The 144,179-nt window shown below is 37.3% G+C and overlaps 1 protein-coding gene and 1 pseudogene across 2 annotated transcripts; one reads left to right on the plus strand and one right to left on the minus strand.

The window, feature by feature from the left end:
* Positions 1 to 42,008: 42,008 nt before the first annotated feature.
* Positions 42,009 to 97,744, minus strand: TMCO1 (transmembrane and coiled-coil domains 1). Of its 2 annotated transcripts, none has more exons than XM_001370561.5 (7): positions 97,504 to 97,744; positions 94,020 to 94,097; positions 86,302 to 86,361; positions 76,733 to 76,779; positions 75,890 to 75,957; positions 52,100 to 52,244; positions 42,009 to 44,405 (listed from the first exon to the last, which is right to left on the minus strand). In XM_001370561.5, the coding sequence occupies exons 1-7, from the start codon at positions 97,571 to 97,573 to the stop codon at positions 44,307 to 44,309; spliced, it is 567 nt and encodes a 188-aa protein (XP_001370598.2). In that variant the 5' UTR covers positions 97,574 to 97,744; the 3' UTR covers positions 42,009 to 44,306. The 2 variants fall into 2 exon arrangements, with proteins under 2 accessions (XP_001370598.2, XP_056671452.1); XM_056815474.1 differs by lacking the exon at positions 97,504 to 97,744 and adding an exon at positions 97,335 to 97,447.
* Positions 97,745 to 100,569: 2,825 nt separating this feature from the next.
* LOC130457729 (U6 spliceosomal RNA) lies at positions 100,570 to 100,669 on the plus strand (annotated as a pseudogene).
* Positions 100,670 to 144,179: the final 43,510 nt, after the last annotated feature.

The raw sequence follows: 144,179 nt of genomic DNA on the forward strand, positions 1-144,179 counted from the left end.
ATGATATGCTTTGCAAAGGGGAGTTTGACCAGTCATCATCCTACAGCATTAAGGAGACCAAGGACTCCTAACCACACTGAAGAGTGTTCAGCCTAGGAGATCCTCCTTTGCAGATTAGGTGTAAAAGTTATCACCCTTCCTCATGCTCCCACTATCCAGATTTCCTTTTTTGACTGAAGATACATCAAGAGGAAAGGGTATTTAGCCCTGGATTGTGAGTCGCGACTCCAGGGTTTGAATCCTGGATCTGCCACTTACTAGCTGTGAGGTTTGGGGCAAGTTATTTTACTTACCTCTTTGCCACTCGGTTTCCTCTGAGTCAGATAACTTGGAATGTCCTGCCTTGCTCTAAATCTTGTGGTTCTAAAATCTTTATATAGTGGAGTTGTCATTAATGATAGCAGGCAGGAAAGGGCATAATGGCTTCAATAGTGAGAACACTTGCTGGGTCAGAGTGTCTGACCTGCTGCCTCTCTCTCTCTCTAAACTGGACCTTGGCAGTCATCAATATCTCCAACCTGGAGTAGCCATGTATAGATTTTTTTTTAAACCCTTACCTTCTGTCTTGGAATCAGTACCATGTATTGGTTCCAAGGCAGAAGAGCAATAAGGACTAGGCAATGGGAATTAAGTGACTTGCCCAGGGTCACACAGCTGGGAAGTGTCTGAGGCCAGATTTGAACCCAGAACATCCTGTCTCTGGACCTGACTCTTAATCCACTGATCCACCCAGCTGCCCTCTAGCCATGTATAGATTGCAAAGCCATAATAAAAGTCAGTCAACAATTATTAAATGTCTACTTCAGTGAGAGGCACTGTAGCAGATAAATCAGAGGAGATTTAGCAGGACTCCCAAGAATGCACTACTCAAGTCCTTGGGAAGTATAACATTGAAAATGACATAGCCATCCAGATCCATAAATGAATCCCACCCAGCACTGAATTATGGGAAGGGTCTTCAGCAATTGGGTGATCCTGAGCCTGAAAACTTTATCCACATCTACCAGGTCAAGTTGCCATTCTTCTGTTCACAATGATCCATCAAAAAAATAAAAACTGAAGCCTAAATTCCAAATACTAGAAACAAAACCTTCAGAGCAGCCATGGAAAAACCCTAATCTTTAAGCCATCATTGAATTGTTATTGTCAAGGACAGCTTACATACTAGTCGTTGTGGCTATAAAACAATTGGCAAAACAGCTTATCTTTGTATTAATTTTCTATTCCACGGTCTAGCCTTCCCCCTCTTTCCCTATCTCCATCTAGTTCTTTTAGTGTGTGTCTGTGTGTGACACAGAGAGAGAGAGAGAGAGAGAGAGAGAGAGAGAGAGAGAGAGAGAGAGAGAGAGAGAGAGAGAGAGAGAGAGAGAGAGAGTTGGTTAAAAAGAAAGCACGATAGATGGTTACCACTAGGTGGCAAACAAAGATAACCAGCTGGTTATGTAGGGAAAAAGGAAGAATTTAGAGCAATGAAGATTTTACCCTCAAATTGAACCTTAGAGCAGGAACACAGAAACGTGTAGTAAAAAAAGGAAAGAGATGGAAAGATGACAGAGAGAGAGAGAGAGAGAGAGAGAGAGAGAGAGAGAGACAGAGAGACAGAGAGAAAGAGAGAGAATGAGAATGAGAGAGAGAGAGAGAGAGAGAGAGAGAGAGAGAGAGAGAGAATGAGAGAGAGAGAGAGAGAGAGAGAGAGAGAGAGAGAGAGAGAGAGAGAGAGAGAGATTGACAGAGAGAGAGGGGAGAGAGAGAGAGAGAAACTAACTGTGTTAGGGCAGCTAAGTGGCACAGAAGATAGAATGCCAGGTCTGGAGTCAGGAAGGCTCATCTACCTGAGTTCAAGTCTGACCTCAGCCATTCACTAGCTGCCTAACTCTAGGCAAGACACTTAACTGTCTCAGTTTTCTCACCTGCAAAATGATCTGAAGGAGGAAATGGCAAACCACTTTAGTATCTCTATCCAGAAAACACCAAATGGGGTCACAAAGAGTTGGACACAACTGATACAACTGAACAACAACTAAACCGTGTTCTGAAAGTAGAGGGGATTGAGTTTAGTTTAGTACCCAGAGGATGGGTTCTAATGGGGCAATGGCTCCTACTTTCAAATCATTCTCTATCATGACTTCTAGACTCTGACAAATTAACAACATACTTAGTAGTCACACATGTAGGAGCTCTTTAAAATTTACCTCCCCATAACTATCATCAATTGATTCTAGTTTGACCTTGTGGAGCTGCACACAATGTTTACTGCTTTTGTCTACATCATGAATCTTCAAATATCTGACAAAGCCATGTCCCCTCAAGTTTTCCCTTATCCAGGTCAAAAATAATTAGTTTCTTCAACCAATCCTCACATTACAGAAATTCAAAACTTCAATCTATGGTCTTAATCTCATAATCTGTTTCTTCAGGGAATTTGTCCCATTAATACTTCTTTCTCTATTTTTCTATCTTTTTTCTCATTTAAGTGACTTCTTGCCCATTCTTAATAAATATATCCAAGTTTTGCAAATCTTTTCTTAAAAAAACAAAAAAACTTTCATTTGATTTTGTCATTCTCTCAAACTATGGTTTTATAACTTTTTTATCCTTTACTAATAAAACCCCTGAAAGAAAATTTTTCTGTACTTGCTAAGTCTATTTCCCCATCATTCATTTTTTTCTCATCCCTATCCCCTTGCCATGTTTCTTTTTTTTAAACCCTTACCTTCCATCTTAGAATCAATACTGTGTATTGGTTCTAAGGCAGAAGAGTGAAAAGGGCTAGGCAACGGGTGTTAAGTGACTTGTACTTGGTCACAGAGCTGGGAAGTGTCTGAGGCCAGATTTGAACCTAGGACATCCCAACTCTAGATCTGGCTCTCAATCCACTGAGTCACCTAACTGCCCCCCTGCCATGTTTCTTTTGACCTTACCTCACACCCAAAAAGCTTCTCTGAAAAGAAATCAACAATATCTCTCTGAGGATGACGAACCTATCTTTATATTTCAAAACTTGGTGCAGAAACTCAAATCTATAAATATATGTAGATATCTTTTGGTTTTTAATATATACATATATATATTTACCATAATTTCTAAGATTTATTTCATTTTTGTTTTTCTAAAATATAACTTTTTCTTTTGAATTCCTAAAAGGTGTTATTGAATATTATACTTGAAATGCTAGCTATAACAATAAGAGAAGAAGGAATTGAAGGAATTAAAATAGGCAATGAAGAAATAAGACTATCACTCTTTGCAGATGATATGATGGCATCCTTAGAGACTCAACCAAAAAACTAATTGAAGCAATTAACACATTTAACAAAATTACATGACAAAATATATCCACGTAAGTAATCTGCATTTCTTTATACTGCCATTAAAGTCCAAGAGCAAAAGATAGAAAGATAAATTCCATTTAAAATAACTGTAGGCAATATAAAATATCTGGGATTCTATCTACCAAGACAAACCCAGGAACTATATGAATATAACTATAAAACTAAACAAGTGGGAAAACATTGATTGCTTGTGGATAGGCCAAACCAATATAATAAAAGTGAGAAATTGACCTAAATTAACTTATTTATTCAGTGCCATACCAACCAAACTATCCAAAAATTATTTCATAGCACTAGAGAAGATAATAATAAAATTCTTCTGGAAGAGCAAAAGGCCAAAGAATATCAAAGGAATTAATGAAAAAAAAATGAAGGAAGATAGCTTAGCTGTACCAGGTCTCAAACTGTACTATAAGTGGCAACCATCAGAATAATCTGGTACTGGCTCAAAAATGGAGTAGCACATCAATGGAATAGACAAGGGCAATCAATACACAGTAGTAAATGACCATCATAACTTAGTGTTTGACAAACCCAAAGATCCAAACTTTTGGAAGAACAACTCACTACTCAACAAAAACTGCTGAGAAAACTAGAGAACAATATGGCAAAAACTAAGCAGCTAACAACATCTCATGCCATATGGCAAAATAAAGTTAAAATGTATATATGATTTAGAAATAAAGGGGATATCATAAATCAATTAAAGGAGCACAGTTCTGTGTCAGACCTATGGATAAAGGAAGAATGTATGATCAAACAAGAGATGGAGAACATTATAAGATGTAAAATAGATAGCTTTGATTACATTTGACTTTGGCTACATTAAATTAAAACTAAAAAATGGGAGAAAGTTTATAGCAAGTTATCTCTGAAAACACAAACATATAGAGAACTGAGTCAAATTTATAAGACTACAAAGCATTCCTCAATTGATAAATGATCAAAGGATATGAACAGGCAGTTGTCAGATGAAGAAATGAAAAATTTTATTCATACCAAAAAATGCTCCAAGTCACTATTAATTAGAAAAATGCAAATGGAAATAATTCTGAGGCACCACCTCACACCTATTAGACTGGGTAATAATAACAAAAAAATTATAAATTATAAATATCGGAGGGATGTGGGGAAACACTAGTACACTGTTAGTGGAGCTGTGAACTGATAACCATTCTGGAGAACAATTTGGAACTATGCCCAATGGGCCATCAAAGTGTATATATAGTCTGCATCAAAGAGATCAAAGATAAGAGAAAAGGCTACTTGAACAAAAATATTTATAGCAGGTCTTTTTGTGGTGGCAAAGAACAGGAAACTAAAGGGATGTACATCAGTTAAAGAAAGGATGTACAAGTTGCAGTATATGAGTGTAATGAAATACTATTGTGCCATAAGAAATGTCCAACAAGACAATCACCAAAAAACTTAGAAGGACTTATGCAAAGTGATGCAAAGCACAATGAGTAGAACCAGGAGAACATTGTATATAGTAATGGCAATAATTATGATGATCAACTGTGAATGACAACTATTATCAGTAATGCAAAGATCTAAACAACTCCAAAGGATTCATAACAAAAAAAGCAACCCACCACCACAGAAGGAACAAGTATAGTCTAAATGCAGATTGAAGCATACCATTTTCCATTTCATTTCCTTCATGAGGTTTTTTTCTTGTATAAACAATATGTGCTTTCTTTCATGTGATGAACATGGAAATACATATTACATGATAGCTCATGTATATCATATCATATTGCCTGCCTTCTTGAGAAAAGGGTGGGGAGAAGGGGAGGGAGAGAACATGGATCACAAAATATCAGAACACTAGTATTAAAAAATATAACTACATGTCATCTGGAAAAAATATGATTTAAAAAATGAATCCCTAGTGTGCAATAGGCAGCAGTGATTGGGACAGAGGGACATGAAACTCTCAGGAGTCCAGTTTCATGTCAGAGACTTTGTGATCTTTGGAAATGCTTTCTAGGTTTCTTCTCACAATATAATTTGGGTTTGCATGTCTCAAAAATCAGTAGTAGTCATTCATTTTGAAAACTCTTAGAAGATCCTTTAATATGAAGAAAATAGACCTCTCTGATGTTTTTAGCAAATCCTTTCTTCTATCAATCAATGAATGATCCTTGGTTAAGTACTTACTAAGCTCTGGGGATACAAAAAACTGGAAAGCAGTTCCTGCTCTCAAAGAACTTACATTCCAATGATAAAAACATCATGTAAACGACTAGGCACATATAAGAGACATACAGAGTAAATGGAAAGATAACTATTGAGGGGAAAGAAAGTACTGCTGTCAACCGCCAGTCCTGTTCTCTTCTTCCCTTGAATCACCTGCTGGCATCTGTAGCTCCAAATCATTATTTGCAGGGAGAAAAAAAAAAAGCACATTTATTTTATTTTTACATTTATTTATTTAATTATTAATTTAGAATATTTTCCCATGGTTACATGATTCATGTTCTTTCCCTCCTCTGTTCCCACCCCCTCCCGTAGTCAACAAGCAATTCCACTGGGTTTTACATGTGTCATTGATCAAGACCTATTTCCATATTATTAATATTTGCACTAGGTGAATGTTTAGAGTCTACATCCCAATCATATCCCTATTGAACCATGTGGTCAATCATATGTTTTCTTCTGCATTTCTGGTTCCACAGTTTTTTCTCTGGATGTGGATAGCGTTCTTTCTATAAGTCCCTCAGAATTGTCCTAGGTCATTGCATTGCTGCTAGTAGAAAAGTCCATTACATTCAATTGTGCCACAGAGTATACATCTCTGTGTACAATGTTCTCCTGGTTCTGCTCCTTTTGCTCTGTATGGGTTCTTGGAGAGACCTCCAAGTTTACATGAAATTCCTCCAGTTCATTATTCCTTTCAGCACAATAGTATTCCATCACCATCAGAAACCACCATTTGCTCAGCCATTCCCCAATCAATGAACACCCCCTCATTTTCCATTTTTTTTTTGCCACCACAAAGAGCATAGCTATAAATATTTTTAAAGTACATTTAGTATTTCTTTTAAGACATGCTTCTGATGGCAGTTCCTGGGTTCAAATGTGGCCTCAGATCCCTACCAGATGTGTGACCCTGGGCAAGTCACATAAGCTCTATTGCCAAGCTCTTACTGCTCTTTTGTCTAGAAACAGAAACATAGTGTTGATTGTAAGACAGAAGGTAAGAGTTTGTTTTTTTAAAGACATGCTTCTGCTTCCTCTTCAAAATAATCATTTCTTTCTTCAGGAAGAATCTCAGATTTGTCTCAGTCTCAAATATTGAGTGGTCTTTCTTGTCTTTTCCTTTTGCATGACAAAGTTCATGATTTCCCAGTGCCTCTTCAAATTCCTTTTTATCTTTGTATTCACACTGAAAATATCTTTTTCTATTTTTAAAAAGAATGTCATCCTCCCCATAATCTAGAGTGAAAAGACAATCTTTGAGTTCTTTTATATTCTTTTTAGTTGACTTTTCTATTTTAGATGTAACAGGATGCTGTGGACAATGTCCATTAGTGGTCCAAAGCTTCCAGTATTGCCCCTAATCTAGCTCTGGGAGAGTTGCTTTGTGATGAACCAGATTCCGGCTATGACTAACAAAACAGCCCTGCCTATCCCTAAGGGAGAACAGAAGCCTGCACCTGGGGCAGGCATACCAGTCAAGAAGAGACAGGATGGGCCCCTGGGAGGCTAGACAGGACATCTGTGGCTGCCACGCTACCAGCAACTATGCCAGAGACTGAGAAGAGTATTCTGGAAAATCATGGAAAGAAAGCACATTGGTGAGATCAGCTGGACTAGAGGACAAGGACTGTGTGATTGTGATAGAGCCATTCACCAGAGGCATGGAACAGGAAGTGGCTGGATTGCTGCAATTATCCAAACTGCTAAAAAACAAAACTATGTACTTGTTCCGTTCCTTAAGAAATTTTTTTCTTTCTATTTTCCTTTTCATTTCTCCTCCACTCTACCATGGCTCCTACCCCAGATGAGAAACTTGCCTCATATTTCAGTGAAAAGACTGAAGCCATTCACTGAAAGTATCTTCTTTTGCCCTCCCTCTCACTTCACATCAACCATATGATTTCTACTGCTCTGCCTTCACTCCTTCCTTCTCTTTGACAAGGCAAACCCAACCAGCTACAATAAGGAGCTAGAGGAGAGAAACTGTATTTCCTTTTGCTTGTGCAACCTGAGGCTCTGGGGTGGAGGTTACACTTGTATTTGTATCCCCCATTGCTCAGCAGGGTCTAGCATAAAGTATGTATTAATTGTTTCCTTCTTTCCTTCCATTGACCTCCTCACTGTTCCTCCAACAAGACTCCATCTCTTGACTCTGTTTTCATTGACTGCCTTAGAATGTTCTCCTTCCCCATTTTAACATTCCCAGGCTTCCTCCAAGTGTCATGAGATTTTTCTGATCTCCCTTCATATTAGAGATTTCTCTCTGGTGGTAGTTCCCAATTTATCCTGCATAAGTGTTTGTACATGGTTGCTGGAATGATGCTTCTCTCATTAGAGTTCCTTCTGGAGAGAAACTGTCTTTTGCCTTTCTTTTCATCCCCAGAGCTTAACATATTTCCTGGCACATAGAGGGATATAATAAATGCTTATCAACGGATTGTCTGACTTTTGTTTTAAAGATAAATGTAGCTATCTGTTATATATACAGAGTTTTATGTTTCATTATTAAAATGCAGCAGAGGAAAAGTTTGGGGCGAAGATGGAGAGAGACAGGCAAACAGACACAGAAAGAGCCTGAGACAGACAGAAGAAAAAAACAAACAAACAGAGAAATAGAGACAGGGTCAGAAAGAAAGTGGAGAAGAGAGCACTGGAGAAGGAAGAGGTCGTGGAAGTGGGGAGAGGGAAAGGAAGAAGGAGGAGAGGGAGAGGGATATATACTCTCTATATGTATAGCTGTGAATACACACACACACACATATATCACAGCTATGATACATATTCACAAATGCATTTTTCTCAGATGGGAGTTCAGGCTGAACAAAGAGAATAACTGATGTGTTTTTCAGAACCCATCAGAGCAGGAAGAAAAAACATTTAAACTGTGACCTTCCTAGATAATGAGTTAACATTAGTTGTGATTGGGGAAGACTATGATGAACTGGGACTACTGTAAAATGTCGCATGCTGGCCCTTCTTCTCTTCCCGCAGCTAATTTGAAAGAAAAACCATTCCTTTCCGTGACAGAGCTGAGGAAGTGACAAGAGAATAGGTCACCCCCAAGGGGAGGAACAAGAAAAAGTAATGCCACCCATGAGATTGGGGGTGTAGCGGAAGGGAATAATTTGCCCATATTACTGACATGGGAATACAACACCCCAACATAACTGCTAGATGAGCATAGTTAGCAGCTGCTTGACCATCGCAAAAATCAGAAGACTATACAAAAAGGCTACATATCTTTTTCAAGTCTAACATTCCATGGTTCTATAATTCTAATGAGAAGAACTAGGGCAGTGCTATCTATCCAAGTGGAAAGAGGACAAGTCTGGTCATTGGGAGAGCTGAGCTCATTTCTTAACTACCCAGAAATTGCTCTGGACTTAGAATCAAAAAAAAAGATCAGGGTTCAAATACTACCTCAGATACTTAATGACCATGGAACAATGGCCATATCACTTAAGTTCTTTGAGCATCAGTTTCCTAATCTCTAAAACAGGAATGGAAGCACTCCTACCACCCAGTTCAAGGAGCTATTGCAGGGATCAAATGAGGATATTGGAGAAGTCACTTACCTCCACTTTCTTATCCTCCTATTTCACATAATTGTGGTGAGAAAAGTCCGTTTTCAAATATAAAGCATGATCCAAGTGTGAATTTATGTAATTACACATGAAAATCATTTAAGCAGTCCTGATATTTCAGGAAGGGGGGGAGGCAGAAAAGGAAAAGCTGGTTTTAGGTGGAGACACTGTTCTGTTCATAATTAACAAGGGAGGAGACTTCTCTGTAACATTTACTTAAGGAAGAAGAATTTAAATTTTCACCACCATTAACAGGAAAAGAATATCTCAGAAGGAGCAGCTAGGTGGTGCAGTGGATAGGGTGCTGGGCCTTGAGTCAGAAAAACATCTTTCTAGATTCAAATCTGCCCTAGAAACTTACTAGCTGTGTGACCCTGGGAAAGTCACTTCACTTCACTTTTCTCATCTGTCAAATGAGCTGGAGAAGGAAAAGGTAAACCACTCTAGTATCTCTGTCAAGAAAACCCCAAATGGGGTCAGGAAGTGTCAGTCATAATTGAACTTTAAAAAATGCACCTTAGTGATTGTTGCCTCTTAGGAGAAAAATGAGTCTCTCCTTGGTGTGTTTGTGTGGAGAAAGCATGACCCTTACTGGGAATATTGTAGATTAAATTCATATTTTGGATAGAGGTTAAACTAGATGACATCACTGGTCTCTGCTAACTCTGCAAGTTTGATTCTGAGAGTCCCCTTGACTAACAAATGAGACTCCCCAAACTCAGACAGAAGTGATTTATCCAAGGAGACAAAATTTAAGGGCAGAAAGTGGAAAGGGGGCGGCATATCCTGATTCCAGGTCAAGTACATTCGACAGGTCTCCAGAATCCCAGTTCAGTGGACTTTTGATTAGTTTGGATAACAAATCATCACTCCATTGTTGTGATAGCTTTGAGAATCAGCTAGGGAGGTAGATTTCACTTTTCAAGAACTCAGAGAAATTTAGTTATATCTCAGTTCTGGGGATTAGTGCTGCAATCTATCAGGAGGTCTTTAAATTGCTTTGAGGATTGACATAATAGGACTTTGTATTATTCTGCAGTCCTTTGGGTGCCTTTCCAACTTTATTGTGCTTCAATAAATCCTTCCAATATCTGCTGAAATAGTCAGAGGGCAAGTTTTATTATCTCTGTTTTATTGGAGAAGATGATAAGATTTGTCATTAAATGATGTGCCTTAAATTACTCACCAAGGCTTCATTGGAACCAGCACAACAAAGAAGCCCAGTTTCTTTACTCCCAAGCCCAGGGTTTATCAGCTATATCTTGCTGATAAGGTGCTTAAGGGTAATGCTCTCAGACATGGAGAGCTTCACCAAATAATCTTCTAATTCCAATAGCAATCATGGTCAATTCAGCACATGCCTGCCTGCTTGCCTCTGTGTGTGTGTGTATGTGTGTTTATATGTGGGTGTGTGCTACAGGGCTGGACCCAGAGATTATAGAATAGTTATATATAGAATATATATACATATATTCTATATATATACATATATATAAAATATAGAATCACACAACTGCCTGAGGTCAGATTTGAACCCAAGCCCTCTTGATTCAGTTCTGGTACTCTATCCACTATGCTACCTAGCTACCCAGTGCCATTTTGATCCTAATTTAGCTCTTCCTTCTTTCTGAAAAAAAAAAATCAAAGCTTAACTCATCACAATACTCAAATATTCCTCTGTAAGTGAAATCATGTCTCACACAAGTATGTATAATTACTTTTCAAATATATATATACACTATTGTGATAAATAAAACGCATTTTAAAACATTACTATAGTCCTGTCTTTTATCATAATGTATTTTCTTGCTAAAGTTATTTTCCATTATCTGAGAAGATGTCCAACATAAAGTCCAAGTGGAAGAAGAAATTTTTAATAGGTCTTGGAATTCTTCGGGTTCTCCCAATCTGTGGATGACATTGTGTTGATTGTATCAAGTCCCAGCACAAAGCAGAGTCTTCTAAATGAGAACCATAATCATTAAAAAAAGTTTAGCCTTTGGGGATGTAGACTGTAAACAATCACTCAAGTACAAATATTAATAATATAGAAATAGGTCTTGATCAATGACACATGTAAAACCCAGTGGAACTGCTCTTTGGCTACAGGAGAGGGATGGGAGGAGGGGAGGGAAAGAATATGAATCATGTAACCATGGGAAAATATTCTAAATCAATTAATAAAATAAAATAAATAATTTATTATTTATTATATATATAACATAATTTATAATTTATTTTTTAAAAAAATCTTAGCCTCATATAGTAAAAATCAAATTGGTAAAGAATAACTATTGAGGGCAGCTATGTAGCACAGTGGATAGAATTCCAGGCCTGGAATCTGAAGGACCTGGGTTCAAATATGGCCTCAGATACTTCTTAGCTATGTGATCCTCCAATTGCCTAGTCCTTGCCACTTTTCTGCCTTAGAATTAATATTAAGATGGAAAGCAAGGGTTTAAAAAAAAAAAGAATGACCATTACCCAGAATATGATATATAGTTGAATGGACAACCAATAGAGCTCCATCCATCAGTACACATGCCTATGGAAAATCTTCAAAAGAGACAATGAAATGGACCCAGAATTGAACAGGAGAAAAATAGAGGGCTAGACTCCCTTTGGGAAATTGCGGGTTCTTTTAATGATCACAAACTCTATTTATTTCAACTTGAAACAAATGCTTAACAAAAAACATTTTCCAGTAAAGTTATGTGACTTCAGGACATGGACCACCACAAATTCCAAAAAGCTCAAGTGGAGGATCATAGAAAGGGCAATAGTATCCACACAATGTCAAGAGAACTCAAGGAAGGCACTCAATATGTTGGGTGGTCTAACTTGACAAGAGTCAGATAAGATGGACAGGCATGAGAGCTGGTTGCAATCTGTATTACAGGAGGGAGTAGCTATATAGATAATGATCATATATATATATATATTTGGGTATTGATGTATCAGAGCATTATCTAAATTTACAAGAACTAATACAATGACTATTTTGTGTAAGATCAAAATATTTTGGTGTTCTAAAGATGTTACCTTGCTCAAAAAGGGTGGGAATCACTTGTATAAAGGAAATAAAACTATTCTGAGAAGCAGCGATGATGCAACTCTTAGGAGATGAATAGAATGATGAATTTTCAGGTCAGGATGATTGAGAGGACATCAACACATATGTTGAAATCCCCAGAAATAAAGACAAGATTTGGAGTGGAAGGGAAAACTGTTAACCTGGTACTAAACTTGTTGAAAAGGAAAATGACGAGAGCTAGCAGATAAAAGTTAAATTTTTTTAAAGATTAAAAGATACAAAAGGCAATATAAGTGAATGATAAAAGTTTAAAATAAAAATATTAATAGATAAAAGAAGGCAATATAGATGAATGAAGTAAACATCATCAGAAAAGAATTTAATGAATGATGGAGGCAGAGAAATGGGAATCAGGAAGCATTGATGAAAAACAAGGGGTATAGTTATTTCTGTGGGTTCAATATGTCAGTAGACATGAATGAAATGCAACCAGAATTGAAGAAGGTATTCATTAAGGGTTGCATTGTCTTCAGAGATCAACTATGTTTGGGTTTCTGTAAGCATTATAAGATAGAAGGCTATAACAAATGAAAAGGCATAAAATAAAGGAAAATTTAATTATAGAACTGGAATTTAAGGACACATTGGAAGGTAAGGGAAGGGCTAAATTCAGGGCTATGCTGGTAAATGTTTATAAAAACTGAACTCATGGCACTGTTTTAATTTGAGTCTGAATAATTAACATCTTCCCTATACATTTCTTAAATCTCAGCAATCAACAAAATAATAATTCAATCCCAGGTTTGTAGCATTTATCAATTTTTATAAAATCTTACACTAAAAATTCAATAATTAGCTCCAAGCCCATTTAAGTTGACTCTGACATTGCATGGGAAATGAAGAGGGGTAGTGCTGCAGGGGACCAGCCCTCACAGGGTTCAGGAGTCCTTGGTAGGCTGACAGCATCACCAATATGAGAGAAGAAGAGAGACAATTAAAGTTTCACCTGGAGCCAGGCAACTGTTCTGCTCAGGTTCAGGCTCAGGCTGACTTTATTTTATACACTCAAGAAGTACACATCTACTTGGCACACAGTTTCATTTTCATCATACATGTTTCCTTACAGGTAATGGAATGTCATTAATACAAAATCGTTTGAATGACATTCTATAATTATCCTATATTTTTTGTTTCCATAGATTCTAACAACAAATGCAAAGCTTTGCAGAAGATATATGTGTTCTCGTCACGGGTAGTACAGCTAGAGGTCACTTCCTCATTAACCCATGCAGTTAAGCTAAGAATAATTATTTGTTACACTAACCAATTACATAATCAATCAGACTTCAAAGGATACAATCAACACAACATTGTTGCCTAGTCTACAGGGTTAAAGGGTACAATCAACACAACCCAGTTTAAATATTATTCCAATATCAAACTTTCATTCTCTAATGTTTTACTAAGGTATCCAAGACATATTGCCTAGCCTACAGTTAACAAAACAATCCAGTGGGGTGGAATGTGCCAGCCTTTCCATGAAAGGCAATTAATATACAGTTCAGTTTTGTTGGGGATTTATGCCTAAAGGGGGTCCCAACTATGACCCCTTATCTAAATGGGTACATAGGAATCCTTAGGTCTGATTTTGGAAGTAGAATCTCTTGGAAATAGTCTAGGGGGAATTTCTATATCATTGCATATAAGGGTGGAATTTTCCTAGAGCCAAGTGAGAATAGTAATCATAACAATTCCAATAATAGGGGGGTGTTAGAAAGAGAAGAGTCACACGGGGGGGTCTAAATGGGTATTTCCATCCTTCCTGGGGGTCATTGTGCAGTCCCTGGGTTCTACCTGTGACCATGTCAGACAGTGTGGATTTGATGGCTCTCAGCAGGGTAGATCTGAAGTAGATGGGAATATAAGAAAACAGAGTGGCAGAAGAGATGATTTTTCCCTTAGCCACCAATTCTGTATCCTTGGAAATTGGGGAGAAGGCAGTTTGCTAGCAATAGGACCATTAATTTTTATCACCCTTTCTGAGTGATAAACAACTATACCTCAGCTATAATGGAAGTTCTTGTCACGGATTGGGTTCAAGAAGCTAAAATTCTGGTGTCTGGACAATCACAAAAATCCATTTATTCACAACATAAAATGACATTAAGATATGGAGATTAGAATAAATTCTGCATATACTATATATTCAGTAATGTTGACTGATTGAGTACAAGCCATAAAGAGGGCATCAAAGTCAGGTGGCTAGGTAGCCCAGAGCCCTGGATCTGTCTGGAGTCAAGAAGACTTGAGTTCAAATGTGACCTTGGACACTTACTAGCTGTATGATCCTGGGAAAGTAACTAAACTGCTATTTGCCTCAGTTTCCTCAACTGCAGAATGGGGATAATATTTACATGATGATATATGTATAATCCAGATCAAATTGCTTACCATCTCTGGGGGGTGGGGGGGGGAAGCAATTTGGAACTTAAAATTTCAGAAAATATATGTGGAAAATTGTTATTATAGGTAATTAGGAAAATGAAATAGCCTTGAATTTAAAAATGGGGATGATAATAATAGCATCTACCTTACAGGCTTATTGCCAGGATTGAAGGTGAAAATATTTGTAAAGGGCTTAGCACAGTACCCAGCATGTAGGAGGCACTCTATACATGTTTATTCCCTTCCTTTCCCTGATGGCAGATTGGCTGTTTACACAACTCAATTTATCACATACCTATTCTCTAACCTGGCCAAGATGTCCTGAACATTAAAAATGCCTCCACATTGAAGAGGTATCTACACATATTTATGTTCTCCTTCCAAGGGTCATGCCTCAGGAGCCTTCCTCTTGATACTTTACCCACAGTTGCTTTCCCTGTGTTGTTGGACCTTGGGCTTCAGGGAGAAGATGGCACCTGAGATGAGCTTTGATGAAAAGGAGGGAGGTCAGCAACTGGAGATGGGTGGAGGAGAGCAGAGGTCACAGGTCATAAAATTTCAAGTTGAAAAGAACCTTAGAGAGCATCCAGTTCGACCCTTTCATTTTATAGATGAGCAAAGATCAGCTAAAGGTCATATGATGACTCTCCAAAGATCATAGAAGGAAGGTCTGAACCCATTCATTCTGACTCCAAAGCTGGTGTTCTTCACTTCCCAATATGTCCTTAAACTATTTCCACACAGGAGTCAATAAAGTTTTTTATGATCCTATGAACAAGTATTGTTCAGCTTGGGGAGTGAAGGTGTATTGTGGCTTGAACACTGGAATTAGGGCTGGGAATCAGGAAGACTCATCTTCCTGAGTTCTAATCTAGTCTCAGATACTTCCTAGCTATGTAACCCTGGGCAAGTCACAGAACCCTGTTTGCCTCAGTTTCCTCATTTGTGAAATGAGTTGGAGAAGGAAATGTCAAATTTTTCTAGTATCTTAATTGTGTGGCTCCAGACAAGTCACTGAACCTTGTTTGCCTCTGTGTCCTCATCTGTAAAATGAGCTGGAGAAGGAAATGGCAAACCACTCCAGTATCTCTGTCAAGAAATCCGTCAAAAAGAATCAGACAAAATCAAAACAACTGAAGAAGAATACAAAACAAGATTCTAAACCATATTAATCATAATAGAGTCTTTTGGTTTCATGTACAATCCTCTTTTTCTTTTCTGCTATGTGTATACAAATGTCCATTCTACTTGGTGTTTAAATTTAGAACAATAAAATCAATTTGGAAAAATGGAATAGTGAAACAAAACCCTACAGACCACTGAATGAAATGTGATGTTTACTCTCAGTGCATCCTAAGTGAGGAGTGATCTACCCTCTGATGTTCTCTCTCCTTCACAGCTTCAGTTCACACCAGAACTATTCAAACTTATACAATGAAATGGTAGGAAAGAGGACACCTTTCCTTCTGCCTCAGCTAAATGACAGCCAATGAATAAATACTCCTGGATGAGTCTAAGAGTGGATCTAAGCCTGAGACAGGATCCCTAATTGCCTCTTTTATGTTTATTTTTCCTGGTCAAATATGATTGAACAACAATCCTAGAACGAACATTTCTAGCCATTAGAGCTATTTTTGTGAGCTCAAGAATTTGGGCAGTCCTGAATTTCTTGGTTAGAGCTCACTGCTAGAACTCACAGGCAGAGTTTCTGCATGAGAGAGGAAACCACCAAGAGGATGAGGAGCTCAATCCCTACCTGGGCTTTTTGGAAGAAGTGAATCTTGAAGAAGTTGTTTGGAAAGTGAAAGGTGAAATTTAAATGCTTCCAAATACTTCATGTTTTGATTCCAGGCCTTAACATCTCAAGATCCGATAACAGTAGTTGTCTTTTGGTCAATGCTCCTTTGTACTTATTAAGTATTTCTTCCACATAGAGGAAATAAGTAGCTGTCTCATTCCTGATTCACTTAATACACCACTGAGACCCTTTATGCTCCCCCTTTGGAGAGATCCCAGACATGAGCCAAACCTGAGCAATAAGTAGTTTTCTCCAGAGCACTAGGTGGGATAGAGGGAGAGAATAGAGAGAAAAAGAATGTGAGAAAAGGAGCACAACTCACATTAGCAGCAAGGTGTACAAATAGAGAGATGGCAGATAGCATGTACCAGGCAAACCAGCCTAACTGAAGCACCAAGGTACCTGGAGATAAGAGGAAGCCTAGATAAGTCAAAACTACCATCATCTTGACTCACAACCCTCCTTAGACCCCAATGGGGGCAATCTAGGACTCCAAATCCCCAATCTTAAGAATAATGATGCTTCTAGCTCAGTATTCTCAGCCATTATCCTGGAAACCAAACCATGGAGATGCAGTTTGGCGATTGCTCCTGCAGGTGCTACGCCACAGTTACTGAAGACCTGGGAGAGGTGAGAGTGGGAGGCTGTCACTGTGACAGAGGTTGACACTAAAGAAAAAGTTCCAGGCCGAAGAGTGTGTGAAACTGATCACATCTACAGGGGAGGGGCCCAGCAGTTTGGAATCTGGAGGAGAAGACTTGGGCTGGTAGAGGAGTTGGTGGCTCTCAGTCTTGAGAAGCTGAAGACAGAAGGTGGGAAAAAAAACTTTCTCCTGAGGGTTACCCACTTTTTCCTGCTGGTGACTGGAAATCTTTCCCCACAACATTTCGCAATTGAAGGGACTTTCTGAAGAGAAACCTGAGCAGACTTTACCTCAGCTCCTTTTGCCCAGGGGTGAGTCAACCTGACTTTCTCTCAGGGGGCTCTGAGTTCTCCCAAACTCAAAGAGGGAGGAAAAGGGGTTAGATAGAGACAGGGACCCCTTTCCCCACATTCCTTTCCCATTCTTCCATGCCCATTATTCCTTTTGTATTACCTGATTGAGTTGACATTAGTAGTGGTAGTCTCTCGGTTACCGAGAATGACAATTGTCTTTGTGCAGTTTCATCTATGGTGTACTCTCATGTGGCTTTGGAGTCCAAAGGCTGAGGCGCAGAGTTTGTAGCACATGGGGCATGGGATGCCAGTTGTTACGGGAGGTGCGGCTGTGGCCTGGTGTCAGCATTCACGCGTAGTGGCAAGACGTCGACGTTGTTCATCTTCAAAGGTGGTGGCGGCATGGTTAATGTGGGTTCACCAGCTGCTTCTGTCAGAGGCAGCGAGTTCTAGTTGCTTTGGTGTAATGCCAGCCCACTTCAAGTTTGACTTTAGCTGATCCTTGAATCTTTTCTTTGGTCGACCTTGTTTCCTGAGTCCAGCTGACAATTCACCATAGAATAGCTGTCTTGGTATTCACTGTGGGTCCATGCGGATGACGTGTCCAGACCATCGTAGTTGGGTTTTGAGAACCATGACTTCGATGCTGGTGGAGTTGGCTCTGTTGAGGACTTCCTGTTTGGTGATTCGGTCCTGCCATCGGATCCTCATGATTGACCGGAGGGAGTGTTGGTGGAATTGCTCCAGCTGTTTCAGGTGCTTCCAGTACAGTGTCCATGTCTCGCAACCATACAGGAGCGAGCTGAGGACCACTGCGTTGTATACTTTGAGCTTCGTCGCAGTGCTTACATCGCTATGTTGGAGGACTTTGGAGTGCAGCTGCCCAAGTGCCTGGCTGGCCTTTTGGATCCTGGCATTGATCTCGTGGTCTAGGGACCCATCGTTGGCGATGGTGCTGCCCAGGTACTTGAAAGTGTTGACGTTGGAAAGCTGTGTGCTGTTGATTGTAATGCACGGCTGGTTAGTTGGCCTCCCTGGTGCAGGTTGGAAGAGCACCTATGTTTTGCTTAGGCTGATAGTCAGGCCAAACAGTTTTGTTGCAGTGGAGAACCTGTCCACAATGGTTTGGAGATGATTTTCTTGGTGGGCCATGAGAGCACAGTCATCTGCAAAGAGAGCTTCCAGGATGAGTCTCTCTGTTGTCTTTGTTTTTGCAGTCGGCGGCAAAGGTCCAATAGTGAGCCATCCAGTCGGTATTTGATGTAGATGCCCAGGTCTAGATCCATCACAGCATGTCGTAATATTTGGGTGAAGTATAGGTTGAATAGTACCGGAGCAAGGACACAGCCTTGTTTTGTATTACCTAATTGAGTTGACATTAAAAGATATCTATTCCCAAGCTGAGTGAGTAAAAAGATCAAGGGGAGACCCTTTGGTCTCAAGTAGTGGAGGGGGGACAAGAGGGACAAGAAGGAATTGGGGAGAGCAGCTTTAGCTAAGGAGGGAAGGCAGAAGGGGAAAAAATCTTCAAACCCCCTCTCCTTTCTCTGAGTCAACCTTAAACATCAGCTGTCTCCCCTGTACCCTGCTTTGATAAGGGGAGGTCTCCACTTTTCCCCCCTCTCTATACTGAAAGACTGAACCCCCTTGGTATATAATTTAACCCCCTCTTATAATACACCACCAAAGTCTTTACCACTGTCATCAAATGTTTCAGCACTAGTACTGATAAATGTTTTTTTTTTTAATAAAAATGACAGTAAAGAAAAGACATTAGCATCTGCTTTGCTACTATACTCTAAGGACAATGGGATTTTCCCATCTGACTTGCATATAAGTGGTCTCTCCCACTAGAATGTGAGCTTTGTGAGAGCAGAGGGTGGTGAGAGAGATGATGGAGCAAATATGCAGAGATATATGGGGTCAATATAGGAAATTTCTTTTGCTTGTTTATAGTTATTTGTTACAATAATTCTATTGTTTATTTTAGTGACTAAAAGTTGGAAAGAGAGAAAGTGAATGTTCATTAATTGAAAAGGATATTAACTTTAAAAAGAAATTCAGCAACAAAGCCTACCTTGCTGGAAAATACCCTGATTATGAGTAACAAAAGAAGAAGTGTTTGCTATTGTTATGGCAAATTCCAGCATGAAGCATAAATAAAGAACACCATAGCCACTGTGGAATTAAAATTGTAGGCAACTGCAAGTACAATAGAGAGAAGATTTGGAAATCTGAGATCAAGGATCCCTTAATGGAGAACATAAATACAATACTATAAGACCTAAAGGAAGGTTGTTAGCATATTAAAGGATATATGGGAGAACCTAGGTAAGAGTCACACAAAATGAAAAGTTGTAAATTTTCTATAATTCACACTATTGGAGGAGAACCCACATTAATGAGATCATGGATCCATCAAGCTATTTGAGAATGGACGGGGTAAAGAGGACATGGGGAGCTGTAAGCTACCTGGAAGCAAGGAATCACTACATTAATGAGTAAAGGATCCCTTGAAGCATCAAAATATTAAGAAACATAGTTTCTTTGTTTTTATTGTCTTCTTCCCTTCTTCCTCCTTCCCTTCCTTTTCTATCTTTCTTTTTTCCTTTCTTTCTCTCCCTGCCCTTCCCTTCTCTTTTCCCTTCCTCTTTCTTTCTTCCTTCCATCCTTCCATCCTTCCATCTTTCTTTCTTTCTTTCTTTCTTTCTTTCTTTCTTTCTTTCTTTCTTTCTTTCTTTCTTTCTTTCTTTCTTTCTTTCTTTCTTTCTTTCTTTCTTTCTTTCTTTCTTTCTTTCTTTCTTTCTTTCTTTCTTTCTTTCTTTCTTTCTTTCTTTCTTTCTTTCTTTCTTCTCCTGATCTTTTCCATTCATTTGGAGCCACCTAGGAAACCAGAACCAGAATGCTATTAAAACAGTGTTATTTTTTTTTTAAATAAACCTTACTTTCTCTTAGCTTAGGTGTTAGAATCAATATTGTGTATTGGTTCCAAGGCAGAAGAGTGGTAAGGGCTAGGCAATGGAGGTTAAGTGACTTGCCCAAGGTCATACAGCTAGGAAGTGTTTGAGGCCAGATTTGAACCTAGGACCTCTTATCTCTTGTCCTGGCTCTCAATCTGCTGGGCCACCCATTCAGCACTAATTTATCCTTTTCAGTCAGGTCCAGCCTGATCACTACTTCACCTTTTTTTAAAATTTATTTTATCTTTTAAAACAAGTTTTTGATGATATTTTCTGTTTCATATATCATCATAGTATCCCATGAATTCCCCCACCCCACCCCCAGCCTCCCAAAAGCCATCAGGAATTGGTTGTTAAATTTTCAAATTCCGTTAGCAGGCATTTATAGAGAAGAGCTAACTGCTTTTCTTCCTATCATTCCACCATCTTGGCTCTGCTTCCTCCACCATTTTGTCTTAAATGTCATTTCTGTTTCCCCAAATAACATAATTACTTAACTATTATAATAGTTATTATATTTATATATATAATAATATATATAATATAATAGTCTATAGACCAGAAATATAGTTGATTTCACTATCATTGGTGAAGAATATATATTTCATAGAAATCCTGAAAAATATATCAAATTTCTAGTTGTTGTCATCCTTTCAACTTCATCTAGAAATGTTTTGGGAATGATCTGGCTTAGTTAGGTCTCACACAAAACGTTCTCTGGTTTGATTTCTTCTCCTTTGTTTTCCACTAAGTGAAGAAATACTGATTATAATCATCTAACCTCTTCAGATGAATTTGAATACTAAGCCAATGTTGCCTTTGGCTATTCTGTCCCTCTCCTTTGCAGGGGATCCCCAAATTTAAGAATTAGGTTGGGTGGTTGAACAAAAAGAAGTTGCTAATGATTCAATGTCAATGTGACAGAAGGTTGCCAATGGAATATTCTAGGGGTCTATTCTTGACCCTGTATTGTTTAATAATTTTGTCAATGACCTGAATAAAGGATTAGTGATATTTTCATTATGTTTTCAAGTGATGCAAAGCTAAGATAGCTAACACACTGGATGATAGAATAAGGATCAAAATACATCTCAGGGAGATAAAAAATTAGGCTGAATCTAATGAGATGAAATTCAATATCTTACACTTGGGTAAAGAAAAATCAACTTCATAAACAGAGCCAGGAAAACAGTAATGATGAAAATGGAAAGAACATCAGCAACAAAGCAATTGAAATTGAACATTGCAAGTTTGCAAAGAATAAGTATTGACCCAAAGAAGGGATAAAAAACACTTCCTCTCATTTGTAGCAGCAATAGAGTAGTGAAGAACCATCAGTACATAATGTTAGATTTTTTTTCCAATGTAGTATTTATTAGTAATAGAAAATTTTTCTTTTAGCTTAAAAAAATTCTTTGTAATAGGGGAAGATTTTTTGGGAGGGTTAGAGATACCAGGGGAAATTTAAGCAATGCGAAAACAAAAGATAATAAAATCTATTTTTTAAAAACTAGCTTCACAAAAAACACAAATAAGAGATGATAGAGATTTGGTTTAAAAGTTGTTGTTCTGGGGAGGGAGTGGGTAGGAAATAGGGTTGTTTTTTTTTTTTTGCTTGAAATATTCCTTTAAGTCAGCACACTGATGTGGCAGGCAAAGGGAAAAAAAAAGTTAATGTGATCTTGAACATCATTTGGAGATACAGGTTTTAAGAATAAGGCAGCCATTATGTCTCTGTATCCTACCTTCATTCATTTCAGTTGTGTTTGACTCTTTATGACCCCATTAGAGGCTTTCTTGGCAAAAATGATGGAGTGATTTACTATTTACTCCTCCAGTTCATTTTACAGATGAGGAAACAGAGGCAAATAGGGTTAAGTAATTGTCCAGGGTCACACAGCTAGTAAGTGACTGAGGCCAGATTTGCCTCTGGGTCTGGTGTTTTATCCACTGTGCCACCTACCTGCCCATCAGATCTTCATCAGACCTCAACTGGACCACTGTGGTTTTTTTAAAATTCATTTATTTAATTAATTAATTTTGAATATTTTTCCATGATTCCATGATTCATGTTCTTTCCCTCCCCTCCTCACTCCCCCTCCCATAGCCAATGAGCAATTCCATTGGGTTTTACATGTGTCATTGATCAGGAACTATTTCCATATTATTGATATTTGCAATCATATCCCCATCAACCCATGTGATCAAGTAGTTGTTTTCCCTCTTTGTTTCTACTCCCACAGTTCTTTCTCTGGATGTGGAGCATTCTTTTTAATAAGTCCATCAGAATTGTCCTGGGTCATTGCATTGCTTCTAGTAGAGAAGTCCATTACATTTGATTATGCAACAGTGTGTAAACTCTGTGTAAACTGGACCATTGTGATAAATACTGAGTGGGATAGTATCTAGAGAAAGGCAACCAAGATGGAGAAAAGCTTTGAGTCTATGCTAAAAAAGAATCAGTTTTAAGAACTAGTGATGTTCAGTCTCTAGAAAACTCAGGGTGGGGGGAGATGATAGGTATTTTCAAGAAGGTGAAAGATTGTCACGTGTGGGAGGAATGACAGGCGGGTACGGCTCCAGAGGACAAAAGGTGGGAGTTGCAAAGAGTCAAATTTAAGTTTTCATGTCAGCAAAAACTTTTCAACAATTAGATCAGCCTTCTTTGTGTGGTGGTAAAGACCCAGAAACTGAGGAGATGCCCATCATCAATTCCAGAAAGGCTGAACAAGGTGTGGTATGTGATTGTGATGGTCTACTGTAATGGAGGGGGAAAAGTAGATGAATATGGTTTCCTCTGTTACACTACTATTGTACTATAAGAAATGTCAAAGGGGATGGTCTCCAAAAGACTGGGGAAGGTACGTGAGCTGAGGCAAAGTGGAGTGAAGAGGACTGGGAGAACATTGCACACAGTCACAGCAATATTGTAATGACAATTAATGAAGAAAGACTTAGTAACTAATCATGACAATGATCCATCACAACTCCAGAAGACTTATGATGAAAAATGTTATTTACCTCCAGAGAGAAAGAACGAGTGGATTCTGATGAAGCATTTTTTACTTTGTTTTTCTTGCTATTTTTTTGGCAACATGACTAATGTGGAAATGATTATATATATAATTGGTGTTATATTGCTTACTTTCTCAATGGTTTTCAAAGGGGGTAGAAAGGAGAGAATTTGGAACTGAAAATAAGATCTTTTTTAAAATGAGAGAAAAAAAAAACCTTAGAATTGTCTGAGGTCTCAAGTCACTCCCAAAGGTGATTTCTTATGCCTCAGTGTCTAAACTGACTCTGCAAAGCCCAGATGGAGATATCTGGAGGCTTTGCTTTCAAAACTCACAAGGCAAAGATCTCCAATTCCTTCACCTAGAATAGAAAACAACCAAAGTCCTCTTTCTGAGGATTATGGGAGAAATGATTTATTATGTCATTTGGGAAAAATTATTATGCTGTTTAAATCCAACCATACATGATTAGAGGTTGCTTGCACCCAGAATATCTCTTCAACCCAGTAACTCTCAAAGAATGCTAGAAATGGCTACAAAGTATTTTGGTTACCCCAAGTCCTGGATCCACCCCAAACATTCTTGATTTGAGTCCCCACGCCCAGGTCTTGTTGTGATTACATCCAAACTTGGGTTTTGTGTTCCCTAGAGTTTTGCCTTCACCAGTGGGTTTTTTAATGTTTACAGTTACTTATATTTGTCTAAATGTATCTTGCTTTCAAGTAGCCCTCTTGGCAGTTTTGTTTAAATGGTGTAATGTGATTTGTGTGCAAGTAAGTACCTTTGTTTAAATCCCATATAACATAAACCTTCCAGAACCTCAATGAGATAGAGCCCTAACTCCTTTCTGGCTCATTCTCCTCTACCAAATGACTAATAAATTTCTCTCTCTCTCTTTTTTTAAACCCTTACCTTCCATTTTAGAGTCAATACCAGATATCAGTTCCAAGGCAGAAGAGCTGTAAGGCTAGGCAATGAGGGGTAAGTGATTTGCCAAAGGTCAAAACTAGGCAGTGTCTGAATTCAAATTTGAACCCAAGACCTCCCATCTCTAGGACTGCCTCTCTATCCACTGAGTCATTAGTTGCCCCTAATAAACTGCTTCCTAAAACGATTTCAGATTTCGAGGTTTGTTCTCATGAACACCAGGCATTGCTTTCTCCTGAAATCCCCCAAGCTTGCTAGCATCTCCATTTCTATAGGAGGCACCACCAGTTTCCCAGGCTGGCCACCTCAGAGTAATCCTTGATTCTTGACTCTCCCTCCATTCTCCAAAATCCAGTGAGTAGCCACATCAGACTTGGGGACGATCCTTGGATATAATCCTGGGGTGACATTATTTATCTACTTCATAGACTATTATGAGGAAAGTTCTTTCTAAACCTTAATGTTATAGAAACAGTGAATAATTATTATCGCCTTTCAGAATGTTAATTATCCCTGAGGCAAATCCTGTTTTTCATGCCTGGGATACAACTTTAATTGCTATTTCAAGCTTCTTTATCCCATCACAATTCAGGGGATGTATATTTTAATTTAGGTGGTACCAGAAGCTATTTTTACTCTCTAATGATTAACTGAGGGAATGACGTCAGTCCTGCTCTTCCAAGCATCACTAGAAATCTTCCTGGATATTAATAGTTCCTATCAAAAACTTCTGATGGGAAAATGTTTCTGTTGCTATTTCCCTTTATGTAAAGCAATCCCTGGTTACTCTATGAAAACTCCAGCTGTAACTATGGAATTAAGCTCCTACTCCTTTAAGTCGATATGACACATAATTTTTTCCACCAAATTTCCCTGATGACTTAGTATCCTCTTCCTGTGGCACTCATTGTGTCCTTGGCTGGCATTTCCCCAACTTCTGGAGATTTATATAACACCAGGCATGTCTAGGATGTCTTGGCAAAATGTCCTTTGAGACATGTGCTAGAGTGGAAAAAACATCGGATTCAGAGTTATACAGTCAACTCTATGACCTTGGCAAGTGTTAACTTTCCTGGGCCTCGGTTCCCTCATCCACATGAATGAATGAAAAAGTATTTGTAGCTCTTGCTCTGGGGCTTACTTTCCAAGTTTCACTCCAATTATCAAGTAGAGTCCTCACAGCTGAGCTGCTTCTTCTCTCCTCAGGGTCAGGGTTCTAGGGTTGACCCAGAGGGATGGAGATGGTTTTCTAGTAGCACAGTCCTTGAACTCCCACTGGTGTGCTTTCTTCCTTGATGAAACATTGACATCAATTAGTCAATCAGATTTAATTAGCTTTGAGGAAGTATTTACTAAGATGATATAGTAAGAAAAATTAGTATAAAAGATCCCCTAAAAGTCTGTGACACATTCCTACAAATATATACAAAGCCCAGAGAAATTTCAGCATGTTCATGTTATAAAGGAGTAACTTAGATTCTGGTCATTGGAAATCCTTTTCTCTCTTTTGACAACTGATAAAGTCTTCCTGAGCCATCTACAAGCATCTTTGTAGTCTTGAAGCCACCTTGTCCTTGACTCCCAATATTGACACCAACACCAGCTTTTTCTGTCCCAAGACGCTGCTATGATACAAGTGAGGCCAAATACTCCACGTTTCTAAAATTGACAGGGTCATTCTCTAGTCAAGGGAAGGAAAAAGAGACAGAGACTTTCTTTCCTCCATTTTGCTACCTCCAAGCAATCCAGTCAGGAGCTTGACTAGACTGCTCTCTTTTCTAACTTGACAGACATTCAAATGCTAGATTATGAGACAGCTGTTTTATAGATGACCCAAGGGTATGAGCAAGTTCCTTCAGTTGATGCCAACACAATTCCTGTTTGCCTCACTGAAATCATTTTGATTGGATGACTTATTCAATAAAGATGCCAGAGTCCTTGTTCTCATCTAGTTCATGGCTACTCAAGAACTCTGGTGCCCTTACATATTTCCCAAGTGTTTATCATGTTCTAAACCTATGCTGTTATGATTAAAATTCTTTGGAGACTGTATATTAATTCATAATTGTTTATTAGTAAAGGGTTAGAGAAAGAGAAAATGATCACCTGGCTATTCCTTTTTAAAAAAAAACAAACATTATTTTATTTGGTCATTTCCAAACATTATTCATTGGAAACAAAGACCATTTTCTTTTCCTCCCCTCCCTCCCATCACCTCTCCCATAGCTGACACATGATTCCACTGGCTATTCCTAATTACTAACCATTCTTCATATGCTAGTCTACAAGTGGTTCATCCATAAGCTGCATGTCAAGCCAGTGCATGCCAAGAGTTAAACACCCCAGAGAAGGGAGAGAGAGCAACTGGTGTCCAGCAAGAAAGCTCACTTCCTGTGTCCCCTCCCTTATAAAGCCAGTTTTCACCACTCCTGGATTCTCTGCTTGGAGAGGCTTAACCTCAGTCTAGGTTCAAGTCCTGACTTTTTGACATACCACCCATAGCACAAGGACATTAGCCATCCTCTCCCAAATGGAAGCTCAACAGGAAGTCAAAGGGTGAGGTTAATACCGACCAAAAATGGTTTTCAAAGGGAATAAGGAGGTATAATTTATATTAAATTCAAACAATGCTAAATATTAGGGATATAAACACAAAAAGGGAGACAGCTTGAATTTATGCCTTCAAGATGTTTACACTCCAAAAGGCAAAGACAATATATATTCAGCAGATGTAGAAAGAAAGAAGAATCCAGAGGAACTACTTTTATCCCAGAGTACAGTACAGGGACAGAAAGGAATCACTATTTGAGTTCAGGTGCCTTAATGTCCAAAAATCTGAAGGTTATCATTTCATTTTTGCTCCTTCCATCATGCGTCCCATCTGTAAGAGAGCTGAGTTCATCTTTAACTAATGACTACCTCTTCCTTGCTCCTGCCCCACATTTCTCCAGTTTCTCATGGTGCTTCCCTTAAAGCTACTCATCTTTGTTTCATCCTTCTCAGAAGTTCATTCAAAACAATTTGAAGGACTAATAATTTTCTCTGGTCCTCATGATCTCTCATGTCTCCAAAATCAGAAAAATTCAAAAGAGGTAAAGCACTAAGGAGAAACTTTTCAGCTGTTTCCATGGCTTATGACACCAAGAACCTATAGGAGATATAAGCCCAATGAAACTAAGAAAAGAGATTACTATGATATATACTATTATTATTATTATTATTATTATTATTAAAGAAACCAAGAACAAATAATTTTCCCTAGACTCACTCCTTCCCCAATCACCCATACTGCTCTGGCAACAGAGATACACAAGCTGACTCACAGGCTTACAAAAGAATCCAATTCTACCCTTCTCCAGAGCCACAGAAAGGCAAAAGGCAGAATCACTCATTGTGCTTCAGAAAAGTGGAAATCAGAACTCCAGGAGGTAACTATCCCCCAGCAGAGTGGAAGGGTATTGACCTATGGGAGATATTTCATGGCAAATGGGAAGAGGACAAAAGTTAATAAAGAAATGCACAATTAGGGACATGAGGAAATCCCTACTATAAGGCAATATCCTTTCTATCACCTTCAGGAAATGATATTTCAAGGAATTAAGGCACAACATAAAAAAAGAGGTCAAAGGGCAAAATCTATAAGACAATCACATAGAAACTGTTTAGAAGACATCTAAAACAGATACCTTAAAAAAGTTCTAATTCTCATTGTACACAGAAACTAATACACTGTGGTATAATCGAACGTAATGGACTTCTCCATTAGTGGTGGTGTAATGTCCCTGAACAATCTGCAGGGATCCAGCAGAAAAAACACCATTCATAAGCAGAGGATAAACTGTGGGAGTAGAAACACCGAGGAAAAGCAACTGCCTGAATACAGCGGTTGAGGAGACATGACAGAGGAGAGACTCTAAAGGAAACCCTAATGCAAATACTAACAACATAGCAATGGGTTCGAATCAAGAACACATGTAATACCCAGTGGAATCACATGTCGGCTACGGAGGGTCGGGGGAGAAAAAGAAAATGATATTTGTCTTTAATGAATAACACTTGGAAATGATCAAATAAAATATTATAAAATTTTTTTAAAAAGTTCTAATTCCATGAAGAATACAGAGATTAAAGAAGGGCTAAATAAGAATAAAGGACATGAACCAAAGAATAAAAGTCTAGAAATGGAAGATAAATATTGAAGAGAATAAAGGAAAATCTTTTTTAAAGTCCAGAAAATGAAAATTTTAAAACTAATAAAACAAATTTCATGGAAAGGAGAGATAGAGGTGGTTTACTTGACTAATTGAGAAGTAAAAAAAGTTGGAGGTGAAATTAAATAACTAGATAAAAGAAAGAACAAAAAATGAACAAACTTCCAAACTAGAAAAATAGGTAATAAATTGGGAGGGGAGAGGTTTAAGGGTAATTAGAAGAAAACCAGTGAAGAGGATTGCCTTAAAGTATTTGCAGTCTAATAAGCAAACCTTCAAAAACCAATAGGTTCTCTATCATAATAACATCCAAAAGACAATAATAGATTTCATTCCAAATAACTACAAAATTCATAAAGTATCTGGAAAATCAAGGTATTAAATACAAAATACAAGATTCCATTACAAAGGGATTTATAGAGAAATATAGAATATCTTAGATATCTGGTAGAATACTCAGTACTCAAGGCTAGGCTGGGCCAATACAATAAAAATTATACTACCAAAGTTAATGTATAATCTTTACTGCTATTCCTATCAGATTATCAAAGGTGTGTTCTATAGAACTTGATAAAATAATAACAAAATTCACTTTTGGGGAGATGGGGTGAAGGACCACAGAGCTTCAAGCCAAGGGGCAAGAAGAGGAGGAGGAGAGAGAGAAAGAAAGAAAGAGAGACAGAGAGAGAGAGAAAGAGAGACAGAGAGACAGAGAGAGAGAGACTGTATCATAAAGTTAATACAGGTGTTTTTTTGGAATATAAATTTTTCAGAATTTTTCATGTAAGATCAAATTTCCATAATTTGAACTCTGTAAAGAGTACAAGTCTTGGGAAAGGGAAGGAGAGTGGAATTAAAGGAAGCCAAATAAATGTATAACTCTAAGTTTAAAACAAAAAACTCATTGAAACTCATTGAAAACTCAAAGAAATTTTAATAGTTTTTTTATTTTATTTAAATTTTATTTTTTTTAATAGCCCTTACCTTCTGTCTTGGAGTCAATACTGTATATTGACTCCAAGGTAGAAGAGTGGTAAGGGCTAGGCAATGGGGGTTAAGTGACTTGCCCAGGGTCACACAGCTGAGACGTGTCTGAGGCCATATTTGAACCCAGGACCTCCCAACTCTAGGACTGGCTCTCAATCCACTGAGCCACCCAGCTGCCCCCAATAGGTTTTTTAAAATAAATTCTAAAGAAGAAATTCTTAAATTGTTTTGTATGATGGGAAAACAATCAAAGAGGTCAATATATTTAATCCAAATATATACTCTTGACATTCCTAATTACAGTTCAGCTAGAGGGGAGAGAAGAGAAAGGAAATGGGGAAGGAAAGAAAGGGGAGGAAAGGAAGAAGAAAACATTCCTCCAAATCTGTTTTTATTATTTGTGAAGGCTCTTGAATGTGTCAGAACCTGATTACATTAAGCTTTCCTGCTGGCTCTACCCTACAAATCCCCCACTAATGATCTCTTGAATTGATTTTTGAGAAATGAATCTGTATTCCAACCACATAAGTCAGCATGAACCCAAAAGGACCTAAAAGTCAGCTCTCTTTCAAGCTAAAAGAATAAATCACATCAATGGGAATTTAAAAATAGACAATATGATCCAATTTGCCTGTAAAAATGACCCAAAACAGACATAAGCATGGTTTGAAGCATTAAAGTCAGGAAACCTGGGTTAAAATCCTAGCTCTAGCATTAGCTAGATGTATAACCTTAGGAAAACTGTGGACATTGGGATTAGTTTTGGGACAGACATTAGAAACCATCTAACTCAGCCCTCATGTTGGGGAAATACTCCTACTATTCAAATGCCATAATGTCTCCTGAGTCCCAACTGGTATGCTTTCTACTTACACAAAATCAGTCACTGTAAAACCATTAATAATCAAACATAAAGCATTTGCTAAGAGCAAATGCAATAATATTCATAATAATTGCTCTATAGGAGGTAAAGCAGGAATAATCAAATACCATAGCTATTCAAGAGGAGATAAAAGCCAAAATAAAATATCAGCATCTTCCCATGAACACATCAGGTCCTACATTCTTCTAACTTTGCTGTCTTTTGATTTTGGTCTAATATTTTTTGCTTTGCACTGAAATTTTGAGTTTGTGAATCTTGAAATTTCTCAGACTTGTGAATGTTAAAAATTTCCCCATTGGGGAATTCTCAATTGGAACAATTTCCTACTGGGAACATTCCACATTTGAATGTGAGAACTCTACTTGGATCAGAAATGGGAGGACCTCTACTCCACCCATACTTGGGACTGCTTTGGGGGAGAGAACTCCTTGCTAAACAGTGAAAGTACTTGGACCCATGCTTATGATGAGGCAGGGAGTTCTTTGAGCCATGCCTGTTTTTAGAATTGATACAATAGGATGCTAGGTACCTATAAAGGTCGGGCAACTTGTAAACTTGCCAGGAGCAAAGAGGTGAAAACTTATTCAGAGGTTTTCTCTTGAGGGGATTAATTGACTCAGCTGTGTTTTCTCTGGTTCAGACTTAGTGAGGGGATTAGTCGACCCAGCAGTGTTTTTTCTGATTCAAACTTACTAAAGCGATTAAGTCGACCCAGCAGTGTTTTTAGAATGGGTTGTCCTTTGGAAAACGTCTACAGTGATTGGTAGATGTAAGGACTTAGGGGAGGTAACATAGGAGAAAAACCCCTATATAAGAAAAAGCAGAATCTCTTGAGAGGAGAATCCTTTTGGAGAAAGCTCTTATGAGGATCACTTGGGAAGAATTTCTTGAGAGAGGCTCTGGAGAAGGGAAGCTCTTGGAGGACAATCTCTAAGGAGGTCTTGCTGGAGCTCCTCTGAGGGGACTCTGTCCCTCTGGAGGCTCTGGAGAGAGGCCCTTTGAAACAGTCTCTGGCTGGATCTCTCTTTGAGGAGGACTCTGGCTGGAACTCTCTCTGGTGAAGTCAGCTGAGATGGAGCTGGCCTGGTGTCACTAGAATCATTGCTTAGACAGACCTTGTGGTGACTGACTGATCTCTCTCTCTTAAGACTCAGGTCTAGGCCATGTTGGCTTAAGGCCCTTCATACTTATTTCCTTTTTCTCTCTTTCTCTCTTTTCTTTAATTCCACATTTGTATTAATTAAAATCTCTATAAAACCCAGTTGACTTGGGTATTTGAATAATTGGGAATATTTCCCTGGCGACCACCTTATATTTGATTTAAAAACCAAGACACTGTAGTGAAACATATTTTCTGCGGTCAAATCTACTCACCCACTCTTATATCTAGCATAATTTATATCTTCCACTATTTTACTCACTACAGTTTATGACCCCAACTCTTTTAACTGCCACAGTTGATGGCCTTCCAACTATTTTAAATCTTACAAGTTCTATTTCTTTCATTTCACATCTTATTCTGAGAATGCTAATCAAATCATGTTATACATCCTCTCGGGGAAAAAAATGCAGCCATTGATTGTCCCATGTTCCCTTCCCCATCTTTTTTGACTTCTCATATTATAATTCTCTTTCCTGCCTAGTTACTTTTCTCATTAAAAAAACTTGATTCATAGGAGTATTTTCTTACAACAGTGACCAATATGAAAAAAATATTTTATATGATAATACATGTATAACACAAATCAAATTGCTTACCATCTCCAAGAAGGGGAGGAAGACAATTTGGTTCTCATAATTTCAGAAAACATATGTTGAAAATTATTATTATGTGTAATTGGGAAAATAAAATCTCTTAAATAAATAGAGATGCTGGTTCTATAACCACATAGCTGCTGCACCCCACCCCAACAGCAAAAAAAGAACAAAACTCCTTGAGCGCTAGGACTGTATATCCCTTTTGTACTTGCATCTGCCTAAAATGGGGCTTGATACCTAGTAAGTGCTTAATAATTGCTTTTCATTCTCTTAATTCATCTTTTCTTTTTTCAAGGTATCCAATGCTTTGCTGAAGTTTCTTAGCTTTTTTTAAAGACATATATTCTCCTTCTGAGTTCTTCACTAAGAGCTCTGACTTTTCTTTTTATCTTTTTCTCTAATTATTTTTATTAGACCTTCCAACCACTCACAGGATTCTTGTGGTCATTTCATTCTCTTTCTGAGGCTCTGATTTTAGATATTATAAGATTATACAATTCTCTTAGGACGTGCTCTTAGGATTTTCCTATTCCACGATTTCTGAATTAAATTGAGAAGTTTTTTGGTTTTGTTTTCTCATTTCCTCAGTCCTTCTGTTTTCCCCCTATGGAACTTGTCTTTCTTTCTTCTGTAGTGAGAACATCTGTGACTAAAAAAAGAAAAGACTGGAAAGTCCCTGCCACATAAGCCAATTTTCCCCTAAAAGGGCACTGAAACCATATTAGTGACTTAGCTGGTCCAGAAGACTACAACTTGAACCATTGACTTACCTTTCTGGTTGCCTAAGGCATAAAAGTCCAGTACAAGAGTAATTGCTGCTATTTAGATTTGACAGAATTCCCACTACAAGAGAGTCAATGACCCTTTAGATCTGGCATAACATCATGGCAAATGTGTGTGCCCACCTGAACCAAACTTGTACCTTTGCCAAAGATTCTTTGCACACTATTGTTAAGTTAATGTCTTTTGTTCATTGTTATATGGTTTACTACTATCCAATTTCATTGCACTCCCTTGCCTGAACCACTAGAACAGTCTAAATGAAGCCTGACCCAGTAGTAGTACCCCTCTTTCGGATGCTATTAGTGCTTTGTTCTGAGGCAAGGGCAGGGGAGAGAGGGTGGTATTTGTTTCATATGTAATTTTTCCCTCAGTTATATGGCGACAAAGCTCTCCCTTGCCCTATTCTACCATGAAATGTACAATGAAGTGCTTGTTTAAACTTCCTCCCAGTGTTTCCATTGCTTATATTTTCATAACTAGTTCCTTGTTGTTGCTCGAGAACTTAATCTAGAATAGCAGTTCCCTCCATGGTTTTCGCTTCTTTTTAAAGGATGCATTTTCTATGGGGCAGTGGTTGGGGATCAGAGGTAGGGGAAGGAATTGCACTTGAAGTGATGAGAAACAAAGGAAATGAAAAAGGCCCTGAACCTATGGCAGCTTCAGATGAGAGGGTTGATAGCTGAAAAGAAGTTGAATTTTTTATGTACTTATTATGCGATAGGCACTGCATTATATATACCCTGGGGATAAAAGGTAAAAACACCAGTCCTGTGTTCAAAGGGCTGACATAATGGGAAAATAACATGGAAATAGCTGTGTATATACATGAAATATATAAACAAATGGAAACTAATCACAGAGGAAAAGCTTTAGAAGCAGTTGCTGGAGCCCAAGAGCCTCATGGGGTCAAGAAAGGACTTCTACAGAAAGGGTGTTTTGAGATAAGTTTTGAAGGAAACCTGGGAAACTAAGAGGCAGAAGAAAAGATGAAGAATATTTCAGGCCCATGCCTAGAATAGCTGGTGTCAAAGACACATATTTAGAAATAGTGTCTCCATTTTGTTTATAAAATAGTATAAGAAACCATAGAAAATTAGAAGAGAAGTAAATTGTTTAGCTTTCATAGCAGGATAGGAGATGAATTCTTAGCTGAATAAGAGATAGAAGCAATTATAAAAGACACAAAAAATCATTTCTAACTAAAAAATATTTCCACAAACAAAAACAATGTATCAGTGATAAAAAGGGATATAGCTGACTGAAAACAAATATCTCAGATAAAGGCTTGGTATTCAAGATATTATACAAGTAATTGGAAATGTGAAAAACCAAAAACCATTCTACACTAAACAAGTGGTCATGGTCAAAGGATATGAACAAAGAATTCTCAAAAGAATTGAAAACTATCAACAATGACATTTTAAAAATAAACAATTCACAAATATTAAGAGAACACAAGTTTATGATTTCAACTGCAAGATAGGTGCATTGTTGGAGAAACTATGAATTAGTATAACTATTCCAGAAAGTAATTTGGAATTGGGCAAATAAAGTGGCTAAAATGTCCACATCCATTGGTCTAGAGAAGTTACTGTTAGGCAGATACACCAATCAATCAATCAATCAGTCAATGATGGCTAAGGGAGTCATAGACAAAAAAAGGGATCCCATTTTCCTTCAGAAAATCCCTTCAATTGGGAAGTGTTGGGGGGAAAGATTTCCAGTCACCGGGAGGAAAAGTGGGTAATGCTCAGAAGAAAGTTTTTTCCCACCTTCTCTCTTTGGCTTCTCAAGACCGAGAGACCACCAACTCCTCTACCAGCTGGAGTCTTCTTCCCCTTCAGATTCCAAACCCTTCGGCCCCTCTCCCCTGTCAAGGTGATCAATTTTACATACTCTTCAGCCTGTCACTTTGTCTTTAGTGCCAACCTCTGTCACAGGGGGAAAGGGATGGATATAGAGGAAAACGTAAATGACATAAAATCAGTGAAAATCTGTTTTAAAATATATATACTTATGTAAGGAAAAAAGAAATCCAGGAGTAGACAAAGAAAAATAGGACAAAGATAGAATATGTTCAACGTAATATTTACTTTTTTAAATCTATAATAATGCTTAAAAGTATCATAAATCTTTTCCTGGTCTTTGCATAAAGAAATAGTTATGTTTGCTGATATTTAAGTTCCTGATAATATATTAAATAATAAAAAATGAATCAACAAGCCAGTCAATGAGTAACAATTAAGTATTTATTATTTCTTACTGAGCCAAGCACTGGGATAAGCATTAGGAATTCAAAGAAAATCAAAGATATTCCCTGCTTTCAAGGAGTTCATGGTCTAAGTGGGGAGGCAACATGCAAATAAATGGGAGATAATCAAAAGAAAGAAGACACTGGCACTGAGAGAATCATGAAAGGCTTATTACATAAGGTGGAATTTTAGCAGACCTGAAGGAAGTTAAGGAAGTCTTGGGGAAGATGAAGAATGAGAGTTCCATAAGTGGGGTACAACAAGGGAAAATGTCCAGTTAGGAGATGAAGTGTCTTGTTCAAGGAACGTCAAGGAGGCTAATGTCACTGAATTGAAAAGTATGTGGGTATGAAGTTGGCACAAGAAATACTGGAAATGTGGGAGGAACTCTAGAACTACCTCCTCTCAGGATAAGCTCATCACTTCTAAACTCATCTCCATGCTACTAACTCATGCCTTGACTGACACCAACCACCTCCCTTACCCTCCTCTCTCCTCTAATTGGAGAGCTAGACTAGGGTATATACACTTCTCCCAATGCCTTCCTTTAGAGGGAAGAAATTGGGCTCTTAGCATCTGCTGCTGTACCCAGTTTCAACTCAACAGAACAAGATGCCTCCTCCCTTTTTCCTGCCTTCTTTTGTGTTTCTCCCCATTTAGGTTGTAAGTTCCTTGATGTCAGTAGCTCTTTTAATTAATTTTAACCCTGGCATTTAGCCCAGTGCCTGGCAAACAGTAGGCACTTAATAAGTATTTTTTGGATTGGATTAGAGGACAAGTTATAAAGGATTTTGAAAGTCAAAAAGCATTTAATATTTGATTTTTATTTTTAAAGTTTTCTTTATTTCTTATTCAGTCATCAATGATCATAAATAGCTCAAAACACAAAGGAAAATAGGGAAAATGACTAAAGAAGAAACTGAAGTTATCTAACATACATACAATGTTTAATATATGTATCCCACTAGTAACTAATTGCTCCTGTCTTCCCTTTGTGTGCCTTTTTACATTATAGCAAACCATATGTAACATAATATAATACATGTGGTTTGTTATAAATATGTAATAAATTATTTTAAATATGCTTATCTAAGAGAAACAGATTTTCACATTGGACATGTCCAAATATCTTTTTTTCCCCACTCCTTCCCCCTTCTCCCAACTCCTCCCCAGGCCCCAAAAAGGCAGGTAATATAATATAGATTATACATATATTATCATATAATGCCTATTTCCATGTTTGTCATGTGAGACATATTAGAGAAAAAGTCACAGAGGAAATGAAGTAAAGAATGGTTTCTTTTTTTTTTTAACCCTTACCTGTCTTGGAATCAATACTGTGTATTGGTTCCAAGGCAGCAGAGTGGTAAGAGCTAGGCAACAGGGGTTAAGTGACTGCCCAGAGTCATAAAACTGGGAAGTGTCTGAGGTCAGATTTGAACCCAGAACTTCCCATCTTGGGCCTGGCTCTCAATACGCTGAGCTACCCCGCTGCCCCCAAGAATGATATTTCAATCTGAATTCAGAGTCTGTTCCTTTTGTGGCAGAGGATATCTTTTTTCATCATGAGTTCCCTAGAGTTGTCCTGGATGCTTACATTATTTTAAGTCATCCACAGCTGTTTATCATACATTTTTGTTATTACTGTTTACAACATTCTCCTGAGTCTGTTCACTTCACTTTGCATCAGTTCATACAAGACTTTCCAGGTTTTGTTGTGATCGTATTTGATTTTATAATAGTGTGATCTTATGTTCTCTATATCTTGTGGTCAGTTATATAAAATAAAGATGTGATTTTCTACAGAAAACCGTCGGTGAAATAAAACCTGTATTTTCTTATTTTTATCAACTCTACCCTTAAAGTGCACACAAACCATTTTATTAAAGATTTCATAGATCAATATATAGGTATAGTGGGCAATTACAGGTATCTTATAAGTTGTTTGGGGGGGGGAGGATGGGGCAGGAAAGAAATAAAATTGAGAGCATTATAGACATAGGTGAAGGGAACTTACCCTTTTTTCTTTTCACTGTTTTGTGATGTGATGTTGATTGTAACTTTCTCTGGCATAATGCTTTGCAAATGAGCTTATGAATTAAACTAGTATGTCTGCTGCCAGTGCCACAGAAGAGGAAGGGAACACAGGATTTAGGATTTATTGTATTTTTGTTTCATGAATATCCATGTCCAAAAAAATAAAATAAGCCCCCTTCACACACACATACACACCCCAACAAAAACACTTGTTTGACAAAAACAGCGATTTGTCAGGTGATATCTTTCTGCAATTAGTCAGGCTGTTGCTAAGACAGTCTATAATTACCCAGTAGGAGACTCCTTGGTCGCTCTGGTTGATCTGATTAGGTTTAATTCTCATCTTTGATTCAGATGAATGAATCGTTGTTCATTCATTTCAGGTGTGGCTAATTCTTTGTGACCCAATTTGGGGTTTTCTTGAAAGGCAAAGATACTGGAACCCTCTGCCATTTCCTTCTCTAGCTCATTTTACAGATGAGAACTCTAAAGAAAACAGGATTAAGTGACTTGCCCAGGGTCACAGTGTCTGTCTGAGGGTGAATTTAAATTCAGGGTCTTCCCAAGCCCAGTGTTCTATCCACTGTCACTATCTAGTTGCCTCCAATGAATGAAAGAACAAAAATATTTACTTGTTCAGTTGGTCTTACTTTTTGTGACCCCATCTGGAATTTTCTTGACAAACATACTGGAGTGCTTTGCTATTTCTTTCTATAGCTTGAACAGGGTTAAGGGACTTGCCCAGGGTCATACTAGTGACACAGCTAGTGTCTGAGAACAGATTTTAACTCAAGATGAGTCTTCCTGACTCCAGGCATCCACTTTGCCACCAGCTACTCTGCTTACTTTAAACTCAGAAATTGGGGCCAGGAGAGTTAGTTCATTGGTCCTTCATGGAAAGTCGGTTGTCAAATTCAACCAGAGAACTCTTGGGGGGGTTTGCCTAGTGACCGATTTCAGAAACTGCTCTTCCCCATCCATCATTCCCTTCATGAGTTGCCAAGTGCCAAGTTTTAAAGTTAAGGCAAAGTGAGAGAAAAGATCCCAAGTATGACCAATTTATTAGTTAAGCTAATATTATTGATCAATTGAGTCAACAGCCTCTCTCAATGTCCAAAGCATACTACAGGTTTACTATGTTCTGGGAATATAAATAGAAAAGAGCTCACATTATAATAGGGAAGACAAGGTTTCAATTGCAAATCAGAAGAAAAAGCACAACAGAAAAGTAGATTGTGCATTCGTCATTCACACGGATCAAAACCAGTTTCTGATGTTGACCCCCTGGATAGGATCAAGGATTTTTGTGATGAGAACTTTCTTTCCCGGACTCTACTAGCTGTGCTAAGAAGGTGGGGCTTAGTATTTCTGACCTATGACATTCTTCTCTGTGACAGACAGTTCTAGAGGCTGGACTGGGGGTAGGTCCACCTCTGTGGTTCTTGGGTTTGCTTGCTTATCAGTGAGTCGGGTTGGCAGTGAAGTGCCGGTGTAGTAGGAATAGCAGTCCTTTCTCCACAAGGGTGACACCCTCAATGCCACTTTTGTGGAGACTGATGGCTGTGGAGGTTAGCCTGGAAGCAGGGCTAGTAGTCTAGTGGTACCATTTCCTGGACTCGAGCTTAGGATCCTGGCTTGTTCTCACCGAGGTCTGAGAGGAGATGATAGTGAAGGCATCAGTGGGTAGACACTAGGTCCTTTCTCACCCTCAGGATGCCAGGTCACGCCTCAATCTATATTTATATGCATTTTACATATGTGACTGGATATAGATATAGCCTTTTGTCCCTTATCATTTTTTGCACATCTCCTATTGAGCTCAATTCTGTGATCAGACAGTGGATCAGTAACAGCTGTTATTTACAGTTTGCAAAATGCTTTTACATACCTCATTTGAGCCTAAAAACATCTCTAGAGGTTTTTTTCCCTTTGATTAGACCTATGATTTCACTGAAGAGAATACCCAGTGGTGAAATCTGCCCACAGGCTTTGCAGAGAATTGTCAGGAGCACTGAGAGCTGAGGTGTGCCTATGGCCACAGGGCTATGGTGGCAGCAGTGAGATCCGAACCCAGGTTCTAAACCAATCATAAAACAGGCCTTTCAGGATTCTGAGATGTAGATCATCTGGACCATGCGACAAATGAACTTATCTCATGATATCTCAAGTCAATGTGACTCAAGAATATCTAAAGCCTACTAGGTGCCAGATACCATGCTAGGTATCAGAGATTCAAAGACAAATCCTTGCCTTCACCTTGCTTGATTTTGAATTTCAGTTGTCAACTATTTCTTCCCTTTCCCAGGCCAATTATTCTCTCAGAAAACAGAAGCAAAATAAGTACAGAGTTATTCTGCCTTCAACAAACCCTCAGAGAGCATAGTGTTAAAGGCTCTTGGCACATTGGCTACCTATTTTTGAATGTGGGCCAGCATGCATCTAACCTTTCTAAAATATAACAGTAGATAGAATTTATAGAGCACTTTAAGGCTTACAAAGTGCTTTACAATTATCTTGCTTGATCATCATAACCATCCTGGGATGTAGGTGCTATTATCATTCCCATTTTGCAAATAAGAAAACAGATAGGTTAAGTGACTTGCCAGGCAGCTATTAAATGGCTGAGGCTGGATTTGAACCTAGGTCTTCCAACTCAAAGTCCAACATACTCTATGCACTATGGTGGCACCTAACTGCACAGTCCTCTACAGTACCAGATATAGTTTGACAGATCATTCAAAGGGTAGTTGAACACCAGAAAGTGAAGCAACGAACATCAAAAACCATCAAGAACTTATCACACCAGACTAGTCTCATTTCCTGTTGACAGCATCATTAAAGTAGGTGAGATTGCTGGGGATACAGTTTACCTAGATTTGAGCAAAGCTTTGGGTAAAGTGTTCCATACAGTTCTTACATGTATTCCTGTATGGAGATGGTTAAGGGGTTGTGGACCAGCTAAAGTAGATGGCTTCAGAACTGTTGGAATGGCCCAACTCAGAAGAGCTGTTAAAGTTCCATTTTTGAAATAGCAAATCTTGAGCACAGTACCCCGAGTGTCTTTATGTGGCTCTTTTTTGACTTTGTTTAACATTACTAATAGTTCGGATAAAGACATAGATGTCATGCTCATCAAATTTGTAGATGGCACAAAGTTGTGGACAATCTTCACTAGACAATAGTTAGGATTCAAAGATTTTGACAGGTTGAGAACTGAGCTAAATCTAGGTGAAATTCAAGAGATAAATGTAGTCTTACATTTGAGTTTAAAAAGTTTCATAAATACAAGATGGGTCAAACATCACAGCTTTTCAAAAAGATGTGGGGATTTTAGTGGACTGCAAGATCAATCAGACCACCACAAAAAGCTCATGTGATCTTGTGCTGTGAGCATAGCTTCAAAATAGGAAGTGATAGTCCCACAACACTGTCTTCCTTTGGAATATTGTGGCTAGTTCTGGCCACTATTAAGGGTGTTAATAAGCTGGAGTGTCCAGAGGAGCACTCTAGATGGGGAAAGATTTCAAGTTCATATCACATGAAGACTGGGCAAAGGAACAGGGCATGCTTAGCATGAAGGAGACACCTGGTACCTAATTAATGGGTTGTTATATGAGAAAAAATTTCATTTGCTGTGTTTGGCCCTCAGGGTAGAACCAAAAGTCCTCTGATGTCAGAGAAAACATCCAAATAAATAGGGCTATTCCAAAGTAGAATGGGTTGCCTTTAGAGGGGACCAGTTGTCCTTTTTTGGAGATCTCCAAGCAGAAGACCACCTGTCAGAAACACTACAGCACAGATTCCTCTCACTTGTGAATTGGACAAGATGGCGCCTGGGGTCCCTACCAAGTGTTCCAACTCTATAATGAGGATAGGATATAAGAATACCTACCTCATTCTGGACAGTGCAGATCTATCAATGAGGACTAAAATGTTAACTTTCCTCTCTATCTCAACACACTTCTGGATCAATTGAGTTCCTGCCACGTGAACCTAAGCTTGCTAGTCATTTTCCATGAACTGCTTCTTAGATATGACTACTTCAACCTGAATTTCATGTAATTCATTTTTAAGTCCAAGTGCTATACATTGATGCCAATTAAAAATCATTTGTTAGCTTCAGCTTACCTTTCCATTCCTTTCCAGTCTACTGATATCTTTTTGGAAGCCAATTGCATTAACTTACTGTGAAAGGGAATTTTTTTTTTTTACAGTAACTTAATCAATCAAGTACTTGGAGTGCTACAGAATTTTAACTTAATCAATCAGGAATTTGAGGATCCTTTTGATAAAAGTTCTAAGCCTCATGTGCACTCAGTCTTTTGTGCTCAGTCTGGTGCCCCTCAGCTTTATTAGGCATTCAATTCAAGCTTGGATTCAGGGTTGGTGGCTCCAGGAGTTCTGTTTCGGTGACTCCTTTGAGTTGGAGACCCTGGCTGGAGATAATGGCTCTTTGGCTCTTCTCCTGTCTTCAGTGGGACACTCTTTGGTGAAGCACTTGGAAGTGGACTTAGTTAACTTAGCTAGGCAATATTTTCTACCTCCTTCCTCCATGTCCCCCTTTACCATCTCTACCTTACTGTAATAAAACTAACAACCTTGTGACTCAAGTTAATTTTTATAAATGGTGACCACAACAACTTTTTAAAAATTCTTGTATTTGTCAAACCCAGTTTAATTATTACAATTTATTATATAAATGTAAACAATTAGCTGTGTGACTCTGGGAAAGTTACTTAATCCCAACTGCCTAGCCCTTACTACTCTTTTGCTGTGGAACTGAAACTTAGAAAGTAAAGTGTAAGCTATTATGAGATGTTATTTTGGTACCAAAATCTTAAACAAATAAAAGATCAGAAATATAAGACAGCAAGAGTGTTTTTATGTTTGGTTTCTTTAAAACATAGATAAGGTGTCTACTAAAGGACAAGAAAACGGACACATAAAACAAGACAAATAAAAATACAAATACTGAATTTAGAGAATAAAAATGTACTGTGACAATTGAGTTTTCTTAAAAGACTAAATACAGCTTTATCTTTACTAAGAATGAAAGAACTCTTCCTTACTTGTATATACTATTAACAAAATTGGAAAGTAGCAAAAAAAGGCAAATTCAATTATAACTATGCTATTTAATAACAAAGATTACAGGGCTTCTCAGTACATGCAATTTGACAAATAGATCACTTAAAATGCTAATCACAAACAGGTTTTTTTTTTAATCCCATACCTTCTTAGAATTTATACTATATATTGGTTCCAAGGCAGAAGAGCGACAAGGGCTAGGCAATGGGGTTTAAGTGACCTGCCCAGGATCACACAGCTAAGAAGTATCTGAGGCCATATTTGGACCCAGGACCTCCCATCTCCTGATCTGGCTTTCTATCCACTGAGGTACCTTGACATTCCTATCACAAATAATTTTGCATGATATATAACCAGCTAAACAGTACCAGAAGGGTCTATATGTGGCATCAATGTAGGAACCACCTAATAGTTCATGAGAAGATGTCTATGGCAATAGAGAAACAAGCCTGGCATTTCTCAGCTCTTCCTTCAGAAAAGTGACCATTACACAGGGTCACACACTTAGAACCCAGATAATCTGTTCATGTTCCTACTGCTATGTCTTCTAATACTGATGGAGTTACCAGTTCAAATTCTTAAACTTAACTCTTCTAATCTGCCCTATTTTTGCTACTTTAACATGAGACAGCATTCTACTTTTCCACAAAACATTCTGGCTGGCTTTGTCTCCTTGCAAGGTGTATAAGTCCTAGAATAATTGCAATCAGAAACTGACACTTCATTCTTTATTTTCAGTAAGTTGCATTTTGTGACATTGATAAAGATATTTTTTTCCTGAGATTTAAAATGTCCTAATCTCTAACCTTATATATCCTAATCTCTAGTACTTTAAAACCAGACATAACTTCCTTAAGAATTACAATACAAATACAATTGGCAGGAAATTCCATTGGCATGTGGTTCTATGTATGTAGAGTAAATGCAAGGCTGAAGTGGTGGACAGTAAATACATACATTAATCATTGTAATGATTGATCCAAACAGTACCACCATTTACACATCAAGAGAGTTATACTGCAAGTCAAGCAACCTGCCCCTAAGAGCGAACAATGACTCTAGCTTCAGGAACAAAAAGGGGACTTCCAAAGGGGAACTTTCCTAAGGAAAAATACCAGAGCAAAGTAGAAACTCTGATATACAATTGCAAGAATCAAAAGAAAAAAGAGGGGATTGTGTCTGAGTTAGTGACCCCTTCCCCCCCTTAAATGAGAAGTTACATATAGTTCTCCCAAATGGGGAAGTCCAAGATCTTCTTCATGAAAATCCAGCAATTTGTAATTAGGCTTGAAGGAAAATACTAAGCCTTCTGAGATACAAACTATCTGACCTCCTGCTCATACTCATGAACTTCCATGCTGTGCTTGCTGTTTCCTATTCACATGGAGGGGGTGGGCAATGAAGGCTGGACAAAACCAGTCAATTTGTTTTATTCCTTTCACACCAAGATTCCTACCACAAGGAGTATAAGCTTTCATTATTAAAAATAACATACATTCATAAACATGCCAAAACGAGGTGTATTTATTATTATAAGACTATCTTATGCATGAAGTGGCACAAAGTAGGTCTCCTTCAGGTCAGTAATCCCCTAACATTTTAGCTGTGGAAAAAAAAAAATTTTTTCATAAACCAAATTCTCTCTTTGAGGGTGCTTAGCTCTAAGTTTAATTCACCCCCACCCCCCACCATGACTTCATTACTAGCCCTTTTCCATGGCAGATAACACCTATCAGAACTATGAGCTGAGTCACACCAAAAATATTCTTAGAATATGACAAGCATAACAGGGAAAAGTCCTTGTTTCTCAACCACACAAATACCACTTAAACTTATCTAACCAACACATATTATTTAAATTTTTTCAACTCTGACAGACAAATACAATCATTAATCTTGTCTGTTGAATGTTGTCCTCATTCCAATCATGTTCAGAGGCCTGAGACAAGCTCAGAAAGCTGGGAAATGGCCCTTGCTGCTAACAGTGTCTGCTGCTCAAAATGAAATAGGAGCAGTTTGGTTTGAGTGTCTGAGTAAGGAGGAAAGGAATGAAAAGGCCTTTGGGTTTGGTCTCAGGAGAATTTTCCAGCTGGATTTGGGGGACCCAGAAATCCCCCAGCTTGTTTGGTGGCAGCCCGAGAAGGAGCAAGTCCAAGCATCTTCTGAATGTTCTATGGAGATAAACAAAAAAAATAAAAAATTCGGGTTGAGAATGATACTTATAGAAGAAAAAGCATTTATATTATAAATTTGATTTCAATATTTAATCAAAAAGATTCCCTGTAATGAATAAAAAAATGTATCCAAATCTAAGCAAAAGTATTCTTAGCATCCCCACTCTGAAGTTTCTGCAATGGGTCTAAAGGACACCTTCCCCCACCAAATACGGGAAGAATGATTTCAAATACACACCCACTGAAGCTTCCAAAGATCATGTTTATATTTTGAAACAGTGGCATTAGAGCTAATCCCCCTCATTTTATAGAGGGGGAAATAGACACCCAGAAGGCTGACTAAAGTCACACAGGTGCCAACTGACAGAGCTGGAATTAGAACAAGGGCTTCTAGGTACTAATTGACACCCCACCCTGTACAAATCTGCTTTATCTGGTCTTAGTCCACACTTTTGCTGAACACAGACAAATGTTTGAACATGAAATATTTTTAAGATGTCTATTTAAGTACTATGTAAAGTAATTTGTCTCTTTCATAAATACATGTATTACTTTTTATCAATAATACTTTTAGTGCTTTTAATTTGGCTGTTCTTAACTTATGGAGTATTACATTATGGATTCCTTTCATGTATGGGCTGGTCACTGAGCTGCTGGGCAACTCAATATTGTGATTGTTAAGCTCTTAAGAAGAAATTTTTAAGGAAGGCACTAGAACAAAAGGAATAACCACTGCAGGAAACCAAGCTACCTGCCTCTATAAAGTTGGACAATAATCTAAGCCACAAAAAGTTCAGGATGTATGCCTTTTCCTAATTTTTCTTAGTCAACTGTTAACTATCCTTAGTGTCTACTTTAGATCTCACATAGTACAAGACAACTACAGGGTATAAGAAAATTCAATTATGGTTCCTTTGTTCTCAAAGAGATTATAGTTTAGTTAAGAAATATTCACTTAATAAATAAAGCCAATAATAAGAAGACTTTAAAAAATCAGTCTTTAAAATATATACTTGTTCATTCTTACCAAATAAAGTAATATTTAAGTTTATACTTATAATACATAAGGTACTCTACAATCATAGGACACAATGAGATACAGCCTATCATTTTATGGTAAGCTAGTACTGAACCAAAACAATTTCTCTCTAAACACAGCTCTATTACCTCTAAACTATAGTGTCAATGGATTTAAGGAAGATACAGAAGGAAAGGGAAAATATTTTCATGACTCAGAACTACAATGGTAGGTGGGTGACTGACACATTAAAACTTAAGTCAATGGTAGATGCCATAGAGACCAGAGTACTATCTTTTCTTGCTGTCAGACTTCCCCAACAATTGCAATGCCCTGGCAAATGTATTTCAAGCTGCAATAAACTTACATATTGCCATCTTATCCTTTAGAACAAAGCTGTCTTGAATTTCTTGTGAGATAGCCTGATAAAAATTCAGACCTCTGTTGATCCCATGGTGTCTATGTCTTTGCTGAAAGTAAACCCCTTCAAACTTAACCAGTCATTAGTGAATTGTTTTTCTCATGCATGGACCCAGAGGACATTATGCCCTATTTCTTGTTAGGGGAAATATCTCTTATTAAAAACCATCTTAGAAGGGACACAGTATAACTAGCAGCAACCCCTGAATGTGCTTCCCCAAATTCAATTCAACAGAGCCAGTACACTGAAGCTATAACTAGGGAAGGAAAGAGATTAGAATCTGCACAGATGGAAAATATTAGTGGTTTGCCCTTTTTATCTTTTAAACATTTTAACCATTTCCTAATCTTCTCATTCTTATCTGGTTTCTGTATCAAGTCCTCAAAATGTTGAGGTAAATTTTTATGTTTTCTGAGTTGGTAAGATATAGATCAATTCAAAAAGACAAATGGAAAGGGAAAAAAAAGTATTACCGATATCAAACAAAAAAATAAGCTTTCTTTTTCCCACATAAAGGAGATAGAAAACTCAAACCAATTAATTAAAAGGCATAAAAATGATACGGAAAAGGTGTTAGGGCTCTAAAATGAAGGAAGGTGAAGTTCAGATATAGTATACGTTATTTTGAATTTCAGAAGTCTATTTCTGCATTTTTAAAGAGGTCATCTGTAATACAATAGCAAATGAAGCTTTTCTGACCAGGAAAAAACAAAAGGAAAAAATTTCCCGATAATCATCCCTTCCACTAAGCAGGAAATCCAGAAGCACTCCACTACAGGATTTACGTTCCTTCCTCTCTTGTGAAGGGTGAGAACAAGCTACCAAGAAAAGGAAGTTATTAGTTGCAAACTGGATATTTTGGGAAGACATTATAACCCAGGTCATGGACAATAAATACATTTCATTCTTTTATTCTTTAGTCATTTAGATAATGTTCATCTTTTACAACTTTTAGTTCTAGTTGTTAATGCAAACCTCTCTGACAATGTGGTCTTCTCTAGCATCTAGCAGTCAACTTTTGCTTCCAATTAATGATGCTCCCTCAGTGGTTTAATGTAACTATCTTATAGCTTTTATTTTCCATCTGACACTCATTTCTCACCTTCAATTTTCCATGTGTTATATTATTAACTGTATCTTCCACAAACTATCTGTGGAATCAAATAACCAGGAATCTCAACCTGATTGGACCTTCCTAACATGTTAAAGAAATAATTAAACTACATTATTATCAGCTCTTATTATCAAGTATTGGCTAGGAGACAAAATTTTCAGTCAATTCATGATGATTTCAATATACTTCATGATATCCATTTGAATACTTTGTGGTTCTCTAGAAAGGAGCAAAGAGGAAAATGTTGAGTATGAAGATCAGTACACTTGATTGGTACTTCCTTTATCACCCAGGGCAGGTTCAATGTAACTTCATCTCCAGTAACTTCGCTGCTAAATAAAAAAGGCCTTTAACTAAGATATAGCCAGGATCATTCAAAGAAAGTACTAACATATATGTCTTCTTTGATATTATGTAATTTAATACTTGAGGTCATCTTCAAAACTATAGTAGCCAACATGTAGAATAAAATCTAGGAAACAAGAACTCAAAACTTCAACTTGAGTTGGACGGAATACTAGCATCCAGAAGAAGTACAAACTCATTATCATTCTGATTTCAAGACTATCAGACTCTGTCTCCTGAATATATACTATAATAATTAAAATTGGTTGCCAAATGTAATAGTTAAAAAAAAAAGAATTGTGGTTGCCATATGTAAAATAACTTAAGTCAAAATGTTGTTAGTAGCTCTTAATAATTTAATTTAAAAACCTCTTATGAACATAGTCTATTAAAAATCAGCCTAATTTCAAAGAATGTAAATTTGCTTATTCCTAGGAAATAGCTCTTGAAAGATATTTCACCAATATAATAAAAATTATGCTATCTAAATTAGTGAACAGATTTTATGCTATAATCACCAAATAAAGGAAGGGGGGTATTTTATAGACCCAAACTCTCTCACAAATTAAATTCATTTGAAGGAATAAACAGTCTAGAATTTCAAGGGAAATAATGAAAAATGTAGGAACACTTCTAGACTTCAAATTAAACTGTAAGTGGTAATACCTAATATTTCTATAATGCAATCAGGGTAACATGTTATCTCATTTGATCAACAAAATTATTTGGAATTAGTTTTAAAAACAGGAAAAATAGAACAGGAAACTGTATGGAAGGATGATGAGAAATAATGAGAATCAATACTGTAGTATTTGATTAAGCCATAACTTACTTAATAGAATTCCTAAGATAAGGAAGGATGGGAACACTGGAAAGAAATCTGAAAGAAGACCACAATCTTACACTATTTACCACCCTATGATAAAAATGGTTACATGATCTGAATATTAAAGATCTTACCATAAAAAACCTGCTTATATCAGGTATTTTCCATTATCAAGGTAAGAAGTCAATTCTCAAATAATAGCAAAGATGTTATCAAAAAAGATAAACTAGAATTTTAATTACATGAAACCTAAAAGCTTTTACAAACTAAATCAACACAATTAAGATAAGGAAAGTAGTCAATTAGGAAAGAAAAAAAAAACTTTGAATCAAATGTCTCTGATAAAGGGGTAATACTCAAAGGGTTAACTAAAGATTTTCTAGAATTACCATCAATATTCACATGTATGTAATCATACATATATGAATATGCATATGAAAATAATTCCCAATGGACTTATATTTTAGCTCAGATGAATTGCTTTCTTCCCCTTATTTAGTCATTGTTATTAGGGACATTGTTATAAGGGACAACTCAAGGAGAAAAAGCGACATACTGAGAAATGAAATATGTATTTAAAAGAAGCATCAATATAATTGTTTTTAAAACAGTTTGGATTTAGGTATTTATCATCTCACTGACAAAGATTCCTTCTAATAATATAGATAGCAACTTATAGATGCTTAATGCATCTTATTATGACAGATGTCTAAGTCTATCTATAAATCTTTTTTCATGGATCCAACCAACTTGTTGGGGAAATTTTTCTGGATCTGAAATGAGTATTGTTCATGGCATTAATAAAGAAGCATGTTCATGGCATTAATAAAGAAGTGAAAGGGTGGTGGTGATAGGCTTTAGCATAGCATAAAGAGGCATACATCTCAGAAACAGTTAATGTAGTGATTTGTGTTGTTCATTGGATTTTACAAGTTTGTTACAATAATTTTCATTAATTGATATCACAAATCTCATTTAAACTAAAGTAAAATCACATTGTAAAAAAAGAAGAAAGCATCTTAATTCAAAAGTCTTGAAGAGATTCTTTTTATTCTGGAGTTTTTATAACTACCCTGAGACTGACTTAACACCTCTGGTGGAAATTGGCTCAGCTGTCACATCCGTTGAGAGGTCTCTTAAAATTCACAAAAGGAAAACAGTTGTTATCTGAAGGTCAAGGCAAACTAATCACTAAACTTGAAGGAAATAAACAAAAGCCAAGGAAAAAATAAACTTAGAAAAAGTAATTAGGTTTATTTTTATATTACACTTTACCTTCTCTCAAAATATTAGAATAACCTTCCTGTTCTCTACTCAGCCAAAACAAGAGTAGTCAATAGCACACTCTATTCTTATTAATGTCTTCACCACCAAGAAAGGGTGGGAAAGAACGGAAGAAGAAAAGAAGGAAGAAAAGGGAAGAGGGAGGAATGAAGGGTGGAGAGGAGGGAGGGAAAGAGGAAGAAGAAAGTGAAATTCTAGGCTAAAATTGATATTTTCTTCAGGGAGTAGTCACTTAGGAAACTCTGTATGGAATTCTCTCTACCTTAAAAATAAATGGGAATTAGTGGCTTTTGGAGAAAAAAAATGTTTCTTTAGTGTGCTATCTTAGTTTGAGTTTGTTTTCTGGGCTAAAGCTTCACCTTATTTCCCCTATAAATCAATATTCTAATGAAAAAAATTTTCAATGTCTTAAGGCCCCAAATTCACCATTAAAAAAAAGTAATTGGTGGGATAATTCTGTGATTTCAGACAGGATTTTTTCATAAATCTATCAAAGCACTGGTACCACCAGAATGATATCTCTGAACTTAAAAAAACAAAAAAATCTACTAAATACTAATGAATACTGTCCACTTGTCTCTCTTAAAAGCTACTATAGTCATGAAGATACCAGTTGAGTTTATATTACAATTTTATCAAAATAGCAAGCAAATAGCATTTATTAAGTAACTACGATGCCTCTCACTTTCATCCTAACCCTAGAGAGTGGTTCAGTGAGGCCTCTGATTTCAGAACCTCAAGACCTACAAAACAGTTTATCAATATCCACCAAGGAAGGAACAGAGAACCCCAAATCAACATCTTAGTCCTTAAGACTAAAGTACTTTATAAACTTTAAAAAGCTACAGAAATATGAACTAATGTTTTATCTACTTTCCTTCTTTGTACAGACCATACAACATCAAGATTAAGCACATGATCTTACTACATTTCATTATAGTTTGCTAAAAAGTATTAGGTTACTGTTTCAGTATTTGCTTTAAGATCTGTACCTAGAATCTTCCCAGATCTAGAGCTGGAAGGGAATCCCAAAAGAATATAATTTAATAAAAACGAATAATAACAGCATTATATATAGCACGTTTAAGTTTATAAAGAGCTTTTCATGTCAACTCTTGATTTTTACAACCCTGGGAAGGGAGTGCTATTATCCCCATTTTCTAAATGAAGAAATAGTCACAGAGGTTAAATAACTTGCTTAGGATCATAGTCAAAGACTGCATTTGGTCTTCTTAGCTCCAAATCCAGTGCTCTATCCATTGAACTACCTGAAACTGAGACCCAGGGAAGCTAGTCATACATTAATATCAGGGAATAATTTGAATCCAGATCCTCTTAACTCCAGGATCAGTGCTCTTTCCATGGTGCCTCTTAGTAGTACTAAATATTTTTGGTGCCCTCCTCTAGATGTTCTTGCTCTTCTTAAATTGTAATGCCCAAAAAGGGAGAAGGACTGGGATGGGATTTCATTGGTATAAGGAACTGTCAGGTATCAACTCAGGTTGGCAACTTATAGTCCTAAAGACACGGCTTAAGAGCTTTAAGACTGTGACTTGCCAGGTACCTTATAGGGTTGTAAAGGATTAGCTTTGCAAAAAGCATGAAGCAAAGAAATCCCACAGGGCAATGGCAGGGTCAACATTCCAGAGCTCTCAGGAGGTGAGGAACTGAACACAGGCAGTTTCTGGACTCTGGAGGAGTGAGAGGCTGCTTTTTCTCTAGCTGTCAGGATAATCCAGAGGGTAGCTGTCTGGTATTTCTGGGGTAGACCCAGAAAACCATTGGTTCCCTCTTACTTTGGCTGTCCTGATATTCTGCCTGTATCTACTGCTACTGGGATTGCTGTTTGGATCAAAGAAAGGATTCCTGTATTGTGAGATTTCTTTGGGCCCTTCGTACTTGCCTCTACCAATCCTTCCTTAACTTTAGTTAATTAGTTTAAAATAATTATAAAAAGTTAAGGGTTTTAATATCTGGTGTGGGTTAGAAGTAAGTTATTCCCTTCCTTTCTCCCTTTAGTTAAATAAATCTTTTATTTATATATATACATATTTTTTTTTAACTCTCCTTTTAACCCACCCTATAACAATAGCCAGCAAGTTTCAAAAGCAAGACACAAAAGTTCTCTGTGGCTTCATAGGTGAACTCTACCTACCTATTCTGCCAAGATGCCTCTATAGACTGTATTACTAGGTCAGAATACAAATCTAGAAATGTTGGACCACCACAGAATACAAAGGGACTGTATTGGCTTTTTTGGCTGCCAGTTCACACTACTAATCCATGCTGAGTTTTCTTCACAAAATTCCTAGCTTTTTTATAGGTTGTAGTATCTAACTAAGGTTGCCTCATCCTATAACTGTATATGATATGATATTAGTGAACTGATGCTGGCTCCTAGTGTATGCTACTTTTTTCTTTTCTGAGGGTTCACAAATTATTTAAACAGCATTCAGGGGACATATCGATGCTTACCTGTGTCCAACATCTGGTCATCAAAACCAATATCATCATTTTACAGATAAGGAAAGTTAGGCCAAGAGAGGACAAATGATTTGCCGAGTGTCACAAGGTATTAAATTCTGAACTAGGATTTGACCTCAGTCCCTCTCTTACTCCAAATCTACCACACCAAGATGCCACCAATAATGTAAGAATAAGGAAGATATTTGTAAAAACTCACCTGTCTAATAGACATGGTACAGAGGATATAGAGGAAGATGAAGGAACAGTCTGTATAATCTTCCCCCAACAGATTTCGATGAGATAGTCCTTGGATGTAGGAAAGAGGAGTGAAGGGAAGCTTTGCCACCACCCTGCCATCAAATCTAGGAAGGAAAAAACAAATTATTGTTATTTTTTGGATAACTGATTAGAATCCTAGTTCAAATGAGCTCTTTGGACAAGAAAAACACTTAGGTTGTTTGATCTAAGAAATACAAAAAAGAGGTAATCAGAGGTAAGGACCTAAATAAAAGATAAAAGGAACAGTTTGGATTATTCCTATCATCCACTTCCTAAACTATGAAATGAAGTAGTTAGTTCATGAAAATCTATTCCATCAGAGATTTAGACACAAAATATATTTTCTAAATCCTACAGATCAATGTTATAAATATATTCAAGAAGAGAGGAATATCAGTCTTAATGACAGGTATTTCTAGTGCTACATGTTTTCAAAGGCAAATAGTATATATAAATGATAGTGGTTATCAGGCAGAGGGAAGAAGAAAAAAATACTAATGGAGAAATTGCTGCTCAGATTAGGAATTTTGCTAATAGAAAACCAAAATAACAGATTTTAATAAAAGCTGCATAAAAATCACACAGAGCACCTCAGAACTAGGAGGAATTTAAGAGATTATCTAATAAACTACTTTGTAATGAAGCATAGAATTAATTGTAATGAAGCATAGAATTAATTGAGCTGAAAATATCCTGTGGAGAAACTGTTTATGAATTTTAAAGCTAGAAAAGGATCATTGAGAAATAAGTCCACAAAAATTTGACATTTGACAAATGAAAAGAGGTTCTGACACTTCATTCATGTCATGGCAAACCAAGTACCATGGTCAGGCCTAGATACCAAGTGGTTTCCTAAACCCCAGTTCAATGTTCTTTCTACTGCACTATAGCATATGAAATTATGAAAATTGATAAAATATTTCTAAGATAATCAAGAAACTCCCAGGCAAGTTATCCCAATGCTTTAAGCTCCATTTTTATTTCCCTGTAAAATACAGAAATAATTCTTTTATTATATTTCTCAGGAAAGAAAAGAGAATAAATATTCAGAAAATATATTTTCCAACTCGGTCTCTCCACTTATTGCTTTGCTAAGTGGGGCAGTAAAGAAGATCGATAAGACCTGGCTGGCTTTGAAAGGCAAGGCTCATCAGCCAAGGCAAATTCTAACCCATCTGAAAGTTAAGTTGGCCCAATCATGTGATTGGGGAAAGAGAGTGCTGAAATTTTCCTCATTTAGGCAAAGATCCACCTCCCTTGTAATGAAGGAAGAGTTGAAGTCTCCAAGTCCACCTCCTCTTTAGCTATTTACTAAATACTAAATGAGTTCCCAAACTACCTGATGTAACTTCCTGATTTTTGATCAAGGAGATCTGTCTCTAAGAACATTCTAGACTTTAGTCTTTGAGAGGACTACTTACTAATCTATTAATTTACTGGTTGATTAATATGCTAGCCTAATTAATAAATTGGCATTTACCTAGTCTCTCAAATATTTACAGCTATTAAGATGGATAGGTCCTTTTAACAACAACAAAAAAAAAAAGTCAAGTAGTCCAATCCCCTTTTTCAATGGATAGGAGTTAAATAGTTGAAGTAACTTGTAAGAGGTCATGGGGTGGTTGGAGCTGGGGCCTCTTACTGAAAATTCATTGTGCCACAACTGCTTCTAAGTCATCAAATGAAGAATGCAATCTTTCCCTAATTAATCTATTTTATAGCAACATGACAGAATATCAGGCACTAAACAAAACCACCAATTTTAGGAATAAGAATCCATGGAAGTGAAGGATGGCAAGGAACATTATTATTATTATTATTATTATTCCCAGTCTGATATAAAACAAAGGGAAATACAGAAATTAATACTTGCATTATACACAAAAAGAGTTCATACCCTCTCAGAACATTTTGGAAAATCTCTCGGAAATATTATATATTAACCATATATATATATAAACCATCAACAGGCACCATCTTCAATGGGGGTAAATTAGAAGCCTTCCCAATGAGATCAGGAGTGAAGCAAGGATGCCCATTATCACTTTTATTATTTAACATTCTACTAGAAACACTAGCAATAGCAATTAGAGAAGAAAAAGGAATTGAAGGGATTAAAGTAGGCAATGAAGAAACTAAACTATCCCTCTTTGCAGATGATATGATAGTTTACTTAAAGAATCCTTAAAAAATCAACTAAAAGGCTAGTGGAAATAATCAACAACTTTAGCAAAGTGGCAGGATACAAAATAAACACACATAAATCATCAGCATTTCTATATATTCCCAACACAATGCAGCAGGAAGAGTTAGAAAGAGAAAACTTCATTTAAAATCACTCTAGACAATATAAAATATTTAGGAATCTATTTACCAAGACATACAAACATATGAACACAACTACAAAACTCTCCACACAATTAAAATTAGATCTAAATACAGAAAAGTAAAGAATTTAAGATCGAGCAAGAGATAGAGAATATTACAAAATGTAAAATGAATAATTTTGATTACATTAAATTAAAAAGTTTTGGTACAAACAAAACCAATGCAACCAAAATTAGGAGAGAAGCAACAAATTGGGAAAAAAATCTTTATAACAAAAATCTCTGACAAAAGTCTAATTACTCAATTTTATAAGGAGCTAAATCAATTGTACAAATCAGGTCATTCCCCAACTTATAAATGGGCAAGGGACATGAATAGGCAGTTTTCACACGAAGAAATCGAAACTATCAATAAGCACATGAAAAATTGTTTTAAATCTCTTATAATTAAGAGAAATGTAAATCAAAACAACTCTGAAGTACCATCTCACACCTAGCAGGTTGACTATCATAACAGCAAAGGAAAGTAATAAATTTTGGAGGGGATGTGGCAAAATTGGGACACTAATGCATTGCTGGTGAAGTTGTGAATTGTTCCAACCATTCTGGAGGGCAATTTGGAACTATGCCCAAAGGACTGTCTGCCCTTTGATCCATCCATACCACTGCTGGGTTTGTACCCCAAAGAGATAATAAAGAAAAAGGCTTGTATAAGAATATTCATAGCTCCGCTCTTTGTGGTGGCAAAAAAATTGGAAAATGAGAGGATACTCTCCAATTGGGGAATGTCTAAACAAATTGTGGTATCTGTTGGTGATGGAATACTATTGTGCTCAAAGGAATAATGAACTGGAGGAATCCCATGTGAACTGGAATGACCTCCAGGAATTGATGCAGAGTGAAAGGAGCATAACACTGTACACAGAGACAGATACACTGTGGCACAATTGAATGTAATGGACTTAAGCAGCAATGCAATGATCCAGGACAATTCTGAGGGACTTATGAAAAAGAATGTTATCCACATTGTAAGATATAAGAGACATTGTACTTTGAGAGAACAGTCTCTGAGAGACTTGCTGAAGAGAGAGTGGAAGAGGGGAAAGAAGAAAAAACTGGGAATTCTAAAGAAGAATCAGAAGCACGAAGATCTAACTGGAAGCTCCCTTCTGGCTTGGGAAAGGCAGAGGAGAGAGGTGGATTCCCTAAGCTGAGAAGAAGCCTATTTCTTTGGAGATCTACTATCCCTTCTGAACCCCTGAATACCTTCAAAAAAGACTCTGTGACAGCAGTCCAAAGTCTGCATTGGGATCCATCCACTTAGATGTCTTTGGTCTCTGTCTGTCTGTCTGTCTGTCTGTCTCTCTTTTCAAGATCTAGCTAGTTGAGAGTAGGGACAAGAAGCAGTTGGCAAAAGGGAGAAGTCAGGGCTGAGAAACCTGTGACCTCCAGACTGGGGGGAGGGGGGGGGGCAGAAGGGGGAGACTCAACTTGCTAGAGGGGACAATCTGTAGGGCTTCCCTGATAATCAACTTTCCTAACTGATATCCTTGCCACCCCTTCCCTACTTGAACCCCAATAAATTACTTGACATTTAAGATTTAGATTTGGGCCAGTCTCTAAACAACATAGTTAAGAGGATTGAAGATTTGGGGAGGGTCACATCACTTCCCAAAAGAGGGTTGACTTCTAGATCCCAGTGATCCCAATAGTGCCTGACCCAAGGAACTGACATCTTTCCTTAGCATTTGAGTAGTCCTGAGTCCGTGAAAGGGACTGACAGTTAATGTCACTGGGGGAAGTGGAAGCATAAGAAATCATCTTGCCTTTCAAGGATAGATTGGACCTCAGGAGCCCTGGGCTCCTCTGAGGGAGGCTCTTGCCATCTCACTGAGGCATTCCCCCTCTATTCTTCTGTCCTCCATCTCCCAGAAAACATCTCTGGGGACAGGATCTCACTTATATCCCCCCAGAAGGAAGGGAGAACAATCTCTTCACTCTCTCTCACCCCTATTCCCTCTTTCTCCCCATCATCACCATCTCTTCTCCAAATCCCTTCATTACAACATCCAAAGAGTCATAGAAGTAGAAACACAAAAGAAAAACATTTGCTTGATCACATGGTTTGATGGGGATATGATTAGAGATGTAGACTCTAAATGATCACTCTATTTCAAATAATATGGAAATAGGTCTTGATCAATGATATATGTAAAACCCAGTAGAACTGCTTGTTGCCTATGGAGGGGTTGGGGGAGAGGTAGGTGGGAGGAGGGGAGGGAAAGAACATGAATCATGTAACCATGGGAAAATATTCTAAATTAATTAATTTTTAGAAAAATAAAATAAAAATAAACAATTGAGACTAATTTAAAAAAAAAGAAATACTACATATTGAGGTACTACATACATGTAGAGGGGGAAAAGGAAAAAGGATAGCAACAAAATCCTTTTTCTGAGAAACAAAAAACAAACACAGAAAATCTGGCTAATCCTTTTTACCATTGCAATTGTTTTTAAACCCTTACTTTCTGTCTTGGAATCAATACTGTGTATTGGTTCCAAGGCAGAAGTTTTACCACTGCAATTTAACCCCCACCCCCCAAACACTTGTACTTATTCTTACAGTTATTATCGTTAACCTAATAACACTATATTTCAATGTAAGGTGGCACACACTGAATTTGAAGTGTTTTTCCCATTACACTTTCTAATTACCATTTCTAATTCCTAAAGATTCTACATATGTTTCCTTCCTTACACAAAGAAAAGCAGTTCAATTATGAGGTATTTTCTAATACATACAGAAAGCAATCTAGTAGATGCTTGAACAAATTCCATTAACTTTTTTTTTATAACAACTTTACTTTAAATAAGTGTTACTTTCTCTAGGAGGGGTTATTTTAATATTATATGTAAGAAATAAATCCAACACTTACAGAGCACCCACTACATAGAGAAGTTTTCTACTGAATGCCTCTTTCCTAATTATGTCTTGCTTCAACAGCAAGATGGATGGAATGGAGACGATAGAGTGAAGGAATATCTTTTCCACTCAATTCAGTCTTCAAGGATATTATTATTAACAACAGCTTCCAAACGTATCCACAAAAATCCAACCTAAGAACAGAAACAGCTGTAGGACATACTTCCCTTCTACACTGTACTACACTCTATGCTCAATATTCTTCACACACAGGGAGGGGAAAATTCAGTGTGCATGACCCATCTTTAATGTTCGCTCTATATATTATAAAATAGAAAAAAAAAATCAGTAGCAGTTGTGATGTTAATAGGATGAGAGTTGTCATTATTATGAGATTACCTGAGATGTATACCATCCTAAATCTCTGACACATAATCATAATAAAACTATTTAAGACATCTTTTAGATCTCTGACTTGAACTGAAATCATAAAAAATAAACTGTTACATCATGCAAGATATGATTTTAACATGATCATATATTTTACAAGATAGAAAACTTTAGAAAGGTGAGAAGCAGGGGTGAGAATGGGGCTGATCCAGCAGCTAATATGGACTTCTATAAATATAGTAAGATTTCCTCATGATCCATTAGACTCAAGAGATTCTTCCTAATTGACTTCAATTAATTACTTTTTATAAATATCAAATAATCTACTTGATATTCTTATTCAATGTAAAAAATTGACTTCTTAACCATTATTATTTTCTACATACTAAATACAACTAAGTGTATGTTTCCCTCCTTTTCATATACATTATAATACAAATTGAAAGAATACCATTTCCATTTGGGAATACTTTTTATAACATTCTATTCAAAGTCAAAGAAAAGTTCCTCAAGTCGTATTGATTTTTATTTAAAAAAAAGGGGGGGGCTCAAGACAATTTATGGTGATGGTGACCCAATAACATTTTTTTAAGGTACAGGAGCTACTAATGCAGATCCAACTAGTTATTCTTTGCAAAAAACTCAAAAAATAGCAAGTTAGTAACTGATAGAGCTAAGCCCTCAGATTTTTTACTTTTTTATTTTCAACTATAAATTCTCTCCCACCTTCTCCACCCATTGAAACGGTAAGAAATATAATGCCCATTACACATATGAAGTCACATAAACATATTTCCACATCAGCTACTTTGTGAGAAAAAAGAAGCAAGAAAAATTTAAAAGGTGAAAAAAATATATGCTTCAATCTTCACTCAAGATTTCATCAGCAGAGCACCTGGGTGGCTCAGTGGATTGAAAACCACGCCTGGAGACAGGATGTCCTGGGTTCAAATTTGCCTGCAGATACTTCCCTAGTCATGTGACTCTGGGCAAGCCACTTAATCCCAATGCTCTTTTGCTCTGGAACTGATACTTGGTATTAATTCTAAAACAGAAGGTAAAGTTTTAAACAAACAAAGTTCCATATACTTTATGGTTTATCTTCTTAACAGGCTACACAAGATCTGTTGTTTTAATACTTTAAACCAACCACTATTTGCTTAATTCCTTTGTTTTCGCTTAAAATCATGTTAGGTGCTCTGGGGCACACAAAAGGCATCCCTATCCACTGACCCCCCCCCCCATACAGATGAACCTCATGTAACCTTAAAAGTGGGAAATACTTATTATGATTGTCTCCTGGATACCAAGGCCTCCAGATCTCTCTTGATGACTACACCTGATTCAGATTGTAGTTCCACTGGCTCACTACATGTAAAGGGGATATTAGGGTGACCTCTAAAGGTCCCAAAGCTTTCCCCTCAGATGGTGTCTGTAGGAACCCTAGCAGTGGGACATTCTTTCCTTTTAATGCCAAGCTCCCCATAAATCTCCTTGGGAGAGATCTTTTATGCAATCTTAGAGCTACAATAACTTCCTCTCAAAATGGCTCTATATCACAGGAACTGCCTCAGGAATCTTTGAATTTGCTCCCTGTACTCCTTTCAAGCAGTCAGGAGATGAAGGAACCCATTTTCACAATCCCAGCTGATATTCCCAAATCTCTCTGGGCAACACTGCCTTCTGATGTTGGTCTATTAAAATCAACTATTCCTGTTTAAATTCGGACAAAATCTGGTCACCTCCTTCTATTCTTCAGAACCCTCTCAAAGGAATCAATTGAGGGAATTACCCCAGTGATAAATTCATTAATGGAATAAGGCATAATCATTTGCTGCAAATCTGCATATAATACACCCATCCTACTGGTAAAAAAAAAAAAGCCAAAATTAGGCCCCATAGATAACCTGCCTATAGATTCATCCAGGACTTAAGAGCCATAAACAATCACATCATTAAAAGACATCCTGTGGTTTCAAATCTAAATTCAATTCTCTCAAATATTCCAAGCACAGCTACATACTTTATTGCACTCAGCATTCTTTTCTATACTGGTTCATGAGAACTCCAGGCATATATTTGCCTTTATCTGGAAAGGTCCCCAGAGAAACTGGGCTCGTTTGCTCCAAAGGTTCATGGACAGCTCTACATTATTTTCACAATTTCTGAGCAAAGACAGAGACACTATTAAATTTGAGCATAGCACTTTGATCCGATATATGGATGATTTGCTCTTGGCCTCACCTGATGCCGAAGTGTGCCAAGAAGATAGCAAACATCTCCTTTTGGAACTGCATAAGAGTCTCAAAGGAAAAAGTTCAATGGTGTTGCCACAAAGTAAAATATTTAGATTTTATTTTACCTGCCGATTCCTGTTCTATTTCTCCTAAGCTCATTAAAGATATTAAAAAATTGAGCACACCCTCCACTAAGAAGCAATTGAGGGCAATTCTTGGAGCAACAAGGTTTCGTAGTGTATAAATGGAGATTATGAGCCTTTGGACTTCACCCCCCAGAAGTCCCTTAGTAGTTCCCAAAATTCCCTTTTCCTGTGTCCCTACATTTTGTGTGATTATATTTAAGTGGCTATAACTCTTCCTTCTGCCTTTTTTTTTTACCTGCAACTGTGAATTCAGGCAGTTCTTTTGCTTCGGTTATTATTAATAAAACTTTTAAAATATAATATTTAGTTACTGAATATTAATTTTAAAACTCACAGTAGGCACTGGATCCCTTGCTATGGGGAAATCACTAAGCTCCTTACAGAACTAACAAAAATTTTCATACCCGAACCGCTACAATCAGAAGCAGAACACCTGACAACTATTTCACAATTAAAATAGGCTATTCTATCTGCCCCTGCTCTAGGCATCCCAAATTACAATAAACCATTTACTTTATATGTACACGAACAGAGAGGGGAAGCTTCAGGTTTTTTTATTTGATCTTTGGGACCTGCTCAGCACCTAGTTGCTTATTATTCAGCCCAGCTGGACCCAGTAGCTACAGGAGCATCACCACAGTCTTGCTAATGACTAAATCTACTGATTTAGTATTGGGATGCCCTTTAACCATAATGTGACCACATGAGGTCGAGGCATTACTACTATGACACAGAACACAGGCATTTTCCGATCAAAGAATTACAAGTTATAAGACAATCTTGTTAAATAATGAAAACTTTACAATAAAATGCTGTGCAGTTCTAAATCCTGCAACCTTGTTTCCTGATTTACCAGTTTCAAGAGAACCTTTCCACAATTGTGGATCTTTTAGTGTCCATGGCTGAAAAAAACGACTAAATGTTTTATTGGACACTCTTTTAAACAATCCAGACTTTGTACTATTTACTGATGCTTTTTATGAAGGAGGGCATATGCTGTATAGGAGCTGCTGTAGTCACAGAATTTGCCTGTGTTCAGCTTCACTGCCCTCAAATATAAGTGCTCAAGGTGCAGAACTCATACTTCTAAAACATGCCTGTATAAATGCCACAGATAAGAAGGCAAAACTTTACACAGATTCTAGGTATGTCTTAGGAATATGTCATGCAATGGGTACGCTTTGGCTTCAAAGGGGATTTTAAATATCAGCTAGAAAATGTATAGCTAATGCAGAAATGATTAAGGAAGTTCTTTCTGTCTTCCAACTCCCTGAAGCCCTAGCTGTATCTCATTGCTCTGCCCATACATATGGCACTGACCCTGTCTCCAGGGAAAACAACCAGGCAGATACCGCTGCAAAATTAGCGGCCTTAGAAGGTTCTGAATTAATTTTACCACTGACAGTTACTGATGAAATTGAATCTATCCTTTCTTATACCGACAAGGAAGTGGAAAAATGGAAGCAGAAATTTAAGGCAAATTTGATAAATGGAGTATGGATATCACCTGATGGCAAACCCCTACTCCCTAGAAATTTTTATCACCAAATTTGCTAATCTATACATAAAAATGGTCATTTTGGAACCCAGGGAATTGTAGATTCTGTTAAAAGAGCATGGATAGCCCCTGGCATAACTACCACAGCCTATAAAGTGTGTACCGCCTGCCCTACCTGCCAAGCATTTAATCAGTATACCTTGTGTGGCAAAGCTTTTGGTGGGCGACCTTTAGCTTACACACCTTTTGAACATCTCCAAATTGATTTTATTACCATGCCAAAAGCTGAACAGTATAAATTTTGTCTGGTCATAGTTGATCAACTGACCAGGTGCCCTGAAACATTTCCTACTGCTTGAGTCACAGAGGTTTTTATTGCCAAAGTACTTTTAAAAGAATTTATTCCTTGCTTTGGCCTGCCAGCATGCACTGGTTCAGATAGAGGCTCTCATTTTACCAATTTGATCCTGTCTCAAATTTATTCATGTTTGGGGATAATGCATAAATTTCATGTACCATACTATCCACAAAGCTCAGGCCAAGTTGAAAGAATGAAGAACTAAAAACTATGATTGGAAAATTGTGCACTTAAGACTCATCTAAAATGGCCTGAAATTCTCCCTCTGGCCCTATTTATCTTAGAACCAGGCTCAGAGGTGATCTACACATCTACCATTTGAGATGCTTTTTGGACATCCTCCAATACAGGCTAAGCCTTTCTCCCCTGCATATTCATTGTTACTAGGGGGAGATATTTCCATTGCCTCATATATCCAATACTTGCAAACTAAATTGTGCTTAACTCCATGAATCTGGAGCCATTGTACAAACAGGTCTAATAGACTTCTCACTCCATGACTTGCACCCAAAGTTTATGTAAAGAACTTCTGGCATTGTGGAGCAACTTAAAACCTGCCTATCGCGGTCCATTCGAAGTCCTGTTAACTGAGAAAAGGACTCTTGGATCCAATGCTCCCATGTCAAGAGAGCACCTTCTACAGATGATGAGTAATTGTTAATACTTTGAGATTTCCTTCCTTTTTTTAAGTACATATATATATACACACACATATATATATATGTGTGTGTGTTCCAGATACTCTGCATTTTTTGCTATTATATTTTATTTGTACCATCCTATATTTGAACCTGAAAGTCCATGAACTAGTTGGACAAAACTTGTAAAGTTTAGATAAGTTGATGTATTGAGAATTTGGTACTTTCTTTGAATGTACATTGCTCATTGCCTATTGTTGTATTCTACATCTCCTTAACTGACAGTGTGTCACTGATTGTAAGATATACATATATATATTTGATTTTAAAAACATTTTTATTATTGTTTTTCCTTGCATGTGCAATATATTAGTTTTCCAAAGCATATGTGTCACCAATATTAAAAGATTTTTTATTTTGCACTAATACATGGCTTAGCATGTCCATTGACCCTAAATGTAAATGCCTTAGACTGTGGAACCCGCCACTGGTTATTTAACTATTATGGGACTTTGCTTCATACATGTGTCTGATTCATGGAAAAGGGAGCAAAAAGGAGCACAGACTTCACCTGCACAGTGCCGAGGAAGCACAGATTTAACCTGAATAGTGCCAAAAGAGCACACAGGTCAAAAAGAAACTAATCCTGATAGGACTGATAATATTCTGCGCCAATATGAAAGGACTTGAACTGTGTGTGAGGTTGTGGCACTTGACATATTTTAAGATGCAGGACTCCTTGTATCATACTCCTTGTAAAATACTTTCTATTAAGTATCTAACATTGGCTGTTCTGGCTCCCCTATCCCTGAGAGAGGACAAAAAAAAAAAATCAGACCAGGGAATGGTATTTCTGTTTCGAAAATCTAGTCCCTTTTCTCTCTTTCATACTGTGACAATTTACTGTAGTTCTAGCTGTGGGTAAGTGTATGATTACTATTACAGGCTTATTGGACATAAATTACTCTGATTTCAGAACCTGTTATAATTTTATTTTTCCTTACTTGGGATTTTTTCATATAAGACTTGGAATTCGATATTTTATATTTCATCCCATAGTTATTTAGATTTTTGTGATATTTTTTGATAGTTTTATTTGGCAATGATTCATATGCTTCATACCTCAGCCATGTATCCCTGTGTGACTGCTATGTTTTTTATATCCTCCTAAGCGGGGAATGTGTTATTTTGTAATGAAAAGTTTAAGTTATTTTAAAGTAATTTTAGTTTAAGAAATTTGCTGCCTCCTGGAATCCACAAAGTGAATTCCTTACAGAAGATACCATGGAGTTGCCTGTGGAGACCACACACTGCTCTGGGAAATCCTGAGCAAAGCAGATGTGCTGAATTTAACTTTGAGGGGTTGAATATGTTTTATATGTATTTTGTATATTGTACCAAAGGGGACTTGCCCCCTAATTGGTTTTGTTCTTTTTCTCTTTTATTTCTTTATTGTCCCCAAGTTATAGTATATTCCACTTTTAAAATGTATGCATCTTTAGTTATGTTTAAAATGATCCGTTGGGGAGACTAGTCTCCCAAAGGATCACGGGGAGAAGAGGTGAAGGAGGTGGATATAGGTTTTTAAAAACTGCATTTCCCAGCATGCCCCAGGGTTCCTTCTCACTTACTTCTTGGCATGGGATTGGTCTATATAAGAACCAATCCTGTGCCAGGGTGGGAGCTTTGAATTTGTACTCAGAGTCAGAGCTGCAGAAAAGAGGGAAAAGGGTGAGCAGGCCTTTTTGTCCAGAGCAAAGGGTATTTTTTTTTTAAACCCTTACCTTCCGTCTTGTAGTCAGTACTGTGTATTGGCTCCAAGGCAGAAGAGTGGTAAGGGCTAGGCAATGTAGCTTAAGTGACTTGCCCAGTGTCACACAGCTGAGAAGTGTCTGAGGCCAGATTTGAACCTAGGACCTCCCATCTCTAGGCCTGGCTCTCAATCCACTGAGCTACCCAGCTGCCCCCTGAAGGGTATTTTTCTCTTGACTTTCTCTACTGTGTATAATGTTCCCCTGGTTCTGCTTGGCTTCAAAGAATTTGTGATCTAGTTAGGGAGGCAAAGCTAACACACAAAGCAAAAGAAAAAAGTAATTCATTATTAAATTATGTGGTACCAACTGCAAATGTTTTTTTTTATTTTACTTAGTCAATTTTGAGCATTGTTCCTTGGTTACAAGATTCGTATTCTATCCCTCCCTTCCCTACCCCCACCTTTCCCTTAGCTCAAGCTCAATTCCACTGGGTATTACATGTGTCCTTGATCAGAACCTATTTCCATGTTGTTGATGTTTGCACTAGGATTTAGAGTCTATATCCCCAATCATATTCCCCCTCAACCCATGTAGTCAAGCAACTGTTTTTCTTCAATGTTTCTACTCCCACAATTTTTCCTCCGAGTGTGGATAGTGTTCTTTCTCATAGATCCCTCCAAATTATTCAGGATCAAAGCATTGCAACTAATGGAGAAGTCCATTACATTCGATTATACCACAGTTTGTCAGTCTCTGTGTACAATGTTTTCCTGGTTCTACTCCTTTCACTCTGCATAAATTCCTGGAGGTCATTCCAGTTGACATGGAATTCCTCCAGTATATTATTCCTTTGGGCACAATAGTATTCCATCACCAACATATACCACAATTTGTTCAGCCATTCCCCAATTGAAGGGCTTCCCCTCATTTTCCAATTTTTGGCCACCACAAAGAACGTAGCTATGAATATTCTTGTACATGTATTTTTCCTTATTATCTCTTTGTGGTACAAACCCAGCAGTGCTATGGCTGGGTCAAAGGGCAGACAGTCTTTTAGTACCCTGTGGGCATCAACTGCAAATGTTTAAACAAATTCCAAAGAGTAGGAGAAAAATGAGGACTAGAGTAAGGGAAGGGAGTAGTATCACATGAACAACAATTTCCCCTATATAAGTCAAAATAAACCTTGAAATTATGCCAAAGGCAAAAAAACAATGCATGACAGTAAGCATTCAAAAGCAATAGGCTATTACCAAAAACAGTGAAGAGATGTATGATGAGAAAAAAGAACTTGGGCCTATCATGTAAAATTTTTTTAAAAGAATCTCGCCCCCCCCCCCCAGTAATATTTGCCATTAAAATAAAGTGTTGATATTCCTTTCCACCTTCCCAAGCTGAAGTACTATTCTACTCTAAGAAAGTAATTAAGTATATTTGCAAAGTTGCTTTGGTTCTAAGAATGGCAGGACAGAGCAGTGCACCACAACAAGGAGGAAGCACCTATAACAAAACTTCCCAGATGCTATAAGCTACACAGGATTACCCAATTAGGAGAAATCAGGAGATGGAAAAATGCAGAACCTTCAGCCAGACCTCAATATACGGTGAATGCTACTTTATTAAAATATAACTGATTTTCTTGTGCACATCCCTTAATGTTAGTAAAGAAATGTTCTGTATGTAGAAAGCTGAGATTAATAGGGGCAAATGACATAAGTAAGATAAACAAATTCATTTAGAATTGCTATGTTTCCATTTTTATTGCTTAAGTAATTGTGAATAGATAAAATATTTTATAGTTAGGTGAAAATAAAGACTGTCAGAGCCAAGAAAGAATAGCTAACTAAGAACAAATGCTCAAAAACTGAGAGTATGTTTAAAATACTCTCATTTGCAAGACAGAGTGGGGTGGGACTGGTCCTTTGAAGAAAAGGAAAACTTCGCAGAAACAAAGTACCACAGCCAATGAAGAGCAATTGTTTTGCATTCTATTTGGGACATATTTTGTTTAAGATGTCTGAATCATCCAGGTCTACATGTATGACTTTACTTGGAGAAAAAGAATAGATATGAACACACAGACAACACAGATAAGAATCAACAGCTAATGAAGTCACCAAGAGAAGGTGTAGAGAGTAAAAAGTGGACTCAGGTGAGAGAGCATTGGAGTATACCAACCATTAAGGCAAGTGATTTAGATAATGAACCAATAATTGAGAGTGAGGAAAATCTCAAGGGAGGTGGAAGGTCTGGTTTCAATTATCATCTTTGCCAGATAACTCTGATTTACTTCTCTAGCCTTAATCTCTCTCCCAACCTTTAATTTCACATCTCCAACTGTCTACTTGACCTCAAACTGGATGTCTTATAGATATCTTAAATGCCAAAATGAAGTCATTATCTATCCCCCAAAACCCTCCCCTCTCTTCCTAACACTTCCCTGTTTCTGTGCTGCAGGATATGACCATCCCCATAGTTTCTCAGGTTTGATTTATCGAAGGAAAAGAAGGTCCATGTGGGCCAGATTGGTTGGGTGGTTACAGTCAAGGTTTATTAGCAAAGGGACCTACATAATATAAGAAATACCTTTCTACCTGTTTTCTTTCTACTATCCCTTCCTATAAAATGTTTATACCTACAATAAACAAATTTTTATGTAACAGGCATGAGCCAGAATTCTTTAGGTACTGTTTAGAGAACCCATCTTTGCCAACTGTCAAAACAACAGCTTGTCCACTCAGGACACAGGTATTGGAAATAACTATACCAATACCAATAGTCTATAAGGATCAGTAATTCTTATTACACTATCTCCCATGTTTAGAAAGTTCTTTCTCTTCAACTCTGACTTCTTTCAAATTTCAGCTAAAGTCCCACCTTCTGTGAGAAGCCTTTCCCAGTCTTCCTCAAATTTAGTGCCTTACCTACACAATTAACTCGGCAAATATCTTTTTGTATCTAGTTGTTAACATGTTGTCTCTCCCATTAAATTGTGAATTCCTAGAGAAAAGGGATTGTTTTTTGCCTTCCTGTGAATGCTCATGCTCAGTGCAAGTGCCTGGCTCGTAGTGGCTGACTAATTTCACTCTTCATCAGTTCATAATGGTCTTTCCAGTTTTTCCCCCTGAAATCATACATACTTCTTATGGCACAATAATGTTCTATTATATTCTTGCAGCATAATTTTGATCGTTCTTCCAAAAGGGCACTCCTTAGTTTTGGCTACCACAAAATGAGCTCCTTTTAGTTCCTGTATATATAGATCTAACACACAATTTGATAACTCTCTGGACAAAGTTCTGAACTGCTTTCTAGAATGGCTAGACCAAACCTAGATTCAATCTAGGGGGAAGGAAAGAAGGGAGGGAGACAATGTGGATCATATAACTTCAGAAAACTTATTTGTTAATTTGTAATAACAATCTAGAATGGCTAAACCAATTCACACATCCACTAGCACAGTAGGTCTGACAGTGTACCTATTTTACCACAACTCCTCCAACATTCATTTTACTTTTTTATCATGCAAGGTAGAACCTCAAAGCTGCTTTAATGTATGTTTATCCAATAATTACTGATTTAGAGCATTTTTTCATGACTCTTGAAGTTTTAGCTTTCTTTGTCCTTTGAAAAATGCCATTTTTATGGGGGGCAGCTGGGTGGCTCAGTGGATTGAGAACCAGGCCCAGAGACTGGAGGTCCTGGGTTCAAATCTGACCTCAGACACTTTCCAGCTGTGTGACCTGTACAAGTCACTTAACCCCCACTGTCTAGGCCTTACCACTCTACTGACTTGAAACCAATACTCAGTACTGCTTCTAAGATGGAAGGTAATGGTTTAAAAAAAAAGAAAGAAAAAGAAAAATGCCATTTTATACCCTCTGACCACAACTAGTGAACAATGGCTCTTAGTTTTATAAATTTTAATTCTTTCTATAAGTTGGAAATGAGACCTGTATCAGAGAAACTTGTTTCTTGCTGTTGTTTATAAATAAGACTTCAACATCTAAATACCTGTATCTGTACCTTTTAATCTACCGTTCCTCCATACCTGGAATGGATTACTTCCTCATCTCTGACTTTTGAGAATCCCTAACCTTCCTTCAAAGCTCAGCTCAAATGTCACCTTTACCTAAGTCCTCCACACAGTTGCTGGTTATCTTTTCCCCAATATTTTGCAAATATCTATCTATACATATTTACAGCTAGGTAGTACAACGGATAAGAGTGCCAGGCCTAGAATCAAGAAGATCTTAGTTTAAATCTGGCCTCAGACAGTTACCAGCTATGTGACCCTGGGCATCCTGTTTGTCTCAACCTTCTCATCTGAAAAATGAGCTGGAGAAGGAAATGACAAATAGTTATCTTTGCCAAGAAAACCCCCCAAAAGGACTTATGAAGTTAGATTATGATTGAACAACACCTTTATATATACATAAATTCCATCATTATACTATAAAAGTTTCCTGAGGGCAAGGACTGTCTCATCTCTCTCTTTGTCCAGCACTTAGAACAGCACCTGGCACATAACAGGTATTGCTTACTGATTGATTACAATATTATAGTAGTTCAGTAAGAAATGATAACTTTAAGAAATTGGAGAAATAAGGGAACATTTCTGAGAACTGATACAATAGGAAATAGGTGGAACCCAAAGAACAACATATATACAATGACTGGCAGTAAAAAATGGAACCCACTAAAAGGAAATCAAACTAAATTAACTGAAAAAGCAATACAGTTCAAAATTACAAACCTACCTCATCTCAGTCAAAGCAGAATCAAGGGCCTCCTCAAGCAAAATGTCGTAAAGCTTTTGGATGTCTGACTAATTGCTTTTCATATTTATAGAGTTTAACCAGGAGATGGATATCTCCAGAAATGACTGACATGAAAAATGAAAAGTATCTATTTTATACACACACACAAATTATCAATTGTATACACACTCAAATTATTATTTTTACACACACAAAAAATCATCAAATTTACACACACACACACACAAGCACAATCAGAGATTTATAGTTAACAGGAGTCTCAGATGCCATCTAAGCCAAATCTCTTTTACCAATGAAGAAATCAAAGCACTGAGAAGTGACATGAAGTGCCTAATGGCAATCAGGGCAGTGGCAGAGGCAGAACGTGAACCCAAGTCTCTAGCTACCAGTTCAGTGCCCTTTACCTGGCATTTCCTCATAGCAGGCCATAGGCTTGGTTACAATTTGATCTAATCTGCAATATGCCTGCCCTGAGTGGGGTCCTGCCAAACAGGTGCTTCATTCCAGGTCATGGCTTGATAGACATCATAAAAATATTGTAACTCTAAGAAGAGGGTAGTTTTTTGTTGTTTCCTTAAAGTGACAAATAGAATAAAGTAACATTGTTTCTGTCTTTCAAAAAACTTAAGTGTGGTATTTGGAGTTAACCTCCTGGCTTCCTTAGTAATTTAATTACCCTGCTAGAGTTTCTACATCTAATGTGTCTTATTAGAATACGAACAATGTAGGCAGAGAATGAGAAAAGATTATCTGGGATCTGGAATCCCTACCTTGTATTTAAAATGGGAGTAAGAGGCTTTTATTTTTTTGGCCTAGGATTTACAAAATGAGTCAAGAGTTCTAACCTGAAACCTCTGATTCCCAAATCAATATCATTTCCATTAAACCAAAGGGTCTGCCCAGATGACAGAGATATTACTTAGTGCCCACAATTCCAAGTTTATATATCTCAGATTAGTTTTCAAGAAATTCCATTATGAGGCCATATCTGAAATATTTTCAGTTTTGGAGGTCAAATTTTAGGAAAAAAGTAATAAGGCAGAATAATCCAGGAGGGTCTCAAGACTATATGATTTAAGGATGCGTCAAAGGAACTGGGGATGTTTAGTCTGCAAAAACATGACACTGGGGAGACATGACAGATATATGTTCAAGTTTTAAAGGGTTAAAATAAGGAAGGGGAAATTAGATTTGTTTTGGTTGGTGCTAACGGCCACAAGCAGAGAAGCAGACTTTGGATAAATGTAGGAAAACTTTCCTAAGAATGAGAGCTATCTCAAATAGGCTACCTCAAGAAACAATGGGTTCCCCTTACTGGAGATCTTTAAGCAAATGTGGATGACCACTTGCCAAGTACATTGTTCAGGCATAGATCAGTATAGAAGTCCTCTTAGGATTTCTTCCTGTGATTTTCTTCTGAAATTCTATCTTTCTTCCAGAACTGTATAATAATTTCCCAGTCTACTGATTCAATATTAATTGTGACTACTCAAGACACCTGCCAGTTCAATAATATTTCCGCTTTCACTATCTCCTTGACATTCTATGTTTATTCTTACTCTTTGTGTAGACTCTTCCTTTCATCTGGAATGTGTTCTAGATAACCAAATTCTACCCATATTTCAGGTCCCACTTCTCCAAGCCTTCCCCTGACTATTCCCCCACTCCATACAAAAAAAAATTCCTCTCATACTCCTCTGAATTCCTGAGAAGTTCCATTCCATTTAAATTTTCATTCAAATCATATAGTTCTACATGAACAGAGTCTATTTTCTAATTGTTCTATGTGTTTTCATTTTCTTTTCCCAAATAATTTGTAAGCTCCATCAGGGCAGAAATCATACCTTATTGAGTTGTCTGGTATTCTCTAAATTATTCTCACTCAGAACAAATTTGGATCAATTTGATTGATAAATGTCAACATGAGTGTCAGACACTCTAGCACCAAAGTATAGATTGAGTGGACCAAAAATACTTCAAAGAGCCTGAAAAGTCACCCTGAACGTGACTATAAAACACTGAAATACAAGTAAAAGAAGAAGCTGTCTAAAGAATCACTTTGATGATTAGAGAAGAAAAATACACTCTAGGATGAAGAGATAATAGAGATCTAAATAGAGATTCTAAATGAAACCTAAGTCACTATAGAACAGAAAGGCGAGGGAAGCTGGGTAGTTCAGTGGATTGAGAACCAGGCCCACGATGGGAGGTCCTGGGTTCAAATCTGGCCTCAGATACGTCCTAGCTGAGTAACCCCAAGTAACTTAACCCCCACTGCCTAGTCCTTACTGCTCTTATCCCCTGGAACCAATACCCAGTATTGATTCCAAGTAGGAAGGTAAGGGTTTAAAAGAAAAAAAAAAGAACAGAAAGGCATTTCCATATAAGATAAACTGATGCAATTAGCGTGATACAAGATAAGTTTATTGGGAGAAAGGTATCAAAGCAAAACCACTCTTGACTAGAATTTTCTGAGATAACTTTGTCTATATAATTATATTTTATGACAAGATTATACAGTTATTTTAAAATTAAGTAATCATGGGACTTATAGAAAATAGATGTTTTTGTCATGGACATGGAAATAGTTTAGAAAGAGAAAACAAAAGGTGCAAACAAGCAGATACTGCTTTAAAATAGTAAAGTCTAAATAAAAGGTTTCCTAAGAGATTGATGACAAAGCTAGCTTAAACCATTTGATAAAGGTCATTTTCCAATCTTCAGATAATTAATACTAATCTCTTCCAGATAAGTAAAATGTTCAACCAAGTGAGGCAATGCACAGTCAAAACCTTCAATGTGAGTAGAAAAAAGTGGCTCTTGTGCTTCAATTTCCAAGAGTGAGGTAACAAATGTATAGATAAAAATTAATTCAAACTGAAATCAGAAACAATATCTCAGAACCTATCAGTTACTATCTAATAATTAAACCTTAGTAATTCATTATATCAGATCATATGTGCTATCAAGGGTTAACAATTAAAAAAAGAGGCAATAGCATCTCACAATAATGTTTTAAGATTTACAATACTATTTTGTAAATATCAATCAATAGTGTCGTAGATTGTCAAATATTTTTATCTTCATTTTATGTAGGAGGCAAATAAGATGGAGGAGTTAAATGATTTCTCCATGGTGACACAACTGATAAAGATTACATGATTGTACTTCCATTTTTCAGTCATATCTGACTCTTTATGACTATTTGAGGTTTTCTTAGTAGAGTTACTAGAGTAGTTTGTCATTTCCTTCTCCAACTCATTTTACAGATGAGAGAATAGAGGCTGGCAGAGTTAAATGATTTGCCTAGGGTCACAGAGGTAGCCAGTGTCTGAGGATAGATTTTAATTTAGTTCTTCCTGATTCCAAGCCTAGTATTCTATCCTCTGTACCATCTACTTGGGAATAAACTCTTATCTCTAGATTCCTGAGCTTCATTTGGAAGGGAATAGAAAATAAAACAGAAAATTTTGTATGAAGTTATGGGAAATTTGTATCCAAAATACTTCACCAGATTTTAGTTTTTCCACTTTAACAGAGACATAACAAACCTAAAGATGAAACTAATAATAATACCTTAGCATTAATATATTATTTTAAAGTTTGCAAAGAGTTTTTTTTTTTAAAACCCTTACCTTCCGTCTTGGAGTCAATACTGTGTATTGGCTCCAAGGCAGAAGAGTGGTAAGGGCTAGGCAATGGGGGTCAAGTGACTTGCCCAGGGTCACACAGCTAGGAAGTGGCTGAAGCCAGATTTGAACCTAGGACCTCCCGTCTCTAGGCCTGGTTCTCAATCCACTGAGCTACCCAGCTGCCCCCTGCAAAGAGTTTTTTTTAACCAAAATATTATCTAATCTTATCCTCATAACAACTTTGGAAGGCCAGTGCTATTATTATCTCTATTTTAAAGATGAGGTAACTAAAATAAACAGTAGTTAAATGACTTGCCCTGGGTCACACAGCTAGTGACTGTCTCAGGCTGGATTTGAATTCAGGTCTTCCTGACAACAGGTCCAGTATTCTGTCATTGAGGCAAGGGAGTGATTGATTGGACATATTAGCAATAAAGATTCATCAGTTTGCAAAGGGATCAAATTCTATAAAAATGATAAAGCCTATGGATATATTGAATACAAACTTTTCAAAACTGCAGAATGCCAAAACTTAAGTAAACCTTAAAATTTGAAAGTATAAATGTAAAATACAAAAAAAGTGTCAGAAATATAATCCAAATTATACACATAATATTATGTTGAAATAATATTAAAAAGCAGTATAATGATTGATGGTAAACTCATAGAACTCGTGCTCAGAAATGGTTCAGTCTGAAAACAAGTTGAAGAATAGTTTTTTAAAATTTAGATAGATATATCACAGAAATAATAGTTAAGTAAACTGATGTTTTAGAGATAAAATCCCAATTTTATGAGGCTATCATTATGGGGAATAACTGTGATCTTTAAGCTGTCCTTTGTACCATTGTCAGATATAGATGACTAAACCAGAGCCATCACAGTCTGAATCTGTATGAAAATTTTTATTTTCAGTCACATAACTACAAAAGAGATGTTATTCTTGTGCCTAGATAGAACCCTGCTGTTACACAGAAACAGAAAGGTGAAGATACTATGTACTATAGAATATCTGACATTATAAAATAAGGGAAAAGCTGACACGAATTCATTTAGACCTTAAATTTATGAGAACACCATTAACCAACTAAAACAGTGTTTTTATTGCTTTTTGCTTCTTTTAACCAAGATGTTATTCAGTTCCCTTATCTCTACCCCAGCAAGACTAAAATCACACCAAACTGAATAAGAAATCCAATGAGTAAATATAGTGAATACTTCCACCCCAGAACTACAGGAAAAATCAGCCAGATATCCATGGATAGGAGGAAAGGGGGCTTGCAGCAAAGCCAGAGGCAGTACCACCTCTCCATGCATTCAGAGATGGGACAAAGAATCTGTAGCTCTTTATCCTAAGTTGCCAGGGTTCTGTGTGCAAGGAGGGGAGAATGTCCTAAAGAAAACTCCAGGGGGGGGAAAAATCCACAGTGGAGACCTTGAAAACACAGAAAGGAAATGCCAAGCTAGTATTCAGAGACCAAGATAAACCAGACCCAAGGGCTCAGAGGTACTTATGATTCATAAAGGCCTTGAAGATCTAGTGCTCTGAACCTCAAAGGTGTACCAAGGGCCTATACTCAGGAGGGGGGACTCAGCATTAGAACCTAGGAGACCAAGTGAGGTCAATCATGCCAATATCACGCTACACACTAGGATACTGGGTTTGGTCCTGACTATGGCACAAAGTCCAATATAGTCTGGAGAAAGGAAAAAACACTACAAGATACAGGCCACTATAAAACAGAATTATGATAGATCCAAAGATACTCCAAGATCTAACTAGAAGAGAATAAGATAATTGTAAACAGAGATTCAAATGGAAAAAATGGATTTTCTATGACTACATGAACACCTAGAAAAAGAAAACAAAAGATTTTTTAAAAATAAAAGCTTAGGAAGGAAAAAAGATCATGGAGAAAAATATCCCAAAAGGCAAACATAGGATTACAATCAAGAATAATTTAGCCTGAAAAGCTGAGTCTAATGCTACAGGGGAAAATAATCAACATTTAAAGGGATAAAGAATTTTAAGTAATTTCTAATGAAAAAAACTGGAGCAAATATAAAAACACAAAAATCTGCATCAATTGGAGGAAGCTATATGAAGATAAAAGTCTAATACTCTAATGGGGGATAACACCAAATGTCCTTTTGGAGAACCTTAATGTCTTTAAAAGATACTTGGGAATTATGAAAAACAGAGGACTTGAGGGGTGGATTGGTTCTGTTTTGAGCATTTTTAGTAGAGAAGGAAAAAGGCTGGGTAAGAGGGAAAAAAGGGTATTAGGCATCAGAATTATGTTCTATCTGAACCAGACAAAGGAAAATTGAGCACATATAACCACAATATGGTGTAGAACTAGGTGAAATTCAGTCAAGAAAGAGGAGGGAAAGATGGTTTAAAGACAAGGATAATACCAGAGAGGGAACAGTTGCCAAAAATACCTCCTGATCCTGAAGGGGAGACAAACAAAAGACAAGAAGAAACTGTGAGATGGCCATAAAATGGATGATTGAACAAAATGTGGCATATGGATATACTGAAATAGGATTGCACTCTATGAAATAATGAAAAGAGATGATTTCCAAGAAAATATAGCTTTTTCCTTTGTTTTTAATTGGGTTACAGGAGTTTAAATAAATGGTAATGCAGAAAGAAAAGAAAGAGGGCTATTGAACCAAACTAAGTACACAAAGAGGAGAAATTCATAAGGAAGCATAGTCAAACTGGATAGTTTTGAAAATAACATGCTTGATTTACTATATACTTAAAAAGGCAAAAAATATGGAAAAGAGATTCAAAGATTCATATACACTCTTCTTTTTGCCTCCTAAGATTTGTAAATAGAAATGGTCATTTTTTAGGTATGCAAGTTCCAAATTTTAAAAAATCTCTTAACCAGTTCTTTTCCTCCATTTATATTCATTCATTCAGCTTTATTATTGTTGAATGTTTTAGAATTAAAATGCAAACATTCTTTAAAAAAAGGAAACAAATACAAATATGTGCAGATAAAAATATTTGGAGAAAGATTACTTACATAGAGTTGAACATTCCCATCAGGGCAGTAAAACAAAAGCCAATTGCAAACATTGATTTCATTCGAACCTGCAATAAAAAAGTTAATTTACTGTACCTTGCTGGCAAAAATCAAGAAAAAGTACAAATCAAATGCAGTGAATCCAAATTTCAAATCAACAAAGTTTCAACTGTCCACTAAATAATGAATCTCTTTTATTGTTTAATAGAACATGAATTTCAAGCAAAAGGAGATGAAGAGAGCTGATAAATGTCTTTTGGTAAGTCAATAAGAGTTTCACAAGAGCTCAAACTTCCACTCTTAAAGTCATATTAAAAACCAGGTTAGACAATCAAGCAATACAATAGAACTATTTAATGGCCATTATGTTTATCCTAGAAATAAAATTTAAATAAGCTTCTTAAATAAAGGATAAATGGGGGATGAAATCATTTAACAAAAAGACAACTACAAAAGGCAGTAAGGAATACAGAAACTATAATGTTCTCCAGTACTCATACTGACAGGACATGATGGCCAGAAGGTATGAAATTAAGTCATAATAGTTGAAAGTGCTTTACTATTTGATTATACAAGCGTATGGGAAAAGAGGCAAGAATGTGCAAGGAAGACAATTGATGAAGTGTGAGATAGACTAAAGAGTATTATTTAACTTAATAAAACTAAGTTTTAACTCTAACAAGAGACCTAAAGCATGGGAAATTAACAAGAATGCCTTTGCAAATTGCAACGGCAATATAATCTCATCATAGATAAAAATTCAAATATAAGATGCTGGATGAAAGGCAAAGAAGAGTAGGGATCACAGTGTGGTGTGCAGTCAATAAGTAATAAAACTCTTACCATTGACAGATCCCTATTGTTATTCTTCAGCTTCTCCTCCTGCCTCTCTGCAAAGAATCAAGGCCAGCATTAATACACACAACATATATTAAATGTTATATATTAGGAATGTATAGTAGTAACCAAAAGAAACAAAAAGGCAAACTTTTTTACAATACAAGTGTTTATGCTGACATTATTAATCCCCGTCTTGATACTCTCCCCTCCTAAGCTTCCATTATACTACTCTCTCTAGGTTCTCTTTCTAAAGACAGCTGACCACTTCTCAGGTTTCTTTGCTTGATTTCACCTAGTTGTCATCCACTTATGGCTCTCTCTCTCTTTTCCCTCTAATATTTCACTAAGTGATCTCATCAGCTCCCATAGATTAAATTATCATCTCTAAGTAGACAACTCTCAGATCTACTTATCCAATCATAACCTCTTTGCTGATCTCCAGTATCCCATCTCCACATACCTACTGAGCATCTTAAACTGGATGACCCATTATCACTTTAAATTTAAAACATTCCAAACTGTTTTTAATATCTCTCCCCACAAACCCTCTCCTCTTCTGAACTCTTTCCTGCTACTGTCAACATCCTACTTGGGTTAGTAAGATAATTGTCATCCTTGACTCCTCATTCTCTCATTCATTATATCCAATATGGTGTCAAGGCCTGTTGATTTTTACATTCAAAACAGCTATTAAACATGATCCCCATCTCTGACAAAGGTCTAATTACTCAAATTTATAAAGAGCTAAATCAATTGTACAAAAAATCAAGCCATTCTCCAATTGATAAATGGGCAAGGGACATGAATAGGCAATTTTCAGTTAAAGAAATCAAAAACATTAATAAGAACATGAAAAAGTGTCCTAAATCTCTGATAATCAGAGAGATGCAAATCAAAACAACTCTGAGATATCACCTCACACCTAGCAGATTGGTAAGTAATGAATGCTGGAGGGGATGTGGCAAAGTTGGGACAGTAATGCATTGCTGGTGGAGTTGTGAATGGATCCAACCATTCTGGAAGGCAATTTGGAACTATGCCCAAAGGGCAATAAAAGACTGTCTGCACTTCGATCCAGCCATAGAACTACTGGGTTTGTACCCCAAAGAGATAATAAGGAAAAAGACATGTACAAAAATATTCATAGCTGTGCTCTTTGTGGTAGCAAAAAATTGGAAAATGAGGGGATGCCCTTCAATTGGGGAATAGCCGAACAAATTGTGGTATATGTTGGTGATGGAATACTATTGTGCTCAAAGGAATAATAAAGTGGAGGAATTCCATGGGAACTGGAACAACCTCCAGGAATTGATGCAGCGTGAGAGGAGCAGAACCAGGAAAACATTGTACACAGAGACTGATACACTGTGGTAAAATCGAATGTAATGGACTTCTCCATTAGTGGCAATGCAGTGATCCTGAACAACTTGGAGGAATCTACAAGAAAAACCACTATCCACATTCAGAAGAAAAAACTGTGGGAGCAGAAATACTGAAGAAAAACAACTGCTTGAATACATGGGTCGAGGGGATATGATTGGAGATATAGACTCTAAATCAGCGGTTCTTAACCTCTCAATTTGTAGCAATGAGAATACATAATGCATATCAGGCATTTACATTCCGAATCATAACTGTAGCAAAATTACAGTTTTGAAGTAGCCACCAAAATAATTTTTTGGTTTGGGGTCACTGCAACATGAGGAACTGTATAGCGGGGTCACGGCATTAGAAAGGTTGAGAACCACTGCTCTAAATGAACATCCTAGTGCAAACACCAACAATATGGAAATAGCTTCTGATCAAGGACACAAGTAATACCCAATGAAATTGTATGTTGACTACGGGAAAGGTGGACAGAGGAGAGGGAGGGAAATAATGTAACTATTGTAACCAAGGAATAATGTTCTAAATTGACTAAATTAATTTTAAAAAATAAAAATAAAAAAAATAAACACTCTCTCCTCTTGTAAAAATGGAGATTTTGAACCCTAGACTTCATTTCCCAGAAGTTCTTGGTATTTTCCAGAATTCTCTATAATCTCTCCTGCGTCTCCACATTGGCAAGTTCACAATTGGTATTTAACTGGCAGTAACGCCTCCTGCGCTCTCTTCCTTTACAATGATGTAGCATGTATAGCGGTAAACTAAGTGCAGGGATTTTAAATGGGCTAATCAGCTATGGGCACATGGTTTTTATTTTGTATCTTCTTTATTCCTTTATTTCTAATAATGCTTAATAAACCTCATAAAATATAATATTTTTATTATTAGTTATAATTTAATTTTTATAGTTTTGGCAACCAAAAGTCAGACGAGAACTTCTCAATTTTTTTTTTAAATAGCCTAATTTTTTTTTAAACCACATTTCTCCTGCCAAGGCTTTTCGCCCAGTGCACCCACCCACCCTCGCAAAGCAGCTCCTGATTCAGCTCATTCCTGCTACCTGCTCCTGCCTCTAGCCATCTCTGAACTTTAGATTACTCCACCCTACTTAGTCTAACAAAATCAGGAATGTCTACACCCATACTTAAGGATTAAGTATTTAGGAGGATGGCCTATGATAGACATGTGCTAGCAAATGACAAATCAGAAACAGCTGATAGACCCCCTGGGCTGTCCTAAGTCAAGCTTAAGCTACCATTGATACAGGTGAGATGCAGGAAAGTGATGTAAAAACTGTTTATATATTTTGCATCATTTCCTCTCTCGGGACTCTTTGATGACGGAGTGGTCTGGTGGCAGCTGCCTGAGCATGTCGGCATCTTGGCATGGCAGCTGCTATTGTCCAATTTTAGCAGTGAGTTTTCCTTGATTCCATACTGGAGGAAGCCTAGTAACCTTATTCGGTGAGGCTCTTATCTGAGCTCTCTAAGAGTTAGGTTGATTTTTCTCTTGTTTACCTTCCAAACACTATCCTTTTAGAGAAAGCCTCTAATCTTCAAGGACCTCATTGCTCGCCTGGCACAGGCTGGGCGAGAGAAATCCTATACCTTTTCCTTCTCTCTTCTCCTTGATTTCTTCCCTATATATTGATTAAACCACCATATATTTCCAAACTGACTTGGGTATTTTATATAGGATATCCCCAGGCAACCAAAAATCAAATTTAGATGAGGTCACAACCCTAAATTATCCTTACACATCCACTCCTGACCTTCTTGACCCAGATTGCTCACCCAGCCCCGGCCCCAGTCCCAACTCCAGCCTTAGGTCCGAGCAACTCTACTCCTGATCTCTAGCCTCTGAGCCAGATTGATCATCCAACCCCAGGCCCAGCCGCAGGACCCAGACTGCTGGTAGCTGCCCCTGTGTCTTCGGAATCACAAACCAACTGGTAAAAACTGGGGTGTTCTTTCCTTAGGCAACAATTAGCCTCCAAGTGGCAGGGGACTGGGGGGGGGGAGGGGGGGGGAAGAGGGAAGAGACTTTTCCAAACAGGAAGTTTATTACAAGCATGGCTTATTCTATGAGAGAGCAGTACATTGCCTATTTAAAAGGATGTTTTTTGAGAGCACTGATCCTTTTAATTATCTTACCTGAGATTCAGGGGAGAAATTCATCTCCCTGCAACTCTGCCATTTGGGCCTGCCCAATTTGAGATTCCTAAAACCCATGTTCTCTGCTATGGGAAATCCCACAGTACTGACAAAAGGAATCTCAACGGATAAAAACAAACAAAAAAAGGAACTTTAAAGAGACTGGAGGTTATATTTTTAAGATTTCAGACTCCAATGTTTTATAGAAATCTTTGTATTTTATTGCATTTTGCTGATTGTTTTGTTTAAGATTTAATTTTGTTGGTTTTAAGTTCATATATTAATGTATTCAATACTATTCTGTTACGCTGAATCATTTTAATGTAATGGGTTTTAACTACTGTTATATTCTGTTGCTTTTTCCCTATAATTATACTGAACAAACATTATTGAATAAGCCCATATATAAAAACAGCCTTTTTTCTATTTTGACTTTGTTAATTGTCACATAGAGGATGGATGGACTTCATCAAAACTGGTTAAAATTGTATAACAACCTTTGGAAAATCTAATGAGCTAAATATCTCAAACTGATTTTAAGAGGTCTTTAGACGTGATTTTTAGATGTTTTTTTCAACAACTAATTATTTTGCCTGCCTCTAACAGGAGGTAAGGTTCATTTTAGTAGCTGAAGTCAAATACAATTATAATCCCCACCTCCCACTCCCACATTTATAAAAATGTGAATGGATGGGACATCACAGTCTCATACCAAAGGAGCTGGGAAGTTAATCCCAGGGCATGGTACCCCTGGATGGCTCCAAAAAAGGGAGCATCTCTCATTTATAACTCTTCAGCTCACTTTACTTCTACCAGAACAATCTAGATTTCTTGGTGATGTTCTAGACCCAAATAAGCTTTACTTTGTTTAAAAATTTATTTGCCAAGGTTGAAAGATTTGCTACATCTGTAAAAATTGTGACAAATATCCATAAATTCATAGGGGTTTTTTTTGTCATACAGCAACTTATATGAAATATGATAGTGGGTTTGTTTGTTATTGTAATTAACTGGGCTATTGTGAATTTTGGGGATATTGATACCTTTTGAATGTGCATTACATGCTGTACTACTGTTCTTTGTAAAAAACTGTTACTTTGTGAAATTCATTTGCTTGTACTCACAGTGGATCATGGCCAGGTATTAAGAGGAAATGGATCTCATTTTTGGTGAGAAACTTTTGTATTTTACATTTTCTTAGCTGACACAGTGTGTCAATAATTAAAAGCTATGTCTTTTTTATTTCTTAAACTCTTTTATTATTATATTTTTCTTGCATGTGCAATATACTATTTCAGTTTTTTATTTTTTCTTTTTATATTTGAAGCACATGTCACCAGTATTAAGATTTTAATTTTTTTTATTTTGCAGTAATGTAAGTTTAAAATACGTTTGCTATAATGTCAATGCATACCCAAAAAGCTTTAGACTATAAAAAATGATGCCATTAATTGTTTAAAAAAAATTATGGGACTTTGCTTAATGATTCTGTCTGATTCCAGGACAAGAGAATACAAAAAGTGCCATCCATTGCATAGTGCCAAAGAAGCACAAAGCTAAACTGCATAGTGCCAATTGAGCACAAGGTCAAAGAGACCAATCAATCCTGATGGGGTAATGAAAATTTTGAGCCATGACAAGAGGACTTGAACATATTTGGGGTTCGAGGTTACGGCTGTTTAACAGGTGTTAAAGGCAGGTCTTTCTTGTTCCACATTCTACCAAGTATCTCAAATTTGGCTCTTACCTGGCTCCTAAAAATCTAGTCCCTATTCTGTCTTTCATAGTGTGGCAAACTTTCTGTAGTGCTGGCTACTGACTGGGTAAATGCTTAATTGCTTATATCATTTTAATTGGACCCTGATTCAAGGACCTGTTATAGATTTATTTTTTCATTACTTAGAATTTTTATACATAAGATTTTGATAGTCTATATTTCATCCAGAAATTATCTTTTTTTATTTGGATTTTTTTAATGTTTTTTATTTCTCTTGCCAATTGATTCATATACCTCATAACTCAGCCATGCATCCCTAAGTGATCCCTGTGTTTTTCAATCACCCTCTTCAGGGGGAAATGTATAATTATTATTATTTTAAATTGCAAAGTCTAAATTCCTTTTGAGAGTAATTTTAGGTTAAGAAACATGATACCTCTCTGAATCCAGAAAGTGAACTGTTTGGAGAAGACACTATGAAGATGCCTCCACAGTCCACACAGCGACACCAGAAGATCCAGAGTGAACCTTGGGATGTGCTGATTTGAACTGTGTGGGGTTGGATGCATTTGTTTTGTATGTATACTCTTATGCCAAAAGGGACTGCCCCCAACTGGCTTTTTGTCAATGTGCCTAGCAATTATTGATTTTGTTCTCTTTTCCTCTTATCCTCAAATTATTGTAATTTCATAGCTGGTATGTTTACAAGACCCATCAGAGAAACTAGTACTCCTTCAAACTCCTCTCCTATCCACTGAAAAAGAAATACAAGGCCCATTATACAAAGGAAATCATGCAAAAGCCATTAATCACTATGTAAAGTGTAGAAAATCAGAAGAAAAAAGAGAGAGAGAGAGAGAAATAAACAAAGAAAGAAAAGGAAAGAAACCTCTCAATTTGCATTCAAAGTCCATCGGGTCTTTATTTTAGGCACTTTTGCAAATTTGTCCCTCACTGACAAAATTCTCTCCAATTCATCTGTTTCTAGACCTGACTTCCTTCTAAAAGAAACTTTCCTCAAGCCCACTAAATTCTCAATGTCTTCTCATGACACAATTCTTCCTTGGTTCTCTTCTTACTTATGGGACTGTTCCTTTTTAGTCTCTTCCAGCACCAACCTCTACTGGAAAGGGAAAGAGGGTAACTCTTGGAGTTGCTCAGTCTTTATCTCTTTTTTTGTGTGAACCCCATCAGATCCCATGTGTTAAGTTGTCAGTATCTCCACCTCCTAGCTTCTTTGGATCACTTCCAAGTCCCAGCTAAAACCCCATCTTCTATAAGAAGTCATTCTCAACCCCTCTTAATTCTGGTGCCTTCCCTCTATTGATTATCCCCAATTATCTGGGAAATACAGTGTTTGTACATGGTGGTTCCAATGTGTTTCCCTGTTAGACAACTGAGAACAGGAATTGTCTTCTGCCATTTTTATATCCCCAATGCTTAGATTTGTAGACTGACTGATTTAAGTATGTTTTCTTAAAAGAGAAAAGCCTATGGCTAATCCAAATTAGTTAGAAATATTGTAGTGGGTATTCCTTCCACTGATTCATCTTCTACCCTTTGGACAGTGATCTTTATGAAGTCTTTCTTCATAATATATCTTCATAACATATCTATCTTTATGAGGATATGAATCATATAACCACAAAATTAAAAAAACATCCCTAGTAGCCAAGTCTTTCAGAACTTAGCAAGGCTGGTCACAGAATGATATATTTGATCTATCACTGAATCTATAATTAAAACCTTTCCCCCAATATATATATATATATATATATTGATATATATATTGATATATTGATATTGATATATATATAGTGTAAAAATTAAATTAGTCTCTAATAATAGAATTATATTTTATGAGGTTTGTTAAAGATTATTAGAAATCAAGGATACAAAATAATAAACCACGTGCCTAGGGCGATTAGCCCATTCACAGCTTACTTACTACATCTTGCAATGGCAGTGGAGGTAGAGCCGTGTGTGAGGCAGAGAGCCAGTTAAATACTCCTTGTGATCTAGCCCAGGTGGAGACTCAGGTGAGATTATAGGGAATTCTGGGAAATAACAAGAATTTCTGGGGATTGAAGTCTAGGGTTCAAATCTCCATTTTACAATAGTATGCAGTTTACCATTAAATTACATGGCTTTACACAAAGGATACAAGAGACAAGACAAAAGAGTAGATTTGAAATCAAATTCTGGCAGAGTAGATTTTGAAATTATAAACAAAGCATGAGCTTTCACTTGGACTAGGAGCTTTAAAGTTATCCCTTATTACATACTACCCTTTAAAATATTGATTAAAGGAGGAAAGAGAAGGATACATTTTGAATCTTATAATTTCATAAAATAAGCTAAAAATTATCACATGTAATTGGGAAAATAAAAATCTAAAAATTAAAATAAAAAAACTGATTAGCTTAAAAAACAACCCTTCCCTTCCATCTCTGAATCAATACTCTATATTAGTTCCAAGAACAGTATGGTCAACTTCCGGTCAAGATGGCGGCTTAGAGAAAGCTAAAGTCCAGATCTCCTGAAACCCTTCCTTACCGATCTCAAACCGAATGCTCCTAGGGCACCGAAATTCAAAACGATCAACAACATAGACCCCGGGAGTCCTCCTCCTGGACCTGGACCTGAATCAAAAGGTACCCCCCCCCCACAAAAGCCAGAACCTGAGACCACTCAGACCTAAGGGGTAGGCAGAAGGATGGTCCTAGGACCCATCCCCCTCAACCCAGAGCGCCGAGTCTGAGGCAGCATAGGCAACCTCAGAGCCCCACGGCCTGCTATTCTGAAGGCCGATTCCTGAAAACAACCTGACCCAGTTGAGGGGGCACCCAGACAGCAGGGAAACAGAGAGAGACAGGGGAGCTCTTAACCCCCTGGGAGGAGCTCTCAGAGCTCTGGGAAGCCGTGGCCCCTCCCCCTCAGAGAGCAGGGTCATCTGGAACAACAGCAAACTTCAGGGCTGGCAAAAGGGCCTCGGGAGTCGGCTATTCTGAAGGCCACATCCTGAAAACAACCTGACCCAGTCGAGGGGGCACCCAGACAGCAGGGAAACAGAGAGAGAGGGGGGAGCTTGTAACCCCCTGGCTGGATCCTTCTATTGGAGTCTCCCGAAAAAAGTCCCTGCCTCAAGGCATACTAAATTCAACCCAGGGAAAGCTAATCTCATTAGGAGCCCTCGGAGCTCCAGGAAGCCTCAGCCCCTCCCCCCGCAGAGTGCTGCAGCTGACCGGCTAAGGCACAGGAACAAGGGCCAAGCTAAGCTCAGAACGTGGAAGTAAGGAGAAGCATCAGGAGGGTGCCGAGGAGAGGAGGGCAGTGACAGGGACACACCAGCAATTCCTGGCTCCCCGGGAAGACAGAATAACAACTGCATAGAACAGACAATCTGCCTAGGGCTAAAACCTCTGAAGGCCAGACAGAGATAAGAAAAGCTAATCCTCCCCACTCAGATAGAGATGGCAAACTGCACAGAAGCACAAAAGCCCCAAAATTCCAAAAGAACAGTATGGTAAGGGGTAAGTAACTTGCCCAGAGCCACACAGGTAGGAAGTATCTGAGGCTAGATTGGAACTTGAGTACTCTCAACTGCCAGCCTGATGATTCATTATGCTACCTAACTACCCCCAATTAACCATTCTTTATAGTTGTTTAAACTGCCCTACATCTTAACCTCTAAAAACATATCCCCAATAGACCCATTGAGAGCCACTTGCCAATTTCAGTTTCATCAAGTCCATCTCCAAGATCTCAACTCAAAGCAGGGAGTGACTTGCACTGTTAGCAATAGTCAAGCAAATCCAGCTTCTCTTACCACTAACCAGCCCCACTCCAAGTATCATATTATAGGCAAATCAAAACTACATCATCAGAAAAAGACTCCCACATTAAATATTAGGGACCTTGTTCTAAATAAGACAATCAAAGCAAATTGCTATGGCTGAATTGGGGATACAGTAGCAAAGAGGACAATACCATTTGTGAGACAAGATGAAATCTCCAAGAAAGTATTCATCTATGGTTTAATCCCATCATCAGCAAAGGATTTCAGAGAGTGGAAATTAGTATTTCAGGATAACCAAATAAGAACTGGCTAATCATCTCAAATATGAATAAAATATACCAGAAGTAATCTTACAAGAATCTCCAACCATATCCAAAAACCAAAACTAGCATCTTTCCTTCTTTAAGATTTTAAACTTCAAAAGTAAGAACAATAAGGGAGCAATTCTATTTATCCATCTTCCCTCCATTTTAATTTCCTAAGAATTTACTGTGCACAGACCATAGTCTAATCTTACCTATTTTCTTCTTTTGCTGACGACCAGCTGATTCTGTTATTGTTTCCTTCTTCTTTTCCACTGTAATCAACAAAGCAACAGAAGTTAAGACACAAAAAACAAAAGCCATTCTATGATACTGAAGTAAACTTTTAATAACCACTATCTAATGACTTCAGTTACATCCAAGGGTTAAGTCAGTTTTCCAACCACTAGACATTTAATAATTTTCTAAGAATGGAAATAAGTCCACAAAAAAAGTGCTAGAAATTTAATAATATCTTCACAGAAGTGATTATAATCATAGCCCAAGTATTGTGATAATTTTCAGATTAACTGTCTACAGTAGTGATTGCAAACCTATGGCACAGGTGCCAGAGATAGCAACCCCTTTCCCCAACCGTTACTATAAACACAGAGGGACTCAGGCAGAGCTGTTCCCCTCCCACTCTCCACTGTGCCTGATGACATTTTTTCACATCCCCCAACCCTCTGCCCAGCAGCCCAATAAGAGCACAAAGGAGATAAGGTAGGCTGCTCACAGGCAGCAGAGCTAGAGGGGAGCAGAGTACTCAGGCCACTCCCCTCCTCCTCTCTATATTCACTAAAGACATTACTCACTTCACTCATCCTTCCTCCCAGCAGCCCAATGGGAGTGCTTTCTCCCTCCTGTGTGAGGTAAGAGGAAGGCAGGGCATCCAGTCTGGGGAAGGGGAGGCATAGCACTTGGTCTGGGGTTGGGGGCAGGGACCAGTACTTGGTCTATAAAAGGTCCACCATCACTGGTGTAGGCTAATAAGAGGAATTGTGGTCTACTGTGGTAATTGGAAAGAGCAATAAATTTAGAGTCAGGCCAAAAATCTAACTAAAATTCTGCCTCCTGTGTCAGATGAACAATACAGGTCTACTTGTAACAGATATGACCACCCCTATTCTCTGAATTGCCTAAAGGATAAGTTAAAAATTCCTTGTTATTTAAGGGCCTCCATAATCAGATTCAAACTGTATTTTTTATAGACTGTATTTTTCCTGTATATTAAGAAAAATTACTGGGTAGTCTTGTGTCTGTGATCTGGGTCAAAGATACCATTCAGCTTGCTGTTTTTTCCATTTTCTTTGGGAATTTTGAGAAATGTCTTAACAGAATTTGGTTAAAAAATGAAGAGAACAAAGGTTCTTTTCCCCATAAGACAGATATCTGTCTACCTATTGGGATGGGGAAGGGTGGATAGGGTGATGAACCATCTCTTAATTAGCTATCACTAATTAAAGATGTCTTAGGATGTTAAAGTGAGAGGCTAAATAATGAGTTCCTAAAAATCTATTTGTTAAGCTGCCTGACCCAGCTTGGGTAGTCCCTAGTCATAAAAGCCATGGAGATCCATATTACTTTATCAGTTATGATGCTGGCCTACCCAATAAACCTGATATAACCAATAAACATATGTCCTTGACCTCAAATTGGTCTCTCTAGATAAATTTAGTCATAACAGAAACTATATATATATATATATATATATATCCTACTCCATTCCATTCACATCATATTCTCTGCCTAACTTGTCTACCAACTACTTTTTCCAACCCTCATACATTTGCACATATAGTCAATTCAATTAAAAATACAAGTCTGATATTACCAATTACCTACTGAACATCTCTATGTATCTACATATATATATAAATATATCTGCCCTGTAGGCACCTTAAACTTAACATGTCTAAAATAGAATTTACTAAACCAGGGAAGTAATGATCATACTTCTCTTTTGATCACACCACCTTAGAATCACTGAAAATTTCTCAAGCCCTAGAAATAGTTCTGAAAACACAGCAATGGGAAAAAAAATGTAGCTTGAGATAGTGCCAAGAACAGAATCCAACATTAACAAAGTTTTAAATCAAGAAAGAAAAGAAAAATAAGCATACAACATGAAAAGAACCTGACCACAAAACTGTGAAGATAGAATTAACTCTCCCATTGTCTATTTTTAGCTAATCAAATCAAGAACTTAAGACTAAAAATAAATGAATACTCCAGGTATTTAAATTTATAGGATTTAATAATAACAAAGTGAGAGTTACTTTAGCTGAGTGAGCAGAGCAAAGAGCCAGAGACCCACAAGCCTGCCTCACTTAAGCCAAAGGAAAAAAAGCCCCACAACATGAGTTTCAGCAAATTTATTAACAAACCCATGCCAGAGCACAATGCAAGACAAGGGAACCCCAGGAAGGGTAAAGAATGTTGGGAAATGAAGTCCCCAGGGTACAAATTTTTAAAACACAAACTTAAAGTACTTGTACTTAATACTCCACTTAACCATTAGGTAAGAGAGCTCACACACCCCAAAGGCCAAAAACACTGCCCCTACTTGGGCAGTCCTAGGAAAATTGAAAAACTGCAATTGGTTTCTGAAGACGGAGAGAAACAGAAAATGACGTGGAAAAAGGAATGTAAAAAGAAACCAACATGGCCTCGGAGACCATTCCCTTCCTGGTGTTTGGAGAGACTGGTTCTGGAGATTCCTCCCTTGGCTTGTGGAGAGACTGGTTCCAGAGATTCTGCATTGGCTTTGGAGAGACTCTTTCATGGGATTCTGAGTTGGCTTGCTGGAGATTACCAGACTTTCACGTGGAGATCGAGACTTGAGGAAGCCCTTGCCAAGGACTGAGCCAGATTTCACAGAGAAGAACTTAAGGCTAGTAGTCTTATTAAGGCTCTATTTCTTTCCTACACTTCCCACTTTCACTTTTTCTACCTCATTGTAAATAAAAACTATTCATAGTCATTTTGACTTAATGGATAATATTTTATAATTGGCAACCATAATATCACTTTTATAGCTCTCATTTTGAGTCAAAACCCAACAATATTCCTTACAAAACATTACAAAGGCAACAGGGAAGATCAAGACACAAACTCAGAAGACAATGAAGTCAAAAAGAGTTTCAAGTAAAAAACCTCAAAGGGGTAGGGGATGGGGTGGAAGGAATGAACTGGACACAAATCCAACAAGAATTCCTGGAAGAACTAAAAAATTATTTTCAAAATCAAATAAGTGCAATAGAAGAAAAACCAGGTAAAGATATGAAAGCAAAGGAAGAAAATAATGAAAACACAATTAACAACTTGGGGGGGGGGGGGAGGCACAAAAAATATTCAAGAAAACAACATATTTAAAAAACAGAACTATCAGGGGCAGCTGGGTAGCTCAGTGGATTGAGAGCCAGGCCTAGAGATGGGAGGTCCTAGGTTCAAATCTGGCCTCAGACACTTCCCAGTTGTGTGATCCTGGGCAAGTCACTTAACCCCCATTGCCTAGCCCTTATCACTCTATTGCCTTGGAACCAATACACAGTATTGATTCCAAGACGGAAGGTAAGGGTTTAAAAACAAACAAACAAACAAACAAAATAAAACAACAGAATTCTCCAAATGGAAAAGAGACCATAACAGATATAAATTATATTTAAGAAAGGCCTATGGAAGGATAGATTAAAAATTAATTGTAAACTAAATAATCAAATCCTAAAGAATGAGCAGAGCAAAGAACAAATCAAAGAAACAATTGATTATTTTATTAAAGAAAATTATGACAATGAGACTTTCCAAAAGGCGTACTTAGGGAAAGATTTAAAGCCTTTAATGCATACGTCAAAAAATGAAAGAAAAGCTCAATGGGCATATACCTAAAAAAACTAGAAAAAGAACAAATTAGGAATACTGATTTAAACACAAAAATGAAATTCTTAAAAAACCAAAGGAGAGATCACTGAACTAACAAATTAACAAAAACCAGGAACTGGTTTTATAAAAACAACAGAGCAACAATAATGATGTCTATTATAACACCACTATTAATTCATAATCATCTACTAAAATACAGAGAATTTTGCCCATTTATTCTCTTAAAACAAGATTAGGAACAATTTTTTTCTTTTAAAGCTAGCTATTCGGGACACTAATTCATTGCTAGTGGAGTTGTGAATTAATCCAACCATTCTGGAGGGCAATTTGGAACTATGCCCAAAGGGTGATAAAAGACTGTCTGTCTGCCCTTTGATCCAGCCATAGCACTGCTGGGTTTGTACCCCAAAGAGATAATAAGGAAAAAGACTTGTACAAGAATATTCATAGCTACACTTTTTGTGGTGGCCAAAAATTGGAAAATGAGGGGATGCCCTTCAATTGGGGAATGGCTGAACAAATTGTGGTGTATGTTGGTGATGGAATACTATTGTGCTCAAAGGAATAATAAAGTGGAGGAATTCCATGGAGACTGGAACAACCTCCAGGAAGTGATGCAGAGCAAAAGGAACAGAACCAGGAAAACATTGTACACAGAGACTGATACACTGTGGTACAATCGAAGGTAATGGACTTCTCCATTAGTGGCAATGCAATGTCCCTGAACAATCTGCAGGGATCTAAAAAACACTATCCACAAGCAGAAGATAAACTGTGGGAGTAAAAACACCGATGAAAAGCAACTGCTTGACTACAGGGGTGGAGGGGATATGACTGAGGAGAGACTCTAAATGAACACTCTAATGCAAATACCAACAACATGGAAATGGGTTTGAATCAAGAACACATGTGATACTGCTGGGTCTGTACCCCAAAGAGATAATGGACACAAAGACTTGTACAAAAATATTCATAGCTGTGCTCTTTGTGGTGGCCCAAAACTGGAAAACGAGGGGATGCCCATCAATTGGGGAATGGCTGAACAAACTGTGGTATATGTTGGTGATGGAATACTATTGTGCTAAAAGGAATAATAAAGTGGAGAAGTTCCATGGAGACTGGAACAACCTCCAGGAAGTGATGCAGAGCGAGAGGAGCAGAACCAGGAGAACATTGTATACAGAGACTAATACACTGTGGTATAATCGAACATAATGGACTTCTCCATTAGTGGCGGTGTAATGTCCCTGAACAACTTGCAGGGATCCAGGAGAAAAAAACACCATTCATAAGCAAAGGATAAACTATGGGAGTGGAAACACCGAGAAAAAGCAACTGCCTGAATACAGAGGTTGAGGGGACATGTCAGAGGATAGACTCTAAATGAACACTCTAATGCAAATACTATCAACAAAGCAATGGGTTCAAATCAAGAAAACATGTAATGCCCAGTGGACTTACGCTTCGGCTATGGGGGGTTGGGGGGGAGGAAAAGAAAATGATCTATGTCTTTAACGAATAATGCTTGGAAATGATCAAATAAAATATATTAAAAAAAAAAAAAGAACACATGTGATACCCAGTGGAATTGCGAGTGGGCTATGGGAGAGGTGGGGGGAAGAAAAGAAAATGATCTTTGTTTCCAATGAATAATGTTTGGAAATGACCAAATAAAAATTTAAAAAATAAAATAAAAAAAAAAACTTAAAAAATAAAAATAAAAATAAATACATAAACAACAACAACAACAAAAATAAAGCTAGCTATTCTCAATAAGTTTAAGTGACCAAGCTTGCATAACCTCAACCCCAATAAACTAGAAGCAGTTCTGAATACCACTGCTCAGATCAGGCAGAAGAGGAGCTAGAGGAATTGTAAAAGCAGAACTAGATCTGGCAAAATATGGTCCTTCTTTCAAAGCAGGGCAGGTGGATTTCCCACTCTCTATAGACTGGGGACTTAACTTTATAATCTCATACACTATTCAATTTTAGTATTCATTATAAAAGAGCTGATTTACAAGTATCTAGAAAGAAAAGTCATAATCGTGATAGCCAATACAAATTTGGTAAGAATAAAGGATACTTTGTTTTATGTGGACATAATGGAATATTACTATGCTATAAGAAGACAAAGATGAATTCAGAGACACAATGGAGACTTAAATAAACTAACACAAAGTGAATTAAGTAGAAACAAGGACAGTAAAACACATAACGATTACAATGGAAATGGAACAAAAGCAAACAAAAAAGAATGCTATCTAATGACAATAACCAGACTTGGCTTCAGAGAAGATAATAATAACTAACATTTATATAACATATATAATGTTTACACTGTAAGGTAGGTGCTATTATTAGCCTCATTTTACAGATAAGGAAACAAAGGTAAAGTGACTCTCCCAATTTCCCACAACTAGTGTCTGAAGCTAAATATGAATCAAGGTTTCCCTGACTCCAGACCCAGAGCTCACTGTGCCACCTTGCTACCCCAGAGGAGCTGATAAAATACCAATTTCCTCCTTTCATTGTAGGGGAGGGCCTATGAGTGTGAATTAATGCATGTATAGCCAGACCAAGATGAAAGCCATTGGTTCATTAGTTTGTTTAACTATTGTTCCTCTTCTGTTTTTAAATTTTATTACAAGGGATGGTTTGCCAGAATGGGTGAGGGAAGGGATACAATTGAAAATGAATGTGATGTAAAAGCAACAGGTGTCCAAAAAAAGGCTAAATTAACCAAAAAAGAATAAGGCAGACTCACCTCATTTTGGGGGAGAGATTTTATAAAGCAGTAGACTAGGAAAATGTCACAAATGTGATCTAATTTGATTTCTGCAAGGCATTTGCCAGACCTTCACAATATCCTCACAGATAAGCTAGAGAAATATGAAATAGATGATAGTGCAATGGACTCTGGACAAGGTAAGTGACATGACCCAAGGAGTGATAACAAGTGGACTGACATCACCCTGGAGGGAAATTTCTAGTAAAATACCACAGGATTATGTTCCTAACCTTGTTCTTCTCAACACTTTAAATAGACAATTAAGCAATTTGTGTCTTGTTTCACAACATGACGAACATGGAAAAATGTATTGTATGGTAATACATGTACAACTTATATAATATTACCTGAATTCTTGGGGAATGGGGAAGGATAGACAACTTGAACTGAAAAATGTCAGAAAACAAATATTTAAAATGTTATTGATGTAATCTAGAAAAAATTTTTAAAAAAATTTTAAGTAGGCATGACTACACAATCATTCAGATGAAAAAGACGTGGGAATATCAAAGTGTTTGATGAATTATAGGATTGAACAATGAAGAAGCACCTCAACCCATTACTAAAGAGGCAATTTTGCAAGAAAAATGATATGAAGGATTTCATAAAAAATATGTCTGGCCAGAAACAGTGAAAGGCTGGTCATACAGTGAGTGAGATACAACTCAGAGAATGGATACATTGGTATCCATGTAATATCAACATCTCAGTATAGGCCTGCTATTCACAATGTATCGAGTTTCTTCTTTGAGAGGCACAAAACTTTCCTCTGAGATTGAGATCATGAGGTGTCCTAATCTATATCCTGGATTCAAGGTGAGAAGCACTAAACTGTAAGTACATTTATGCTAACATGCCAACTTTACCCAGTTTTTAAAATATTTTATTCTAAGATCAAAAATTCACATAGGAGGATAGCTAGGTGGCTCAGTGGATTGAGAACCAGGCCTAGAGACAAGAGGTATTAGGTTCAAATCTAGCCTCAGACACTTACTTAACCTCCATTGCCTAGCCCTTTCTGCTCTTCTGCCTTGGAACTAATACAGTTTTGATTCCAAGACAGAAGATAAGGGTTTAAAAAAAAGTTTCTAAATTTGGAAGCTAGTTTCTAAATGCAAATTAAATTTGTCAAACCTGCAGCAAGAAAATGGTTAATAGAACAATTTTTTTCTTATCATCATTATAGTAGCTACTATAGTATTGTACATTCACTGGACACTTCATACATTTTCATTAAATCAAGTAAGCAACAATTACTCACATTTTTTGCTCTGTTTTTCCACTTCAGCTTTTAATCTCTTATACTTGTCCGTCCTGTAAACCAGTACCCAAGTTATACCTAAAAACATCGAAAATAATACATTAAAAATAATCACCATGGCAGCATAAGTATCCATTTAGTTCCATACTAGTGGGATTAAAACATTGCAATATAAAAAAAAAATCAATTGATTGAGTTGAGAACTTAAAACTTCACAGCATTCATAGCATTCCTACTTCATAAAACCTGTAGTCCTAGCCCTCTCCTATGAAAAAAACGGGAAACCCACTATAGAGTTTCAGATCATGATATGAGACCAAATCATGGATGATAGGTCTAAACAGTCTGGCTAAGGAGAAAATAAGAAAGGGAAATTTTACCTCTTAAGCTTGCAGTCAGATAAGAGTCATCAGGGAATAAGGGGAAAAGTTCCTAAAGACCCTCCTATACCATTCACAAATTCCATTTCCTATCCCATAAAAATAAAAACTAAAAAATTGTTAATAATAGAAAGAGGACTGGAGCTGAATCCAGGTCCTGAGATCTAAGCATAGGCCCATTTACAAGTTGTGAGGCTCTGGGATAACATTTTAACTTTCTCCCCTACCAATTTTATTCTATGAATTTTTATCACCATAAAAAGAGCTGCTATAATTTTGTACATAAAGAACCTTTTCCTTTAATTTCTTTTGAGTATAGGCCTAGCAGCAACATAGCTAAGTCAAAAGCACAGACTAGTATTTTTTTATGTATAGTTCCAAGTAACTTACAGAATGTCTGTACTCATTCACACAGATCCTTCAAAAGTGCATGGTGTCTTGTTTCACCCCACAGCTTTTCCAAAATTTGTCTGTTTCTTTTTTTGGTCACTTTTCCACTCTGATGGGTGTGAAATAGAATTGGAGTTGCTTTCATTCACATCTTTGATTGCTAGTGATTTGAAGCATTTTTCTACGTAGCTATAAAAGGGTTTCTTCCCTTGGGAACTCTTGTGTCCTTAAGCCATTATTCTTATTTGCATCAGTTCCTTATACATCTTGGAAATGAGATCTTTTATCAGAGAAACCTGTTGCAATTATTTTCTTTCAAATTGTTTCCTCTTTAATCTTAAAATTATTGCATATCAGTGCAAAAACTTTTAAATTCTATATAATTGTCTCTGGTTCTCTATTCCTTCTTTGATAATTAACTTTTCTCCTATCTATAGAACTGATTTTTTCGATGTTTCTCCCTTTTGTTTTTCTGAACTTTTATATCTAATTGGAGTTTATCTTTGAATAAGGGGGCAAAGTAATGATGACAATCTAATTTCTCCCATACAAAACTGTCCAATTCTCACAGGAGTTTTAGTCTTTATAGTGCAGTCAGGACTTTATGCTTATGAAATAGTGCAGCAGAGGTGTTTAGCACATGACTCTCAGGTGTGGCTGAAACCAGATTTAAAAAGCCAGTGGGAATTATTTAACAAAATAAAAATACACAGATGATATTAATAAATTATTTTTTAAAGTTAATATTTGTTCCATAGAGACCCGTATGTATGGTTTAGTGGCCCCCATTTCTGAGTTTGACACCACTATACCAGAATATTAGATACATTTGCTTTTGTATATTATATACCTAATCTGTTCCATTGATTGGTCTATTTTTAAACCAGTAACAAATTGTTTTTACTTTTTTTTGTTTTTTACTTTTTTTGTTTTTACTTTTACTACTTCAGAGTATAGTTATTTGGCAAAAAATGGAAACTAAGGTGATGCCCATCAACTGAGGAATGGCAATATAAGTTATGTTATAAGAATGTGATGGAGTGCCTTGTGCTTTAAGAGGAAATAGATGATTTAAAAAAGATATGAAAACGTATGTGAAACGAGGCAGAGTAAAGTAAGCAGAACTAGAACAATTCATATATCAATATTATAACAATGAAAATTATTGAGGATTTTAAGAAACTAATCAAGAATGAAATGGGTAGAATCAGAATAATTTCTATAACACTATAAAAGCAAACTCTGAAAGCTGTAAAAACTATGATCATTACAATGACATTCATGATTCCAAAGGACCAATGATGAAACAAGCTATTCATTACAGAGAAGGTATGGATTTAGGGAGTAGAATGATATATATATATATTTTTATACAGTCACTGAGAGACTAGCTTGACTATGCAAATTTGTTATAAGAATTTTTGAGGGGGACTACAGGGAAGGAAAAGAAATAAATCTTTATCTATATTACTGTTAATTTTAAAGAAATTTTAAGGTAGGTGTGCTATGGATGGGAAAGGTTACATGTACTTTCAAATGAGGTCACTGAATAGCCAGTTTTGCTCAATCTTTCTACTTTGCAGAGACCTCTCAAATTTCTGAAATAAAAAAAAAAATCAACAAAATGTTAAAAAGAAAAAAATTAAGTTAAATCTTTGGATGAATTATGAACACGAGTCACATTTCTCCTTTTATATACCCATTGTACACCCTAGTTACACCTAAACTGGACTACTTGCTTTCATAGAATTTGAAATTGTCTCTTGCCTCACACTCATACCTGGGGATGCATAATTAAGGGACATCCGGGTGAAAATGTCCTGTTGAAAATTAGAAATAAAGACTAGGGCAGGCCAGGTTAAGTTAGAAATCATCTGTGCATTGATATTAATGACTACACAAATGCAGAAACTTCCCCTTAATCTTTCTTCCAGGTTCAGCTATTACCTTCACCACAAAAATCTTTCCTGATCACCACCACCCTCCAGTTTATTTAAATAAACCCTTGCCTTCTGCCTTAGAATAGATTTATACCAAATATCAGTTCCAAGGCAAAATAGTAAGGGCCAGGCAATTAGGGTTAAGTGATTTGTTCAGGGTCTCACAGCTGGAAAGCGTCTTCAGTCAAATTTGAAACCTGTTCCTTTCCTTCTGGTTATCCACTGACTCCAGTTGGAAGAGACCTTTCCCTCTTCAAATTTTCCTAAAGCACCTTTGTCTTTGGCCATCCATCACTTCCTACATGTATTAAACTCATCTGTGTACATGTAGTGACCTGCCAATAACCGACAAATTAGCATTTGTTCCTTGCCTACTATGTAACATATTAAAATATGGCATTAATATAACTCTAAGGTTTGCAAGGAACTTGTACGTTATCTCCCTGGTAAGCAAGCACTACAAGCAGTTTGCTTTTTATATGTAGACATGAGAAATTAAGACTCAGGTTAAGTAACTTGCTCCTGATCAAACACGTATAAAGTGTCGGAGGCAGAAGTCGAGCCCAAGTCTTATGTCCGACCCTCGTTCCCCATTTCATACATACTGTGCAGGTAAACTGTACGAGGGGTGGTTAGTGTTGTGCACATAGTAGACGCTTAATAAACCGTTTGTTAAACTGAACCGAATTGCTCAGGGGCTCTCGGCTCCCCGAGACTGGGACAGGGAACCCTCAAGAGAGCAGAGTGCGGCCCCTGCCGCGGTCCTGGCCTCACCCTCGGCCAGCAGCGCCGTGCACACGGAGATGAAAACGATGAGGAGGGTGTCCGCGAACATGGTGCTCATCCTGGGCCGCGCGACTGCGGCTCTCCAAGCCCCCCCTGAGGGGGCGGGGAAACACCTGCGGCAGCTAAGGAAAGAGAGCAGAAGGAGCGCAATCACCAGCGACCACCCGCGCGAACACGGAGACACTCCGAGAGGCAGGAAAACTCACTTCCGCTTCCGGAGCAAGGAGCCGGAAGCACGCGTAGAGACGGAAGAAAAGGAGGCTGCAGTGGAAAATGAGGAAGGTTGGCGAGAAAAATAGCCAATAAGAGAGTGTCTCGCGTCCACCCGCAAGGCGTTGGAAATATATCGCGAGATCTCAGACGACTTCCGCCTCAGAAAGTTTCGACAGTTTCCGGTGCGAGTGCAAAGCAATAGGCTCTCTTCATTCTCATCTCCGTGATTTGTGACGTGACTCCTCCCCCTCGCTCTGTTTTTTGCCCTGACTTTCGCGCCACGGAATTCACTCTGGCTTCCGGAATTCCCAAACTACCTTCTGAAAGTATCATCTAGGGAGTGCAGAAATCCATCATGTCACTTTACAAATGAGGAAACCGAGGCCCATTCGGGCAAAGTAACTGGGAATTAATGAAAGAGGGGCTAGAACCCAGGACTCCTTGACTTCCCTACCAGTCTCTCCTCCCTCTGATCGTGAAGCGTTTGGACCCTTAGTCAGTCTGGTCTACAGACCCCCTTGTCAGAATGTTTTTAAGTAATGTCGGTGTAGGTATAATTACAAAGAAAACCAATTATGTTGAAATATGTGTATGTATATGGGTTTATATATAAACATATATACATGCTGGTGTTGAACTAAAAAATATGCATTTTTAGTTCAAGAACTGCTAAACTGGCAATGAATAATTGCTGAGGTTTTTCAAAAGCGTGATGTCTTATGTTGCTTTAGCAGTATCATTTATTCCAGATTGGAAGTTATTGTACTTAATACAGGTGTAAAGTTAGGAAAGCATACTATCTATAGTAGGTTATCACTTTTGCTTCCCTCCCACTTGATTTCACCCAAATGATTTTTATTTATATTTTTATACATATAGAGCAGCTAATCTCCACCCCCCATTTCCCTCTTTTTCAAAACTTTATTTTGCTTCTTTTGAATAAGACACGAAGTCCAAGAACTTTATGACCTTGGGTATTTAGGTGGTAAAGTGGATAGAGCACTATGCTGGCAATCAGAAAGTTCAAATCCACTTCAGATACTTCCCAGCTGTGTGACCCTAGTGTGTAGTAGTCTCTTGGTAACGGAGGATGACGATTGTCTTTGTGCGAGTCCCTTAACCCTCAATGTCTAGCCCTTACCACTCTTATGCCTTGGAACCAGTACATAGGGACAAAGGGAGCCACAGAGAGTAGGCAGAACAGAACAACTATAACAACCAAGAGCCATATTTCAGTCATGGGTCCCATGCCACCAAGTGTCAGTGATAGCTACAAGGTTAAATTAGCCTTTGTGTTAAGATCTCTGGTTCACCCTGCATGTTTTTATTTGTATGGGCATTTAATACTGTTACCTTGAAAAAATAAAGAACTATCAAAGTAATTATTAATAGAGGGTCTTTAATCTAAGCAAGGAGATTATAATGGAGAAAACTACACAGCGCCATAGCCCTGGAATTATAATCTGGAGAGCAGCACAGAACTATAGTAATAGGACTTCTCACTGAGGTAAATAAAAAAGGGAGAGGACAAAAACCAGGTTCATAAAAGTTTGGGATGAAGCTAATAATATAAAGCCCTGCCAGCAAACCTGTGGCATGCATGCCAGAAGGGGCACTCAGAACCCTCTCTATGAGACATGCCTACCTTCCCCAAAATTCTGACTAGAAAGCCAGAGGGATACAGGGACTGGTCTGATCCTCTCCCCCTCTCCACACATGGCTTCCATCACCAAACCCCTCTAAAAGGTTTGCCATCACTGGTCTAGAGTTTAAGGTGGCTGGGCCTAGATGCAATAGGCAGAAGCTAATGTGATTAGAAGGGTACTTAGGTTTGGTTGTTTTGACTAAATTCTTGGAAAGAGGCAAAAACAATTCATAGTCATATCAATCATTGTCTTTTTAGTTCTTTGTTTTAACATTCTGGGAGGGTCAGTAATGGGATCTTTTGAAAATTAGGTCATCAATACCAAAACAAATAACATACAAAAGATGATTCCTAGTCCTTAATCTTCAGTTTCTAATAGGATATATTCACCAGGATGACCCACCTTCATCTCAAATATATTATAGCAAGGTTATTTTTTCTTTCCCAAACTACATTTCTCAACTTCTTGCTTGCTAAATTTTTAGCAATGGTGTATCACCATTCTCCCAGGAACAAGCCTTGTCACTTTTCTCCACTTTGATCTCCTTGATCCATTATTATTGAGACCTGTTTCTTTCTTCAGTGTTTCTTCCATTAACAATCTACTGATATTGTTATATAAATACATATTATGGACCACCTGCACAAGAAATTAAGAATATGGCTTACAAACCTGATAGTAATAAGGAATTTCAGTTTTGCATACACTGCAGGAATTCTTTCTCTGGTAAAAGCAGAGTAGCTAATAATTTGTTTGAGTGATACCTCATCTTTCAAAAAGACAGAAAACAATAAGGAAGTAGTGTCTAAATTGGAAATGATGTGAAACTTGGGAGAAGGCCATTCCATCTAAGAATTTGTTTTAGAAAAGAAGATGAAAGGTAGACATGATTTGTGTACCCTAAATTTTAGGGAAAACATTTCAAAGTATTTGTATCTCCCCTGCTTAGTAAAGTGCTTGCACATAGCAGGTATTTAATAAATACTTTTTATTTTTAATTAGTTGAAAGAAAGAATAAGTAGGAACTCCAAAATTCTCTTGACCATCAATTGGATGTTTGAAGTGAGGAAAAATGTGTCTAATCTCAAATATTCCCCTATCTACTATCTCCCCTGCAGGCCAATGACACTAGGATCCAAGTCTTTTGACTTTGAATAAAGTGCTTGGCTGCATATGCTACTTAACTTGTGAGGGCTTGCTTCTGCAACAGGTTTACTAAAATTAGAACCATAAGGAGATTAGCATGGTCCCTATGCAAGGATGACATGAAAATTTGTTAAGCATTCCATATGACAATTTTGTTTTATGGAACCCCCAAATTTGCCTTTGTCACTTGGGAACTTGCTATGTGGTACTCCAAGACTGACCTTTGTCTTAGACTGAACAATAAACCTTAAAGTACCCAGTGACCTTAGCTTAGATAGAATTAATAGATATAATCAAATCTTAAGTACTCTCTGTCTTAGAAGTTTCTCCCAGGCCTTTCCCTGGTGTCCAGCCCCTGGATGGAATGCTCCTGCCCTGGTCTTGATTGTGAGTCAATCAATTGTCATTGTACTTTATTTCCCAGAAGGTATATAGAACCCCAAGTTCTTCAGCTCATTGGGGAAATCCTCTTTTGAGGTGGTTTTTTTTTTTTCCCCAGAGACCTTGTTCCCAGAGTTCCAGAGCTTGGCTCTGTGTAGTATATTGCACATGACTCTGTGTAGGGCCAATGAGAGCAGTGTCTTCCTTGTCCTGATTAAAAACTTGTTCTTTCTAACTATTTTAGTGTTTGTATTTTTCAAGGTTGACAATATAAAAACATTTTTAATAAAGTTTGAATGAATCAGTTTCCTTGAGGTAGTCACTATGATTAAGAAATTAAGCCTGAAGGACAGCCAGCCACCCTACTCTAACTCCCTGCTTGCAAGATCAGTCTCTTCTCCTCTGCCCGAAGGACAGACAGCCACCCCCCTTCAGCTCCCTGCTTGCAGGATCAGTCTCCTCTCCATTGCCTGAAGGCCAGACAGCCATCCCCCCCCCTCCAGCTCACTCCCTGCTTGCAAGGTCAGTCTCCTCTCCTCAGCCTGAAGGCCAGACAGCCACTCCCACTCCAGCTCCTGCCTAGTTCCAGACAAGCCAAAGGCAAGACCAAATAAAAAGCCTATTCCCCCAATGCTGTGGGGCCCAGGGTGGCAGATGTGATCTCCTTCTGGGTCCACATGTAATAAAGATCTTTCTTTCCTCATTCTGAGTGTGGTTTGAGTTTTGTGCACCAGACTGATGATTTTCTATAACAACTGTGCCATGTAATATAGCTCATTATTCTGTCCTCCTTAAGTTCAGAAGGATCTAGTGCCACATCTTCCAACTACCTCTGGCTAGATATCCTATTCCATTTAGTGCTGAAATTTCAGTTCCTTCTGAAGTCCCTTCCATTTGCTCCCTCCAATTACATCCTGATTCCAAACCATAAAATCTTAAGCAGTTGTTGAAACTGCAAAAAACACAGAACTATTAAATAGTCAGAAAAACCACATCTTTAATTAAGGAGAGGGGTTCAGTACTTTCCTCAAAGTCTCCACACAGAGCCCAGAGGCTCTGGCCACTCTAGCTATCAGCCCCTGGAGTGCCAACCATATGAGACTGACAGCTTCCAGGAATAAAAGAATTTGGGGAACATATATACTTTTTAAGGAAACTGAAGACAGGAGAGTATAGTTGATTGGCCTTATAATGGCTACAAAGAAAATGAGAGGTCCTAGACAGGATTATCAAGGAGAGGTTGATGCTTTACAAGGGACACAAAAGAGGGAAAGATCCAGCCAAGGACTAGGCGACCCCAGAAAGGACCTTGACACAAAGGGTACCAGGAGGGCACCTCACACCTGATTAAGACTGCTAACTTTACCTAAAACACTTTAAGGTCTATTGTTAATATGAAACTTGTGAAGTTGGGCTTTCCTTCCTTGAGAAATTCTCATGTGACAAGGTCAACCTTGAGGTCTTTAACTTTCAAGTTCAAAAGTAGTTTGGACGTCCTCAACTTTGGGATCTGGTGTTCAATCTCTCAAGAGAAAATGAAGCAGGATAGGGAATACAACTAGCAGTTTGCCCTCCATTGTATTTGTCTAGTTGCATTTTTTGCTAATAAAATAGCAATTTTTAGTATTTATAATCTAGATTTCCTAGAATCATAGAAACTTTGTAGCTATAACGATGTGAAAGATACAATGATGGATAGTATAATTTCTAAAAAAGACAAGTATTTTTACAACACTTTGCAAGAAATATTCTTTGTCAGATGATGTGTATGAATTTTGGTTCTGATATATATGGTGACAGGGATACAAAAAGTCACCATTTCTATAGGTCTAGGGATAACAAGGCATAGTGACTAGAAAGCCAACCCTAAAAGAGTCAAGTCCTTATACTATTGCCATGAGCAATCCACTGAGATCTCTCAGCATCCCAAGTGACTCCTGAGGACTATATGTTGCAGATGAGTTGCTGATCTGTATTGATCAAGGGAATTGCCACAGCAAGAGTGGTTTACCATACCAAGAAATTCCCAAGTCTGAACCTCCTTTCCCCATGAAAAATTGATCTATAGACAACCTAAGCTTGTTTTTTGAATGACTTAACAGTGGTATATTTCTTCCAAAAATGAGAGGAAGGGATCAGTGATACAAAAGTGAAAATCAACAGATTATAGACTCATAATAGATTTTGGTCTGGAAGAGAACTTAAAGGCCCTGGAATTCACTCCTTCTCACTTTAAAGATGAGGAAATGGAGGCACAGAAAGGTTGTGACTTGCCTGGAATCACATAGTTAAAAAAAAAATGTCTGAGGTGATATTCTATCCCAGATCTTCATGATTCCATACCATTAGCATTCTAATTTACTATATTACAACCTACTTCCTACTAGAGATCCAACATGTAATAATGTCTTCACTTTTCTTTTTATTCCCCAGTAATATTTCAATTTTCCCCAAATACATTTAGAAGCAATTTAAAAAATTTTATCAAATTTTGAGTTCCAAATTTTTCCTTTTCTTTACTGAAATGGCAAGTAATTTCATGTAAGTTATATATGTGTTTATTATCTAATACATATTTCCATATTAGTCTTTTTCTGGAAGAAAATACATCACTAAAAAAGAAAAGAAAATCTCTTAAACAAAATAAAGTGAAAAACGCTGTGCTTCAATCTGTAATGAGACTCCAGTAATTCTTTCTCTGGTACTGGATAGCATTCTTCATCATGAGTCTTTTGGAACTTTCTTGGGTCACTGCATTGCTGATAATAGCAAAGTCATTCATGGTTGATCATCAAACAATATTACCATTACTATGTAGTTTAAATTCAAACTAGTTACTGTGAAGATTAAATTTAACTCTCCCCTGATTGTGAAAATGGTTTTCCTTAAATTTAATTCTTCAAAAGCTATTTTTCTATGAATTTATGATCAATAAAGAATTATTGGAAAAATATTGTTACAAAAATGGACCACTGACATTTTGTAGGGTTAGCAGAGCTATGAAATTCTACAGCCATTCTGGAAAGCAATTTTAACTGTGTCCCCCAATTTACTAAACTGTGTATATCCTTTGACTCAGCAATACCACTATAAGGCCTATAGCCCAAAGACATCAAAGTGGGGGTTGGGGGGGGCAGAGAGAAGAACCATCTGTACAAAAAAAATATTTAGAAATCCCTTTTGTAATATCAAAGAACTGGAAACTAATAAAATGCCCATCCTTTGAAGAATGCCTGAACAAAAGTAAGATATGTGAATGGAATAGAATACTGTTGTGATGAGAAAATATGAAATAGGTGGTTTAAGATAATCCTAGAAATACTTGTATGAACTAATGCAGATTGCAATGAGAAGAAAAGGAGATTTATATAATAATAATAAAGGAATTTTTAAAACAAGGAATTTTTAAGGACTTTAAAAATATGATAAATGCAATGATCAATCATTAATATAGATTCTAGAGAACTAATGATAAAGCATGTTACCTACTCCTGACCCAGAGGTGATATCTCAGAGGACAGAATCAGACAGGCAGACCGGCAGGTAGATAGATAGATAGATAGATAGATAGATAGATAGATAGATAGATAGATAGATCATTTGTAAATAGCTAATGAAGGAATTTATTTTATTCAACTATGCACATTTGTTACAGGATTTTGTGAGACTCAGCCTGTTTGAGAATGTCCCTTCCAAGTGTTGCTGACTACTCTGACTGACTTCAAAATTGGAGAAAAGAGTACTTGGATTTACTGCTCTCATATAAAACTGGTATCATATATTAACATTGGACAATCCTGTCTTCTTCTTGTACTAAAACCTGTGCCATGCTTTTACTGTGGGGAAAAAAATCTCTGTATGTGAATATAGAAAATAATAGCCATGTCAGAGATCTGGTAGATTTAACTTTTAAGTAATCAATCGGATGCACATAGTCATATGTACATCCCATACCAAGTCTTTTGTTGTTGTAAAAGAACATACACCATTTTGGAGCATTTCTTTTGTGCTACTGTAGCAGCCCAGCCCATAGGTATTATAAAGAGACAAGGTTTGTGAATGGGCACATGGCCATTCTGCACATGGCACTCACCTGAGGATAAAAACTCCACCTTCACCTTGTCGTAATTTGCAATTATCCAATGGCAATACACTATGTAACTCATCTATATGTATTGAGGCATCATGTAACTTACCAATATGTATTGAGTTCATTTGCGTATCCCAGAGACAATAAATTGGGAAGCCGTGGCCAGCTCCTCCTCTTCTTCTCTCTCTTTCTTTCTTCTTCTTCTTCTTGGACAAGCTACAGGTTTGCTATCACCACCTTCCTCTCTTCTCTCTATCTTCACCTGAGGCCTGGCCTTCGGCCAGGCGTCTCTCTTTCTTTTCCAATGCTAATACCTAGCATTCTCTAATTCTTTAGTCTCTATTTATTCTCCCAGCTGAGCTATATCATCCTCTGACCAGTGTAGTGTTAAACGGGATCTCTGGGCGGAAAATAGCCTTTCAGTGATGTCCATTGATCGGAGCGTGGCTGCGGCTTCCAAATATTAATAATAATTGATTACTGACTCATTATTCACATCTCAAAAGGTTGGCTCCTTCACGCCCTTCGCGGGATCCAAAACTTCTATCCCTTTTCTATTTTCCTACTATAAAACTTCTCGCTGGCAGGAGGCTTTACACACACACTTTTTACTATTAATAAACAAAAATTATAAAATTAAGATATGGTCTCCATAGAGTTTTAGTTATTATATTAGGCAATTGGCATGCATCAGTTTAATAAATTGATAGCTCAGAAGATCAAACCTTTGTTTCCTCAGTCACTTTCTCTTTTTCTCATTTTATTAAAGGGGTTGTAGAAAAGATAGGAACACTAATGCTTGTTAATAGAACTATTGAGTGGTATTACATTCTGGAAAGTAATTTGAAAATTATTTAAAGAAAATAACTCAAATGTCCTTAACTTTTGATCCTGAGATTTTTTTTAACCCTTACCTTTCATCTTAGAATCCATACTATGTACTGGTTCCAAGACAGAAGAGCTAGATAATGGGAGTTGAATGACTTGTCCAGGGTCACACAGTTAGGAAGTGTCTAAGACTAAATTTGAGCCCAATGCCTTCTGTCTCTAAGCCTGGCTCTCAATTTGCTGAGCCACCAAGCCATTCCCTGATCCTGAGATTTCACAGGAGGCATATTTGCCAAGAAGTCAATGCCCTCTCTCCCCCCCACCCCCGAATCTTTATAGACACTAAAATATTTTAAGCAGCATTTTTGTGTTAGAAAATAAGCAGAAACAAAGTAGATATAAAATGCAAGACAGTCCTTGCCCTCAAGGAACTAAAAACCTAACTGGGGATACAACAAATATGTATAAATGAGCTTTATACAGGATAAGTAGGAAATGATCAAAAAGAAAAGCACTGGAGGTACTGAGAAAGGACCTAGGACTTGAAGGAAACTAGGAAGTAGAGATGAGGATGGACAACATTCCAGGGATGGGAGACAACCAGAGAAAATGCCTGGAGCCGAGGGTGTCATCTTTATGAGAGAATGATGGGATATAAACATTTATAAGGTCAAACTCTGTGCAAGGCTCTTTGAAATTTAAAAAGAAATTTTTTTTAACAAATATGATCCAATTTGATCTGCACAAAAACTCTGCAAGGTAGATATTATTATCCCTATTTTACAAGCTGAGGAAATTGGAACAATATAGAAGTCAATATCATTGAATGGAAAAGTATCTGATACAAGAAAATCAACATTGATAAACCAATTGTGACACGTAATAAAATATAACTATTTTAAGAAACAGAGAATGTGATCAATATAGTGTAACATGGAGATACTTATAAAATAATGAAAAATTAAATAATCAATAAGGAAATGAATATACACAGTGACTACAAGAATGAAACTAGAAATAAGGACATAATAATCAAAACTCTCGTGAAATTATAATGCCTGAGCTTTGCCCCAAAATAGAGATATGAGAAAACACATCACCACTCTCCTTTACAAAAATGAGGATCCCTGTAGGTAGAATATTGCATATCATATCAGATTTTTTTCCTAACATATAGATTAGTTTGCTGAATTATTTTCTTTTTCTTGTTAAATCTTTATTATAAAGGATAGGGGAAAGGGAAAGGAACAGTATGAAATATAGGTAATATAAAAATAAAACATATAAATCTTTATTATTATTATTATTATACAAATTTCCCAAAGGTAATCCACTCTTTTAGATAGTTAAATACTAGGTCCAGCTCATTGTCCATATGCAATATCTACCCAAGTTATCTATATATCAGTTGATCTATATCTATATCTATATACATATGTAGTATATTTTTAACATATAAAAAGATAGACTAAACCTTTGGGTGATTTATCATAGTTCTGGTGTAACCCTAATTCAGGCTGATCTCCCTGGTAGTTTAGGTTCAATATTGTGGGACTTCCCTAGCCAGCACTCACCTGCTGGCTCTTTTCTAGCTTCTTCATTTTACCATGATTCCAAAGCAAAAGAGAGCCTTCCCTCCTTGAACCTGAAACAGATCTTCTGTGATGTCACTCTTCTGAGTCTCTCAGATTTGCCTACCTTGACCTCACATTGGACCAAGAGCCAGTCTTCAAGATATCAAGTCATGTGGGATAAGAGGCAAGCATCTTCTGGATGCCAGGGAGCCATGAGACTTCCAGCATCCTCCCTCAATGTGTATGCATCCCCCTTGTACAGACAAGCTTTAGGTCTTGTTCTTAATTTAATCAAAGGGTGAACTGAACCAAGACCCAATTCATTGGAAAATGGACTATTTTCAAATTCAATATGAAACTTTACTTTTAAAAAAGAAAAAGGTGTACAAATAAATGTTAAATTCTCACACTCCTCTCTCTGATTCATTGGGAGACATGTTCGCTTCCCCCAGTGAATCATTCCATATATAATATCCATACGTTTTAGGATTGAATCACCATGGTGCAAAAGAGCTCAAATATATTGAATCTAACTACATTTTGATGTTTCCCAACATAGTAAAATGATTGATAGATGTAATGACAAGGAGCTGTGGAGGCTGGCATAAGGATTTTCCAATCAAAATAAAATATCATCTCATGGGAAGGACAGAAGTAGAGAGAGGACCCAACCCTCACAGTTCAGTTTGTTATATCCAAAGACTCACTCAGAGTCTCATGATGTCTGATTTCTGGGGACATCTTCTGTCTTCTTTTAGTCCATCTGGAATAATGAGAGTCCTTACAGAATTTTCCCTAGGAGATCTGCTTTCCAGGTCCAGGTTATTAATGATATCTTTTCCTAAAATGCTTTAAAAAATCTTAGTTTGTGGAGCTTTAGGATAACTTCACAATACTAAGAATTGATTTTAAGGCAGAAGAGCAATAAAGGCTAGGCAACTGGAGTTAAATGACTTGCCCAGGGTCAAACAGCTAGGAAATATCTGAGACCAGATTTGTCTTATTTACTTTTAAAAAATGTGTTGTTCTTTAAATTTACATTGTTGTGTTTACTATACCTAGTTTTTTGGCTCTTTTTACATTGCTCTTCATTAGTTCATCTAACTCTTTTCATGCTTCTTTGTATTCATCACACACATTTTATCTTATAGCATAGTCATATTCTACAACATTCATGTACTGCAATTTGTTTAGCCATTACCCAGTTCATGGGCACCTATCAATTTTGTTTCTAATTTTTATATATCACAAAAAGCACTGCTACAAATATTTGGAAATATGTGGAGATTTTTTTCCCTATTAATGCTTTCTTTGAGGTATAAGCCCAGTAATGGAATCTATGGTTCAAAGGTCATAGACATTATAGCCACTTATTTGCATAATTCCAAATAGGTTGTATTGCTTCACAGCTCCAATAACATATTAGTATAACTATCTTCCCACAACACCTCCATCATTGATGATTGCCAATTTTTTTTTTTCACTTTTGCCAATTTGTAGGGTATGAGGTGAAATGTCAGGATTTTTTTTTTTGATTTGTATTTCTCTTATTATTCATGATTTTTAGCATTTTTATGTGGTTGTGAATATTTTGCAGTTCTTCCTTTGAGAACTATTTATTTATATCATTTGAATATTTATTTCTTGGGAAGAACTCTAAGTCATATTGTAAAAATTAAATTATATCTCTAATAATAAAAATATCATATTTTATGAGGTTTATTAAGGATCATTAGAAATCATGGAATAAAGAGGATACAAAATAAAAACCACGTGCCCATGGGTGATTAGCCCATTTTAAATCCCAGCACTTAGCTCACCCCTATACTTGCTGCATCATTTGCAAAGGAAGAGAGCATGGGAGGCTTATTGCCAGTTAAATACCAATTGTGATCTCACCAACATGGAAATTCAGGAGAGATTAGAGGGAATTCTGGGAAATACCAAGGACTTCTGAGGAATGAAGTCTAAGGTTCAAAATCTCCATTTATACAATATATATTTACTAATCATCTATCTTGGATACCAAATTCTCATCCAAGAAATTTGATACAAAAGGTTTCCCCCCCCCCATTTGGCCACTTCTCTTCTTGTCCTAGATGCATTAATGTTGTCTGTGCAGAAGCTTTTCACTTTCAAGGAATGAGTTATCTGTTTTGTAATCACCTCTATCTCCCTTTTAGTTAAGAATACATCTCTTACCCATAGTTGTAAGAGGTATATGATCTGATTCTCTTTTAATTTTTTTATAGTATGGTTTTTAATACTAAAGTCATACATCCATTTAGAATGTAGTGTATAGAGTGTCATAATGCATTGATCTAAGTCTAATTTATAACAAACTGTTGTGTTTTTTTTTTTCAGTCTTCCCAACAGTTTTTATCAAATGGGGGTTTTTCCCTAGGTAGTTTATGTTTTCCCATATATCAAATACTGGGTTATTGAGTTCTCTTGTTTCTGAATCTCCTTTGACTAGTGTATTCCATTGATCTATCTCTTTATTCTTTAACCAGTACCAGATGGTTCTGAGGACTGCTTTATAATATAGTTTGAGGAATGGAAGTTCTACTCCCCCTTCATCTTTACTTCTTTTCAATCTTTCCTTTGAGATCTTTTTTTCCCCAAATGAATCTAGTCATTACTTTTTCAAACTCTGTAAAATATCCCCTTATTAGTTTGATTGGCATAGTATTAAAATATAAGTTAACTTTGGTAGTAATGTAATTTTTATTATATTGGCACAGCTTAACCATGAGCAACATTCCCAAACATGAAAATACCAAGTCAGCTGGGATTTATGGAGATTTTAATTAATATAAATGAAGGAATTAAGGGAAGGAGAGAGATAGAAAGAGAAGAGGAGAGGAGAGGAGAATAGAAGACAGGAGAAAAGAGGAGAGGAGAGGAGAGGAGAGGAGAGGAGAGGAGAGGAGAGGAGAGGAGAGGAGAGGAGAGGAGAGGAGAGGAGAGGAGAGGAGAGGAGAGGAGAGGAGAGGAGAGGAGAGCAGAGGAGAGGAGAGGAGGGGAGGGGAGAGGAGAGGAGGGGAGAGGAGAGGAGAGGAGAGGAGAGGAGAGGAGAGGAGAGGAGAGGAGAGGAGAGGAGAGGAGAGGAGAGGAGAGGAGAGGAGAGGAGAGGAGAGGAGAGGAGAGAGAGAAAGAGAGAGAGAGAGAGAGAGAGAGAGAAATAGCCAAGCAGTAGAAAAGGGCCTATTGGGCCTAGGCCTGAGCCTAAGGGAGAGTAGTAAGTTAGTCTTTATCATTCACCACAAGACCTTCTCCAAGTTTGGTATAGTCCTTCACTGAATCTCCTGAACTGAAATCAGAGTCTAACTCCACACTGAATTCAATTGCAAACTCCGTTCAAAATGTCCTCACTTCAACTCCGAATTCCAACTACGGAACTCCAACTCAACTAAATTACCTTTTTACCCCTTCCTTTTAAAGAAATTTTCTCTTATGTCACCTCCCCTAAATTTTCATGTCTACCAATCACAGTAGACACTTTTCCCCAGGACTGCCAATTCTTAGTTCTCATCTTCTTTTGTTCTCACACTTCTCTGGTTAGATTAAATCCTCTGAGTACTTCACACCTTTTTGTTAAGCTTGCCTTTTGTAAGTTGCTTGACCTTTTAGTGATTAATTTAACCTTTATAGGTACTTAGCACCCTTTTGTATTAGATCTAAAAATAGACCTAGTTTAAGGTTCTAGCTTTACTCTAAGGTATGAGTTAGGGACTTTCATTGTTCAATCAGGAGTTTACAACTTTATCTTCTCCTAAGGCACTGTCTGAGCAGGGTGGAGTAATTTTAAAAGTTCTCAGTACATTACTGATCAAGTACCTCCATTGTTACAACAGGGGAAAAGCTTAACCAAATCTTCTAAGGTACAGTCTGAGCAATTTTGAGATTCACAACCCCTGATGCTTCCTCTCGGCAGGGGGCATCTCTCTCCTTTGTCTCACAGAGTAATCTTCCCTCTCTCCCCTCAACTCCTCCATACCCTGCTACAAACCTTTTGTTATCCCCTGTTTTTTTCACCACCACCCCCCCATCTTTCCAATAAATATTACACTCCACAACTTTTCAATCTTCCCCCATCTTTCTCATTCATTTCTCTATGGGCTGACCTCTTTCTAAGACCATAGGGGTCACTTTCCCCTCATTGCTAGCCCTTGATTCAATCCTTGCATTATACCTCTATCTCTTGGGTCCCATCCCTGCTTTCCCTTCCCCTACTTTCACATACCCTTCCATGTTATAGTATAGTTATACAATCCCACTATAGAAGTATTCACCTGTAGGCAGGGTGTTGCTGGGTTGTTCATGCCCATAATGCCTCCTCTCTGCCTCTTCACTGTTACCTCTACCAGATTTCTGTCTTCAATCTTGTCTCCTTGTATACATTTAAAAAGAAATTTTATTGGTCCTCCTATTCTCATTCTGTCATTAGTTGCATTTATTCCCACTTGCATTTCTGTTGTTTGAAGAGAAATAATCTTTTCAATTCTGGTTTTCTTTCTAAAAATGTTTCAAACTCTTCTTTAATATTGAACATCCATCTTTTGTCCTATATGGTTAAGCTCGGATTGGCAGGGTATATCACCCTTGGCTATATCCTGAATACCAGTGCTCTCCAGAACACTTTATTTCATTCTTTCCTCCTTTTCCAGTGGGTTTGGAATAGTTTTGAATTATTCAAATGTCCTTTCTTTTGTATTTGAAGGTCTTTTTTCTAATGGCTTGTTGAACTTGTATCTGAAAAAATTATGTTAAATATGTTAACTTATTAAATGTTTCTTGGAGTTTGCAGCCTTCATTGTTTTTTCTGGAGGTGATCTAAGAATTCTTTCAATTCAAATTTTGTTTTCTATGGTCAGAAGTTCCGGCACTCCTCTTCTATCATTTGCTTCATCATAGTGTTAAGGATTTTTGTCCTGTCATGCTCCTCTGAGAAACTTATGATTTCTAGGTTCTTTCTGCATAACCTGTTTTCAAAATTAGTTTATTTTGTTTGCATAGCCAGCATATTTTACTTTAATCTTATTTTTTGCTTCTCTTCTAGGTTGACTTTCACTTTTGTATATTTGCATTCCCAATCTATTGGGTTCTCTTTTGTTTCTTTGGTGAGACTTATGGTAGATTCAAGTTTTTCTATTCCACTCATTTTTTCCTATGTAGGACATGAATTTTATACTCTCATGATTCTCAATTTTTTTTTAAATCACACAGGAAAGGTATGTTGTTTTATATTTTCAAATTCCGATAAGTCCTCTGTCACATTGAATATTTGATGATTTTCTTTAATTTTTTGGTATTTATTCTTTAACTTCTGAACTCATTAGTTTTAGAGGCCACATTTCTTTCTGTTGCTACTGATACTCCTGTTGATTTATCTGTTCATGTTCATCTTTGAAATTTTTCTTCCTGAAATCTTTAATATTTTCAGTCATTTTCTTCTTGCTATTTCCTTATTATTTACTTCTTAATCCCTTTCCCTGTGATTGTGATTTCCCTAGCGGTTGAATCTCAGATCTTCTCAGCCTCCTCCTACACGGGGCAATTTACCCAACTGACCTTTTGGTGGTCATCCATCTGAATTCTGTGCTCTTCCCTCAGGTTCAGTCGAGTGGTGTACAGCTCCTAATATGCATTCTTTCCTATACTAGTGACCTATTCCACTCCCCCTGTTCCTCATTGCTCTGGCCTGGCACAGCAGCAGTTCAGAACTTGTTTTCCTGATACCAACAGTTCACAGCTTTATAATGTTGATGTTTCTGGACTACAGCCCTTGGCAGCAGACAAACTGGTTTCAGAGACCTGAGGAAATGTCCCTATCCTGGAGCTGTGGTCTCTATGGTACTGGAAAGAGGAGGGGGGAAACAAGGTACAAGGGTAGGCTTTGATGTAAGCTTGTGTTGTGTTCTTGGGTCTGCTCATAGAGCCTCACTGTCAGTAGTATGAGAGGTGGGAAAGGGATGCTAAGAGAACTCAGAGTCAGGGAGCCTCAGGTTCTGGATTTGGGGATTTTCTTTAAACTTCTTTTGGATTCTCCGTATCCTAGGCTGTGTTGAAATTGTAGTTTCTTATCACACCCCCAACTTCCTTACCTGGTGATATAGTAAGCAGACATATAAATAGCCAGTGTAACATAATAATAAATAGGAAACAGGAATTAAATGTGTAAAGGAGAATATAGAAACTACTTGACAAAAACTACCCCTTAAATTCACTAAGGCCATATCCAAATGTGCTAAATTAGGAGGCCAGTTATACCCCAGGAATGACTTCTTGATCTGCAAGCTGAATAAAGCCATCAAGTGTTCTACTAAGAAGAAATCCCTGAAAGGATGCTTGTTAACTTTGAGATGATATTGACAAGCTGATGAGCTAATCCCAAGATATTGTAGATAAAAATTGTGCTGCCCCCTTAAAAGAACCTTATAAGAATAGGCCCCCAAAACTCTGCCCCTTGAGCACTCTTCCACCTTCTACAGGCCTATTGGTGCCCAAGTACTCCCAACTCCAATGCACAATCATGTAAGTGGTTCTCTGAGGCCTTTTCTCTCTTGTCTGCTCCTAACTCTTTCCTATATTGTCTGCCTCACTCTTTCACCTCATTCATCTGTCCCTATGCTGTCTGCCTCCTATGCTGTCTGCCTCTGTATTCTCTGTGCCTTATTAAAGTATGGTTGATGCATTACTCTCCACTTGTTCCCAGAATGATCTTTCCTGTTGAGTAGCCAAAGAACCAGTTTTGTTCACCCTGACCCAGCTGGGGATCCTTTTGTGCTCCTTTTCCTTAAAGCATAAACTAGTCACTCAGACTGAGACTTAATTTGCCCAGAACTGCACCTATTATGGTCAGATTGGCACCAGGAACCTACTGATGGAAAGCCAGAGCAGACATAGGAACCCCAGTAAAGATCTCCCCTCATGGTTGGATCTTAATGGAACATAGACCATGGAAATAGCTGAAGTTGCTTTACCTTTGGTACCCAATTTCTATTTTGGAGTGGTCTGAGAGGATATGGGTATTGGAGAAAATATCTAGTCTGCCATCTTGTTGCAATTATGACCAAGAAGTTTGTTTCAATACTTTTTAAAGAAAAATTAACCCAAATCCTTAGGGATAGGGAGGATGGGGGAGGCTTTTAAATTTATTATTCCTAATATAGTTAAAAGTCCAGACCAGACCATTGGACTTCAAAGTGGAGGCCATGCTCTGACCCCAAGAGATATGAAATCAACTGAACAGAAGATGAGAAATTTGCTTACATCATACTCTCTTAAAGACTGTGGGGTGGACTCTAATACAAATACAACTCTCCTTATCCCACTCTGCTCCCTTCCTGTATTGTACAGTCTCTAAAACTCTCTAAATCTGAGCCACATATTAACCCCTCATAGCAGTTATAACCAAACTAGTTCTCAGACATCAGCAGAAGCAGCTGTGTAGATGTTTGGGGGAAATTCTTCCTTAATCTCATCTAAATTATGTATTCTCTGCCACCACCCTTTTTGGAATGTGACAGAACACATCTCACAAGGTTCTTGGGCATCACTTTTTATGATCCCCCCCGCCCCCAAATTCATCCTTTTACCAAACTATTTCTTTTGAGGGTACCACTCAGGTCCCCAACCACAATGTGTCATCTACATTTTATCCTTCCTTACTGTAAAATTTAAAATTAAACCTCAATAATAAAAATATATTTTAGGAGATTTATTAATGATCATTAGAAATAAAGGAATAAAGAGGATACAAAATAAAGACCATGTGCCCATGGCTGATCAATCCATTTAAAATGCCTGCTTAGCTTACCACTGCCACCTAGCTCAATGTCATCATGCCCAAGGACCGCCCACTCACTAATAGCCTCTGTCTACAGGAAGTACATAATGAGAGGAAGTCAGTGGGCTCCTGGGAAATGTAGTTCTTTTTTTTAGGATAACATGTATAATTGAAAATCATTTATCCGATATGTTATCAGATCAAGTTGTTTATGGCTCCATAATATCTCTTCCATGTATCCTCTTTCTATCCCCTGTGCATCTGCAATACAGGTTGCTACAACATAGATCTGGCCATATCATTTCCTTTATTCATTAAACTCTAGTAGTTCCCTATTGATTTTAGGATCAAATGATATTTCATTATCATTTCATACTTTTTGAATATCTATTTTTTGTATGACTTTTATATGGCACATAATTGTTAGAATATATGTAAGGAGTAAAGAGCTGGTCCCTGACCAGTTCAACTCCATCCACTGCACAAAGTATAACCATAAAAAGTCAGAGTTCAGATAACAAGGTATTAAACTAAGTACAAAATATGTTTATGACTTGTTATCCTCTCCCAAAATGTGAAAGGGCTCTTGTCAGATTGAGAGAGAAGCCTAGTTACTGGCTAGGAAAAGACTGATAAAACCCTCAATGGCCCTTAAAAAATTGGCTTGGTAATTCAGTAGTCAAATGGATATAAAACAACTTTGTAGGATATCATTCCTATTTCTTTTCTTTTTTTAAATTTAGAATATTTTTCCATGGTTACATGATTCATGATTCTCCCATATACCTTCCCAAAGCCAACAAGCAGTTCCTCCGGGTTATACATGTATCATTGTTCAAAACCTATTTCCATGTTACTCATATTTGCAGAAGAGTGATCTTTTAATGCCAAAACCCTAATCATATCCCCATCAAGCCATGTGATCAATCATGTTTTTCATCTATGTTTATACTCCCACAGTTCTTTCTCTTGATGTGGATAACATTATTTTTCATAAGTCCCTCAGAATTGTCCTGGATCACTGCATTGCTGCCAGTAGAGAAGTCCATTACATTCAATTGTGCCCCAGTGTATCAGTCTCTGTGTATAATGTTCTCCTGGTCCTGCTCCTTTCACTCTGCATCACTTCCTGGAGGTTGTTCCAGTTCTATGGAATTCCTCCAGTTCATTATTCCTTTGAGCACAATAGTATTCCATCCCCATCATATACCACAATTTATTTAGCCATTTCCCATTCGATGGAAATCCCCTCATTTTCCAATTTTTTTTTTTTGCTGCCACAAAGCATGCAGCTATGAATATTCTTGTACAAGTCTTTTTCCTTATTATCTCTTTGTGGTACAAGCCCAGCAGTGCTATGGCTGGGTCAAAGGGTAGGCATTCTTTTAAAGCCCTTTGGGCATAGTTCAAAATTGCCCTCCAGAATGGTTGGACCAATTCACAACTCCACCAGCAATGTATTAATGTCCCAATTTTGCCACATCCCCTCCAACATTTATCACTTTCCTTTGCTGTCATGTTAGCCAACCTGCGAGGTGTGAGGTGGTATCTCAGCATTGTTTTAATTTGCATTTCTCTAATCAGGAGCGATTTAGAACACTTTTTCATGTGCTTATTGATAAGTTTTGATTTCTTCGTGTGAAAACTGCTTATTCATGTCCCTTGACCATTTGTTGCCTGGGTAATGACTTGATTTTTTGTAGATTTGACTTAGTTCCTTATGTATTGGGGAAGTTAAACCTTTGTCAGAGAGTTTTGTTATAAAAATGTTTTCCCAGTTTGTTGCTGTTCTATTTCTTTAGCAGGGAAGCAGCTAAGTGGCTCACTGGATAGAGTGCCTCACTGGGGATGACCTGGGTTGAAATTTGACTTCAGATACTTCCTGGCTATGTGACCCTGGGCAAGTCACTTAACTGCAATTGCCTAGCCCTTAAAATGATACTTGTATTGATTTTAAGACAGAAAGTAAGGATTTAAAAAAAGCAAAGGGCAGCAAGGGGCAGGATGAGAATCACCCCTGTCCTCACACACATACATACCTTTTGGCAATAGTGTGATAGAGGCTGGCACTAGAGAAAAAGTGCCAGACTGAAGAGTATATGAAATTGATCACCTTGATGGGGGAGGGGTCCCAGGAGTGAATTTCTGGAAGAGAGAAGACTCTGGCTGGAGAGCAGTGAGGGCTCTCTCCGTTTTGAGACATCAAAGAGAGAAGGTGGATAAAGACTTTCTCCTGAGGGTTACCTACTTTTCCTGCTAGTGACTGGAAATCTTTCCCCTCAACATTTCCCAGTTGAAGGGACTTTCTGAAGAGAAACCTGAGCAGACTTTACCTCAGCTCCTGTTGCCCAGGGGTGAGTCAACCTGACTTTCTTGGGGGGGAGGGGGGGCGGAGGGCCTCAGGCTGCCAAGGCCTGAGTCCCCCCCCCCCAAACTTGAGGAGGGAGGAAAAGGGTTTAGATAGAGACAGGGACCCCCTTTACCCACTTTCCTTTTCCCATTCTTCCCTGCCCGTATTTACTTTTGTAGTACCTGATTGGATTAACATTAAAAAGTTATCTGTTCCCCAAACTGAGTGTGAGTGAACGGATCAAGGGGAGACCTTTTGGGTCTCGAGTAGTAGAGGGGATACAAGAGGGACAAGAGCAAATTGGGGAGAACAGCTTTAGCTAAGGAGGGAAGGCAGAAGGAGGAAAGTCTTCAAACCCCCTCTCCTCTCTCTGAGCCAACCCATTACATCTGCTGTCTCCCCTGTACCCCGCTTTGTGGAAGGGAAGTTCTCCTCTCTTTCTCCCTTACTCTCCAGACCTCAGGGCCCATACCCCTTATTGGGGATACATTCCCTTCCTTTAAAAAAATTTTTTTAAACAATAGTGTTGTATATGTTGATAAAAACCTAGAGAAGAACAACATGGAAGGAAAGAAGCAGCTTTAAGGAGCAACAATGAAGACCAATGACTGTGCATTTAAGAGACAATTATATGTGGTGATACTGACACAAATTTTGAAGAGGAACTGACCCTTAGAGCCCAGCTAAGTAATATACTGGCTAACTATTTCAGTAAACTCATTGGTGGGGGCTCATGAGTTAAAATTTAGGAGTGTATACCCACAAGGTACCCTAGAACCTTGGAGCAACAGTTACTTTCTGGTGACTCAGTCCATCAGAGCATGTGAAAGGTGGAAAAGAGCAGGAGATAAAATTTACAAAACAAAATATTTTATATGAAAGTATAGGGTGAACAAATGTTTTGTTTTGTTTTTTCATTTTAGTTAGAGATGTAACCACTATTGTAAACTGGTGAGTGGATCCATAGGCAGCACTTGTTATGCCATATTGATTAATCTCAGGATTCTCAGTGAGGTAGGAAACAAAGTCTTTTGCAGGGGTTAGGTGATGGAAGTCTGATTGCGGCTGAAGTTTTAAGGATAGTGGAAGAAGTTTGGAGCTATCAATGCAATGAGAATGATACTTGATAAGGGAAGAAGAAAAATATTCTAATACTGCAATGAGGGCCAAATTAGGGTGAGATAACATGAATTTATAGTCAACTCCGATTGGCTGCATAACTTCCTCCAGCAGATTGGGAGTGGAAGCAGAGGAAGAAGGAGGTAGAAAGAAATGGGGAGGTGATTCATGATTGGGCCTTGGTAGGTCTTGAAAGGGCAAGCAAAACAAAAAGGGCAAAGAATTTAAGGTTAGAGGAGAGTGTGTAGTGGAACTAATGGCATGCTGTTTTCTTGAAGGCATTTTATTGCCCCAGTTCTTGGCACATAGTATGTGCTTAACAAATGCTTGTTGATTGACTGGCAATTTGATTGATTGATTGAACTGGTTAACTATAAAGTCAAAGATGGAGGTGTGAGACACTTGGAGAACCCCAGGAGATTGAGAAAATGGCAATAGTCAAGAAGAACAATAGGTTTGGAAGCAATGACGCAGAGAGAACATGGAAGGAACATTAGAATGAGAAAGAAGAATTTCATTATTTATGGTACATGGAATTAGAACGGTTTTGAGTGATAATAAAGGGGGTGACTAAAAAAGAGTAGAGAAGCAGGTCAGAAAAATGGAAAAGGTTGACCAGAGCATTTACTTTTTTTTTTAAACCCTTACCTTCTGTCTTGGAGTCAATACTGTGTATTGGCTCCAAGGCAGAAGAGTGGTAAGGGCTAGGCAATGGGGGTCAAGTGACTTGCCCAGAGTCACACAGCTGGGAAGTGTCTGAGGCCAGATTTGAACCTAGGACCTCCCGTCTCTAGGCCTGGTTCTCAATCCACTGAGCTACCCAGCTGCCCCCCAGAGCATTTACTTTTTAATAATAATAATAATGATAATAAACAATGAATAACCATGGTTCTAAAGAATGCCCTGGACAAGGGCATCTGTGTGTGTGTGTGTGTGTGTGTGTGTGTGTGTGTGTGTGTGTGTGTGTGTGTGAAGTAAAATACCTCATCCTGCAGCAACCCAGTGGGGGGACATAGAAGTCACAGAGTTACGTGTCCTGCCTATCGATCTGATGGCCAGACATGAGTCTTGCTGGCCTGTCTTAATATGGCCACAGAAGCCAGAGCAGATGGAATGACACCTGAAAGCCATTGGCCAAGAAAAGGAAGGAGAAGCTTAGGTTAGAAAAGCCACCATGGGAAAGGGAGCAGGTCCCTCTTCTGTCCCTGTCTCTGGGCTGGTGTTTTTCTCTGAGCTCTAACTTTATCTCTTGATTTCTGGAAAGTGGGGGGCCGTGTAATGGGGCTGTCTTTGCCTAAACCCTTTTTTCTACCTTTTCTCTCTTTACTAATAACTGCTTATAAATCTAGTAATAAGCCTCTATATTAATTTTTATTTATAACAAATGATAATACAGAAGCATCATTTATTATCATTGGTTTCCTAGAGTTATGGCTTTTCATTGCATTAATCAGAGTTTTAAGCCTTTTAACATTTTTCTTTATAATATTGTTGTCAGTATGTGAATTGTTGCCCTGGACAAGGGCATTTGAAAGGGTGGCATTATGAAAAAAATTCTAAAACTAAGGCAGGGACTGGGATACAGAGGCAGGATGTGAATCAGGCAATGAATTCCTTGAGAGAGGAGAAAAAGTGATCTAGGCATTGGTATGACTGCCACACGGATCTGGACAAAAGGCTGGGTATGAGTTGGGGGGTGTTATTATTTATATAAGGCAAGTTCCTCTCCTTAAGGAATTTCTAGTCTAAGAAAAGTATATGCCATAGAGGCATCTAGGTGACTTAGAAACCAGACACCCAGGCTTAAAGACAGGAGGTCCTGAGTTCAAATGTGACCTCAGACACTAACTAGCTTTGTGACCCTGAGCAAATCAGTTAACCTCTGTTGCCTAGCCCTTACTGCTCTTCTGCCTTGGAACCAATACCTAGTATCAGTTCTAATACAGAAGGTAAAGGTTTAAAAAAAAGAATAGTCAGCCTCTTTCTAGCTGTGTGACCCTGGGCAAGTCACTTAACCCCCATTGCCTATCCCTTACCACTCTTCTGCCTTGGAGCCAATAGATGGAAGGTAAGGGTTTTAAAAAAAAAAGAATAGATGACAGATACATAAATAATATAAAATGGTGTGATTTGTGCTCTAGGAAGGTACAGTGTGCTCCTGAAATCCAAAGGTAGAAAGGTCATTTTTGACCTGGAAAATTAGGAATAACTTTCTGTAGGAAATGCAGTTTAATTTGGGCATTAAATAATTATGAATAGTAATTCAACACGGTATATTTTGCAGATTGGGAAAAGAGGTAGCTAAACCAAATCAGAACTAGAGGGCTGGGTTTCTCCTGGGAGAAAAGGAGTTTTTAGTGTCTGTTAAAAGAAAGGGAGGAGGGAGAACTGTGAGAGATGAGGAAGGCATAAGAGACTTGTGCTTCTCCTCAATCCCCCTACCACACACAAAACATAACCTGACCAAGACTGGTTGCAGGAACCTCTGCATTCCTCCTTCACACTCAAGTCTTTATGAGGAAACAAGGGAGGTGACCTCTAAACAGGCAAGTTTATGGCTATGTATTTTTTCTTAGTCACTTATTCCAGTAGCTGGAGCACAGAGAAAATAGTTCCAAAGAATAGGTTTTCTTAACTTGGTCACTTTGCCCAATTCTGTTTCTAATTTTTTGTTTTGTTCTCTTTTTTGTTAACGACTATTTTTGACAGGTCAGGTCTAATCTATTTCTCCTCAACACATCTGGTTGAACCTGTCCTTACATTTCCTGGGATCACTTTGTTTACAGCCTGAGGAAGTATTGCAACTCTAGGAACCACACAGGAAAGTATGATTTCTCTGAGCACAGGATTAGGATCTCAAACCACCCGCCCATTGTTAGAGAGTTTTCACTAATTGAGGACATGATCACAAGCCATTTCATAACATGTCCAAGGGCAAAATTACTAAGAAATTGGGCTGTTTTTTAAAAGCTACTTGATAGGTTGGTAGAAACTCTACGCAGAAAACTCCAATAGTAGCTACATCCAGTGTGGTACGGCAGTGCTGTTACTAGCACTCTTACCCTAGAAATCCAGAAATGATCATCCCTGAAAGGTAGAATTCCATAGGAATTAGGAGAACCAAGCAGGGCTGATCACCTCACCCAAAGAATATCACGAGCAGAGCTTGACCCTGGGCACAAAGGCTCCAGAACTAAAGCTGGAGAAATGAGGAAACCAAAGAAAATACTGACCAGTGTTTAAAAAAAAAATCATTTCTTAGATATGCCTCCAAACTCAGCCTTTAAGAAGACAGTAATCTGCCCCTCCCAGAGATTAGGACCGGATATATGAACATTAACAAATATTTGTTAAATAGTTATGATTCACTGAGCACTGTGCACGGTAGAGATCTGAGAACACAAAGAAAGATAAATCCAAATTCTTTCCTCAAGAATCTCAGGATCTAATGGTGCAAACAGCAGACTGCAACAGGCAGTATGTAAACCACTCTCAGAGGGAAGGCACTAAGGCACATCTGCCTAAAGATGAGAGTTCAATTCATGGGAGCTAATGAGGTTAGGGAAGGAGAAAATATGGAAAGGACAACTTGACTCCTTGTATAACCTTAACCTTGTCCCTTTTCTTTTTCATTAAGGATTAAGGAAATCTAGAATTTCTGATGCATTTTTTAAATTTCCAGATTTCATTCGGCATGTTTCTTCTTTCTTGCCTTTAATTGAGTGCGGTGGCATTCAAGTTTCTGATTACACATGTCAGCCTGGTGGTCCTATGAAGAGAGTACCAGGTCTGCATCCCAATTGATCCTCAGATGCTTACTAACTTGGGCAAATTACTTAACCTCTGATTACTTCTGTTTCTTCAGTGAGAAACTGGAGATAATAATAATATCTACTTCATATGTTGTTGTGAGGATCAAAAGTGCTTTATATAGTACTAGTTATTAGTATTATTATTATTAGCATACTATTATATTCCAGTGCTTTTTTTTTTTGCAGATTTTTGATAGCTCTCTCTCCCCAAAAGATATTAATTAGGCCATAAATGTGGTTGATACTAGTCCTTAGCAGTTCATTCCTTGATAGAGCACCACTTTTCTTTCTAAAATTTTCACTCTGGCAATGGTCACAGCATGTATTGTTGCATTCAAGCCTTGAAATGTTTTTATGTTTTCTGTTAAATATTGTGGGAGAACTTGTTCAGTCATGATGGTTACAGCATGTTCTAGTTTTTAAATTATTCTGTTTTGGAATAATTGATCTACTGGTAGAATTAATGACCTCAACATCAAAAACAGTTCTTTAAAATCCCAACTGATGTATATCAGTGTCCTCTTTAAATTCATTTGAGACATGAGTATTTTTTGTTATATGTTTTTATTGTGGAATTTATTATAGAATTTACATTGAGTGAAAGTTTTTCCATAGCCTTCAACTTTTTCTTTGTATTTTAGCAACTCCTCCATTTCATCTAATTTAGATTAAAGGTAAAGTTCGTTTTTATAATCACTCTACCTGGGCAGTATGTTAAGGTATGACTTGTTTACAAATGCCAGTATGACCCTGTTGAGCAAGAGTGGTATTGTCTATTTCCATATTATCATGATATCCATAGGTACAAAGGGAAATGAATTCATGTCATTAACTTATCTCATGTGCACTTATGGTTTGCCCATTTCAGCATCTGGCATCTGGTATATTGTCTTCTTGTAGTACCAGAAAATGAAGGAACACAACTCTCTCTGATATCTTCCTTTTCAGGCTGATTGTCATGAAGGTTTTGATTAGGGCTAACTTGCATCCATCATTGGCCCTATGTATTTTTTTTTTAGCCCTTACCTTCCATCTTAGAATTAAAACTATGTATTAGTTCCAAAGCAGAAGAGGGGTAAGGGCTAGGCAAAGGGGGTTAAGTGACTTGCCCAGGATAATGCAGCTAGGAATTCAAATCTGAGGTCAATATTTGAACCCAGGACCTCTAATCTCCAGGCCTGATTCTCCATTCACTGAGACACCTACCTACTCTCAACTCTATTTTTCTAATCATCTGGTGTTCAAAAGACCTTCATCACCTTTCTCTCCTTTCCTACCACCTTTACACACACATATATACAATATGCTACAATAACTTTCTATTCCATTAACAAGAAACTCCATCTGCCAACTCTGGGAATTTTCATTGGCTCTCTCCCAATATTAGAATAGGCTCCCTCCTTTCTACCTCCTGGCTTCCCTGGCTTTCTTTCAGCCCAAGATAATATCCCATCTTCTATAGGAAGCTTTCCCAATCCCCTTTAATTCTGTTGTTTTCTCTCTGATGATTATTTCCAATTTATCATATTTATGGTTTATTTCTACATAGTTGTTTGCTTGTGATCTCCCCTATTAGACTGTGAGCTTTTGAGCAGGGTTTGTCTTTTCCCTTTCTTTGCATTCTAGTGTTTAGCACAGCACCTGTCTTAGGAGGCACTTAAAGGCTTATTGACTGATGAGCTGATCTTCTTTAAGAAGTCTTTCCTGGGCTTCTTTAAACTTAATGCTTCCCTTCTAAGACTAACCCCAATATATCCCATCTCTATTTTGTTTGTACCTAGTTACTTGTATGATGTCATCCCCATCAGAGTATGATTACCTTCAGAGCAGGGTTAGCTTTTTTTTATCTTCCTTTATATTCCTAGTGCTTAGCACTGTGTCTGGAACATAGTAGTCATTTAATAAATGTAATTTGACTAACTGATTAACCGACTGTGAGTCCCATTCTTTATGCACTGTAACACCTGGTCACACCTAGGTGATGATATGTGTCTCACTGTGCACCTACCCAATTTCAATTTCCTGTTAGTTTTTCTTTGTATGTAACTTAGATGTTGTGAGTATTTGACATGATTGCATCTCTTTAAATGTTGTTCTTCTTTTAGATGGATACAGATCAAAGCATACTCTCTTTCACATCAGTGCATTTATGCATTTATTTTTATATTATATATATGTATATAATATCATATATTATATTATGCATTGATATTTATTGGGGGGGCTTGATTTTGTATGAGTGTGCTTTTACAACAATGACCAATATGAAAGTGTTGTTTTGCATGATAATAAAAATAAATTTAAAAATGTTCTTAAATTTTTATGAATTAGTGTTATATCCAGGTGATTATGGGCAGAAGTTCAGTCCAGTTCCAGGACAATTTATTGTTTGATTTCTCTAGAATATTTTAAAGTCAATGTTTGTAATATGATATAATACAATGATTTGTTATCTTTCAGTTTATAAAAATAATAATGGCATTTATGAAATGCCTTAAGCCTTTCAAAATACTTTAGGAATATTATCTAGTTTTTTCCTTACAAAAACCATAGTAGGTAAGTGCTATTATTATTATCTCTATTTAACAGCTATGGAAACTGGGGCAGAGAGAAGTTAAGGGACTTGTCTGGGTTACACATTTGATAAGTATCTGAAGCTGTATTTGAATCAGGTCTTCCTAACCCCAGATCCAGGGCTCTATTCACTCTGCCACCAATTATATCCATCCAGATCATAGGATTCTGATGTATAGTTCTTGCCACTAGTTCATGTTCTGCTGAGTATTTGGTAAGTGCTAAATTTTTTTCAGCCTGCTGTGATATATTACATAATTTCTGGTGTCTTCTTACATAATTGTAATAGATCATTATGTGTTGTTTCTTTAAGGATAACCCTTCTTTAGTTTCTGGTTATCATGATCTGATTCTGAATTGCCATCATAAATCCATCCATTTCATTCATTTAATTCTTCTTTCTTAACCTATTGATGGCTTAATTCATAGAAAGATTTTTTCCATCTTTGTATTATACTCATTTCATAATATATATCTGGTGGTAATAAATTTTTAGTTACATTCAACAAATCCAGTGGCATGCCCCTATTATCCCTCCCTTACAATTGCTTAATGACATGATATATTTTTGTTCCAAAAGTGCATCTGTATGACTGTTAATCACATGTTCTCAGAATGTCTATCAATCTTCCTTGATTAAGGCAAGTAAGCATTTATCTTTCTGCCATCTGGTAAAGGACCATGTGTTTCATAAATACTGTGTATGTTTTTGTTATAATACTTTCCAAATTTGTTATTGTTAATTTTAAAATTCTGAAAGATTACATTAAGACTTAAATTGCAAGTGAAATGCTTGGGTAAAGCCAAGATGATGGATTAGGGGTAGTAACTCAACCTAAGTCTCCCAACATTCCCCTCCAAAACAACTTTAAAATAACAAATCAAGTTTTGGAATGGTAGAACCAACAATAGTTCAGGGTGAGACCAACTTAAGTAGATGACAGGAGAAGCTTTGACAGCAGGATGGAAAGTCTTGTAGAGGCCTGCCTTCCAGAGTCCACAGGCAAAGTAGTGACAGCAACAGCAGTAACTTTGAAGCTCTCAGACCAGAGATGACATGGGAGTCAGATAAGTGGTCAGAAAGAGATTATGAGGACCATTTGCAGGAACTGGGTGCAACTGGTGCTGATTGGTAGCTCTATTGTTCATATGACACTCTGGGCTGCAGTTTTAGGGTAGAAAACAGTGCTGCTGGTTGATGACAAGGGAGTAGGTATGAAAGAAAATTATGAAAGCACAATTAATAGCTTGATAAAAAGAGGCACAAAAATCCATTGAAGAGAATGTAAAAAACAGAACTGGCCAAATGGAAAAAAAAGTCACAAAAATTCACTGATGAAAAGAACTAAAAAAGCAGAATTGGTCAAATGGGCAAAGAGGTACAAAATCTTGCTGAAGAAAATAATTTCTTAAAAATTAGAATTAGGCAACTGGAAGCAACTCCATGAGACAGGAAGAAACAATAACAGAAAGTCACAGAGTGGTTAACTAGAAAATAATGTGAAGTATCTTACCAGGAAAAAAAAAAACTCATCCAGAAAATATATTGAAAAAAATAATTCAAGAATTATTGGCATATCAAAAACCATGAAAAGAAAAAGGCCTTTATATCATCTATCAAGAAACTATTAAGGAAAACTTCCATGATATCCTACATCTAGAAGTTAAAGTAGAAACTGTAAGAATTCACTGATTACCTACTGAAAGAGTTCCCAAATGAAAAACTCAAGGAATAGTATTGCCACATTCCAGAGCTACTAGGTCAAAGAGAAAATACAGTTATCCCTTCCACATCAGGACTTTCCCCATTGCAGTTTCAGGATAATGCAAGTCAACATAAGAAATTAAATGGGAGTTTTGCAGAAGCTACAGATGACATGTGAAGGCCAGAAGATGACATAGAAAAAGGTTAGAATCTCAGAAATGCATATTTAATCAACAACATTTACAACAAAGTGTTGCAAACAGTCCATAAAAGAAAAGGGTGGTGATGGAAGATGCAGAATTTATAAACCCCACAACTGAGTTGGAGAAAACTGAAGAGATCAGGCCAAAATGACAAAGTAAGAAATAATCAAATAGCCAAGGCCTGCCAGACACCCTCCAAATGATTACAGAAGAACAAAATGCCTCAGAATAAATACCAGAGTAGCATGAACAAGAGAAGAAGGGATGAAGCAGTGCCCTGGCTCTGAACAATGTGGAGAGACAGCAAGAAAGACTCATTTCACTGGAGTACCAGAAATATACCTCAGAGGACTTCAGATGCAGTACAGCACAAGTGGTAAAGGAAAGAGCACAACAGACTCAGCAGCAGAAAAGCAGAAAATAATGCAATACAAAAGAAGTAGAAATCTCAGTGGGATTAGATATATCCCAATTTGAACCATCTGAACTGAACAGCTGCAAACCTCCACATAGCAGGCCAACCAGTCTGCCTCTGCAGAATACTAAATCTGAGACCAAGACAACTGAGTTGATCCCAAACACAATAGAAATGCAAGGCAGTACGCCCTTCACCCCAGAAATGGAACCAAGCATATAGACAAAATCAAGGGAAAAAATAACCCTCAAGTGAGCAAAAGATAGAGGAAAAAGCCTTACACTAGAAAAAATATTTCAATAAGAGAGATGACCAAAACAAAAGCTTGGAAAAGTACAGCAATACAAAAATGAAAACATATGATGCTTTAAAGGCAAATGTTAAAGAATATCAAGCTCAAAATGAACCTCTGGAGGAGCTCCAAAAAAAGACAGAAAAACAAATAGTAAGAAAGTTAGAAGAAAAATTAGAAAAGAAAGTGATAGAAAAAAACGAAAACTTACAAAAATTATTGAAGAAAGCAGTTCTCTAAAAAAAAAAGAAATACAACATATTAAACAGAAAAACAACTCCCTAAGAAAGTACAAAGCTCCAAAAAAGAAAGCAGCTTCCTAAAAATTAGAATTGGACAAATGGAAGCTAACTACTTTGTGAGATAGCAGGAAACAAATAAATTCAAAAGAATGAAAAAAATAGGGGAAAATGTGAAATCTCTCACTGGAAAAATACTAGACATGGGAAACAGATCTAGAGATAATCTAAGAATCATTGGATTATCTGAAAGCCAAGATAAAAAAAAAAAAAGAACCTGGGCACCATACTGAAAGAAATTATCAGGGAAACCTGTCCTGATATTCCTGAATAAAAGGGGGAAATAGAAATTGAAAGTAAAAGATTTGGTAATTGACTAGATAGGTGGAATGAGTGAGAGTGAGGAGTAAAAATCTTGTGATTGGAATGATGATATTCAATTTGACAGAAATATGAAAGTGCTACCATCTGGATCACAACCTGAATGATTTTAGGCAACTCCTTTAATCTACATCAGCCCTACTTTGCTCATTTATAAAATGGATGAGGATAAACTGCTTTATTATGTCCTTCAGAAATCCCATATTTAAAAAGCCCAAGACTATTATTGTGAAATTCCAGAACTCCAAAGCCAAGGAGAAAATACTATAATCAGACAGGGAAAAAAAAAGAAATATTGTGGAACCACAATCATATTACACAGGACTTAGCAGCTTCTACTTTGAAGGGTCAGAAAGCATGGAATATGATATTCCATAAGACAAAGGATCTAGACCTACAACCAATAATCACCTACCCAACAAAACTGAGCATAATACTCCAAGGGAACAAATGGATGTTTTATGAAATACAGTGATAGCTTGGTTTTCATTGATAGTCAGTCTGAAAACAATACACAAAATCTGAAACTGACCAAAAACAAGGCAATTATTTCCATTTGAATCAATGTAAATCCAATTAATTCATCCTAGACACTCCAAAATACATACCAAAAACACATTTTATAAAGAATAAATATAGTGTTTAATACTAAAACAATAAAAAATTAAGATAAAATAAATATAAAAGATTAATGTAAAGAGTAAATGAGCAGGGTGCAGCTCAGTAGCTCAGTGGATTGAGAAGCAGACCTAGAGATGGGAGGTCCTAAATTCAAATCTGGCCTTAGAAACTTCCCAGCTGTGTGACCCTGGGCAAGTCACTTGACCCCCATTGCCTAGCCCTTACCACTCTTCTGCCTTGGAGCCAATATACAGTATTAAAAAAAAAAAAAGAGTAAATGAGCACCTGAGAAGAACCCAGGCCATCAGGATGTATTTTGCTGCTGCCTACCTTTTAGCTATCCTTGGTAGCAATGACTTCTCCAACTCCAAAGACCTGAAGAAGATTCTAGACAGTATTGGCATGGAGGGAGATGATGAAAGGCTCAAGGTCTTTCGGCAAGTTCAGTAGCAAAAAATATCAAGAACTTTATCATGCAGGGAAGCAGTAAGCCGACCTCCATCGTGTGATGGAAGAAATTTGGGCAAAGCCTAGAGAAGATCTCAAAGATGCACCTCTTAGTGATTCTGATATGGAGTTGTACACTGATGGATCCTCATACATCTATAGAGGACACAGGGTCATGGGGGAACCAGTAGTAACTAATGACAAAACACTTTGGCATACATCATTACCAAGTCATGTCAGTGTCCAGGCCTCTGAGTTAAAAACTTTGCTCTGAGCCCTGGAGATGGCAAAAGGCAAAAGAGTGTGAACATTTTTACTGATTCCTCTTATCTTTTTTCCGTGATTCATGCCATAGGTTTTATTTGGAAGAACAGAGGTTTTATAACAGCTGGAAAATCAATTGCATATAGCGAACTTATTCTTAGTCTGATAAAAGCTGTCAGCTTGCCAAAAGAATTAGCCGTGATCCATTGCAAGGCACATACTCATGGAAAGAACAGATATCCCTTGGAAACCAAAGAGCAGATATAACACCAAATATGTAGCCAGATTCGGTCCCTACTATGTGCTGAATCTTTCCTTGGTGGAAAAGCATGATCTTACTGAAGCTTAACACAGGGATGAGGTTCAGTCATGGAAAAAATATCTAGGGGCTAGATTAGTTAAAGGCATCTGGGTAGCTCAAGGAGGGAAACCAATTCTTGTGAATCTTAAAATTTCTCAGACTCTACCTTGGAACATTATCTTAAGGTTATGCTTAAGGCTATTCCCCATTTTAAACAATGAAGGTACTTGATCATGAATGTATTGGGAACTTTAAAATTACTCCACCCATACTTAGACATACTTTAGGGGAAGATAAAGTTGTAAAACTCCTTAGTGAACAATGAGGGTACTTAACTCATACTTATAGTGAGGCAAAAGCCCTTAAGCTAGGTCTATTTTTAGATCTAATACAAAAAGGTGCTAAGTACCTATGAAGGTTAAATTAATCACTAAAAGGGCAAGCTTAGCAATGAGATGTAAATTGCTCAGAAGTTTTAGTCTACCCAGAGAAGGTGATAACAAGATGTGAATTAAGAATGGTCAGTCCTTTGGGAAACATCTACTGTGATTAGTAGATGTGAAAATTTAGGAGAGGTGACACAAGAGAAATTTCTCTTTAAAAGGAGCTGTCTGAACCAGTTCAAGGTAGTTCGAGTTAATTCAGCTTTGGTAGCTGAGTTGGAGCTCGGACTAGTTGGAGTAGTTGGGTCTCTGAACACTAGAGTTTTGCTTGGAAAGATCTTGTGGTGAGTGATTAAAGACTGACTTAGTTTCTCTCTTAAAGAAAAAAGGCCTAGGTCATTGGTCTAGGTCCTAGCCTTTTCCTATTATTTCCTCTTACTCTGTCTCTTTCCCTTTCCTTAATTCCTTCATTTATATTAATTAAAATCTCCATAAAACCCAGCTGTCTTGGGTATTCCATATTTGGGAATTTTTCCCATGGCAACCACTTATTTTTGATATAAAATCAAGACACTAAAATTATTTTTACAGTTTGGGCAATTCACATTCTGAAACCCATATTTTCGAGGTCACAGTTTATGGCAACCATTCTTTTGTCTGTAACATTCTCCCCAGAAAATTATACCAACATCTATGCAATGTGATTTATTCTAAAGATAATTATGGAATGTGATCCATTCTAGATGTGGTACAAAGGTTCTGGACAGCTCCAGGGATTTCAACAAATGCTATCAGAATTTGTCAGGCATGAGACATATGTAGGAAATTTAGTCAAGGTCATTTTAAGAACATAGTATTGGGGGGCAGACCTCTAAGTTATATGCTTTTCCAATGTCTGCAAATAGACTACAAAAACATGCGTAATGACAAAGGATTTTCCAATGTCTACAAACAGACTACATAAACATACCTAATGACAAAGGATTCAAATATGCATTGGTTATTGTGGATAGATTAACAAGATGGGTTGAGGCATATCCAGCTCGGAAAAATGACACGGTGGTGAGATCTTTACTGAAAGAAATAATTCCTAGGTATGACATTCTAGATACCATAGACTCAGATAGAGGGATTCATTTCACCTCACAGATCCTGCAAGAAATATATAAGGACTGGGGTATAAAAAGCAGTCTACATAATGTATGTAGACCACAGAGTTCAGGCCAAGTTGAATGAATGAATACAGAATTGAAAACATCAATAGGAAAACTCTGACCAGAAACCCATTTGAAATGGACAGACATTATTCCACTAGTATTGTTTTAACTAAGAATAAGACCCAGAGGTGACTTGCACATATTCCCATTCAAGATGTTATATGGTCAACCTTTATGGCATGGTAGGACTACAAAACCATCATGTATATCTATGTTAAAAGGAGAATGCCAACTTTATTACTATTTAGTAGAAATATAAAATAGGTTAGAAGAATTAATGAAATTAGGATTGTTAGTGCAACAGGTACTGTTGGATTTCTCATTGCATAATATAAAACCAGTAGACAAAGTATATGTGAAAAATTTTAATAGAGACATCTACAGAACCAAGATGGATAGGTCCTCTAGACATGATTATAGTCACTCCCACATCTGTCAAGTGTCAGGGAAAGATCCGTGGTATCATGCCTTGCATGTAAAACAACATTATTCCCATAATATTACCAGCAATGTAGAAGAACAAGAAGTAACATCCTAAAGAAATGCATGAGAAAGAATCTGAAGTATGGCCAATAGTCCTAACAGTATCTTAACAATTGTCCCTATCAACAGAAATCAATACATGATAGTAAAAGAAGAATAACAAAATGAAAGCACTGCATACTGTAAATCCTAAAACTGTTCAGACTGTACTTTAGAATATTTGGTTAACCTTTTTCCCCATTGTAACAATGGAGGTACTTAGTCAGGAATGTATTGAGAACTTTTAAAATTATTCCACCCTACTCAGACAGTGCCTTAGGGGAAGATAAAGTTGTAAACTCCTGATGGAACAATGAAAGTTCCTAACTCATACTTATAGTGAAGCTAAAACCTTAATCTTGGTCTATTTTTAGATCTAATACAAAAAGGTGCTCAATATCTATAAAGGTAAAATTAATCACTAAAAGGTCAAGCAACTTACAAAAGTCAAGCTTAACAAAAGAGGTGTGAAGTTTTAATCTAACCAGAGAAGGTGAGAACCAAACAAAATGATATCTAAGAATGGGCAGTCCTGGGGAAAAGCATCTACTATGATTGTTAGATGTGAAAATTTAGGGGAGGTGACATAAGAGAAAATTCTCTTTAAAACGAGGTCAATTGAATTCAGTTGGGACTGAACTCAGTTCAGGAGTTCAGGAGATCAGTGGAGGATTGGAGCTTGCTTAAGACGATCTTGTGGTGAGTGATGAAGACTGACTTGCTCTCCCTTAGGCTCAAGCCTAGGCCATTTAGCCTAGGCCCTTTCTACTATTTTCTCTTTCTCTCTCTCTCTCCTTCCCTTAATTCCTTCATTTATATTAATTAAAATCTCCATAAAACCCAGCTGACTTGGGTATTTTTATATTTGGGAATTTTCCCATAGTGACCACTTAATTTTAGATTTTAAATCAAGATACTAAAAATTATCTTTACAGTTTGGCCGAAATCTTTACAGTTTTGGCAATTCACAGTCTTGGCAAACCACATTTTTATGGTTTCACAATACAACAATACAACAACAAAATCATCAACAACAACAGCACAAATGAGAGACATGAGAGTACAAGATAAAATAGAATATTAGCACTGGAAAACAATGATTAAATAGTCCTACATATGAAGGAAAATAGCTCCAATAAGAAAAGATCTCTGCTAACAACAATAGGAATGAAACAATGTTACTTAACAAAGAAGATACGTCTCTGCAAAAGACATTACATCATGTATAATTCTATCTATACAAACAAGAAAATAAGAATCACAGAGTAAAGGAAAATTCTCCAAGAAAAATTCAAAAGTAAAAATAATCTCCTAATATAAACATTTCAAAGAAGCCAAATCTCCAGGAAATAAAGCCCCTTGAAAAATTAAACATCAAATGATAAAAGACAATATCACTTTTCAAAATTATAAGACATATCTTAAAATCAACTTAGTACAACATATTACATACACCCACACATGAATATTATCACATGGAAAAGCATACATCCACTCATGAAGAATCAAACCATTAAAGATTGACAGGCATGCATGAAGATTCAAACTTACTTTCATGAGCATGCCATGCAAACAAGGAAAAAAATCAATCTTACACACAGGCATACAAAGAGCTTACACACATGCATGTTCCTGTATGTTAAAGAACATGGAATTTCAATCAAGGGGAGATGACAGACAACATGTGTAACCTGAACAGATGAAGAACCCAAGACATGTATGTTTTCTACAATCAATACCAAAGACATGGAAAGACTTTGAAATCTAGAACTGATGGTAATGAGGTCACATAAGAATTTGTCATAAATGTTAACTTCACACATAGGCACATGCACATATACAATCACATATAAGCACAATGGGAAAGAAATCTCATGGATTGGGTAAGTATGTAACATCTCATAATTAGAACACACAAAATTCATACTGAGTAATTGTGAGTTTCTGTGAAAAATTCAGATGGACAAAGGAAAAAAATCTTATCTGCATGACTTTGAACAGAATCGCATGAACAATGTATCATAATTGTACATATGTAAAATTTGTACAGACTGAAACATGTACATTTGTAAAATACTAATGGAACTAACATTCTAACATTATAATTTTAAGTTACTGACATTTCTAGCAACTAACAAACAGGGCAAGATTAGTTAAGTCATTTGAAACTCTAGGTAGATTAGGGAAAGATTGATATCATATTTAATATAAGTTATGTTAGATAGTTATCTTAGGAATTGATATTGTTTATAAAAGTTCTACTTAGAACAGGTTATAGTTCATTAGGAAATAAGAAAGTTACATTGTTACTAAAAACTGTTTAAATGGTTTCAGTGGTTATTATTATTTTCAAAATCATATTTCTGTATTGTGCTTGTTTATTATGACCTACCTCATTCTCCTTAATCCTAAATCTTAGGATAGGGTTAGAGAGATTAGAATAGTAAAAATAGACTCGTATTTTTTATTTTGGGGGATTGTAGAATATTTTAAAATAGTATAGTGTCATAGCTTAGATAGTTAGAAGAAATTAGGAGATGATAGGTAAGTATGAGAAAAGGAATACAGAATTCCTGGTTGTAATTCTGCCAAATACAGAACAGAGGATATTTATGATGGAAGAAATTTGGGCAAAGACAAAATTGGATCTGCAAAGTAAGGAGAGCTCAGAACATTGGAACACACAGATCATTGTGGTATGGGAGAGAGAGAGAGTTCCATGGAAGTTTTTAAAAAGGAGGAACAATTGGATCCCCAGCTGCCTGAGATTCATTCTTCTTCTGCCTGAAGGTGGTTGAGGACATGCTTTCATCTCCTCTCTGGCCATTACCTTACTACTTCCACTGTGAACTGAAGGAATAGTGTGAACTTTAAAAACTACTCCACCCTACTTAGACCGTACTTTAGGGGAAAATAAAGTTGTAATCTCCTGATTGAACAATGAAGGTACTTAGTTTTCACCTTATAGTGAAGCTAGAACTTTAAGCTAAGTCTATTTTTAGATCTAATACAAAAAGGTGTTAAGTAACTATAAAGGTTAAATTAATCACCAAAAGGTCAAGTAACTCACCAAAGGTGAACTTAACAAAGAAGTGTTAAATAACTCTAAAGATATCATCAAATCAAAGAAGGTGAAAACTAAAAGTATGGGCAGTCCTGGAGAAAAAAACCTTTAATGTGATTGGTAGATATGAAAATTTAGAGGAGGAGACTGTCTTAAAAAAATTAAAAAGAGAGGAATGTACCCTGACAAGGGAGGCTTGGGACCCGAGGTATGGAGAGAAAGGAGAGAAGAAACCCCTTTTTCCACAAAGCGGGGTTCAGGGGAGACAGCAGATGTAATGGGTTGGCTCAGAAAGAGGAGAGGGGGTTTGAAGACTTTTCCCCTTCTGCCTTCCCTCCTTAGCTAAAGCTACTCTCCCCAATTCACTCTTGTCCCTCTTGTTCCCCCTCTACTACTCGAGACCCAAAGGTCTCCCCCGATCCGTTCACTCACACTCAGTTTGGGGAACAGATAACTTTTTAATGTTAATCCAATCAGGTACTACAAAAGTAATATGGTCAGGGAAAAATGGAAAAAGGAAAGTGGGTAAAGAGGGTCCCTGTCTCTATCTAAACCCTTTTCCTCTCCCTCCTTGAGTTTGGGGGGAACTCAGGCCTTGGCAGCCTCAGCCCCCTGAGAGAAAGTCAAGTTGACTCACCCCTGGGTAACAGGAGCTGAGGTAAAGTCTGCTCAGGTTTCTCTTCAGAAAGTCTCTTCAATTGTGAAGTGTTGGGGGGAGAGATTTCCAGTCACCAGCAGGAAAAATGGGTAACCCTCAGGAGAAAGTCTTTATCCATCTTCTCTCTTCGATATCTCAAGATGGAGGGCCCTCACTGCTCTCCTCACCAGAGTCTTCTCTCCTCTGGAAATTCACTCCTGGGGCCCTTCCCCCATCGAGGTGATCAATTTCACATACTCTTCAGTCTGGCACTTTTTCTCTAGTGCCAGCCTCTATCACAAGACACAAGGATGAAAGGTCTATATATTTGAGATTTTTCATCCCTCAAAGGGACTCTCTCTCTCTTTCCCTAATTGGTGGTGGAGAGTTAGCTATGAGCTGCGTGCTGAGCCTTTCAGCATCTTAGCATGGCTACAAGCTATTTCCCGGTTCAGTGGTGAGTTTCTGGCTAAATTTTCCTCCTTTACTTTCCAATATTTTCCTCTCAAAAGCCTCTAATCTTCTTCAGAGACCTAGAGGTGGGGAGTTTAAAACTCCCCCTGGCATAGGCCAGGTAGGAGAAATCCTATATCCTCTTTCCTCCTTCTCCTTAAATTCCTTCCCTCTATATTAATTAAATTACCATAAATTTCCAGACTGACTTGGTAATTTTTTTTGGCGACCATTTAAATCTAGATTTAAAGTCACAATCCTAAAATTATCTGACAATAGTCAGTCTTGCCCAGAAGAGACTCTAACAGAATTATTGCCATTTTTTCTCTGAGAAAATATTTTATTTATTTCTGTTGAAGAGACTTATTTTTTCAAAACCTTCAATCAGGGTTACAATTCTGATTTAAGGACATCCTTTTTTACCTCTTTCCTAATCCCACCCTTATCTCCTTCTCCCCAAAGAATAAATAGATAATTCAGCTAAATAACTTGGTCTAAAGGGTTTTGTTACTAGAGAAAAGAATCAACTTGCCATCTGTGAAGGAAATCTCCATTAGGCTTGCTCAGAGGGAAAAGAACAGGAAGTAGAGAGGGTAGAGGCCCAAGATTCAGACTCTTTCTTTTCCTTACTTCCTGGTGCAACATCTTTAAATTTCCCCATTACATTTCACCAAGTTTCCTTCTTTAGTAAAATGGGCAGTCAGGGTCTTCTTGCCATCAGAGCCTCTTGCCATTAGAAGAGTCTCTGATGATGACGTGGGCTTTGGGCTCTTTGACTGAGCAAGTCTATCAGGATCCTTAAATGCAATTGTGTGGCTAGATACCCAAGGTAAGGCTCACACAAAGAGAAACAATGCCTTATTGAGATTGAGAATATATGAGTTGCTTTTTGTTTTTGCAAAATTAGCAGCTAGGGCATGTGGGCAAGTCAATTAAATCCAAGGAAACTGATGAAAACTGAGACAAATTATTTTGGGAAAAAATTAATGACAACAAAAACTAATAATAACTAATGTCAACGAAAATGGAGATATCATTGTAAAGGAATTCAAGAGAGCAGCTATGTAGCCATGCTTGTAATTTACTTCCTGTTTGGAAGAGTAACTTCCTTCTTCCCTTCCCCTTTCCCCCTTAGGTAAAATGCTAGGGAGCAATTTGTTTCCCCAGCCATGTGAAAAGGGAGTTAGGAGGCTAAGGAAAACATACCCCAGTTTTTTACCAGCTTCTCAGAGACCAGCTCCAAGTTTGTGAGTTCTGAAGATACAGAAGCAGCTACCCACAGTCTGGGACCAGGCTGGAGCTGGGGTTGGGCCTAGAGCAGAAGGAGGAGTGATCAGGATCAAGAAGATCAGGAGCATATGGCTGGGACAACCCAGGAGGCTGGATCACCAAAAGTATCAGGATCATGAGCAAGAAGCAGGCCACTGGGATTTAGCAGCTGGAGCAAGTGGAGTCAGGAACAGTAAGGACAGAGGCAGCAGTGAGGAACTGAGGAACATGGATTCAAGCAGATGTCTGAGAGAAGTGACTTATCTCCTCTTCTCCACGAGTCCCCTGGTTAAAAATAGCCTGGCTGGTAGAGAGAGCAATTGGGCAAAAAGTAGGGAAAGAAAAAGGCAGCAGCTCTGGTAGAAAGTTTGGAGTTTTGAGGGTGGGTGGGGTAGGCAAAAAGCCTTGGCAGGAGAAACAAGAGTTAAAAATTTTATCTAGGCTATCTTAAAAAGATTGAGAATTCCTTCTCCAGGTGGTTGCGATCAATGTAAAAATTAAAATTTATTCTCAATAATATATTTGTGATTTATTAATGATCATTAGAAATAAAGGAATAAAGAGAATACAAAATATAGACCATGTGCCCATGGCTGATTAGTCATTTTAAAATCCCCACTCACCACCACCATGCTCACTGCCAGGGTCAAAAAAAGTGTAGGACCCTTCATGTCCTTGCCCAATATCCCATCTACAGGAAGTATGTAATGAGAGGAAGTCAGTGGGCTCCCAGGAAAAGTAGTTCTTTTTTAGGGTAACAGATTTCCAATTATGTAATACCCATTGGACTGACTAATATAACAGAAAAAGAAAATGCTAAAAATTGGAGATGTGGAAAAATTGGGACACTAGCATACTGCTGGTAGAAATGTGAAGTGATCCAGCCACCCTGGAGAATCTGGAACTATGTCCAAAGGTCCATAAAATTGGGCATATCCTTTGACCCAGCAATACTATTACTAGGTCTGTATCCCAAAGAGATTAAAGGTAGGGGAAAATAACCTACCTAAACAAAAAATGTTTAGAGCAGCTCTTTGTGGTGACAAAGAACTGGAAACTGAAGTAATGTCCATCAATTGGGGAATGACTGAACAAGTTGTGGTATATGCTTATAATGGAATACTATTGTATCATAAGAAATAACATATAGGACAATCACAAACAAACCTGGAAAAACTTATATGAAGTGGTGCAAAGTTCATGGATTTAGTTGAACCTCTGGATTCAAGCCCTCATTTACTAATATGATACTTTGTCATATAAATAGATCTATGGGTGGGACCTTCTAATCATCATTCCCTCTGCTGATTACTTTCCTTCAGGTCAGTCTGATAATCTTATCAAGGCAAATGAGCTTAGATTGACATGATTATTACTTTAATAATAGTAGTAGTCTTGTTGCAGTAGAGAACCTGGCCACAATGGTTTGGAGACTTTAATAATAGATTTCAGAATTTTAATAATAGATTTCAGAATTTTACCAGGAATCATAGTTAAGCCTGTTATTTGCAGACCCCATTTTTATCTCTTTTTTTTGGAAATCAGGGCATTTACCTTTCTCTAATTCAATGACAATTCTCTCATTTCTCCATCATCTCTTAAAATCACCTTTCCCATTCTTCATGATCTTTTCAAAACATTGACAGGGGCCCAGTAGTTGCATTTGCTAGTTCTTTTGCTTCCAGATGATATAATTCATCTGGGTCTATTGACTTGAACTCATCAAAGTAAAGTGGGTTTTTTCTTATCCTTATTTATCTTAGATAACCCTCCTGATTAACCATTTCTGTTCTATACTTCTGAGTCCACAAATTATTCTTTTTGCCAAATTTGGTTGGCCTTTCTTTCTTTCTCATCCATTATTATCATCTGAAGGACTTCTGGCTTATTTCTTCTTTGATCTTTTCTTCTTTAATTATTCTTTTCTACCAACACAACCCATTTTGTTGTTGTTCAGTTTTTTCAGTCATGTCCTACTCTTTGTGACCTCATGTGAAATTTTCTTAGCAAAGATGGTTTGCTTTTTTTATAGAGAGGTTTGTTCCTTTTACAACTCATTTTATAGATGAGGAAACTGAGGCCAAAAGGGTTAAATAACTCTCCCCAGGGTCACACAGTTATTAAGCATGTGAAGTCGGATGAACTCAGGTATTCCGGACTCAAGGTCCAGTACTCTATCCACTGTACTACCTAGCTGCACAATATAACTGACAAAAAAAAAAAAGCAACCTATTTGTTGTATATGATTTTCTTTACCAGTTTCATTTTTTTGAGACTTGGATGTCCTCTCATTTTTGTAGGACTATTCCCAATTACTTGTTCTAGTTTACTCTACTTTTCTTCTTAAAATTTATTTGGGTTAATAATTATATATCCATTCTTATCTCTTTATGTAACTTTCCCTTTTATCCTAATCAGAATTATTTCCCATTGTTATTTGGAATTTCATTTTTAGGACAATGCTAATTAGAGTGCTGAACACTATTGTAGTCAGGAAGTCCAGGATTGGAACCTACCTAACAGAGACCAGTCATTCTATTTCCCCGAGCTTCAGTTTCCCTATCTGTAAAATGGAGATAATACTTATTGTACTTACTTAATAAGCTTGTTGTGAGGTTCAAATGAGAAAAAAATTATGTAAGGCATTTTTACAAACTAAAGTTTTAATAATTTTCTCTTAGATTGACTTCCCCTGTAGAATTTTTGGCAGTGAAATACTGCCTTATTCTTTTTCTCAACCAATTGAAATATATTTTATCAAAATCTAGGATGGATCTCAGACTGTGCCTGGTTTTCTTTTTTCTCCTTTTACTATCACAAAATCTACTTTAAATATTCCTTTCATTTCCCCTCCTGCAACCATTTCCTCCTTATTGGTGAGAATCAGATACCGAAGAGTGATTCTCTTTGCTGTTTCCTCCATCTTTTTGAAAGATGAGATTATTATTGTCAAGACAAGAAATTATTGCTGCTCTGTTTTGTGTAGAGAAAGAGCTTCAATAGATGTTCAGATAATTAAAATCTCCCATAATTCTATGTCATGTCATTACCTCTCTGTCTTTGTCTGTCTTTCTGTCTCTGTTTCTCTATTTCTCTGTCTCTCTATCTCTGTATCTCTCCCACATGCAGGAACTTTAAAATAAACTATTCCTTTATACTATTTAAGCGCTATACTCTAGTTCTCATCAAATGTTGCTGATGTCTCTAAAATCCCATTTACATCTTACCTTACCTTACCTTAAGATCTTTGGTTTAACTTGCTTTTCACACATATTTTGTGCATTTGTTTATATAAATATTAAGTCATGGGTTTCATTTCTGTCTTCTTTTTAGAATCATTTCTGCCTCTGAAATCCCTTGATGTTTCATGTTACTTTTCTTCCTTATTTAGAGTTGCCTATAGTGTTAAAAATAGTATCTATGACCCAAAGGCCATCATCAGTTAGTTTCTTGCCTGGTCCTTTTTATTCTTTAGAATTACATTCTAGATTGCTTCTGGCAGTATTATTTGTATCTCTATGAATGACCAAAAGTATCTGAGATCAGATTTTAACTCAGGAAGATGTCTTCCTGACTTTATACCTATTTCTCTTTTTATTATGTCCCCTAACTATTCTTAAATTTTATTTTCAGTCATTTTTATCTAGCTTCTTGTGACCCCACTTGGAGCTTTCTTGGCAAAAGTACTGAACTGGTTTGCCATTTCTTTCTCCAGTTCATTTTATAGATGCAGACACTGAGGCAAACAGGGTCAAGTGACTTGCCCAGAGTCCCACAGCTAGTATGTGAGGCCAATTTTGAACTCAGAAATATGAGTCTTCCTGACCCCTGAGTTTAAATATGTCTTTAGACACTTACTATACCTCAGTTTTCCCATCTATAGAATGAGCTGGAAAAGGAAATGGGAAACTGTTTGGGTATTTTTGCCAAGAAAACAACAAATGAGGTTGTGAAGAGACTGCGAGAACTGAGATGACTTGGTGACAAACCTCAGGGCATCAATGCTGTGTTGGCTATGAAACTCAATTTCTGGTCCCCTTTGCACCTTTCAAATTCACAAAGACATAACCTCTACTCCTTTGACTAGTCTAGGAGCTAATACATTGAAGCCAAAAAATAAAAACTGAAGCTGATAGGGCTTTTTAAATATCTCCACAGCCAATCAAAAAGTCTCCTCTTCACTTGGCTAGCCCTAGAATGTTTTTGCCAGCTTCACAATCTGTATCTCAAAGGCACTTTCCTTATACTTCATCACAATATGACTCCAGTTCCATTTTTATTCTTATCTCAAATTGGACTGCTTTCACTTCTTCTCATACTTGGCCTGCTGCTTATATTCATATCCTTTCTCAGATTCCTTTACTTCACATCTTAGATTGTATGATACTAGTGACAGTAATAACAACAACAAAGCACATTTATACAATGCAAATTTACCAAGATTCTTTCCTTATAACAAGCCAGTGAGGTAAATAATACGTGTTATTATTCTTATTTTACAGGAGAAACTGAGGCTCCAAGACTTGTCCAAGATCATTCAGCTGATTTTCAATTCCAGCCCACTCCTTACCTTTAATTTTCATCTTTTAAAAACTTCTTTCTTTCCTTCTTTCTTTCCTTCTTTCTTTCTCTTTCTTTCTTTCTTTCTTTCTTTCTTTCTCTCTCTCCCTCTCTCTCTCTCTCTCTCTCTCTCTCTCTCTCTCTCTCTCTCTCTCTCTCTCTCTCTCTCTCTCTCTCTCTCTTGTCAGAAAGCATTTATTAAGTGAAATTGGTCAAAAAGCATTTATTAAGTGAAATTGCCAGGAGAGAGGGAGAGTTTGAAGATTTGTAAGAGAGTGGGGTTGATAAGGAAAAAACCTTCTGAGGAAGATGGATTACTTGTGCATGTAGAGGGATTTGCCTTGGCAAGGAGAAGGACCTCTCTACATGTGAGATAGAGATGAAGGAGGAAATGTGAGTGGGGAGTGGGGAAGTAATGTGAGTACTGTGAGATGAGGAGGAGAGGAAAAGAGGGAGCTCTCAGACTGCAGTTTTTTCAGTGAAATATTCTTAGTTTAGAAGAAAAGGGAGCTACAGGGGAGTTCAAGAACAGGAAAATATTTGGAAAGGCCATGGTGGAGTGTGGAAAAGTAAATCCATTAGGAAGTTATAAAAGGATTGCCTTGCTGCATTGAATTCAGATCATGTAATATAAATTGTCAGAGAACCTAGCCAGCATGGTTTCATAATTTTTTTTCTATCTTTGTTTAGCAGCATATGAGTAGGATTGAAGGCAGTAGATGGTGGGAGTAATCTAAGGCTTTGGCTTGGCTGGACAAGATCAGCAATAGGATAAGGGGGCAAGAGACTAGAGAGAAGATGACAGTGTATATATAGTTGAACAGGTTCAGTAAGGAAACAACATTAGTGAAGGGAGTAAAGTTTATCTAGGGTAGAGAAGATACCCTGGGAAAGATTTAGGGGTGGAAGTCATGGATGAAGAACAAGGTTAGGGGTTTCAAGACAGAGGGAAAGTTGGAATGACAAAAGATTATGATCAGATAAAGGAATTTCAGAGTTCAAGAACATGGAAGTAGAACACTTGTGGGTGATAGCAAGGACAAGGGCATGTGTGTAGTAGCTGAGGTAGAGTAAAGGAAGAAGTCATTAGAAATGAATAAGTTGAGGAACTGGGAAGTTGAAATGTTTAAAGGAGTATCAATCTGTATATTGAGGCTAGAAAGAGGACAAGAGTTGGGGAAGAAAGAAAAATAGTGAGCTGTATGCTGAACTCATTGAGGAACAAAGACTATCCTGGAGATCAGTACATAACTGCTACCAGAATCTTGACTGGAAAATAACCATAAAGTCTTCTCTGACATTCTTCTTTTCCTTTTCTCCATTCTCCCCTCCCCCCAACAAGCTCAACATGCTCTCTCCATTCTCAAATTTCTAACTCCCTATAGTTTGGACCTCTCTGGTGTACTTATCATTCTCACTCTTGTACCACTGCTATTTATTTTGCGTCTTCCTCTCCTTTAGATTTTAAACTCCCTAAGAGCAGAGTCTGGGATACTCTTTGTGGTCGTATAATACCTTGCAAATAGTAGCTGCTAAATAGATATTTGCTGAATTAAATTGGATTTAATTTAGAATAATCTTTCTAATAAAGATATGGTCTTGTTATTCCTCTACTAAAAAAACTTTAATGTCTCCCCATTTCTTCCCAAGGTTCTGCTTAATATTCAATGCCTTCTATAATCTGATATCACCCCCACCTTATCTAATTTTTATTGAACTCTTACCATCTACCTTAAAATTGTTATTAAGCATTGGTTCCAAGGCAGAAGAGCAGTACTTTGTAAATGTACTTTGTATATGCATAGTAAATATTTTCAAAAGGTGAATGAATGTTGAAATAATTTGTGCAACAAGCACTAATCCTTCTATTTTAAAAATCTCCACTCATTCAAAAATCATTATATAAAATATATAAATATTTCTAAAATATATAAATGTTCCTATGAGTTCATCAAATGTAGGTATTCCCTTCAGAAATGAAGATTAGAGCTGACCAATGTCTTTTCTTCCTGTATAACTCTTTTTAGTAAGTCAGTCCATAACCTTTTATAAAGCACCTACCATGTGCCAGGAACTAAGCTAAGCACTATGCATACAAAGAAAGAAAAAAACAGTCCCTGCTCTCAAGGAACTTACAGTCTAATAGGGGAGACAGTTTGTAAACAA

Source organism: Monodelphis domestica, chromosome 2 (genome assembly GCF_027887165.1).
Source record: "Monodelphis domestica isolate mMonDom1 chromosome 2, mMonDom1.pri, whole genome shotgun sequence".
Lineage (NCBI taxonomy): Eukaryota > Metazoa > Chordata > Mammalia > Didelphimorphia > Didelphidae > Monodelphis > Monodelphis domestica.

Coding starts and splice junctions, on each gene's coding strand:
- TMCO1 (XM_001370561.5), bottom strand. CDS start 97,573: ATGAGCACCATGTTCGCGGACACCCTCCTCATCGTTTTCATCTCCGTG. Junction 86,362..94,019: donor GGAAAAACAGAGCAAAAAAT/GTGAGTAATTGT, acceptor TGTTGATTACAG/TGGAAAAGAAGAAGGAAACA. Junction 52,245..75,889: donor ATGGGAATGTTCAACTCTAT/GTAAGTAATCTT, acceptor TTTCCTTCCTAG/ATTTGATGGCAGGGTGGTGG.